The 124855-nt window shown below is 28.8% G+C and overlaps 6 protein-coding genes across 13 annotated transcripts in view; 3 read left to right on the forward strand and 3 right to left on the reverse strand.

The window, feature by feature from the left end:
* Positions 1 to 44392, forward strand: part of LOC123290557 (polypyrimidine tract-binding protein 1) — a 740982-nt gene extending 696590 nt beyond the window's left edge. For 4 of the 5 annotated variants that reach the window (XM_044870781.1, XM_044870779.1, XM_044870782.1 and 1 more), the window contains 10 exons: positions 33674 to 33820; positions 37593 to 37793; positions 37867 to 37918; positions 38644 to 38961; positions 39150 to 39370; positions 40775 to 40808; positions 42660 to 42752; positions 42817 to 43033; positions 43179 to 43256; positions 43980 to 44392. In XM_044870781.1, the coding sequence (XP_044726716.1) occupies positions 33674 to 33820; positions 37593 to 37793; positions 37867 to 37918; positions 38644 to 38961; positions 39150 to 39370; positions 40775 to 40808; positions 42660 to 42752; positions 42817 to 43033; positions 43179 to 43256; positions 43980 to 44112 (1494 nt within the window). In that variant the 3' untranslated portion in view covers positions 44113 to 44392. The remainder of the gene's footprint in view (positions 1 to 33673; positions 33821 to 37592; positions 37794 to 37866; positions 37919 to 38643; positions 38962 to 39149; positions 39371 to 40774; positions 40809 to 42659; positions 42753 to 42816; positions 43034 to 43178; positions 43257 to 43979) is intronic. The other variant, XM_044870780.1, reaches the window with a different exon arrangement.
* A 10465-nt stretch (positions 44393 to 54857) lies between these two features.
* On the reverse strand, positions 54858 to 58558 carry LOC123304967 (ankyrin-3-like). The gene is made up of 2 exons (XM_044886538.1): positions 58528 to 58558; positions 54858 to 58458 (listed from the first exon to the last, which is right to left on the reverse strand). Exon 2 carries the CDS (start codon positions 58438 to 58440, stop codon positions 55276 to 55278), a length of 3165 nt encoding a protein of 1054 aa, XP_044742473.1. The 5' UTR covers positions 58441 to 58458; positions 58528 to 58558; the 3' UTR covers positions 54858 to 55275.
* Positions 58559 to 60201: 1643 nt separating this feature from the next.
* Positions 60202 to 61406, forward strand: LOC123305177 (eukaryotic translation initiation factor 3 subunit G-like). Its single transcript, XM_044886811.1, has 3 exons — positions 60202 to 60342; positions 60454 to 60931; positions 60993 to 61406. Exons 2-3 carry the CDS (start codon positions 60454 to 60456, stop codon positions 61370 to 61372), a joined length of 858 nt encoding a protein of 285 aa, XP_044742746.1. The 5' UTR covers positions 60202 to 60342; the 3' UTR covers positions 61373 to 61406.
* Positions 61407 to 70012: 8606 nt separating this feature from the next.
* On the reverse strand, positions 70013 to 106081 carry LOC123305216 (DNA-binding protein RFX2). Of its 3 annotated transcripts, none has more exons than XM_044886870.1 (13): positions 105813 to 106081; positions 90035 to 90243; positions 83492 to 83696; positions 78438 to 78546; positions 78204 to 78381; positions 77076 to 77201; positions 76816 to 76997; positions 76508 to 76731; positions 76355 to 76442; positions 74578 to 74882; positions 73788 to 73999; positions 72693 to 73061; positions 70013 to 71147 (listed from the first exon to the last, which is right to left on the reverse strand). In XM_044886870.1, exons 2-13 carry the CDS (start codon positions 90221 to 90223, stop codon positions 70974 to 70976), a joined length of 2361 nt encoding a protein of 786 aa, XP_044742805.1. In that variant the 5' UTR covers positions 90224 to 90243; positions 105813 to 106081; the 3' UTR covers positions 70013 to 70973. The 3 variants fall into 3 exon arrangements, with proteins under 3 accessions (XP_044742805.1, XP_044742804.1, XP_044742806.1); XM_044886869.1 differs by lacking the exon at positions 105813 to 106081 and adding an exon at positions 95246 to 95324; XM_044886871.1 differs by lacking the exons at positions 77076 to 77201; positions 105813 to 106081 and adding an exon at positions 95246 to 95324.
* Positions 106082 to 107919: 1838 nt separating this feature from the next.
* LOC123305127 (eukaryotic translation initiation factor 3 subunit G-like) lies at positions 107920 to 109303 on the reverse strand. 2 transcript variants are annotated; one of them, XM_044886754.1, is made up of 3 exons: positions 109190 to 109303; positions 108655 to 109132; positions 107920 to 108324 (listed from the first exon to the last, which is right to left on the reverse strand). In XM_044886754.1, the coding sequence occupies exons 2-3, from the start codon at positions 109130 to 109132 to the stop codon at positions 107948 to 107950; spliced, it is 855 nt and encodes a 284-aa protein (XP_044742689.1). In that variant the 5' UTR covers positions 109190 to 109303; the 3' UTR covers positions 107920 to 107947. The 2 variants fall into 2 exon arrangements, with proteins under 2 accessions (XP_044742689.1, XP_044742688.1); XM_044886753.1 differs by having other exon boundaries at positions 107920 to 108330.
* Positions 109304 to 110131: 828 nt separating this feature from the next.
* On the forward strand, positions 110132 to 118133 carry LOC123305322 (calcium homeostasis endoplasmic reticulum protein). The gene is made up of 9 exons (XM_044887008.1): positions 110132 to 110292; positions 110406 to 110576; positions 110649 to 110899; positions 111348 to 111583; positions 114357 to 114431; positions 114629 to 114904; positions 115425 to 116160; positions 116653 to 117119; positions 117693 to 118133. The coding sequence occupies exons 1-9, from the start codon at positions 110268 to 110270 to the stop codon at positions 117970 to 117972; spliced, it is 2517 nt and encodes an 838-aa protein (XP_044742943.1). The 5' UTR covers positions 110132 to 110267; the 3' UTR covers positions 117973 to 118133.
* The last annotated feature ends 6722 nt before the right edge of the window (positions 118134 to 124855 follow it).

A 124855-nucleotide genomic window follows, 5' to 3' on the forward strand; every position in this document is an offset into this window, starting at 1 on the left:
TTTTTTTTTTTGAAGTCGGTTTTCTTTTTGTTTATTTTGTGATTTTTAATGAATCTGAAGTACACTAACTAATTTGTCACTAAAAAAAGAATCATCGAAATCGGTTGACGTGATATTGAGTTATTCGTTCTCTTGTCGTACATACTTAATGCAAATTTAAGACTTTTATGGTTTTCTTATGGATGCCGTTGTCAGAACTGGACCAAAATGAAATGGAATAATCATCAAAACCGGTTCACCCAGTCAAAAGTTCGGAGGTAATGTACATAAAAAAAAATATATGAAAAATACAGTCGAATTGATAACCTTCTCCGTTTTTGTTTGAAGTCGGTTAAAAAAAAACCGATTTTCGTTGATTTTGGTAATTTTCAATAATTTCGTGCCACCTCTTTTTTGAGCCATCATATGGAAGGCGCTCTTAAATCATGATAAACTAACATATTTCATAGGAGTCTCAAAAAAAAAATTTTCTCTTTTTTCGGCCACCCTAAAGTATACAGCCAGATTGATCTACTTATTATTCCCTGTTCTACATATTATTATAGATACTCTAAGATGCAAAGATTGAATGTGTGTTATAAAACACAACTCATAGTATTTTATATTTTAAACGAAATACCACAAATTTTATTACTCTCTATGGACCAGTTAATTGCTTGCTTATATATTCCACATTGCTAACCATAGCGAGTTGTTGGCTGCTTGTGCTGGTTGTTTGTGTTATTATTTTCCATCTAAGGGAGGTTAAAATGAAATTATTATGGAAAAAATGAGCAAAAAATAAATAAATAAAATAATAATATTGCACTCACGTAGTTAAAAAATAGTCACGAGTTGTGTGTTATGTCTCATTCTTGTTCGTCCAAATTACTGGCTCTGGCTCTGGCTAGTAACACCAATAATATGTGAAATGACTACGTTTTTATCTTCTATATTTTTCATTTTTTTAACTTAAAACTAAAATTTAATAGTGTTTATAATTTTTTAACAAAAAGTTTTCACAGAAAAAAAAAACCTCAAAAGTTTTTTATAAACACAAAATTATACCCAAATTTAAAACAGCTGAATTTCGCAGAATCTCTGCCGAAAATCGTCGAATTTGTAACTTAAATAGTTCAACTTTTATATCATGTATATGAAATATACCAAAGTATACTAAGTTTAATCCCAAGTTTGTAACGCTTAAAAATATTGATGCCATGAACAAAATTTTGGTATAGGTGTTCATAAAATCACCTAAGTAGTCCATTTTCGGTTGTCTGTCTGTCTGTCAACACAACAGTTTAATTGTAAAAAATGTTCCTTATAAAAAAATAAACAACTTTTGTTTAAAATATTTTTTCATAAACATCACTGTTTACCCGTGAGGGCGCAAATTAGGCGTAAATTGTATAGTATGTATTATATGGGAATATCAGTTATGTATGTGTGACATGTATGTATATGTTTTGTGATAGAGTAATCAACACTGTCTATGCATGGTATTTCAACAACTAACTCAATCAATTGTTTGTTTTCACTTGTTAGTTTTGCACATGCTTTGGCACTTGGTACTGAGGGTGAAAAGGATGAGAAATATTTACCCTAAATTTTATATGAAGTATACAAAAACATTAAAATCATTATCAGTATATTACAACCATCAAGGTGTTCAGACTTCTCTCCCCCCCTTATATCAAATTTTGCCACATTTTCTATATTGCGATACCTATCCTATAATTTAATTTAATTTTTATATCATAAACAAGACAAAGTTTAAAAGTTTGATTTTTATATGTCATAAAAACGGAATTTTGTATCTATACTGTCTTGTATGAAATAAATAATAAATTTTTTAAAGATTTGACTTTTAGAAAATCTTTGATTTGAAAATTTAAATTTTTTAACTCTCGTGTTACATACTGTAATAAATTTCATATACTTCCCTTTGTCATATATCAAAATTGTGACGTCGTCCTAATAATGACGATCGTCCTAATAATGAATTTATACATTCGTCTTGTTGGAAAAACCGAATTGTACCCGCAAAAAGAGAGGGAGTCCTAAGTTTGGTCGCTATGTGTGTCAGTCCATGTGTTTCTGAATGTCTGTCCGTAGCATCGTGGCTCCTAAATTTTGATTTTCTTTTTGTTTGAAAGGTAATTAAATGGAAAGTGTTCTAATAAATTTTAAAATCGATTCAGTTTGGGGAGAGCTAACTTCCAAGGAAAAACCCGCATTTTTTTGAAATTACAGGTTAATTAATTTTTGAAACATTTTTGGAACGTAATGAATTCATGAAACTGAAATCTGTATTGATTCCCAGAAAACACCTTTCGTTCATTAATAAAGACTTTCTGTTCAAATAACCGCGACATTTGTAATTAAAATACATAAGATACTTACTTACATAGGTATATTGAATTTAATTATAATTAATAATTATTAAAAAAAAGAAAATAAATTAATAACATAATTAAAGGATCGTATTATCTCTACCTACCACATACTGTTTTTAACTAATGAGTTGATATGTTGGTAAGGTAGAATTATACTATACCTTCTTTCATACGAATGTAGTAAAAACATACTCTACGTGTATAGAGGTATATAGTAATTTTATTGTTAATAATACTTTTTCCATATAATAAAATGTTATTTCACACAAAAATAAAGCAAATAATAATTAGTGTTATTATAATCATAATCATAATATAACCGTATTTTCCACCCTCCGGTATTTTTCCGCTTGTATAATAATGTTTTAAAAACATTTTTAAAAGATAATAGAGCGTCTATAGCATGTGGGTATAAATATTTAAACCCCTCTACATTCCACTTATGTGTGTGTATATTTTCTCATTCGAACTAAATTCTGTATGTCTATCATATTTATCTAAATTACAATAAAATTCAATTATTCAGGAGAATTTATTATTCTTGTATTAAAAACTTTCAATAAAAATTTGGTAATCGTTTTTTAAAGAAGCTCGACAGAAGGTGTGAAACTAAATTTTAAATATTTTCTATGGCAACGATGATAATATTCGATTTTTTAAATTATCTTAAGGTAGTACTATCGGTATAAGACTTTGCATTCAGAATTTAATTAAACTTGGCATAGTTGTCCTTTATTATATCATAATTAACCAGTTAAATTTTTAGGGGCCTTCAGAGAACTGGAAAAAAGATATTTTGATGATATTTTAACATTGATCCTTATGGGAAATCACCGATTTTATTTTAATTCACAAAACTGGACGTTCAAATTTTCAGTTCTCTGAAGGCCCCTAGAAATTTTACTGGTTAATTATGATATAATAATGGACAACTATGCCACGTTTAATTAAATTCTGAATGCAAAGTTTAATACCGATAATACTATCTTAAAGGATTGAACGGAAATATTTATTAATATTTCATTTTGATTTATTGAAATTGCTCAAAAAACCCTTTAAAATCCTGTTAACATGCTTTTATTAGCTTCATACGTATGTTAGTATGTATCGGAAATTTCAGACATGATTTTGACTCCCTTCAAAACGTCGATTTAACTCGAAATTTGGTATACTTATCAAGGATCGATGACTATACAATAATTTAATAAGTTCATTTGATTATTCTGGATTAACAATTCCATTTCTGAAAACATATACATTTACTTGCGCTCCCACCATATTTATACTGAATTTTTGATGAATAAATATAAAAAAACTAAAAAACACAAAATAAATAATAGTTTTAAAAAAATAAAATACTCTCTTTTTTAAAGAGCTGAACTAAATAGTAGAAAATAATTTCTTTAAATACAAAAAAATCATTTTATCGCAAAAAAGCATAATGTGTTTTTTAAGATATTTTATAATGACTTTACTTTTACCAATATCTGTCTATAAATTATAGGAGATAATTTAAAAAATGGGAGATAGTTTTAATATTTATGCACTTTCTTGTATACTTAAAATAACTCTGTTTGTACATTCATCAATGAATCATCTTGTAAATGTAAAAAGTAACTGAAACAAATGAATAAGCACAGAGAGAAAAGGGTGTAATACTGTAATGAGCTAAATAAGCAACCTTTAGCTGTATAGCAACACTACACCATATATAACATTAATACTGTGAAAACGATAGAGGAATATTTATAAATAATTAATAATATATGTACCTATTTCTAAAGCTACCAGAATAAATTGCTTGCGCTTTTGATCAATTTTTTCCCATGTTTGCTTTCATCTCTTATATTGTTTAGAAATTTTTGGATTTCATCAAATATTTCATTATTGGGAAAAACTAAATTCATTTAGGAACAAGTGAAAACAAACATTTGACTGAGTTAATTGTTGAAATACCATGTATAAGAAGGGTTGATTACTCGGTCACATTACACATACATACATGTCACATATATAAAATAAATAGTGAAGTTTACGAAAAAAAAATTTCAAACAAAAATTGTTTATTTTTTTAATGAACATTTTTTACATTTAAACTTTTTTCTATCTCTAACGGTTTACAAAATGGGGCCTACGGACCCAAGACCTAATTGACCAATGTTGCTCATTTACGAACTCGACCTCAGCAAAACTTCTTTATATGAATTTAGCTTCTAGTCATTAAGCTCACAAATTATTCACTCTTTGGCTAGCTTTAGCTACTTTATTCTATGATTAATATGCTGGCCATTACAAGATTACGACTAAACTTATAACACCTTTACCAATAGGTTACATATACAGATTAGAAAAAGTAATGGTTCAAATCTACTCTCTTCTGATGGTTTTACAAACTTCTTTCACACAAAAACTAATTCCTAAAACATATACATTATTTTAACGATTTTAAAATACAAGTGTGAAAATAGGTTTTTATGGAAATTGTATGAACCATATAAAACATTGACTCGATGGTTTTTTTTCACAAAAGAGTTGTAGAAGTATACAGTAAATGGGGGGAAATTTGTTCAAAGTGAAAGAACAATAACAAAGTTGTTAAAATAAATATCGTTTACTACCAATGTGAGATGCTTTTAAAAAGAGATATTCTAAAGAGATAAATATCTGAATGTTTACAGAATGTTCTAAACTTATATGGACAAAAATGCGATATCATGTTACAAAAAAAAAATTAATTTTATCCATGAGCTCATAGTTTTGCGTTTTAATTTCGCAAAATTTTTTATATCCTGCCCACTTTTGTCTTTTCATGTCACCCTCCGAACTATTCACTTCAGTTATCCTACACGGATTCCTAAGCGTGAATTCCTCCATCTTGAATTTTAGGAATGGAGTGAATTATTTCGGCAAACAAACAAACATTTTACGTGAAATGTAGCCTTCACAATTTTTTTTTACAATATTCCTAAATAATTTTGGTATAAAACTTATTCCCAAATTTTGAATATTTAAAAACTTGAATAGTTCAAAAATGGCAGCTTGGGCAGTTGAAAAGCTTTTTGAACTTATAAAATAATTATGGAAAAATTATAGTCACAATTGGCCTTCAAAGTATCATTCGTTCGTTAAACTTTTAAGAATATTGGATATTGGAAATTTAGAAAATGTTTAAAACGAAATTTTTAAGAAGTATTGTTTTCAAAAGATTTTTTTTCAAAATAGTTTTGCACGTAAAAGTAATAACGTCGAATTTACGTCTTTTTTGTAAAAATACAAACTGATTTTTAAATTTGAATGCGCGTAACTGCTCGATATCTGTTGCTTTTCTAATTCCTGATGTTTTAAAAACGTTTGAAACATTTAAATAATCTATAAAGTTATGAGATTTTATAAAGTTTGCAAATAGAGCATACTTTAGATTGGATGTAAAAATTTAAGTTTACTTTTCATCCGTATTTCATAAAGTGTCTTTTAACTATAATTTTTAACTTATATCATACTTTTAAAGTTTCAAACTAACGTTATTAGAAAGAAGTATTAACTAAAAAATGTAATATTTTTAAGATGAAAATATTTATTTACAGTTTTATCATCTACAACGATATTCAATTAAGTGAAAAATTAGTTTAACCCGTCAGCACTCGCGTCAGCCGTAATCTTTAGTCGTTTGATGAGAGATTTGCTTACGCGTTCTGCACAGTTTCATTACGTGATTAATGAATATTGTTTGAGAGTGAAAATATTAGAACAGAATGATAATCTAAATAATTAAACTCATTTTAACTAATTTCAACATATATCTATGACAAGCTTTTTTAATTTACTGATTTAGACTGGTATTTAACTAACGAAAGTACAAACTTGCTCGAAATTTTCCAAACAAATTTCCAAAAGTTAATCTAAAAGGCTCGAAAATTTAATATTTTTTGCTTACACCTTTACTCTTCTGAAGAGAGAAATTCTAACTAATTTCTAAAGGACTAGAAAAAAATTAATTTTTTAAAAACTATAGATTGAAAAAATTTGAAAATTCATAATTAAAAAAAAAAAAATTATATTATTTATGCTATAAATCGAGCTTGAGCAAAATGAGCTCATAACGCGACGGGTTTAAGCTAACGGGTTCAAAGTTTGTAAGTTAGTTTGGCACACATTGTACATTTAAAAGTATAGTACCTATGGCTTGAAGAGAAAATGTAATATAAATAACATGTTTCTATATAAAATGAAACAATTTTCACGGTAACGATACCGATAAACTAACAATTTCATTTCATTTTACAATTTTTAACTGTTTACCCGTTAATTATATGATCATTTGTGTAGATTTTATGTGCTCAATTGAGTAATTTCATTTATGTTGTTAAAATATCATCTATAACATGCATTTTCACATTTTATGTAGATAATACGTCTATCTCTTTTTATACTCTTACATTGAATACATCCTTTTTTATATATTTCCTCATTAAAATGTTGTAATCATTAAAATAAACGATTACTTTAAAATATTTTGAATATGTCTTTACAATTTTAAAATTGTTAATTTTTATTGGTGATGTGTGATCCAAACGATACGCCAAAAATAATTTTTATACAAATAGAAATTTGCTATGGAAATGTTAATTTTTAGCTGTATATTTGAATTCGCGGCAAGAATATAGAACTTTTGCAATCGAAACAAATCCTTATCAAAATTATTAAGTGGTGTGTTTTTATGCCTTAACTAGAAACAAATCTTCCTACTCAATTTTCACCTTCACAGTTTTAAATGCTTTATCAAATTGAAACTTTCAAAAAATATAATGTATATTAAATATAATGTTTGGTGGAATAAATATATTAAATAACTGTAGGGAAAAATGTCTACAAAATACTGAAAAATAATGATCACTTTAGGAAAAACTACTCGTATCCAAATCTCACCATTGTGGAACTTTAATCACTTGATGTTTTTGAGAAAGAAACTGGTTAAAAAACTATTGCACAACTTTTCAACAAAAGCATGTACCTCTAATTGTTGGTAATTTTAATAATTTAAATTAATATTTATAATGTAGTTTTAATAATTTAAAAGTCATAAGTCTTAGTTTGGTTAGAACAAAAAGTTTTACTCTCATTATAAAAAATTCAACAACAAAAAGTAAGGCTTAAAACGTTACCTAAATATTACTTTTTGTTTTTGTTTACTTTTAATCATGTATACGATATTTATTTACATCATGGTCTCTCAATTATAATCTACGATTTTTAATATGATACATACAGCGTAAACTAAATACTGACAAATATCTTGTCTAGTAATCTTTATTAAAGAGGATTGAAAAAAATACACTCGAGCCAGGACTCGAATCTGGACTTCTTGACATGAATCCAAGAAGTCCGGGCTCGTAACTTAAATATTTTTTTAGGAAAGTGGAAACCACTAATCGTTATAATAGTGATGGTACTTGATTCGAATATAAACTTTTTCGGCATGTAACCAACCTGTAAGCTTTATATCCGATAAAAACAATGCAACGGAACGCTAAAAATATCTAATCATAAACATATTTTTTGTAAGCTTTTATACTTAAGCAATAAACTGTGAATTCTACCACCAAAATTTTATTTTATAAACTTTTCATTAAAACTCATGGAGAAAAATATTCATATGTTTACAGCACATACATTCTTACAAAATAAAAAAAGTTTCCCAACTGCGCGATAAAAAAAATAACATCATCGAAAAAAACCGACCAGCTAGAAAACCATTATCTATATAACCTCAGATTAAAGTATAGAAACTGAAACTGATTGTCTATGTGAAACAGAAAAAAATAATCGAAGAGAATAAGAGAGAAACAAACAATATGTAATATAATATCTTCTTTACCAGAATAGTTGTTAGAAAATTACTAATCGAGTAAAATTGTTGTATTCGAATTACCTTTATTCGTAGAAGTAGGTACTGTGAGCTGTATAAATTGTAAATACATTGTTTGGTTGGATATATAATAATAGTATATAATTTAAATACAGAGAATTCCGTAACTATCGGAAATATTACTGAAAGAGTTCGTAACTAAAATATTGGTTAAATCTAGCAACTCATTACTTTATGGTTGAATCGTCCCATGTGTCATCATAAACCATCAAAATGAATTTTGTCAAATTATATCTCCTTCATGACCCACAATAAAGAAATTGGATATATTTCAACAAAATTCAAAATACAGCCCACAGAAATAATCATCTTAATGTTAACATCAAAATGAACACCGGGAAAATTTGGCTGAACAAATATGAAGATCTCAACGATTCAAGTTCACAAGTGGGAAGGGAATCATCGTCTAATTAATAGAAATTGAATGCGTTTTAGGACTTAAAAGTTATTTAATGGTCAGCTTGGCTGACCATCTGTGCAGTACATATTTGTATCAATTGTATTGTTTGGAGTAATGAGTTATTTTTGTCAGGCAACAGCAAAAATATATAATATATTATGTGCAAGTGATGCTTATAAATTTATAGTATAGATATCGCTCTTCAATCACCAATACTCTAACTATAGTCGGCTCTGTTAATCAAATGATATATCTTCGAATTTTAATAATTAAATTAAAATTTTGTTGTCATCATCAACCTTATATTTTTATGGTATTATTATAAATTACAAGATTGTCTAAATATTTTAGATAGTATTTTATCACACTGTCTAGATTTTTTGATATAAAAATATTCGATTGAAAAGGATAACCTATATGATTCATCATTTTTTCAGCCAACTTTGAACGATAAAATAATAATAAAAAGACCGATGATCTAAGAATTTTTTGCAATTGTTGGAAACTTTGTTAACCAAAAAATGTATTTATAAAGTTTTATTGAAATCCGTAGTATTATCACTCCTTGCGTATCTTCTTAACCCATGTATCTTTTCTCAAATAACCTCAAAATGCGAACTTTTTTTGTAAACGGGAATTTTCCACCCTATTTTCTTTGAAAATAGGATCTTATCAAGATCTAATTATTCCACAACATTTCTCTTTCTTCAGCTCACTGAAAATGGAACTTTTTGTAAAGATATTATATAAATAGCGTAAACATTGAGTGTCGTATGTCGTACATACACATTGGTCGTTATTGGTCATATAACATATTACAATATAATGTATCTATCTCATTCTATTCCACATAAAATTATAGCATCATAGAATCCAGTTAGCTGCAAAACAATTGTTAAACCACAATGTTACCTAACCACTTAACTATCTCTGTAAATTAGCTAGTCCATTATCTAACCATATAATATGCGAGAATATGTGTGTGTCTGGTTATATTCATTTTCTGTTAGAAATTTATTATTCTAATACCGAAAATACAAAAGTATAATTGTATGATCTTTACGTTTTGAGGTGTCCATAATGAGAAAATAACATGAATGTGTGAGTCAAGGAGAAGCTATGTTTTTCGTGCGTATCTTATATGTAAATTTCTTTATTACCTCGTATCTTCCAAACAGTTCAATGAATTTGGACAGTTAAGGTACCGTTGTGCTCGTCTTAAAAACTCAAATGTTTTAAGATAGGTGTTTGAAAAAAAATTAAAATGGCGGATTTTTGGAATGAAATATTAATCCGTTATTAAAAAAAATAAATAAAAAAAAAATATCGAAATAAAGGAAATTAAAAGCGGATTGCAAAATTATATATAAGTTATATGTTTAAATTTAATTTGGAATAATATAGTATAATAAGAGGGTTTTTTTAGTGACAGGACAAAAGTTTAAAATAAAATAAATAATTCACATTAATATCTACCTCAAATCTTCCCAATAATAGACCCGGACGGTTAAAGTCACTATATTAACTACTAGACTTATTTCTTTCTTTTCAGATTTTATTTAACGCAGGCGGGTTTTTGATTTTTTTAATTATTTATTTTATTGTATCCAAATTACTTTAGCAGATTATTCGAAACGCCTAGAATTTTCCCTGCTAGTATGACGATAAAATCATGTTACTCTATTACTAATCGAGATATTTCAATTCTGTATAGCCAAACAAAATTTTAATAAGTACATTTCAATTACGTTTCCATTGACCAAAATAATCACAAATTAATTACTAAATTAATGCTTTAAATGTTATGGTTACGGAATGTTTCAAGGGCTACTTTGGAATTAACTTACTGAATCAGAATGCTATTGGTCATACTCCCAAAAAGTATATCTACTGCGGCTCATTATTTGCTGTTTATAGCCTGCCTTCTAGGTCTGGTATGTTCTGCTCGTTATACATACTTTTATTTACCTAATCATTGTACATGTTAGGCAACTGTGTGTACGTGTGAGGAGGTTACATATCATAAATGGCGAGTTTTTATTTAATTTTCAAAAGATAAAAACCTTTAATTTTATTTTAACAATTTTTTTGTTGATACTTTAAACAGTTTTATGGATGTCGATAAAAAAAACCAAACAGTTTCACGTGCATTATCTTTTAGAAAGAAAAGGTAGAGCTTTTATAATTTCATTCAGAAAATTGACAATTTAATCTTGTGATAATGATAAATATTGCCATAGATATTTTCCAGCTCAAACATAAAATTCTCATTTTGAAGCTTTGTTTTCCTAATTAGGATACTTTCCGTGTCTTTGGAAATGTTGGCTTATATAAAACATGTGTTCTGGTTTTTATTTAAATTTATATGTTCTTAAATTATGCAATCGTATTTATGACAATTGTTCTTAGAATTTTGCTTGACTCAAACTTCGAAGGCTCGACTTAAAAAATCCAAAATAAAACAAACCAGCTTTAAGCTCTTACTTTATTTAAATTTCTTAACTGGTATATTATACATAATGAACAATCGAAGTATTTCGTTGTTTATCGCAAAATTGTGTACTAATTTTATCTAAAATTTCAAATATTGACTTAAAAATTGAAAACTGCACTTAATAAACTGATAAAATTTGAAAGTGAAATTATAAATGATTAAAAAACGAAGAAGTTATAAGCAATCAATGTTGCATTCAATGGTTGCCATTTCCTATTAGCAAAACAAAGTTTTATATGTAATCTCTATGGCGATATGACGTCACTAGTGGGTATCTTCCTCTTTGTTTAATCAAGAATTTTAAACTTTCATATCTTGCACGTTAGTAAAGATTTTTAAAAACCAACTTCACTTTTCTATTCGTGAAGTAAGAATTCTTCATCTGAAATGATAAAAAAGAATTTAGTCCGATCTCCTACTGTCGTCATTACTATCTTCCGTGATATGTTTATTTGTTCTTCGTTAAGGGTACTTAACACTTTACGCCCAAGAGAACTCTTTACAACCAAAAAAACATTATTTTTGACGCATAACAGCGTGAAAGTAAAAACCACACTCATTTTACGATATTAGAATAAATTTAAGAAATAATATAACTTCATTGAATTTAATACAATGTACATAATAAACTTTTTGCATCCTTTCTGAAACATCTTGTACATGTTATACTGAAACGTACTAATTTTCTTGACATTATTATAAATGCTGACACAATTTTCACACAATGTTAGTTAACACAAAGGGAAATTATTTCACCTTATAATACAGTTAATTTGAATATTTACTAAATAAATAATATTACAGACACGTGTAGAAATGTAACACGTATTAAAACACGTTTGTGTGTTTACACGGTTACATATGTAGTACCATTTGAATATAACATAGTCTTTAGAATTAAACAAAAGTGCTTCAAAACGATAATATCTGAATGTGAGCGTACCATTGTTATAATAATAAATTGTAAAAATTTATAAAGAATACCTACCGCTACAGATTAGTAGTAAAATCCAAGAAATTACTGGAGACTTATCCCACTAACAAAAGATTTCTGAAAAAAATTTGCTTATCATTCTAAACTGGTCTGAGTTTGTGAAATTTTTTATCATGAGCTTTAGAAATTTATTTATTTTTATGCCCCATCGTTTTCGGGGCCTTCCATTTTCCTTCTCTATAAACATTGTTCAAAATAATACACTTTATATATAGCACCAGATTACGTAAAAATTAAAATCAAAATATTTTTAACGTATTCTATTTAAGAAGTTTATCAAATCTTTTTATGTTTACCTATTTCGAAAGGAACTTTATGAATATAATTTCAAATTAAAATAATAAATTTTAATAACTAAATAGTTTTAATTTACGACATATTATGGTTTTATTTTGACTTTTATAGTACTAAAAGGTTCTATTAAACGAACTATTTTAAATTAAAATAGCCATAAAATTATGGAATGGATTCTCATATTTGAAAATTATACGATATTAAACATTTTAATAGTTGCATATTATAAGCTTTTTGATAATTCATTTTCTTGTTGCTTCTTTTTTTTTCTTTTGTTCAATTCTTATATTTGAAAATTAAGATTTATCAATGAGACGTAGATATAGATTTTACGCCCGAAGCTCGCCATAAAAATTTAAGCTTGAAATCTCTTTTCGTTTTTGAGTTATCATGCGTACGGACAGACAGGCAGGCAAACGAATAGACAGACAGGCGGACAGACAATCGGAAATCGACTAATTAGGTGATTTTATAAGCACCTATATAAAAATTTTGTTCGTGGCATTAATATTTTTAAGCTCTACAAACTTGGTACTAAACTTAATATACTATGATATATTTCATATAAACATGGTATAATAATATTATACAAAAGTCATACGTTCAAAATAGGGAAATCATTTCAAGAATCGATCACCAAATTAATTGTAAATTCAACCTGCATGCATATATTTACCCTAAAAAGGGGTTTATAATTTTAACATAATGATAATAATTTTAAGATGTAAATGAAATGAGAACGTGTTTAACAGAAAGCTTTAACTATGAATAGAAATTATATACGTCAATATTTTCTGTAAAGCAGTAATATCAACTGTTATTAGAAATCACATCAAGTCTAAAATATATAATCATAATATTATTGAATTGAGAAACATAAGTATTACACTTATAGAGTAAACCTTGTACGAAAAGGAGCATAAAATTCATACATTTCAATGTGATGGTGGTCATCTCAAAAAAATCTTAAGAACTTATTCTGGAAAAGGTAATATTCATGAAATTTAAATTTGATTCAAATATTTTTTTCCGTAACTTTATTGGCTGGACATTTCCACTAAATAATTATTTTAGTAATTAATATCTTTTTAATTAATACAAGTACAAATTAAGTGAAAGAAATTCAGATTTCTAAAACGGAAAATCAAATTTTAAAACCAAAGTGACGTTGGCATACTTTATAGTATTAATTACTTATATTGTGTATGGTATTACAATGACTTATATTATTCTACGGCTTTTTATTAGAAAACTTAATAATATTAATATCTGGCTCAAATGAGTACATCTCCTCATGGCAAGGGGTGGGCAGTGATAGTAAAGAGACACATCGTCTTTTCATCTTCCCTACTGTGCCAATAGTTGTGACATACTGCCAGGCTCAGGCGTTCAGCGTGCCTGTCGCCTAGCCTTGGAAGCGATGTAAGTTCTTTGGTACGCTTACGATTGTACTCAGGTTATATCTGTCTTGTGCTGCTACAAGTACGTTCGTCCCTCCATCTAAGATTGGCTTAATTTGCGCATATTATAGCTTAAAAAGTTTTGACAATAAATCGGCATTTTTAAATTATTTTTTACAAATATATGTGCGTTAGTCTCAAGAACATATCCTAGGAGTACCAAGTATAGAATATCAAGTAACTGACTCTCATGATGATTATTTGCTTCCAGTTCTCATATTTTTGTTTTGAAAAATATTCTTAATTTTGAAATTGTGGTTTGTCGAAACATGCAATTTTACAATAGCTCTTTCAAATTGAATTTGAAAATATTAACCTGTAATATCACTTTTACCCTATATGTACAGATTAGCTTAGTTTGGTTTTACAACTAACAATATCAGTAAGTAAAAGCCTAAGCCACTAGCTGTAACAAGCATAAGCCATTATCAACAACAACTACATATAAAATGTATAGGTGTAGTACGTACGCTACAATAGTATCGAACATAACCTATAATAATATTACCTAGAACTTGTATTATACACGTTTTGTCTACATCTACATGATACATAGTAATACGTGTTGTGGCTATCCAATGTAGATTCATACACCTAGCTAGCTAGCCAAGCTACCCTATTTATTGACAATATAATCATTTTCCTTATAATATTCTATGTATTGTATGGATTGTATATTGTATATTATTATTGTTGTTGTTGTTGATTTTACTGTTGAATATGAAACAAGGTTGATACCTGTTGTTAGTACCTATATAAATAAATACCTATATGCAATCGATATACAAAACAGTACAATATGTTCCAGTTGATTCGAATATAAATTATAAAAAATAAGAGTATTTCAATATTTATTACCTTAAAGAAACAAAACTAAGGGTTTATATTAGTGATGGGAGAAATATTCGCATTCGCATTCGCGAATATTCATCGTCAATCAAAAAATCATCATCATTTTGTATCATAAATTGCAAAATAACCCCAAACTTCACTAATATGTACTTTACTCATATTTTTAAATCACTTTTCAATCACTGTTAAATTTGAATGTTGGACAAATGCAATTATTACTAACCTCAAATAAAAAAAAAACTGAATTTTGCTTTTAATGGACTTATATGGTTTATTTTTAATGGACTTATATGACGGACTGTTAGTTAAGAATTGTATGTACTAGTTCGATTCGTGCAGAATTCCGCTTCTGTGGCTACCGTAACCCATGGCTACCCTGTTTTCATGACTAAAAAACAACAACAAACGTAGCAAAATGGTGAAAAAAATTAAAAGTTATTAAATTAATATTAGGAGAACATGTTTTCAAAATAGTTTCATTTGAAATACCTTTGATGATTCACTGCTTAAAGATTTTTTCATTATAAAGAAAACATCTAAAAAAACTGTTACATTCGAATCATGTTTACTTGATACACTTATTATTTAACTCATTTAAAATATAATAGATAGATCATATTTTCGTTAAAATTATATATTATTATTTGTATAGCCTATTTTGTCCTAAGCGGTACAATTTTAGTCCGTGAGTATATTTTTGCAGGAAGCCAACATGATAAGCTTAAAAATGAGGGGTGAATCATGGGATTTGATAAAGAATACGGACAATACGGTATGGATAGAAAAGCGCATGGTGAAGAAATAAATATTTAAAAGTAGGGTAAATTTATAAAAATGGGGTAATTTAATCCAATCCAATTAAGTGACTGACTATTTTAGTCGAATTTTGACGATACTGAAACTTTGCTCCTATTAAAATAATATGGAGAAGATTATAAAAGAAATTTTTTTTCATGTTTTTCGATACTTATAAGACAGGTAATTTTGTCCGATTTCACGAAAAAGGAATAATCTAATAATATCTGTTATCAATTCCATAAAATTATGTATAATAGATTTGTTTTCACTTTTCAAACTTATGTTATATAAACAAAGGATGAAGATTTGGTTATAGAAAGAAATATGTCATAATATTTAGCAAACAATCTGTACAAATAAAGTTTATATATCGTCAACAAGTACGTGTACATATTTCTAAATTACGTTCTTAGAATACAAAAATGATATCAAATATATAGAAAGATTTGAAATAGAATTTTGTATTATTGTGAAACATTTATTAAAAGAGTTCACGTTTTAGAGAAGTTCATAATGTTTTATTGTAGTTTAATGTAAAAATTTATTTACTATTATTAATGCATTCGTTGCATTAATAGCAAACAACAAATTGTTACCAACCCGATTTCGACAAAAAGGATTTTAAAACAGTACTCTTCTTTGACAAGAAAATTTTCTAATATGTAGTATTTATAGCCAGTAATAAGTTTTTGAAATCATAACAGTTCCTAGTTATTTACTGTAAAAGTTAAATCTTTCAAAGGCAATTTTCAGATTTTAAAAAGATCGTATATTAAATTTATAACAAACTAGCTACTCAACCCTAATTCTTTTTATATAATGCTAAAAAATAACCTGTATGTCTTTAACTTTATAGTACCAACTATTGTATATTGTGTCTGTCCATCGTCTGCCAATATGCCCGTCTATCAATTTGTCTGATCATTAGAGAGTAAAAGGTTTGTGTTCATAGTTGGAATTATCTAATGATAATCAACTTACTTGTTGCTATTAAAGGGTTTTCCATTAAGAGGTGTCATTATAATTTTATTATTAAAGAAAAGGACATTTCTTACTAAAAACGTAACTTACTTCACTTGCATGTAGAAAGTCTAAATTTACTTGGGGAACACGATGAAATCAAAGGCTACAGTTAAAATTTTCCTTACTTTGGAAGAAGTTCTTTGGAAGTTTACTGGTGTAAACATTATCTTTGACGTAGCCCACAGGAAAAAGAAACATTGTTAAATGATTCGACTGTAGTGAATTTTCAGTATTTCTATTCTTTATTGAAGCCATAGTCTGATATATTTTACGTAGGTCGAGTTGTTTTTACTTCAAAATTATTATAAAATAACAAAATTCATATCTTTGACAGTAAAAAAAATGGGACGAACTTTTAAATGACGCCATATATCAACAATTATTATTTTACAAATATTTTATCCATTGTTAATTCATTTTTATTTAGTAAGTATTCAATTTGTAATGGATATTTCCAATCAGGGAGTCATGTCACTCTTCGTAGTCGATGACTAGAGGTAGCAAATTTTTTTTCATACATTTTTCTTACAAATTCTATATAATTTATCAATTCTAATCCATCTCTGCTGTAACAGAAAACTACTAGCACTGACTACCTTGAAATTAAAGTACGCGAAAAAACTCGAAGTGAATTTTTTAAAGATCCGTTATATTCGTCTTGAAAAATCTGTAATCACTTGACCCCATGTTCCATTCGTACTCTCGCAAGAACGTTCTTTGGCACTGCGTAAGCTGTATTGTTGTAAAAAAATCCATATTACAACCTTTTTGGACTTATCGCTTTAGCGTGAATCGTTCGAATATAATTTGAGGTTAGCCGAACATTTTACCATCACTGGGTACCTATAAGAATTAAGAACTATACAAAAATATATGATAACACAACTAAAATGAATTAAAGAATGACGCATTGCATGAACAAAGACAAATATATATTTGTGAAGGTGAGATACAAATATGTTGATAATAGATAATAATACTATGTACATAAGTCTGTGAAAAAATGATAATAATATGATACCGCATATATAAAAAAAAATCAATATAGAAAAATATTAAGGTATACAATGTGATACACACAAAATCTAACCAATTTATCTCATTTATCAGAAGTTAAAAATCGTGTCTTACACTAGCTAATTTGTGACTAAAAAAAGAATCATCAAATCGGTTGACGTGATGTTGAGTTATTCGTACATTTGTCGCGCACATTCTTAATGCAAAGTTAAGACTTATATGATTTTCTCATAAATGACATTGTCAGAATTGGACCAAATTAAAAAGGAACTCCACGGGAAGCACCAGCTTTCGAATAGAAAAAGAATCATCAAAATCGGTTCACCCAATCGAAAGCTCTGAGGTAACAAACTTAAAAAAAAAAAAAAACAGTCAAATTGATAACCTCCTCCTTTTTTGTTGGAAGTCGGTTAATAATTTAGCACATATATTTTTTTAACATTCATAAAGTAAAGCCCTTATTAGTTATGGACATGTCCATAGTACAAAGGTATAATATGTTATATAAAATTTATTTTTAATTTAACATTTGAACAATTTAATCTATGGTTAATCATAGGTCTTACTTCTCTAATTCTATTGTTATGTTTCACATATTCATACATTTATATTGTTGGAGATTGAAGCAAATGAGGGTGGGTAGAGAAATAAAGGCATGGTGGTTTAATATTGTATATTGTTTTCTACAACAATGTTGGTTGTGTGTCATATATTCAAATTGTCATACGAACATTTAATGGGGATTTAGAATATGAATCCATTAAAAATTATTGTTGTTGCTTCTACTACAAACTGTTGCATTTAGTATGTATGTATATGATTATTTGTCAGCCATTTAAATTTGAGACATAATGTAGTGGTTTAGTAAATTTACAAGGATTTGAGATTATATGGATCAAATTTGTACATTATATACTAAATAATTATTCTCATCTAATTTGTTTAATTGAAGGGCACTGTACTGTTTTCTCTCATGTTGAAATAAGCATACAATTTTCTTTACCTAAACATATGAATGCATCATCATTATTAGTATCTCGAATCATCATTACTAATATCGGTAGGTACTATCAGTTTTTAACAGAAACATTTTATTTAAGAATACAAATCCAAAAAAAAGTGTCAGAAACCTCTAACATCTACTTTAAAGGCACTTGTTTACAGTTCGCAAATGGCAGTCAGCTTATCGCAATTTTAGCAATCCTTATAAAATGCTCGAAAAGAAGAAAAAAGATGTATTCAATTTGTTTACAGTGCTTTAACAATCGAATTCGAATTTATTAAATACTAGCTGGATAACTTCCCCACTTTCATCTTCACCCCTCATATCCCTTTGCGTAGGGGTTACAGTTTTGTAATGTACACGTCCAGCTCTTCTCTACACGTCCAAAATTCTCTTCTTTTGAAATTCGATTATTCATCCTCACTTTCTCGCTCCACCTTTCCATCCCTTGAAGATTAAAAATAGATAAAAACAATCCTTGAAGCTGGTTGTATATCTTATCAATATTTGAGCTTAATCGATTAACAACTTTTTAAGTTTTTGAAATACATCTCTTTCCACCCCTATTTCAACCCTTTACTCTACTATACATAAAAACCTTTCTCTTCCAAAAAAGAAAAACGCATCAAAATCTGTTGCCTAGTTTTAAAGATCTAAGCATACAAAAGGATTAGAGACAAACAGACGGATTAAAGCGACTTTGTTTTATACTATATGTATTGAAGCCTTTAACAATCGATTAAAATCTATTGCCATTGTCATGTTTAAGGCTTTAAAAACGTTAAACTTGAGATAAATCTATGTCTACTTATTTATATTCCTAGTTTCTTTTCTCGAAATATTTCTGAAAATTGAACATTCTGAAAATTCACACAATTTATCATACAAGAATTTACACATACAAACAAAACAGTTACTACTTTAACAAATAAAGTCTCGGTTTTCGAATTTTAAGTCATTTTGTCTAAATAGAAAAATTTCTTTTTTAATTAATATTAGCTGCTAAGCTAAGTGAATTATAACTACTTTATAGTTTTGATAAATAAATGGTGGAAACGCAGTTAAATTAATATGTCTGTATTTATTCGTACTGTTTATTCACTTATTTACACTTCCACCAAATTTATATATTTTATGAATGTTAAAAAAACAATATCAATATACATATCAATCACTTTAATCACGTTAATAATGCAATATAGAATATCGAGGTTTCCGTTAGTTCAAAATTCGAAAAACATTAATGGTAGTAGATATGTGATGTTTCCAGAAAACTTCACTTGAGTTTTGTTAAAAAAATTTATTTTAAAAAATGGTAGCGTACTTTATGGTAAAGGTTTGTTTGAATTTATGAATATAACTTTATTCAAAGCTAGTTTTCCCTGCTAATTCTTGTTTCAGTGTAAAATGAAAAACTGTTTCTGCCCTCCAATCAGTCAATTTAAAAATTCTAGCTTTTATAAGATTTAAATCTGAGTGAGCCATCATTACAATTCCCCTTACTTTTTTATCCAATGCTTACTTGTACAAAGTATAGTAATTATACCATGCATATATGAAATATACATAGTATATTAAGTTTAGTCCCAAGTTTGTAACGCTTAAAAATAATAATGCTAGGAAAAAAATTTTGTCATAGGTGTTCATAGAATCACCTAATTAGTCCATTTCCGGTTGTCCGTCCGTCCGTCCGTCTGTGGACACGATAACTCAAAAACGAAAAAAGATATCCAGCTGAAATTTTTTACAGCGTACTCAGGACGTAAAAAGTGAGGTCAAGTTCGTAAATGAGCATCATAGGTCAATTGGGTCTTGTGTCCGTAGGACCCATCTTATAAACCGTTAGAGATAGAACAAAAGTTTAAATGTAAAAAATGTTCCTTATCAAAAATTAAACAACTTTTGTTTGAAACATTTTTTCGTAAACATCACTGTTTACCCGTGAGGGCGCCAATTAGGCGGAAATTTTATAATATGTGTACAAACTATACACTAAATGTCGGTCGGTAATGCAGAAACCTATGAAGTCATTTACATATGTAATTTACTTTATTAGTTATGTATGTGTCACATGTTTGTATATGTTATGTGATTAAGAAATCAACACTGACTATGCATGGTATTTCAACAATTAACTCAGTCAATTGTTTGTTTTCACTTGTTTTTACTAATTTCGACGTAACTTCTGTGCATACATATAAGTATGCATAAGGTTATTGTAAAAATTCTCCTTCTAAACTTTCTTGTACGTAATGATAATTTCCCATTTTCAAATTTAAATAGAATTATCCTTTTTGACATATCCTTATATCCTGAGTCCATTAGGGATAGTTTATAAACGTGCTAAAAGGTGGTCTCATGACCTATGCTTAATAAGGAAGTCACATGGTGTTCACTTAAGGTTTTTTTCTCCAATAATATTACTGCATTCAATCGATATTACCAAGAATTTTTTTATAAATAAAAACTAAATTTTATAAGCTCTACTTTTAACTATTGATTGTACAATTATAGAGAAACGAATTGAAACGTAAAAAACTATTGAATACGTTTGTGAAGTACACTTCAAAAACGTACCTATTAAACATTTTTACTATAGAATTAATTCATCAAATAATTAAATAATTAATTATATTGAATCGGTATTTGGTGCACACATCTATTTCAAATATCGATGCTAATTACTGTCTTATTACATGAAATTCAATTTCATAATTAAGCATAGAATACGAAACTAAATATAGGTTGTATAGGGTGCTACTTTAAAGATGACATTTTTTTCAATTGTGTGCGAAAAAATTGTCTTTAAGAGATTTAGGAAATAAACTCTATTAGAGAGAGACTATTTAGGAAAGTTATAATTTATTTATTTCCGATCGAAATGATATACAAGCCAGCTGTAGGCGTAAATAATATTCGAAGGGCGTTGGAAGAAGAAGTGTAATATATTTTTTGTTTGCTCCAAATCTGTTAACTATGCCCTAAATGTACCCTAAATGAGAAAGACATAATATTTAATTATTATAATTTTTCAGAAAAAAAAATGTTTTATTACATGTAATTTTTAACAATTTTTACGGACTAATTTACTTTTTTGAGTTTCTGCATAACAAATTTTTGAAATCCGTACCCATTAAGAGAATGATATTTTCACTAACCCTTATTGAAATCTTAACACTTAAATAGATCTAATCATGATTTGGATTTATTATTTCGCCTTATGCTTGAACAGTTAAAAGTAAAAGGTATCTTAAAAGTCTTAAATGTGCATTAAGTATGCACGACAAGAGGGCGAATAACTCAATATCACGCCAACCGATTTCGATGATTCTTTTTTTAGTGACAAATTGGTTAGTGTACTTCAGATTCGTTAAAAATCACAAAATAAAAAAAAACTTTTAGCAAAAAGAAAACCGACTTCAAAAGAAAAACTTTTCCAAAACAAATTAATATGCACTAAAAAGTAAAAAAATAACTATAATATAATGTAGTTAAAATTATTGTTATCTTTGGAGTCGGTGTCAGCCAAGGTAATATAGCAAACTATTCTGTCAGAGCTGTTTGATATACAAACAGCAACATGCGCTTTTTTCTTACATCCTTCTCAGACAGGAATGTAAGAAGAAATTGCTGAAAAAATATTTTAACCCCTCTTTAGCGTCTAAGCTACTGCGGTTTGTTTCCATTTACTCCCCTCAATGTTTAGACTATATTCGCATCTAGATACACCCTATATTTAAATCTACAAAATGTATTTATATATTGTTCAAATGTGTATTTAACAGTATAATTCGATGTATGTATCTAGATCTGGTTATAGTTGTATTTAATCATATAATCATATACCTACCTACCTACCTACAATGCAATTCAATACATATATAATAGCAATCATATTAATTAACACAAACCAATTCTAAATTAAACAATCTATTTAATTGATTATAGTTTGTTTGTCTGCTTGATGCCTATTCTATCCTGTTCTGTTCTACCTATAGTATAGCCATAGCTACTAAAGTAGGAAAAAGGCCAGACCTAGAATTTGTACTCTCCCCCCTACCTACGAGGAAGTTCCAACTGATTAGTCATGAAAACTATGTCTTAAATGAAAAAAGTTATGAACAGAGTATGTAGATTACTATGGAAGCCAAAATGGCTCACTGTCAATTTATGAAAAATTAGCGCTACGCTAGCTTAACAATTAAACAATTATATTTTTTAAATAATACTAAAGAAAATTTTTAACTAACTACATAAGTCAAATTATAAACATTATCATATTATTATTAAATTCGGACATATAATTATTAATAATTCCAGACAGTTTCGGTAGTATCTAATTAAATCATCACCGATTGACATTTTCAAAAAGGTTCGTTTCCATAATGCCACAAGTCACAAGTGCTCTTGTTGAAACTGAACTAGAGACTTTTTTCAAAGTTGATTTTATACTTGTGGGTAGTACACATTTAAAAAATAAGCTAGTGTAGCGCCACTTTCTCATAAATTGACAGTGAGCCATTCAGGCTTCCTTAGATTACCATCCGTAATCGAGTAAAAATATATCTGCCGCATAATCTTTTCATAACAGTAACTTTTTAATATTTTCAAACGATATGTTATAAAATCAAATGAAAAAAATTTTAAGGAAAATCATGGATATTTTAAATAATAAAATGAAGTCCTAGGGGTTTTGCTTCGTGCGCTGGACTACTATCTATGTATGTTTAAATTTAAAATCTATAAATGTATTAAATTTAGTTTTTTACGTTCACAATTGGGTGGATGACTGATATCGAATTTGTCATATTATAAAATTATAAAAATGTAAAACTAGACTTGATACCATAACAAAATTTTAAAGGTAAATTAAAATTGATTAAAAATGAAGAAGCTATAAGAATTCAATAATTTTTGCCCGTTTCTTTCTTGCATAACTTGAGTTTCATATGCAAATCTCTATGGCGATACTTAACAATGACGTCATTTTTTAAGTATCTTCCTCTTTGTTTAATTAGGAATGTTTATATTTATCGTACTCAAGATTTTCAAAAATCTACTTCAATTTTCTACCCGTGCAATGAGAATTCTTCACCTGAAGTGATAAAAAAAATAATGTCATGTACGTTTCATAGCCATGTTTAGTTCCTTAAAAATGTAATACATTTTTTTGAGATTTCAAGTATGAGTCATGAAGTCCCATCTAAATATTTCGTTATTATCGGATTTATAAAATATTTGTACCAACTTTTAACACTAGCGTGCATGTCTAAATTTTTCAATTCAATTAATTACCAATTCATCGGTTAATAAAAAACCTTAAAACAAAAAATACGACTTGAAATTTGTGTTACCGAACGTACGTAAATTGTTATTTCTAAGCAATCCATATGACATCTGACACATTTAAGAGAAAATATAATTTCATTTTTATTTGTAAGTAAAATGTAAGACTTGCCTATTTATTATTTTAGGTTATTTCAGGCCTCACCAAAATATTTAGGCCAACAAACTTTTGAAAATTTAATTTGAAAAATTTTTCTATAAAACTTACATCGTCAACATAGATTTTATGATCAACGATGACCTATTGACCTCTAAATTTTTCAATTCAATTAATAAACAATTCATCGGTTAATAAAAAATCTAAAAATAAAAAATTTTCGAAATTAGGTCATAAATTTAACTCTAGAAGAAATGTAATGTAGAAAATCCAATAAACAAAGAAACAAAAAATTTACTTATCAAAGCACATAAAAACTTCACCGACCATAAAATATTTCGTTTGGTTTTTTAAAGGTATAGAAATACAAATATAGAAAAAGGGGATTGAATTGAGGTTGTGAGGAGTTTAGTTTTTATATACAGTATAAAAAAAAAAACAAAAAACAAAGTGAATTTTCAATAATGAAATAAATAAGCTTATTTAGAATTTACTATTGTGGTTTTATATAAATGTACAGTTGACATATCAAAATAAATTCCAATTCGCACACATATTTTTGTGTTAAAATATTCTAGTTCACAAAGTCATATGAAAAGAAAATACACTTATAGACCGTGAGCCCATAATTAAGTGAAATTCTATGATACTTTATGTCTGCCTTTAGAGAGTTTGTTCGTTTTTTTTAAGCAATCTGCGCAAATATTGACAGTAAATTTTTCTCACAGCTCACGCCGATAAATAAACAGTCATATGTAGTTCTAGTAATCTATACATATAAAATGATTTGCCCTGAATGACTGACTGACTGGCGAATCAACGCACAGTCTAAACCGCTGATCAAAGAGACCTGAAACTTGATGGGTGTGTTCTTTTTGTGACATAGGCATCCGGTAAGAAAGGATTTTCCCAAATACTACCCCTAAAGCAGTGAAAAAGCGGGGCAAATTTTGTATGAGACAAGTTGATTTCTTGGTCCAATTTACTTCAAATTTTGCATTAAACATTCTTTAACAGAATTGAAGGAAGGCGTATTTCGTATTTTAGTGAAACACATCGCCTAACTGGGTTAAAAAGGGGTAGAAAGAAGGTTATCATTTTGAAGCAATAAATGTAAAAATTGATATATGAGTTCATAATTAGAGAAAAAAATTTACTATATCACTTTTTTGTAAAAATTTATTCTTTAAGCAATAAAATAGGGGATGCAAGTTTATAAAACTCCGTCGTTTTGGTGATGAAAGTGGGATGAAATTTTGTATAAAAATTCGTCATTTTTGAATTAACTACTTAACCGATTTTAAAAATTATTTCACCTGTAGAAAGCTACATTCTCAGCGAGTATCATAAATTAAATTTTATTTTCAAAAAAATTAGGCTTTCCGTACCAAAATATTAAATTAATATTAATTGTGAAATTGACAAAATATTAATTGTGAACAAAAGAGAGGATAAGTGAGGGTTATAACGCGGTAGTCTTTGTTTTTAAAATTGAATTGCTCAGCCAAACGGGATGGTATCTGCTACTCTTGGTATAAAGTAGTGGATCGTAGAGTAGTCACATTATATTGAAGAAAATTATATCTTTGGCATAAGACTTTATTATTAGCTCAACATATGTTTTAATTGTTTTTCGAGAATTGTTATTGAATTGTTTTTTTGAAGAAAAAATATTTTCTTGGTTCAATAAATTTCTTCTACCAATGGTAATGGTAAATAATTTTATTTGAGAAATAATTCTGTGGTGTTATTTATTTGACCTCCCTATATTTTATCCTAAACCTAAATATTAGAACATGAATGATCTTATCTTTGTAACATAAAAATATAAAAAAACATAAATAAATAAAAAATTTTCCTCAAATCCTTCTCAAAAATATTTTCATTTATTTCCTAACAAAAATAAATTACGAATCAAAAATAATACCCTTGACTCAAGTAACTGTAACCATTACTCTACACATACATATTAGGGAGTAGAGTATATACAAGAAGTTTTGAAAATATTGAAGGAGGAATTACTTAAGTTGTCATCACCATTGATTTTTATTTTACCGTTTAAAACTAATACAAACGCCGAAACACTGAAACGAGCAAAATGTAGATGTATACTGTCTAATAAACATACTTTGAACTAATATTTCACAGTGTTCCATAATGACGACAATCGGACTATATAATGACATAGAACATAAAAGTAGCAAAGATCTTTGAAGTTTATCAATAGAGAATATTCAGGTTTTTTTATAGTTTTAATTCATTGTTTACACCGTTATAACAAAGTAAAATATATATATACTGTTTAAAAATGCTGTAATTAAGTGTAAAAAAATATTTAAAATAGAGAATAATTTTGGAATATTTAAACGCAGTCGTTTTGGCGCTTTCTGTTGATGACGTATTAATATGTGATCTGTCAATTGGTCACAGTTCAATGAATCATTTACACTTAAAAAATGAATAAACAAAACACAGAATTTACATACGTTATTATTAAGATTTCTAATAAAAAGCCGTAGAATAATATAAATCAATGTAATACCATACAAAATATAAGTAATTAATACCATACAGTATGTCAACAAATATGACAAGCCACATACTATGACGTCACGTCCGTTTTAAAATTTGAATTTCCGTTTTAGAAATTTGAATTTCTCTCACTGAATTTGTACTTTTATTAATTAATTTTAAGTGATTAAAAAGATATTAATGACTAAAATAATGGTTTAGTTGGAATTTCCAGGCAATAAAATTACGAAAAAAAAATATTTGAACCAAATTTAAATTTCATGAATATTCCCGATTCAATTAATAAATTTAATTTAATTCTTTGTTAATAAATTAATGTAATAAGTAAAATTTTAACACATCATTGGCGACCAATATTGAATCCGCTCATTTTTTCTATTTCTATTTATTCCATCATAAATATTTCATTAATTCTCAGTATATTATAAAACCACTATCTCCATTTAAACCTCATCCCTTAAAATCTGATGATGAAAAGTATTAGAGATACATGAACGTACAGTAAAAGAGTAATGTATAGAAGGAAAAGGTAAAATATATTCTATCTTGTATGGTAGTATAGGTAGCTTATTTCGTCTTTTACTCCTTGCTAGCTTGCTACGACTAACAGGTAATCCATTTATACATGAAATGTGCTTACTATCAGTAGCAAGTAACAGCAATATACAGAGTGGTTCATCTAGAATTATGAATTTTTTCATCAAGGAATCTAAGATATCTATTATCTTGCCTCAAATTTTCATTTCAATGAGTAATTAGCACTTATTTCAATATTACGTTTGCTACAATACTGGTATGGTATATACACATACTATGAGTATCTATGTTAGCAAAGTAATATAAAAGTATTGGATAGGGCTATCTACCAGGCGTATTGGGAATATCGTCAACCAGAGTATGCCTGACGCCCATACTGCATTAACTCGTACGCTATAATTAATGTTGCTATGCTTTCGATAAAGTACACAGTATGGCATTCACGCCGATACTGACATAGTGATTTCCACAAAAATGTATCCTACCGTATACAATTTAAGCTATTCTATGATAATAATTCGTTTGAAATTTTGGTACAGTAAGTAACTAATTTTTTGCACTTATGTCCAATATCTCAAATTAAAAGGGCTTAAAATTATTGATTTTACGGAAACATCGAAAAATACCGTCTTCTTAGTCAACATATACACAATGAAACTTCATAAATATTATCTGTAAATTGATACAACTTTTATGCTTATCATTTCTATGAAAACCATCCTGTATAAAGTTCATTCCATATGGATGGGTGGTGTATTACTTTTTTTTTTATTAAGCTTATCTCGAATTTTAATTTAATATTTTTTTTAAAGGGATAATACATCCAGGTTTATGCTTGTAGGTATGTATTTGAGGCTTATAAAATCCTTACCTTAAAAACATATGTTATTATACTGTATAGGAGCCTTAATTAGAAAATAAATTATATATTGGGAAAAAAAATTATATTCAGTATTTTAAAAAAATAAATAATTTTTGAAAATAATTAGTTTGAATTTTTTTTTCCATGCTAATCACTTTTAAATAACGTTAAGATTAGAGCTTAGTTTAAAGAGAAAAAAAGGTATTTGCAAAGGTTATTGGTGCTTTTCTAAGGATTTAAAAGCTGTCCTTATGTAAAATACAATACCTTATGAACAGCGGTTTTTACAAAATTATATGCGATTTTGTGTATTCAAACTTGAATTTTTGTTTGAAAAAACTAACCCCAGCTGAGGCCACTTATTGCCCAACAAACATAAATAATATAAAAGAGTACCGTATACAATATTTTCTCAGTTTCGTCGAAACATTTCGATTTCACTTTTTCCCATATGTATATAAACACAAATATATGCCTATAGTGTATCACCTTAAAATGTTAGTAAACTCCAACGAATCCCTTGAGAAGAAAGTAATCCTATTTTAGGTTATTATAATGAAAAATAAAATTTGCTAATATTTTTGAAATATTAGTGATGTGCAAAACTAATTTCATCATCTATATTTTCTACATTTAGACTTTTACTATGGTCTTTCTTATAAGCATTAGCCTTGGTCATTCCATTGTTTACACCGCCATAACAAAGTAAAAAATATAAATACTGCTTAAAAATGCTGTATTTAAGTGTAAAAAAATATTTAAAATACATTATAATTTTGAGATATCTAAACGCAGTTTTTTGGCGCTCTCTGTTGATGACGTATAAGTACGTAATCTGTCAATTGGTGACAGTTCAATGTATAATTTACACTTTAAAAAAATGAATTTACAACACAGAATTACACTCGTTATTATTAAGTTTTCTAATAAAAAGCCGTAGAATAATATAATTTAATGAAATACCATATAAAATGTAAGTAATTAATATCATACAGTATGTCAAAGAATTTGACAAGGCCGTACTATGTTGTCACGTCCGTATAAAAATTTGAATTTCCGTTTATTTATTAATTTTAAGTAATTAAAAAGATATTAATTACTAAAATAATGGTTTAGTTGAAATGTCCAGCCAATAAAGTTACGGAAGAAAAATATTTGAACCAAATTTAAATTTCATGAATATTCCCTATTGAGCTCTTACACACTTATACATTAGAAAGGCCGAAAAAAATTTCAAGACCATAAAGATACTTTAAAAAATATAGTAAACACATGGTTTGATTTTGATCTTAGTCTTTCTTATCACTAAGAATAGTCACCCAGTCCCCAATTCCTCTCTAATAAAAGATCGGAGAGACACATAAAATTTTTTTATCAGTAGAAACAATTCTGAGAATGTTTATCCCAATATTGTAAATAAGGAATTTCTAACGAATTGTTTGTTTTTTTATTAATTGTTTATAAAATGATATTGTTTGATAGGCAACAAGAAAAAACAATCAGTTGTATATTCTTTAGTAACGTCCACATTATAGTATAAGGCTATATTTAGAAAAAGCATAAAAGATACAAGCAAAATACTGTACAATTTTATTATACGGCATGTCAATTAACATCTAAATACATATCTAAAAATACTAGGCTAGAAATTATTTTAGCAAGATCTTTTTAACTCGTCGTTAAGGCTAAAAACGCTTCGTAGGTGACCAATTATGTATAGACTAGTCATTTACAAACTTAGTAGTTCCGGTGTCTATCAATTTACATTGTCATCGATAAATGCACCTCTAGAATTCGGTTCAACACAATTTTTTACGTTTTATCTCCATGACGAAGCTAAATCCTTAACTGACTCAGATCAAAAGAGAATTTTCTGTTTCTAGCTCTGTAATTAGTCCCATTAAATTGAGACTTCAAGAATAGCTAAATGTAAATGAATTTTAACTTCACGGCAGGGAGGGGGAGATGCGTTTTAAACAATATTGACACGCGGTTTATGTTTGTATTGAAAGTATACACACTACAAACACATATAAGTTCAGATATATATCTCATATATTCAAGAGTATATGCATTTCTAGATAGAATCTACCTATGTGTACATATATTGTATATCCTATAACAGATCCCAATCGATATCATATTATCAAAGGGATTATCCATCGTCTCAACGACGACATAGACATATATCCCCTAGGTGCTCACCTGACAGAAGGTATCCCGACCCAACAATATATAGTACGTAAACACACTTACCTGGTTTTATACTAGACATTCCATCCGTCTAAAATAACCAAACTACTTACATCTATGTTTAGTAAAAAGCAGCAACAACATTTTATGCATATACCTATGTAAGTTTTTTTTATACAATAAAAAAGATGGAAAAACTGCGAATATAGAAGCTATCCCTAGCACAAACAAATAGTATTATTTACACGGCTGTGATATAAATTTCACATCATCGTCAACATTGGTTGCTCGAATATTAGTTTTCGTTAATGGATGCTTTTGCATTATTATAATTAACATTTAGCTTCTCTACGTTCCTTTAAGATTTTGCCATCCAAATATTGTGTAATGGTACAAGAGCTCGCCACGTCGGCAAAACAAAAATTTTAGGTCGGCTGATTTTATGATATGTTGTTCTTGCTCTTTCGGTTAGAGCTTCGGCCATCTGACTAACGGTAGCGGTTGCGTTTAGTACTGCGCAGCCTACCTGTACAGGTAATAATCCTAAATTTTAAAAGTATTTTACTATGTCTCTTTATTTAGTAATTACATATATCTTATGTTATGATTCTTTCACATTTATTTAATTTTTGTTTTATTGAACGTTTCATATTTTATTTTTTGATAGTAATCACTAAAATAATAAAAAAAAAACCGAATTAACGCAACGCGAAAATAATTTAGGTTTTGTATAATTAAATAACATAATATTAAAATTAGAGACATAGTAAAATACTTTTAAAATTTAGGATTATTACCTGTACAGGTAGGCTGCGCAGTACTAAACGCAACCGCTACCGTTAGTCAGATGGCCGAAGCTCTAACCGGCATTATTATTATTATTATTATTATTATTATGTCATCAGCATTGTAATATTTTTCATAACTTTTTCGCTTTTATTCAAGGTTTAGCCACCGAATTAACGTTTGGCAAATTATTTTTAGGTTTTTGTATACTTAAATAACATAATATTAAAATTACAGACATACTAAAATACTTTTAAAATTTCGGAGTATTACCCGTACAGGTAGGCTGCGCAGTACTAAACGCAACCGCTACCGCCAGCCAGATGGCCCAAACTCTAACTGAAAGAGCAAGAATAACAGCATATCATAAAATCAGTTGACCTAAAATTCTCTCTCGAAAACGAGCTCCTATACTATTACGCTTCATACATATCGTTCAAAAGTAAGAACTTTTTAACTTAATAAGTGATATTAATAATTAATGATAATAGTATTTTATCTACATTTCTCTAAATATGCCAAGATCCTCTTTATCCACAAAAAAGAGATTTATACTAAACAAAAAAAGATGATCTCCTATTAATATCTACCTACCGAGGGTAAATTTTTCCAATGTCCTTTGTTGAGAGGTCAAAAAAGGCTCTTCATCTCCGGATCTTATACTTTCCAAGAAAATTGATAGTAAAGCCTCATTATTTTTTAGAAGTTTAGGTAATTTCAAATATAATAATTAAGGAGCTTAAAACGGATTCAAGTTTTGTTAATTTTATTTGTAAACAATATTCAAAAACTTATATCAACCCGGAATATACACACTATATAATAATAATATAGTATAATACCGTATAGTAATTGTAGGTATTGGAGTTTTAAAAGAAACATGAACATATTTTGATCATAGATATGATAGAATGATTTTTATTATTGTTATATATTTGTAAATAATATATATAAAATAAAATATATTTTCTATATCAAATACTTGTGAGAAAATTACAATTTATTTTTAAAAAATGAAACATAAATACAATGCAAACTTTAAATATGTGCGACTCTTCCGATTGCATATACAGGTCCACGAAAAAAGTATGATAACTTAAGTTAACCTACTTACGTACAACGTTTTGACAAAAAATCTCTGACTGTCCAAAACTGGCGTTTGACCACTTTAGTACGAGCACTAATACAGAAGTGTCCATCTTGATGTCATACAATTCACAGAAAATGTTTGCATCACAGCCCGAAGCTAATTTAGTGTATGGTTTATCGCATCCCCTTCAAAATGTTTTGAAAGGAATTTATTTCTTGTTGTTAGAACCGTAGATTTAGATATATACATGAAGTCGTGGTGTAAAAGTACTTGAACCTATTATGTCTTGAAATAAATCTTCACCCAGGAGGCACGGATTCGATTCCCGATATCAACATATTATGTCTTGGAATAAATCTTCTTCTGATATATAAAATTGCACGAAATAATAAATCTAACTTCAAAGTATGAATTTATTAATCGGAATAATGGTAAATGCAATGGCACAGCCTTCTTTATACCATTAATTACTTGTATAATTAATAATTAACAGAAAAATGTGTCCATTACAAACCAAGCAAATGAAATTACTCAAACTATCACTTTTTTTACTTAATTACAGTAAATAAGTTCTTGTTTCAAGGAAATGAAATTTAAGAAAAAATTTTAAATAGTCAAATATTTATTTTCTTATTTTTACTTTTTCTTTTTGTTTACTTTAATCATGTATACGATATTTTTATTTACATCATGGTCTCTCGATTATAATTGATGACTTTAAATATGATACATACAGCATAAACTAAATATTGACAAATATCTTGTCTAGTAATCTTAATTAAAGAGAATTGAAAAAACTTATTTTCTTATTAACAAAAATATTTACAAGTTATAAGAGCTTTATTTTTGACTATGTATATATTAAAATTATGCACTTATTTTATGTAAGTTAAAATGCCTTTTACATGATCAAAATATAGTTTTTTTAATATCTATACATAATATCAAAATATAGTTTTTTTAAGATCGACTCAAAAGCTCCATTATTACCTACCAGTTATAATTAATTTATTATATGACTAAATGTACATTTTCACATAAATCACCTTGTAAGCAAAGTGAAAAATAAAATGATTTTCTAATAATGTTTTCCTATTATTTATTGTGTGTATGTATGTATATATATGGTATATGGTACCTATATAGGTAAATCTACCTTAGGCGAATGAAAAGAAAATGAAAATAATTATCGTTTGTAAAGTGATTTTCTTAAGGAAATTACGTAGCATTTTATTATTCAATACAAGGATTGAAAAAATATAATGCATTGAAAAAAAAGCATTTTTATTTTATTATTCAGAACATTTTCTTATCAGATATTCTAAGAAGGAACACGACATATCGCACACGTCACACGGCGACGAGTCAAAAAGGAATTTCTCTTTTCAGAATCATTAATCTCTTTTCCATTCAGACAGATTTCCTTTCGAGGTTGACTGTTATGTTTTGTATGTAATTCATACCAAAACTTTTCATGAAAAATTATATAACAAGAAAAATTTTCTCGAAGAATTAAACAATTTGTTTTGCGTTTTTGTACCTTGTAAAAGTTTTAAAATATTGTTATGAATTTTTTATTTTTTTATTGCAGGCGTTTTTGGAAATGGCAGACGAAAGTGCGGCCACATCTATGGTTAGTTATTTTGCGAGTTGTATGGCACAGTTACGTGGACGTGCCGTATATGTACAATTTTCCAATCACAGAGAATTAAAAACTGACCAAACACACTCAAATGCTGTAAGTATAATTTATACCCAACTTTTTATAAAAATATCCGCTTTTGTTATTGGATTATTATGTTTATATCTGCGCTTTAAAAGCAAACATACCAGTTGTAATTAGATAAATTTCTTTGTTTTTATTTTATCTCAGCCTGCCAATATCATTAACAAAAAACATTTAGCCACACAACCCAAATCGAAGATCATGTCTTTGATTAAGTAAAGATATTTTGCCTACTTTCGAGGTCTTAATAAGATAAAAATTGAAAGAATCAACACATTGACTAAAATCTTGGGTCGTCACTGAATAATTAAATTTTTTTAAGAAAACGTAATGCAATTGTAATAAAACACGGATTGTGAGAAATCGAAATTTGGGGAAAAATGATACATAAAATGTCTAAAGTCCGAAACTTAGATTTCATATCAAATATAGAAACAGGAACACCAACAAAGTTGTACGGCATACATCCCATCGAAGAATAACGAATACAGTTTGAATCATGGCGGAAATATCTAAAATATTTGTTAAAAAAGGTTTTAAGAAACTTACTTTTAAAACTTCTGCACATCTGTATCCAACAGATAGAAGAGCTAAATTCAGAAAATCGGAAATAATAAATTAAACCAATAATTTTCTTAGTATATAAACTTCTGAGCCTAAAAAAAGAGATTGCGACTTTTCCCACAATAATAACTGAATGAATTACAATCCAAAAATCTAATATACATTATATCTACCATAATTCAAAAAAAAAGAATGATAATGGAAGAAATAATATTTATTTTTCTAAATACAGAAAAAGTTGCAGTAAAAATAATGTCTTTTATACTAACGACATTGAAATTGTCGGACATGGTTTGTTGAATACATGTTTAAGCTATGCAACATAGCCTGTTTGCAATCCATACTCAAGAACATTTGGTTTGTTGCTTCATCTACCTTATTTGTCTGTCTATCATGTGGTCGAACAGACATCAATCCAGCCACATCCATAGTAAGGGAGCTCACTTCACAAACTTTTTTTCCTCTACACATTGCTGTAATTAGGTTGCTGAAAGGAGTTATATTAAAAATGTTTTTCTCTTAACTGGTTGTCATCAAATGCCAAATGAACCTAAAATCACGCATATCAGACAAATTTTTAATTTAAACCCCTTTTTACGGCTATAAATTATCATTGAAAATAAGAAAATTTGTGTCTGACCACATTATTACACAGTTAGGTATGTGGTGCTCAACACCCAGTTGTAAGGTTAATATCTGGAAAACGCAAGGTTTCCCAGCCTGGTGTATAGGATACAAAAGTTTTGCCTCACCACCTATCCACCGTCAGACGGTTAGGATTTTTGTGGCAAAATGCATGTCAGCTCCTATACTATTATTAGTATACACATATACACTTTACAAAGATAGAATAAAATGATAGTAAAGAATACCTTTAGCTCTGGTAATAGTACTTTTCATATAAATGCAAACTTTGTGCACAGCAAAGCAAATGCTCGTTTGGTATTGCTGTTGCAATGCAATGCAATGAAATGCAATACAACCTACAAACAAATAAACCATTGAAACATATTGTAGAATTCACCTTACTTGAACTTCACTCTCGAAGAGAAGTCTAGCTCTTCTGTGCTGTTGTGTGTTCATGAACACATTAAACATAAACTTGTATTACCAGTTATTTACATATTTTACTGAGTACAGTATGTGTTTCTTGGTATTCCAGATATCTATGTACTCAGGGACGGTACGCAAAAATAAAGGGCTCAAGATTTATAAGGGGATACGTTTAATAAGGAGGTAAAATGTAAGCATCATTATTTGAAATCGCGTCTCTTACATCTAATCTCAGGACACAATTTTTTTTTTCTCTGAAAAAAAGGAAATATTTTCTTTATTTACAAAGAGTGGTATCTAAAAGAAAACAATTTTATGAAAACACAATTAAAAAGACAGGATTACATTTTCCTCTTAATTCTACAATTTTCGCAAGATAGGAACTAATAGAAACTTCATAAAACAAACATTGTGAAAGAAACGCGTGCATGCAGTGGAAATGGTGCGAGAATTTAACCTCATTCCTACTACTTTTTTTTAACATTCCTGTTACTCATTTTCATCCCTTAACTGGCAGTTTAGTTCTAAATATGTTCAGTGAAACATGCGAATGAATTTTACCTTGCCAAATATTAGTTTTCTTTGCACTTATATTCCCGTTTCAAAAAATTTTAATAGCATTCCATTGCAGCGATACATTCCACTACATGCTCACAACTGAAATAATTTGAAGGATTTTGTGATTCCTAGTGCTCTGAAAGGAATGAGAGATTCTTCAAGTAACTAGATTTGAATGGATCCTTCTAGACAGCTAATCAACTAAGCGACTATACTAGTGCCATTCAGTATACTTTTTTAACAGCTTCTTTGAAATACAGAAACTTAACTAGCCCCTTCAAGCTATTCGTATTTATGCTCTTCTGAAATGTCCTAATAATTTATAATTGTGTATCGAATTTTCGGAAAGTGTACGGGGACAGGTTAGGTTAGGTAAGGTTATATTGGCTGTCCACGAAGGCACACTTAGCCTATAGAACCCATTGTGATACCATATGTGTTTTACCACCTTTTCGCTGATAATTTCATTTATCAGCACCTCAATTTCAGAGACTGAGTGCACCTCCTTCATGCATTGACCATGCACTACACCAGCCCATCACAACTATTAATTAAATTAATTTTGTTGCGACGGCGGGAATCGAACCGGTTACCCTAAACATACCGCGGACGTAATTGGTTACGCCTTAACCAACCAAGCTACATATTCAGAAGTACATATTAAGAAATAATGTGCTTTACTTTAATATAGCAGTCGCTAATCTCGATACAATAACAAGGTATTCTTTCGCCCCTAATATATTTCTAGGATTACGTTACTGTGTATATGTAATAAATAAGTACTTTTATTATAATATTATGTACGGTAACTTGTATGTGTATGTTGTATGACTTTGAATTGAATATGCTCTAAACATACTTCATTGCATCACAAATAATCTTCTACAGTCGTTAGTTCGCTCATCATTCAGATGTTAAAATCATGATCTTCAAATAAATAAAATATATAATCTTTGTAAATCTGATTCTCACATATCATCAGTGAAAGAAACAAATATTTTGCAGCGTTGTACCTCCATATAAAAACTACTTCTAAAACTTTGAAATTTTTGTCCTTAACATTCAATCGGCTTTTCACCAAACTCTTAAAATCAATCCAATTGGAAACTAGATCTTCCAACCCTCAAAACAATTGTATTTTTTTTTCATTTACTCTCTAGATGTCATCACTTGTGGTTAATAATTTAAACCTGGCATCTAGTCTTGTGTTGAGAAAAATTAAAATTAATGCGTGTACATTTTAAAACGTGTCTATTTCCAATAGCTGCTTTTTAAGATCCCAATTAGCCTCCTTCCTCTGAGTATTAAAAAGAGATCCCCTAGGTGGCTGCACTAGGGGGGTGTACATATAAAGGGCTTTGACGTTTCCTTATGGTAAAATTTAAATCCTCTTCAACACATCTCTGCTTTTTTAACGATCTTTGGGAATTTAAAAAAATATATTCAATTACCTCAATATATTTAATGTTGAAGAGAATTTAAATACCCCCTCCTCTAGTGCTGCCATCTAGATTATCTTTTTTTAGTCTTCAGAGTAAAAAGAGTAATTACATTTAATATTGATAAATTTTTGCATCCATTAATAATGTTTTTATTATTTAATTCCTAGTCGGCATCAGCACAAGCAGCTTTACAAGCAGCCCAAGCACTTACTGGTTCAGCAACACTTCCTCCAGCAGCACCAACAACCCCAAACAATGTTCTCGTAGCCAATGGACAAGCACAAGACATACAAGGTGGACCAAATACGGTTTTACGCGTGATAATTGAACATATGGTTTATCCTATTAATGTCGATATTTTATATGTGGTATGTTTTTCTCGAATTTTGTTTTTAGACATTTTTATCGTCATATTTTAACCATTTTTAATAAATGTTTCAGATTTTCCAACGTTTCGGAAAAGTATTAAAGATTGTTACATTTACTAAAAACAGTAAGTTATTTTTTTAATATTTATCATGCATGTAAGCATAACTTTTATCCATAAAAACCCCCTTGCAATCCTCGTCTACAGTTCGCAGGTTCGCGTTAGGATACAAAATTAAAAAGAATAGATCTCTTCAGATTCCCAAAAAAAAGTAAAATTTATAGAAAGATACTAGATCAATTAACAGAAACATCTATGATTTTTAAAGACTATACATATATAATACCACTGCGGCTTACTAGGAATAATTATTATCAATAATAATAATAACATGAGTGTACTAAGCTTTTGGCGCAACCGTGGGGGAGGGGTTGTCGAAAAAGGCATTTTTGAAATTTTTTGCCTCAAAAATTGATTGAGCCAACAAAACCATATAATCTGATCTATAACTCCCCCCTCCTCCCCGGCACGCCTATGAATAATAATAAGACTCCTGTAATTCCACTAGAAACATGTTGTTAATTTCATCAGTGGCATTTTTTCTGACAGTGAGTATACAACGCCATTCATTGTATTTTATCTGTTGAAGTTATTTTGGCCAGAGTGCGCCAATATTTTTATCTTCTTCGGTTAAAGTTTTCTTCCAGATCCAATCCTTGATGTGTTATTTTTTTCTACACAGAGTATATAACCCAACATTATTTGATTTGATTTCTGACCATTTGAAATATAGTAGTATAAGCAAGGTAGAATAAAAGCAAACCTTTTCTTAAACTTAATTTTTCTTCCAGATTCATTCCAAGCATTAATTCAGTATCCAGATACTGGTTCTGCTCAAGCAGCCAAACAAGCATTAGATGGACAAAATATTTATAATAGTTGTTGCACTTTACGGATTGACTACTCAAAAATGTCATCATTGAATGTAAAATATAATAATGATAAATCACGTGATTATACAAATCCAACATTACCGAGCGGCGACGCAGCCGAACATTTAGGTGCTGCATTAGGTGCAGGAATTGGTGGTTTAGGTGCTGATATTTTACCACAATTATTACTTGCGTCACAACCGGCAGCACGTTTGGCAAGAGATCGATTAGCAGCAGGTAAATATCACCAAATACTAACAAACTCCACTACACTGATCTGCAAAGAAAATGATAGTCGTAAATCGTGTAATGATAATAAGTTAACTGTTTTGTTCCGTTTTCTATGCCGATCAGTGTATTCAATTTTTTAACAATATTGATATAATAATGAAATTCTTGAATTTTCTCTCTACCTTTTTTCTAAGATTTTTGGAATTTTTCTATAGGAGCACCAGGCGTCTTAAGCAATCCCTTCATGCACAATTTGGCGTCACCCTTAACATCACCATATGCAGGTGCTGTAGCCGGCGGTCTTCCAGCCTTAGGTGCATTTACACTAGGTTCTGGACCACCGGGTATACGTGGCTTGGCGACACCAAATCTCGGATTAGGCACAGTTCTACTTGTTAGCAACCTTAATGAAGAGGTAATTTCAATTCTGTAACGTATAATTTGGTTAGACCAAAAGAAAAAAACAACAAAAAAGATTTTATTTATTTTTTGTAAATATATTAAAAATATTTTTCCTTTTTAATTAAAATTAATTTAAGCATCCCATGCACCAACATGAAATATACGCTGCCATTGTGAACATAGCGCCGGAAACTATACGATTATAAAAATCATTAATATCATTAAGATTTATACAGACCCATGTCCCACGATAAGTAATTTTTCAACAATTTTTCCCCAAACAAATGTAATTATTTCCATTAGGACAAAATCCTGGCAAAACCAGCGTCACTTTGAAGCCAAACTTCGACTATCCTTATTATTATATCCATTTATTATTATTAGTATTATTATTATTATCCAGTTTGTAATATCAAAATTCAAAACTTATTTCATCTTAAATTTCAAAAAATTTATTGAAAAGATATATAATTTATTGATTTAATATAGAATTCTGCATTTATTTTATACAATGTTCAACCTATCAATCTTTTAAATAACCACAAAATTTTATTCATCATGCGAAGCAATAAGTTTGTTTAACCAATAATAATAGACTTTTAATAAAGTGATCAAGTAGAAAACCACGGTAAAATAACTCAAAAACTTTGGTAGTTGCGTGTTTAGTGACTTCCACAAACGTGGCCTTTGCTTTATCGTTGCGTAAATATCACGTTGGTCTATGTGAGGCTATCATTTGTAATGTAATTATTCATTGTACTGTTTTTATTATTTATTTTTTAATTATTATTTTTAATACTAATCATTATTGAAAAAAGTCGCATTAATGCCAAGTATAAATAGTTTTATGAATAGTCAACTATTTTTGAGTTTTTATTTTATTTTATTTATTTATTTTTTGTTTACTAAATTAATACCAATTTTCAAATTTTCAACTAAAAAAACAATTATTTTTTACATTAATAATTTTAAAAAATATTCAAATCTTTTATTTATTTTTTCATAGGATTCTAAATTTGCCAAAATTTTCGTGCGTGTTTGTTTTTTATTTATTTATTTTTTTTTTACTTGTTTGTGCAAATTTGATTTTCAATTCAAAAATGCGAAAATGTTATCAGTCAGTCTGTCATGAAAACATGAAAAATAAACTCATGCTCCAATAACATTAATACAGTAGCTTTGATGCTCCAATAACGAATATTCTTGCTATGAAAAATATGTCAACGATAATTTTTAGAAAATAAATTTTACAGGCTATATTACTTTGTACAATGTGTAAACATAACCTAAATAAGTTTGACACTTCTATAAAAAAAAAATATATTTAATGAAAATCAAATATGCACAAGGTATTAACTTGGCTAAAACTACTCTGTGTGCTCTACTATACGCTCATATACTTTCTTCTCTATTGTAGATCGTCACGCCCGACGCTCTTTTTACCCTATTTGGTATGTGTGCACAGCTATTGTTCAACTAAGTATACATCTAGACATTCATAGTTTTTTATTTTAAAAATATAAATTGTAAATTCTTATAATAAAACTGTTTTATTCACCCTAACATACATACACAACAAAACTAGAAACATCCCAAATGAATTCAAAACAAGACTGAAGAAAAAAGTAGAGAAAACTTTTTAAATATTAATCATAAAATTGAATGTGGTGTTTCCTACTCATCTTAAAAAAGGGTTACAAGTGGTCTCATCAGTTGTGTTATAAAAATTTACAATTTATTTATTTTATATTTCAGTTTACATATTTTAGATATTTATTATTTTTGCATGATTATTTATTTATCTTTTGTATTTTCATTAAAAATTTTTATTCATTAAAAAAAAAAGAGAGAAATACTCATAGGGCCATATACTTTTTGGGGTATTTTTACTCCACAATCCACACCAATCGTAAATCGTGTGTTGCTTAATAACACCATTTACTGAAACCTAGCTTTTGTGTTGCAGTGTCGATAAAGCAGTTAGTTGCTCCCAATTAAATAATAATAATAGTATTACTACTCGCCAATCGATGTCAGGAAGAGTCGTATTTTTCAGTTTATGCTTTAGTTTTCCCTGAAAACACGGATAAAACGACGTTGACGTTTAAAAAATTAAAACTTATCCTTACTTGATAATTTTTAGGGCTCTGTACCCAAAGGGTAATCATCAGGGCCCTATTATCCAGGCTCAGCTCTCCGCCTGTCTGTCTGTCTGCCTGTTACCTATCTCATAAACCGCAACAGTTAGACGACTGAAATTTTGGCAGAATGTGTATTAATAATGCCGCATAACAACAAATAATTAAAAAAACCGATCAAATGCGAGCTTAGAGCTACGTACCGGAAGGGGTCCGAACTTTTTGTTCTTTTAAAGAAATATTTAATAATACTACTTCTATAATAAGACGATAAGGTTAATGAAAGAAATCTAAAATATAAAAAGTACATAATACTACATCTTGTACGATGGTACGGAACCTAGAACTCTTCGTGTGCGAATCCAACTCGCTTTTGACTTGATAAATAATTTTTATTTACATCTTAGCAAATATTACAAGTAATTTACTCATAGTTCCATCCCCTACAAAACCCATTCGTTATGATAAAGTATAAACTATTACTAAAAATTCAAAAGTTAAATAGCAGTCTTTAATGAAGTAAATGAGAATGCGCTGTATGATTTAAAAGTATATTTCCCTATGGTGTGATTCATTTTTTCAAATAAAAACGGTTTTCAAATAAAGTTTTTAGATCAACAAAACAATCATAAAAGTCAGAATAATTTTTTTTTCGTCTAAAAAATGTAAACTGAAAATCAATTTTTACTTCATTTTACAAAATTAAAAAGAAAATTGTATCATCATTTTTACTTTAAAAAAAAAATTATATTTTGAAATCAGAAAAAAAAGAAATTCGAAATCTTAAAAAAAAATATTAGGCTTATTTGCTTATTTAGAATTTCTGTTTGTTTTTTATTATTTAAAAATTAAAATTCATTTTATTTATTTATAATTCTTTCATAAAAATATACATTTGCATGCCATTTGAGTTTTTTTAGATTTATCAGACATATATTGTATAACGTTTCTTAATTATTCATGATAATACTTTTTTTACTCATGATCATTCCAATTTTCAAATCGTAAATCATCTCATTTTTTATAAACGAATCGTCATATCTTTTAGAACATTTAGTTTTAATCACTGAAAGGTGTGACGACTTAGATTTTTAAGCAATTTTTTCCAATTTTTATACATTTTTTACAAATAACTTATTTGTTTTTTTGATGTTTATTACGCAGGTGTCTACGGTGACGTGCAACGCGTAAAAATTTTATACAACAAAAAGGATTCAGCTTTAATACAGCTTGCAGAGCCACATCAAGCACATCTAGGTAGGTTATAACACTCAATCATTTGTTGAATACAATTTTATACAAATATTCCGTTCTTACACAGCAATCACACATATGGATAAACTTCGAGTATTTGGTAAAAATATACGAGTAATGCTAAGTAAACATCAATCGGTGCAATTACCAAAAGAAGGACAGCCTGACGCTGGATTAACAAAAGATTATTCACAAAGTTCCCTACATCGCTTTAAGAAACCTGGTTCTAAAAATTACCAAAATATTTACCCTCCAAGCGCTACTTTACACCTTAGTAACATACCGTAAGTATTTTCTTTTCTTTTACACATATATAAACTAAAGAATAGCTATCAGATTTTTAAATATTGTTTAATTACTAAAAATTATGCCATATTTCATTTTTGATAAATGTAAAAATTGAATTTTTTATATTTATTTTATTTTTAGAGCAACGTGTTCGGAAGAAGATATCAAAGAGAAATTTACAGCCAAAGGTTTTCAAGTAAAAGCCTTTAAATTCTTTCCGTAAGTTTAAAAATTAATATAATATCACGTATTACATACTAAATGCGAATGAAAAAGTAAAACTTCCTTAAATTAAGTTATTTTATAAATAAACATCCATATACAAAGAATGAATTAAGCACTACTCTCATGAAATTGATCACTCACTTACTCACTCACTCACTCACTCTCTGGAAAGAGAGAATGCGGCCGTGCAGCCAATGATGCTAGAGGTACAAATCTTTTCCGTAGATCTGTAGCATAAACATAGGGAATCATCAACTGGCACGATCGGCTTGCCTCTTTCACACATTTCTGTCCATATATCGGTTAGTGCTGGATAGGGAACGCTCATTTCACTCTCTATGCCTATCAAATTTCTGATAGTTTTCTACTTTATTTCATTCACAATTATCCATTATTTGTATTTTATTGCGACAGTGCTTTGTTTATTTAAATTATATGCCTAAAACAACGAAATTAAGTTACGATTCTAAACAATCGATTGTTTTGAAATTTTGGATTTAAAAAAGATCGAAAATCGATGATATTCAAAGAAAAGCGAATACTAAATTAAACTTTTCATAAAGAAATTCAATCTTTTTGTAATTATTCATGAAGTGAAATTAAAAAATCAAATTGATTTAACCAACTCTATCGATATTTTAATTTTCATGAGTCGTGATGAAAACCAAGAAAATTTCGCTTCAAAAAGATTCAAATGTTTTTTTTTTTTTTTTATAGTAAGGACCGTAAAATGGCATTAATACAACTTCCCTCAATTGATGATGCTGTGGCAGCCTTAATAGAAATGCACAATCATCAATTATCCGAATCAAATCATCTTAGAGTAAGTTTCTCTAAGTCAAACATCTAGGTCACAAATTATTTTTACATGATTTAAATGAAGTGGAAGGGTAATGTTGAAGACAAAGAAGAAACGGCAACGGGTGTGTTGCAAACACAAAATATAAAACAAACAAAATAACACACGACCATATATTGGTTGTTGTCATCCAGACTGTATTTGTACACGCTGTACAAGATGGTACTAACTATTATTAATGTTATACATTTAAGATAAACGATTTAAGATGTCACACAGTATTTTTTTAGTTAATTTTAATTTTACTTGTCTTTTTTATTTTAATTTTTTTTCTTTTATTGCTAATGTTTAACTTTTATTAGTGGAACGTGATGTGTTCCATTTTATAATATAAGGTAGCTCTTATCTCTTATAAAAATGTTTCTCTTTTATTCTTTTTAAATTAAAATTTAATTTATACACTTTTGAATTGATTAAATTATTTTTATTTTATAGAATAAACATAACGTGTTTTTAAAATATATCTATATAGATAGTATCAGTCAGAATATAGAAATCCGTCATTTTTACAATAACTTTTAATTTTTGATATTTCAAAAAAATAGCTTTACAAGATATTAATTATCCACCACATATTGTTGAAATATAAAAAATTAAAAACTCAAATGATTATTCATTTATTATACATTGAAAAAATGGTAGGAAAATTTAATCTCATTTTAAATATCATGCATGTCACACAAAAGATCTGAGAAATTAAAATAGATTATGTAACTATGACAAAGTACATGATTATAAATGGCAGCTTTTTATTTTAAAATTATGTTTAATCAATTCAATATATATTTTTAATAATTGTATGTTTAATTAATTATTTGTTATTATAAATCGTATTTTATTGCTTAAACAACCCCCAACACCCTTCTCGAATGTTATTAAGAAACAAGAATTTAAAAATCTCTATATTATTATTCAGTATTCGTCAGTACGGCTTTAATATTTAAGCGAATGTAAGATTTTAGTTTTTAAACAAAAAGAAATTATTGAAATAAGAGTGTACTGATTTTGAGTCTATGGTTTGCATACGTTTTTTTAGCTTATAGGTCACAAAAATTATTGGTATATATATTATATATTGCGCGCGCACACAGGCTCAAAATCAAAACTGAAAAAGTATATATTTAAAACAAAGTTTTCCCTCTGCCACAAAAATATTTTTGAAATAAGACTTACAATAAAGTCTCTAAACATGTGTAAAGGCTGATCTTATATAAACAAATAATGTTAACATTTTATATAATTGTAAAGTTATGTAAAAGTCATTTTGACATATATATGAAACTATGCAAGCGTTCCTTTATTAATGCCAGTATGTTTCCCAGTATAATATCGTCATCTTTGATAATATTAGATACACATTGATGAAATATCAAAACAAATTGAGCAGTTTATTGGCATTAATAAAGGAACGAAAGCTTTACCTGCCTATACAGAATTTTTGGGAAAATAGTCTGAAAAATTGTTTTTCCGAATACTCTGTATATTGATGGAGTATTACAAAACCTATTTAGAAATATCAGATAACACGAATTTAAAATATAAATTTGGAAACATTCCTGGATTTAGGTGATATTTGTGTAAAAATAAAAGCACCAATATACATTTATATTATAAAATATTGTAAAAAGATAAATTATTTATTATAATATATTAGCCTTTAGACATATCATGGACCCCCACCCTTATTCCCACTCCTCAAAGTAAAAAGCTGAAGATGTGGTTTGAGGGATTTTTTGAAAAAAAATTTTGTGAATATTAAAACAAAACCTTAGCTAAGTATATTATAAAAAGATAGCTTAGCTGGTGATTAGTATCTCTAGGGTAATGTACAGGGTTTATATGTACCCTTTATAATGAATCTGAATTCTTCTCTTATAAATATTAAACAAATAAATAAATCTTTTTTAAGTATAAAATATATTAAATTTAAGGTGAAAAAAAAAAAAACAAAAATATTAAAGATTATAAACTCAAGCAAACAATCAAAGCAGAGAATTGATCTTTAAATTATTAAAAATAATTATTAAATGTAATTCAAAACACACAACCACTGTCTATTATTCTATCTCTGTCTATTTGTAATATTCAGTTTTCGTAAATGAGAGAGATAAAAAATGTTTCTGTATTTTACAATAACAAATTATTCTTCATGTCGTCAAAATAGAACCAATAAACTGTCGAATAAAAAATAAACTAGTTTTGACAGGCAGTATAAAATTTATTTCGGAAAAATTTCCGAATATAGATTCTCGTCGAAAAATTCCAATTTTAGTTATGATAATATGGGTGGTAGAGTACAAGGACCACAGACTCTGTATTTAAAATGTTATCCTCAAATAGAATAAATTTATGCTAACGCTACTGTAGAATTGTCTTTAATTTTCAACTATGCATTTGACTAAAGCCTTGTACACGTCAGTATTATTAATACGTTCTAAATGTTTATTAATAGTGCTTCATTGTGAACAAGGCTTAAAATTGATAAATGTTTCTACACCATCACCACAAAGGCCATTTATTGAACTGCCACGATTTTCCTTTTTAAAAGTTCCATTTTGAAAATGATATAGAATCTTTAATCCTTGTACTCGACTATTGGTGGAAATTAAAATTCGTTAATCTTTTTTCATTGTTTATAGTAAGATCAGTGATTATTCTAATATGAGAACAAATGTTATTTGTAAAATATAGAAAATTTTTGTCAAGTCACAAAAAACTTAAACCATTAAGCGTTCGCTTTTAGCTGCAATTTTATTTTTATATATGTTATTTTTTAGATAAAGAAAAAAAGTGTTATAAATTAGATAATATTCGTGTGAACTTAAAACATTCCTTTTTTTAAAATGGTGGGGTTATTATTGAACAAAAAAAAAAAAAAAAATATTTACCACCTTCGACCTTAATTGTTTTTATAGCCTTAAATAACAATGACATAACAATGTTTGAATATTACTAATGGAACAGAATTATTTTTTAAGATTATTTAGATTTTTATTAAAGACTTTGACAATCAAAAATAAAAAAAAATAAAACTACTTAAAATATGAGACTCATTACTGAAAAATCAAAACAATAAACACAAACACATTTAATATTGTAATAATTAGGAAAAACTATTTGAATATTGTATGGAAAATTTTTTTATAATTTTCATTGATTTAACAGAGCAAAATAGTCACGCATGTCATTATATTGTAGGTTTTGTTTGACATTTAATTTAAGATTTATGAAATAAATGTCAAACTGTTAAATTAATGAAAATTTTATTACATTTATCCCTTTTTTCAAAATTAAGAGGATTGTATAGTACAGTTTTATATGTTTAAAAATGAGGGTAGTTTTGTGTTTAATCAAGTAGAAATATGGCGTATGTGATCTGAAATTCCCTCAAAAACGTACCATAACATATCACGCAATACATATTCAAAAAAAAAACCAATTTGCCAAAATTCAAGTCAATTTTTTCCAATATTAAAAATTTCTATGATTTTTCTGAAAACGAACAATTAGTGCTATTTTTTTTAATTTTAAATAATATTTTAAGTGTTCTGTCCATCTTTATTTTTTTCTATTAATTTTTAGTTTTTAGTGCCTCAGGTTAATTATTATTTTATTTACTAAAGCAACCTTATTGTAATCAATTCCAATCTTGTATTTTTTGTTTACTTTTAATTAAAATTGCTTTCTTTGACTTACTTTTTGTCTTTTTTTTTCTTATTTAATCATTCTATTGTTTCTGTTTTTAATTTTCAAACTAACTCGTTTATTACCCTCGAAAATCCTTGAAAAATGTGCCAAGTTTTTTAATAGGAAAAATAATCTGACAGCTACATATTATTTACAAAAAGTTGTTAGACAATATACAGGGAGAACAAAAAATTTTTATTGCCAAATGCCACAAGAGGAAGACATCACCTGGCTTCTATTATTGGTATAAACGATATTTTCAAATTTCAAAGTCCTTAAATTTTTATTTGCATAAAGAAATTATTTTTTACCTAATTTGGGCAAAAAAAAAGCTAATTGGACTGAAAATTAAAACTTTTTAAGGATTTGACAGGAAAAACACATAGTTCTTATTAAAAATAATGTATTTTTATTTTCATACCAAAGGAGACATTTGAGACTTAAGAATTTATACATTATTTTTTTAAACTAATTTCTAAACCTCAATTTAGGGTTTGTCGTTACTTAAATCTTTAATTTTCTACTAAATTAACTATGTTTGATATGTTAGGGGATAAAATTTTATTGGTACATAATTGTTAAAATATAGGAGACAGTCTTAGAACTTTCGACTTAATTGGACTCATCATCTAAAAAGTAAAATATTAAATAAAACAATTATATAAATAATATTCATATATTCTTATGTATTTTTTAAATAGTAATTTATTTCTCTGGTGATGATAACTTATTATTGAATTAGGTCGAAATCGTTTTTCATTATGTATACTTTCATATGTTCTTCTAACGCTATCTTTTAGTTTGACTATTATCTCCAAAAATGAATATGTTTGCTAGACTACATTTAAGATAAGCAGCATTACTTTTGAAATAAAAATTTTTATTTGTTAAAAAGCTGTGTAATTAATGAATGTCAGAAAATTTAAGGTTAACAGTTCAATAAATTTAATTAAAAGACATGGAATTAGGACAATTTTTTCAAGAGAACCTAAATCCTAAACGGTAATAAACGACAGGAAAACATCCTTAATAATCCCATTAATGTTTTTTCTTTTTTTTTTTTACCAAAGACAAAACAGAATGAATTTAGCACGTTGTTTCAAATCTTCCATTTTCACTTAATTTCCATCTATAAACACATATTTAATATTTAAACAAAATATTTAATACGAGTGTTCAAAACAAAAATGTTTTAAATAATAAAAACAAATCAAAAATATTTTTTTTATTTATTTTTTACAAAAAAATAATATATTTATAATATAATTAAGGCGTTATGTGTTCTTTGCTAAGAATTATCGCGGCATGTGCAATATTCAATTTGTATAAGTAATATAATCTTAAAAAATGTGCATTTAATGTCAAAAATGATGTATTGTACGTGTTTAAAGAAATTCAAAAGCAAAGAATTAGGCCAGTCATTAGTGCCAAAAATACATGATTTCTACGATGCGATTAGATAATGCGATGTTATTGCATTTTTTGGGTGTATTTTGAAATAAAATTGTCTCCTAGTTTTGTAGAAACGAACAAAAGGGAAGCTGTGTATAAAAAATACCACATATGTTTTGAGTTGATATTCCTTAATTTAAAAAGGGTCTCTGGTGCAGCATGAAAAATTTGTTCCTATTAGGGCCAAAGCAATTTATATTCAGAATCATTGAAAAAATATGGCTTTTTTGTTTTCTCTCAGATAGTATTAAACTAAAAGAAAACATTGGCCCTCATTATATTGAATCTCATTAAACCCCGATATTTATTCTTCTCCTCTAAATCTATTTCTACAAAATTAGTTAATCTTACGGTAAAATACGCCAAAGAAAAACAAAAAACATATTACAGTATTTTATCGCGTCCAATAAAGAATCTTCTAATGACTGCTCTAACAGCCATAAAAATAAGACATTTAATTGGCAAAAAAAAAACCAACAAACATATGGTAATGAACAAAAAAATATTTAAAATGAATTTCGGCTATTGTGCCTGAACGAGGGATCAAAAAACATTAACAAAACAAAAAAGAAATTGAAATTCTATCTGAAGTAATTTAAAAACAAATCTATACTATAAAAAATACAAAGCGTATTATATAATAGCTACATAATATATTATAATATAAAAAAGAATATTCATATAAAAATAGTTTAATTTAAATATCCTGAATTATCATAATGTTGGGAATTAATAGATTTTAGAGTTCTTAATTAATTAAATTTAGCTTGATAACTATGGGCACAAACTAAAAATAAAATTATTAAATTTTTTAACAAAAAATATTTTGCACAAGCTAATAAGATTGACTACAACTTTATGACATAAAAAAAAAATTAAAATGCAAACATTTACCGTAAAATCAGTTATTAGATTATTCGATTTTATTCAAAAACAAATTATATTCTCTCATGGATCGAATTAACTTCATTTTACTTCTTCTTTAAATAAGGAAGACGCATTTGTTTTTTTCTTTCGGAAATATCTTAAGCAAGACCTTGATTACGACCGCATGAAACGATAAAGACCTCATCATGGAATCAAATTAAAAATTATGTTGAAAAATTTTTGTAAATGAATAAACTATATGCGTCTTCCCTATTTTACCAAAATTATTAAATTAAAGAAATCATCAAAAAAATCCAAACGCTCTCTATTATGGTATGCGTATTAAAACGCAGTGCTTCCCCTTTTATACACACACCGATCCAGTCAATCACAATATAATGATGTTCACAAACCGAATTTAAGTTTTTTTATATTACGTTTTTACTTCTGGATTATCAAAAAAGTAGTCGAAAATTGTCGTTTTTTTGTATTAATTTTTATTGAAAGTTGATAATCTTAGTAAGTAAATCGTTTCAAAAAAAAAAAAAAAGAATTATGATTGTTAATTAATAAATTATTATTATTATTATATATTGGAAATATATAAAAAAAATTGGCATTTTGCTATTATTATAATATATTTGGTGCCAACGTCAGTATTAAAAAAATAATATATTAAATATAAAAAAAATTGATACGGCCAGTTAATTACAATGTCTCACACATTTATTAATATGATCGTTAGTGCAGCCGAAATTTTATTAAATGAGTTTTGATGATATACTCCACACGCTGGCTCAGATTTGTGAGCACGTCAAGTCCATGGAAAATGGTACGTACGGTATAGATTAAAACAAACTATACATATACAATTCCCTAAAAAATAATTGTGTAAACATAGGAAAAATTCTTTCCATCAAAGATTTCCATGCTAACGGTGGCCTCTAACCTACTTGGAATATTTAATTATTTTAAAATTTATTTTTTATTCAAGTTTTATTTTTTCATTATTCAAGTTTTAAATTAATAAAACTATTTTTTTAAACGTTAAGATTTTAATTATAAAATTTACAGAAAATATTTTTACATAAATGATTTTTACCTTAAAAAATTATCTAAATTTAAACGAACAACAAAACTATAGATGAAAAAAGTAGGTGGAGCAATTTTGAACTCGAAAGCTTGGGCTATTTTAAACGCATGCGTATATCATTTATCGCGATTCGGATAGTATGATATACCCATGTGTTCTCTTCAAAATGGAAAAATTAGTCGTTTAGAGACTATAGTCTATAATTTAGATACCGTTGTGGAACACAGACATGTATATAATATCAATCCTCATAGGCTTTGCTAACACGAGCGTCGATTTACATACACTTAAAGAACGCCGTAATTTTTAACACTCATGCAACCGAAGCCTTAGCTATCCTACATAGTCACGAAAGGCGAATCGATAATAAAAAATATAATCGAATATTTTTGTTCCTTTAAATTAATTTTGAATAAATCCATACACGTGCGTTTTTTAACGTTTAATTTAGCAATATATTGTGTTAAATAGAGCTTGTCACACATACTTCGCACAATTGATAATTTAAACAATAATTAACATTATATAATTATAGCAAAGGTGTTTTTAAATCAACGATTGTTTAATTCGAAGCTCGTGCGACCATAGCCTAAAATACTTGCTTTACAGAAACAACATCATATATTTTTTGTTTATTGCATTCGCATTGATTATAGAGTCAGAGCCAGCGCCTGCCAGACACACATTAAAGTATAAAAGCTGAAATTTTTTTTGCGTATTCTCACTGGTGTAGGGACCAATCTTTGGGGGCTACAAACCTTGACTAACGGTTCCTTCGGTACGTAGCAGGTAATCAGGGGCGCAGTACCCGAGCTCGCTCACGTTAAAGTATAAAAGCTGAAATTCACACAGAGTGTTCAAATGACCATTTTAAGTCAATATTGAAAAAGACATATCAATCCATCCAACTAACATTAGAAGACATATCGGTCAAATATTCAATAAGTAAATCGTCATAGTTGTATAAGTCATAAACGGTTAGTGATACAAAAAAAATTAGTTTACAAAAAAGTAGGTAATTTAATTATCTACAATAAAAGTTATTACCATTTTTGGTCTAAAGCGCACGGTTATGGAGATATAGCCTAAAACGGTTTTCCTTAAAATGGAGGCACTTCCCCCGCTTATTTTTGTAAGGATTTTGTGCTTATACATTCAGTACGTGATACTGAACATATTTAAATAATAAAATAACTCTTGCAGTGAAATAAGTTCATAATCATGGAAGAATTGTGTATTTTTGCATTTGACCTTCTACCACGTCTGGGGGAGTGTTAACCCCTTCGGATTGATCTGTCTTTTTCAATATTGACTTAAAATGGTCATTTGAACACTCTGTGTGAATTTCAGCTTTTATACTTTAACGTGAGAGAGCTCGGGTACTGCGCCCCTGATTACCTGCTATCTACCGAAGGAACCGTTAGTCAAGGTTTGTAGCCCTCAAAGATTGGTCCCTACACCAGTGAGAATACGCAAAAAAAAATTCAGCTTTTATACTTTAATGTGTGTCTGGCAGGCGCTGGCTCTTAGTCCATTAAAAAAAAACACATTTCAATATTCTTCAAAATAAACAAATATAGTTTTCAGAAACATTTACAAACTAAATTACAATGGATTCATTTATCTCTTTCCATAGATTTAAGAAATGTTTTTGATGAATGTGAGACAACGTGTAGAGTAAATATATTTAAATTATCATTGTATTAATTAATATTAATTACATCTAATAATATCTATATTTAGAAATAATACAAAAAAGAAGCATACATTTATTATGATTATTATGATTATTATTAATTATTCTGATTAATTAATTATTAATTATATTCTATAATATCATATTTACATATTATAGATTTAGTGATACAAAATAATACATATATATGAAGATGAAAAAAAATTAAATTTTAGAATTTATTCTTTGTCATTTTATAATAAAACGTTTCAAAAATTGATTTAATAATTTTTTTTCATACCAATACCTAGCCTTCTCAACCCGTACCAAATGATGTAACAAAATTCTATTAAGTCAGTTGAGAAACTTCATCTAGAGTAATGGAACGAGAGCTTGGCTAACGCCTAATGCTTATATGTAAGCCATTGGATGCATTATTTTATGAAACCTGACGAAATCAGGATCACCACAATATTACTATCCTCACCGACAGTCAACGGCAATAAAATTCGTAAAATCAGCCTTCTTGTTGTACAAGATTACCGATCTGTTTTCTCTTAGTTAAATTGCAATACAGATCTGATATGTATGCCGGGATACAGAAGCATTCCCGGAAATAAAAGCTCAAAACAGCTGGAATCGAACATTATTAGAAATATAAGATTATTAGACATTCTTGCAATATACCTACTTCTGAATGAAACTATCCTTAAAAATAATGTTTAAAGTGAAAAGAAGAAAAAATTTGTACACAGTTTTGGTCAGAGTGGGGTAAATTTGCTCAGAGGATACTGTCAGAAAAGCAAATCTGCTGAGCGTTAAGGAATAGGTACTGTTGTATCGCAACTACTGTAATAACTGTCATAACGAGAAAGGGTAACAAATTATCAATAATTTTCATAACCTAATGAGCTTCCAAAGTTCAAACACAACTATCACTTCCCCGTGCCTTCACCAGCAAACCAATGCCTACATTTAAGAAATTTTCATACCTACATTTAAGAAAACATCCTTACACTCTTTTCTATTTATACAAGATGACATTCATTAAAATATGGATTGTATTCAAAAATATTAGTTATATTGAAAAAATATATTTTAAACAAGAGTTTATCAATTATTAGGTTTGATAATACTATCAGCTTATTCCTATTTACTACAAATCTCAAACAACAAGTCACCCATACAAAAGCGAGGTGCAATCATTAATAGAATACCTTTGAGCAGAGTTACACATCACACTATCCCTGAAATATCACAATTAATGCGTCACAAAATTTAATGTTTCTAACCTAATTTGCGCCCTCACGGTATCAGAAAAAAACAATTTAATTACGAAAATAATGATATAGCGTATAGGCTTTCCTGAAAATAATCGTTATGAAAAAATATTTTAAACAAAATACAATACACTTCCATGGTTCTGTGACCCAAGTAATCAAATTCGCTCGTTCACTAAATCTTTACTATGTCTAGAATAACCCATAAAGATTTCAGCTCACGATCTTATCGTGTTTAAGTTATGATATTGACGAACGTATACACAAACTGCAATTACACGAAAATCCACTATTAACAAATGATACGTTAAGAAAATTGAATTTCTTGAGAGCTTCGCATCCTACATTCGATTAAAATATAAAAGTTCAATTTTCCCTGGCGGAAAAAATATTTGAAGAAAGAATAAGAAATTCTGAAAAAGTCTTTGAATTTCTCAACGTTTTCGGACTAATCTAATTCAGAGTTATTCAGAGTTCTTAATACTTTTTTAAAGTTTCTAAGATTTTTTCAGAGTTTCCTAAGACTTATTAAGACTTATTCTTTTTTCAAATATTTTTTCCACCAGGGTTGCATTCTGTAATCAGATAAGGCCTGTTGTTGGGGCCATTTTGATTTGTTTATAGGAAAAAGTTCATTGTATTTCGGTGTATTAAATGCTGCAGAAAATAAATTGTAAGATAATATGTTGAAGAAATTTATTTTAAATTGTAATAGAATACAAATATGGTATAAACTCTAACAAAATACTCCTTGAGAAACAAATTTTTAGTGAATCTTTTATTTGTACTTTTAGGCCATCGAAGTATACGAAGTATAAGGAATTTTAACGGTAAGTAGCGAATGTATGTCTCCGTAAAACTTTAATTTTCACCTCTTACAATAAACCCCTAAAGGGGATATGGTCACCATCTAGAATATTACACGGTAAATGTATAATTTATTTGAAAAATGATTACCATACTAAACCATTCCTCACGTAAAATTGGTATTTGTCGAGTTTATTGACTTCACTCATAAAATTCAAAGATAGGAAACTTAATTGAAATGCTTCAGGAGCCTCTACCAAACTTAAACGCGTTTTTCGATGATATTACTACACTTATAAGCATTCGTTAAAATGCTTTAAATCTTCGTCACTCAAGTAACTTAATATTTTTTCAGTACAGTCCTGTGGTAAATGAGGAGAATTGTTTAAGAAAAAAAATATAATTTTATTGCTTTGTTCAAGTAATTCTTTTCTTTTCATAGCATTTCTGAAACGGCTTTTTATCATGCTAGCATATATTGGAAATTTTGTTTTATAGTCGTCTAATTTTAGAATATGAACTATATTTTCATTCCTCAAACATATTGCTAATGAATTAGTAATCTTGGACAAGATATCATAAAATGAAATATTATAATTATTTATCTTCTCGCTTTTCATGCTTGTTATTTCCACCTCACATTTATCCTGAAAATTACTTATTTCATCACCGATAGCAAGTTTGACCGATAGCAAATTTTTTTTACTAACATATAAATTTGCAGTTTTCATTTGAACTATGTGGCGTTTAATAATTTCAATAGTTTTATTAGCCCTTTCGTTAAAGGGCCCAGATCCAACCATAGCATAATCAAGAGGTGTGTGATAATTTCTACTAATAATATTAATATCAGAGCCATACTCCAGCAGAGTTGTAACAACTTTAACATGCTTTTTGTGAGAAGCGATGTGGAGTGCAGTTCTGCCATACTCATCTCTAGAATTAATATCAGCACCAAATTTTAAGATTGTTTCAATGATTTCCTGATGACCTTCTTGAGCACCCAAATGCAGGGGAGTAATATCCCTTTTACCTTTAGAATCCACTTTGGCACCGCGTTCAAGCAATAGTTTTACAATCTCTTTATGACCTTTTAGAGTTGCAATGTGCAGCGCAGTGATTCCATTCTTTTGTTTAGCATCTAAATTAGCTCCTTTATTCAAAAGCATTTTGGAAATTTCTTCATCTCCTCTTTGTGCAGAAAGATGGAGTGGTGTGATGTCACTTTTTACTCTAGAATTAACATTTGCATTATACTCCAAAAGAACTTCAACAACTTGTGCATATCCATTTTGAGTAGCAATATGAAGTGTTGTCACACCATTTTTAGTTTGAGCGTCTGCATTAGCACCCTGATTAAGAAGCAGTTTAGCAATTTCTCCCTTACTATTAACATTAGGATCTTCATCAGTACGAGATCTAAAAGAATCTTTAAAATCACTTAAAGTTGCAGTTAAATGTAATGCTGTTTTACCGTATACATCGCTAGCGTTAACATCAGCTTTATGTTTCAAAAGAGCTTCAACAATTTGTACATATCCATTTTGAGTAGCAATATGAAGAGTTGTCTCGCCGTTTTTAGTTTGAGCGTTTACATTAGCACCTTGATTAAGAAGCAGTTTGGCAATTTCGCCCTTAATATTATTAACATTAGGATCTTTATCAGTACGAGATCCAAAAGAATTTTCAAAATCCCTTAAAGTTGCCGTTAAATGCAATGCTGTTTTACCGTTAACATCACTGGCGTTAACATCAGCATTATATTGCAAAAGGGCTTCTACGATTTCTATGTAACCTTTCTCAACAGCAATATTCAGTGGCTCTGGATTATCTTTGACATTAGCACCATTTGTTAAAAGCAGTTTGGTAATTTTTAAATCGGCATTCGCAATAGCATAAAATATGGCAGTTTTTCCAGTTTTAGCGTTAATTTCAGCATCATGTTGCAAAAGGGCTTGAACGATTTCTATGTAACCCTTCTTAACAGCCAAATTCAATAGCTCAGGATTATCTTTTACATTTGCTCCATCAGCTAAAAGTAGCTTGGTAATTTTTAAATCGGCATTTTCAATAGCATAAAATATTGGAGTTTTTCCGTCTTTGCCTTGAGCATTTATATTCGCTTTATAGTCCATCAATAACTTAGCTACTTCTTCCTGCTTGTATTTAACTGCTCTATGTAAAGGTGAGAGACATAGTGATTCAAAAAATGGTAATTTGTGTAGCATATTAACATCAGCACCATACTTCAACAGATCTGAAACAATTTTCAAATATCCTTTTTCAATAGCAATATGTAATAGCTTAGGATTATTTGCATTTTCGGGATTAACTATTAAACCATATTCTAGAAGCGCCTCAACAATCTTTTTAAACTCTTCTCCATTGCTGTACACTGCAGTGTTAAGAGAACTTCTGTTACTTTGATTATTAATATCAGGACAATACTTTAAAACTTCCTCAACAATCATTAAATGTCCTTTTTCAACAGCGAGGTGTAGTATAGTTTTGCTATCTGTATCCTGATTATCAACTTTAGCACCATGTCGTAAAAGCAGTCTGACAACTCTCATATTCCCTTCTTTTACAGCGACATAAAGTGGCGTTAAATTTCCTTTTGTGCTAGCATCGATATTAGCACCTCTATTCAAGAATAATTTCACACTTTCTTCATTACCTAGCTCAGAAGCTAAATGTAGTGGCGTATATCCTTTCTTCAATGTTAAAGAATGAATACAAGCACCTTGGTTTAGAAGATCTTCGGCAATACGTAGGTATCCTTTCTTAGCAGCAATATGTAGAGGGGTTACGTCATCTTCCGCTTTAGCATCAACATTAGCCCCTCTATTTAACAGCAACTTCATAACTTCTAAACTACCTTTTTCCACAGCAAAGTGAAGTGGCGTATAGTCATTTTCCCATCTTGAAGTGTACACACTAATTACGCAGTTAATATAAGCTCCATTTTTTAAAAGCATCTCAACAATTTGTAAGTTTCCTTTTTGCATTGCAGCCTGGAGTGGACTTTGAGCGTTACTATGACTGGCATTAACATCAGCTCCATGTTTTAAAAGTAATTCAGTAATTTCTACTTTATTATTTTCAATCGCATCATGAAGTGGAGTTTTACCATTAAAATTTTTAGCATTAATATCAGCACCTCTGTTTAGAAGCATCTTTATAATTTCTATGTCACCATTTATAGCAGCCAAATGAAGAGGAGTATTAGATGGGTTTTGATAGCTGTTTTTACTGTTGACTTTAGAGCCGCTTGTTAAAAGCAGTTTAGCCATCTCCAAATGTCTATTCTTAAGAGCCTCACAAAGTAAAACATACCCTTTTGACCATGCTTCTGAATATGACAGCCCGTATAAATTTATTAACTCCCTTGCTCTATTTAGCTTTCCTTGACGAACAGCACGAATTAAACTTACGTTTATATCCTGATTATGCCACATAATTACATGCACTAAAAACTATAACTTTAATATATTATATATATTATTAATAACATATTACAAATTATAATATATATTTTGTCTTACCTTTAATAAGTCTAGATTTTAATCATAAAATATTTATTAGTTATAGATAGATATTAGTAGTTACAGATGAGATGATATATTTTATCTACAACATATAAATGTAAGTCAAACTAGTTTAAACACTATATTTAAGCTATTTTGTTTAATTTAATTTAATAAATACGTATGTTTGAATACACTTCTTTTTAACGCAATAAATATTAATTAAATCGTTTGTAAAACAATGGCTGTGAAATGCAGGAGAAAAATATGTCAAAAATTTGTACTTTTTTTCATATTATCTACTTTTTCTCAATCTGAATCTATGGATTGCTGAAATGTACAAAGGCCATCACAAAATATAATACATGGTAAGACGAGAGAGACTAAGTACGCACGTTAAGGCTCTATATATGTGAGTAAGATCGTTCGCCATGTTTATGCTAATGTCAAATAGACAAATAAATTAATAATTTATTTATAACATCAACGGTAAACAAAATAAAGGAATCAGCTGTCAAAAGCACGTTTTAAACATAATCATAAAAAAATTATAATCTTTTTGTTCAATGAAAATGATCAGATGGGTGACTTAATGAAAAGTTCATTTTTTTAATATAGTGGCTCTGAGATCTTAAAAATATAGCTCGTATATATTAACTGTATTTATTTATATATATGCATTGTCCTCTGGAACCAATGCCATCTTAATTTAATGCAATTTTAGGGTCATATTTTTAACACTGAGATTATGCTCCTTACTTCTACATTCCAAAGGCGATCTTAGAAATATTGAGAATCGACCAAGAATACGGGTTATAGTATGTTAATGTTTTCGAGAGAGCAAAACACAACACGCGTTGTGTTGATGAATATTTACGATTTATGCCTATGTTCAAATTTTGTAATACTTTATGTTAAACGGTTCGCAATCGGGTATTACATTGAACATCCGTATGAATCCGATATATTCGTCAACATAACGCGTGACGTGTATTTTGTTCTGTTGAAAAAATCATGAGTCATAGTCGGCAACCATAAAATGATACTGTGGTGAGAAGATCTAATCCTACTCACATACAGCTGTGGTGTAGCAGACTTTGCAAATCTATTTAGATTGGGTAAAGCCGAGATATTTAACATTTCTAATAAATGGATTTTATCTTAGAATATATAATAATCAAATGACAAAAAAAAAATTATACTAATTACGAACTAGAGTTGTAAATGATATTAAATAAATAATATGTTCTATTTTTTTTTTGTTTATGAAGATAGATGTTTGTATACCTCTTCAGTCGCCATTTAAGTGCCACTTATAGTTTCTTGGAGTCGCAAATAGGGCTTTTAATTTTAAATTCACGATTCACTTTTGTTTCGTACCAAATGATTTATAACCAATGTGATAAAATGAATAACAAATATCTTCTATCTTAGTCCTACTTATTGCTGTCAGTACGAAAAAATAAACGCTGCACTTGCGCTTATGACATGATGAAAAGGCCTATTTGGTAAACATTCATTTTTATGTTATCTTATTTAATCAAAATTAAAGGTATGAAAAATTCAATTATTTTCGAATTGATAATTTTGGTTAGTAATTTATTTATGTATGACATAATAAGAATAAAATCAATTCATATTTCACTGTATGCTATTATACCGGTTAAACAAATGTTCCCATACCCGACTTTACCCTATTGTAAGGTTTTGTCTTAGAACTTTACTTTTCTAGTTTAATACATGGTTTTCAAAAATAAAGTCGTGGTTTAATTTTATCATTATATTGTTTTCAATTATTATTATCTAGTTATTTCTAAATAATAATTTCAAAAAGTAAGTAATACAATTTTATTTGCAAATAAACATATTAAGCATAAATTTAATTTTTAAAGTTTGGTTATGGTTTCATATAAAACAGATTTTAATTTTATAAATTAATTTTAGATGCCCGTAGCAGACGACGTTAAATGTAGTTGGGCAGATGAAGTCGAATTAGAAGGAGGCGCCTTACCTCCTCCAACTGAAGTATACGAAAATGGATTTAAAATTCTTACCGAGTGGAAACATAACGACGATGGTAAAAAAGTGAAAATAGTGCGTACTTATAAAGTTGAAAAGCGTATTGTATCCAAATCGATTGCATTACGGAAGACTTTAGCAAAATTCGGTGAATCAGCAAAAGATAAACCGGGCCCAAATCCACAAACAACAATTGTGGCTGAAGATGTTTATATGCAATTCATTAGCAGCAAAGAAGAGGATAACAAAGTCGAGGAAGAGAGTGCGTTAGATAAATTAAAAGGTTTAGGTGATAAAGGTGCTGTTAAGTGTCGTACATGTAATGGTGATCACTGGACTACAAAGTGTCCGTATAAGGACACTCAGTATGTAGGTGGAAAACTTCCTGATGATAAGAAAGCAGGTTTGTAGAATAAATCTTTAACTCTGGAGAATATTTTGTATATATTTGTGTGTGTTTTCAGCTGCAGCACCTAATGCTACTAGTTTACAAGATCCAAGTAAACCAGCTGGAAGTAAATATGTACCACCTAGTATGCGTGATGGTGCAAGAAAAGGTGGAGATAATCCTAATACACAACGACGTGAAGACATGACTGCAATTCGTATTACTAATTTAAGTGAATCAACAACCGATGCTGACATCGAAGATCTTGTTAAACCATTTGGACCTATACACCGTATATTCTTAGCTAAAGATAAAGCTACAGACATTTGTAAAGGCTTTGCTTATGTTCATTTCAAGTTTAGAAAAGATGCTGCTGATGCAATCAATACTTTACACGGGCATGGTTATGACCATTTAATTTTATCTGTCGATTGGTCTGTGAAACAACAGCAATAACTATTTTTCCAATAATTTTATTACATTTTTTAATAATTATTGTACAATTTATTATTATCGAATAAATTTTTGTATAATTGGATTAAGTTATTTATATGCATATACACCACTAGCCTAAAAAAGACGTAAATGAAGTAAATAATTCGAGTTAAATAAAAATAACAAAGATCGCATACCAGCAATTCTGTGAGCCTTAGTATGCATTTTGTTAAAATATAGGTAGTTAATTAATAATTTTATTAGCCAAATATTTATGATTTTTTATTGTGGGTCCTTAAGAAGACATATTTTAACAACATAGATAAAATAATTGGCAACAGCATGAATTGTCAACCCTAGTAGCTCGGTAAGAATAATTGAGAAGCTGATAAATGAAATTATCAGCGGAAAAGTTGGTAAAACATATATAGTATGGTATCCTAATGGGCTTTATAGCCTAAGTGTGTCCTTCGACAGTTAATATAAACTAACTAACAGCATGAATTATTGAAACGAACATGTCTTCTAGCAAATATGCTTATAATAGCTGCACTAACACAGTAGACTTTTATGGTAGTTGGTGGAAAATGTTTTTTTCTAAGTGTACAACAAAGTCATATTCATGCAAACTTGTACTTTTCCGATTTACGCCCATAGGGTGGGACAGATGATTCCTTATTCCGGGCATACAACCACATTCTTTTTATTTTACATTTAAATACCGTTTTTGAGATATATATATATATAAAAAGTGGATTTCCGAAATCTCGTTACTGGCGAAAATAACGATTATTTTGTGGTTCAACTCAAAAATTTTATTAGAAAATCATTAGATATTATATTTTGGATGATTGTAAGTATTTTTGGCACGTGCCAACTTTTATCATACTTCACCGTTTTCGATATATAAACGTTTAAAAAAAATAAAGTACAAATTTTTGACGAAATTCGTTATTGACGAAAATAAAGATTATTTTGTGATTCTGTTTAAAAATTTGATGGGAAAACTACTTTTTATTTTGGACAATTCTTTTTAGACACTTGACATTTTTTATCTAATCCCACCGTTTTCGATGTATAATAGTTTGAAAATAAAAACTGGTTTTTGCCGAAAATTTGTTATGGGCGAATATAAACATTATTTTGTGATTCTGGTAAAAAACTTAAAAATTATATGCGAAAAAAAATGTGAAAACTATATGAATTTATATTTTGGACAATTCTAAAGACTTTTTAACTCTTGAAATTTTTTAACTTACCTCTCAATTTGGCCATAAATCGAAAAAGCACAAGCTCGCATGAATATATAAATATTATCGAAAATAATAAATGAGAAATCTAGGATATATGGTGGCTGACTGCACCAAATTAGCAAAGAGTAACATTCATAATAAGAATAATCACTAGCTAATTCTTACTGATGATAACTACTTGGTAGTCGAAAATACGTATTTTAAAAATACAAAAAACTGATCTAGAAAATTGGGGCAAAAATCGAAATTTATTTCGCATGAATATGACTTTGCCGAGTACACTCAGACCAATATTTTCCACTGGCTCCCAGAAAAATCAATTTACGAGGAGTCGATTTCTTGATTAGATTTTTTTTTTTATTTCCTTGATTATAACTAAATTCACACTAATGTTAACTAAATACAAAGGAGGGAGCAAATGTCTCTAGTATCCTATAACTAATGAAAATTTTAATAGGTCTATTCGATAAGTATCGTCAAGTTGACGCCAATTTATCAACAAAAGCAGTGTTCAATTCAAACATTAAACACTGTTAATAAACTAGGATGAAGAAGAATTTTTGGAAATTTTAAAGAGGCAGGGAACAATAAAAAATCACATCTAATATTTTTAACAAATAAATTTTACTTCAGTCTGTGCTAAAACACATAAATTAAAGCTACATTTATATGTATACAAATGTATATTTTCTTAATTTAAAAACAAAAATTACAAAAAATATTGATTTTCTAAATTAAATTGTGCGTATAATACGACTATAGGCCATTTTGTCTATGAAAATAATAAGTTGGGGTTCTTACTCTGTATCAATGAATCAAATAGAATTTTCTAATAAATCAGTAAAATAAAATTTATTGTAATTACGGAATAGCAAGCTGTGAATTGATCGCTCGCCTTATTTAATCACAAGTGAAATTTACAAAATTTAAAAAACCCCCAACTAATTTTTCAGGTACGGAACCCGAAACTGACTCTTGAAACATATCTAAGAACACTCTCAATTAAATTATCTCTTTTCCTTCGAGCCTTCTCCAGACTGACCCTATTATGAAGAAAATCGCCTATTTTTTAGTTGTTTCGGATACGGATTTGAAACATAGCTAAGAACACTATCCAGTAAATTACCTTTCAAACCAAACAAAAAAAATCAAAATCGGTTCATTCGTTTAGGGTTTACGATGCCACATACACACAGACACACACACATACATAACTGTCAAACATATAGCACCCCTATTTGGTTAGGGAGTTAAAAAACTAATTATTGTTACACTTGATTATATGCAAGACGGGATCCCGATTAGGACTTTATTTGTCAATTGAAGCTGTTCGAGTGATAATGACCTTACCAGCATAAAGTGATAAAATTCAGCACTGGTTGATAACTTCAAATTAGTAAAGAAACCATGCCCAAGTTCTAATAAATTAAAAAAACTTTGCCTATGTATGCTTTGCCTATGCCTTTGTACTGCTAATAGGGTGTTTGGCCGTTTTCTAGAAATCAAATTATTAGATAGTATTTAAACAGCTAATGTAGGCTCGGATTTATCATACAGATATTATAGGCACATGCTTAATGCAGCAAATTTTAACGGAAACTGTAAAAAAAATTCGGGAAAATCTAGCATTTAGCAGTAGTGTCAATAATGGATCAATTGGGAGCCCCGCGGACCAATCTTAATAAAGTTTTTGATGAATCAATCCAAATTTTTTTCAGAAGAAAGTGAATTTAATAACGCTTGCCAGCAAAAAAGTAATTTAATTAAAAATAGCCACAAAAACTTTTCGATAAACAAGCTATCTCCTTAGTGTCAATATTCGAAAAATTGGGGGCAACGCGGATCAAGCGTAAAAAAATGAATCAATCGAAATTGTATTCAATAGAAAGTTAATTTAATGGTTTACGCTAGTCTTCAAAAAATCGTTATAAAAAATTAATTAAATTAAAAATAGCTTAACACTTTTCGATAAACAAGCATCTCCTAGGTGTGTTTATTAATCCATAAAATTTCGTGTTGATTAATCAATAAAAAATATGTCTTCTACCGTCTGTTAACCTAAAAAATTAAAAGTACATGTTCAAAATTTTAATTTAAATAAATTGTAGAAAATCAATATTTTTTCCGTTTTTCCGAATAAATATTTTATGTTACACATAAACATTAATTTTTTTTTTACTTTTTACTTTTATTTTTTCACATAAAATACAAATGTGTTTTTTGCTTTAGGCAATAAAATTATTAAAATATATTTTTATAATTTGCCAAATATTATATATGCCTTTTTGTTTGTTAAGAGCCATTTTTTTGCTATTTGAGAAGGCAATTGCTTTATTTAATACAATAAAAATATTTGATTTAAAGGCATTTATTCGAAAAATGGGGTTGAGTTCCTACGAAAATAACGTTATTTTCCAGTACTTACAAAATTTATTTTAATAAGATTTGTGTCTATGTGCTTTGAAAAAAATGCTTTGTATTTAATGTCTTAGCCAAAATGTATTTATCAGAAAATTGTTCGATTTTACTAAATTTGAAGACATTTTTCCTTAATTTAATTAAATCCCAAATGTAACTCTTTGAGTAAGCCAAAATTCCAAATGTAAATCTTTGAGTAAGCCAAAATTCAAATTAATTAAATTTTTACGTCTACATTAAAAACTAAATAAAAAGGGTGAAGTTAGTCGGGCAATTTTGTGCGTTTAGCGTGAGCCTCAAAATAATTTGGAGTAGATGATTAGCGTGAACAGAATATTATCTAAGTTTTTTAGGCTTTTCTCCGAGTATCAGTGAATAAATATTCACCTGCTTTACTGCTGACGTTCCAGCAGCTTTTTAAGAACAGTCGCTAAAGATAGCCGTTAGATACACAATGTTGTAAAAAAATGGACAACAATTTTATTTTTTCTACTAAAAATTATGTTTTTTCAGCTGGGCCTCAACTTTGGAGTAATTTTTCGAAATAAAATTTTTATTTTTATTGTACTAATAAAATATATATTTTAGATCATTTTATGTGTTTATTTTTAAATGTTTTTGTACACAGACATAAAGCACTGACAGTATAAAATTAGTTCAGTTCTCCATGTCTACGTTTCTATCTAACCTGAAAATGTACACGTAAACCTAACCTAATTGATTTTGTAATTTTTAGTCTCATTCACTGAGTATGAATTTATATCTATACTCTGTGGTTTCATTATTGAAAATTGCAACTTTACTTAGGTAAAAGTCAGTTCTTTTTGAAAATATGTTCAAAAATTTTTAAGTGAACTAAAAATTGAAGGTTAGGTTATATAATTTTCGTCATATATTTAATTACTATATTGCCAGCACCCCATGTTCCTCTTTGTGGGTATGTGATGAACCGGCGAAAACAAGCGAAACAGACTAAAAGTACTTTGTACATTATGCGCATGTACCGGAATCGCGCCCTATTTTACAATTGGCCATTTGCTATCGCGTCACGAATTGCATGCGCGGAAACAGTCACGGTCCTTTGATAATTGAGTGAGAGAATATATCGTCTGCACCGTGATGATTTCTCACTCTGCTGGCAATATAGTATTTACATATGATTTTCCTAGTGATGAAGGAATAAATGTAGAGTTTTTGAAAATTATAATTACGGAATATTTTTTAAGGCAAATTATTGGCTAAAATTTTATGCCACAATCTTAAAAAAGCGTAATTCTGTTAAATATTATTTAGATTTATTGTACTCAACAGTTTTTGGGAATTAAAAGTTTAAGTTACCAAACATTGGGTGTGTTCTTAGTAAATCAATAAGTTAGCGTCCGGAACATCTTGGTTTAATTTCTTTTTCATTTATGCTGAGTTTATATTATTTTAGATACTAATAAGAACTTTATTCGCCCAAAAATACAGTGATTCTACCATATCTTAATGCAATTTCACTACTATTTAATATTTTCAGTAATTTTTAAAAAAATTTTTTGGGATATCTATCATTATTCACATCAAACAAACTAGGTAATTATGTTATTAATTTCTTCACTTTATAGTTGCAACTAATCGATTTTTGAATGCTTTCCTAAACTTGTAAATTTTGCGTTTTTTTGAGATCGGATTAAGCAATTCAGTTCTCGGCTAGCTACTAGTGAAGACATTGGTATTAATCTCTATTCCTATAGCTTGAGCACAATCTCCAATTAACAACCTGATAGTGGGACAATTCATATTTCAATAGAATAGGAAGCACTTTGTGCTATTGTCTTAAAACTTTTAATCCTTTTTTGAAACATAAAACCGGAATTTCTTTTTGAATAGTATTTGCTTAGTGCAGAACAGAGTTGGTCAATGGAGACTTAAAAATGAATGCCTCACTTTTCAGCCAAACAGGCTTGATATCTCTATTAATTTAAATTATTCTTTGCAGATATAGCTAATCATAGACTGTATAATTAGAATATTGAATATGATCGAACTGTAAATTAAATTGTATTATCTTAACTCTGCCTTGATCAACTCTAGTGCACAACTAAAATAAGCGCCAACTTCTAGAAACACACACACAACTTCACACTGTTCTATGGGTGTATAAAGCGCCGTCATCAATGGCGGTAGAAAAAGGCATTTTTCTATTCCATTATAGTATATGTACTTATTTTTTGAATGAGCAAATAAAATTGCAAGTTTTCATTCACATACAGTTGTGTGCTGAAGGTGGAAGACGGGGATTAGCGTGACCCCTCTTTTAAATTATTCTCTAGTTTGCGAGCCTCTTGGCTAAAATTTCCAATACTCTTTCACATTTTAAATATTTTAGTGAGTTTTATTCAGGCTTCGTTGTTAACTATCAAGCGATAATTAATATTTAGATCGATAATTATCATGGTAATAAGAACTCGATAAATATCGAGTGATATAACGCGGTAGTCTTTGTTTTTATAATAAAAAATACATATATTTGCTTTGAGAAATGTTAATTATAAACACCCGGACCGTAAGCATCGTTCCTGATAGCCTGAATACACTCAGCGAATGAACAACTTGCATGTAGCAGGTTCTGTCAATGCACATAACAACGCGGCTTAATTAATAATTTTACACGAAAAATGGTCATTACCAAAGTTATTTGGAATAATATTTCCTAAAATTTTTGTTTCTCGTCAATTTTTTTCCTAAGATCGATATTTTTCGATTAAGATCCGAAAAACGAAGGTGAATTTTTCTTTATTGGAGAACTCGTTTATTTTTAATTTTACACGAAAAGTCGTAATTACCGAAGTTGTTTGGAATTAAATTTCTTACAATTTTTTCCTGGCATTCTATATTTTTCGATTCAGATCCGAAAAGAAATGGGTTTAAACCTTAATATTCTATTATGTTCTTAATATTCTATTATGTTGACGAAAAAATTGATAGGGATCAAAATTCTAAGAAATTTAATTCCAAACAACTTTGGTAATGATCATTTTTTGCGTAAAGTTGAAAAAAAAAATGAGTTATTCAATTAAAAAAATTCAAGATGACGAATGATGTCACAGGGTTGGAATCGCGAAAATCGAAATGTAGACTGCCAGTGAGTCCCCAACGATTTTCTGACTGTCGTTTAAGAGAAATTTTTAATTTAAATAATATCTTATTATTTTTTTGATTAGTTTTCATTATTTAAATCGAGTTTCTCTAAATGGGTTAAAAATAGTCTCTTGGATATGAATTCCATAATTCAAAATAAGTTGAAAAGTATTTAGACATTTTTCGATACGATATATCTTCGTTAATTATCATTTTTAATTTTGCTAATTTTTCGATTAATATAGGGAAAATTGAATTTTTTATAAATAAGAAAATAGATATTTTTTATTTTCGCGTTATTTTGCTGTTTTTTAAACTTACAAGTTTTTTGAATGGTTCTTGCCATCTTATATTATTTGTGTATGATTCCAAGTTCTAAAATACAAAATTGAAAATTTTTATTTCAAAACTTTGAACGAGTTGGAATTAACAGAAGACTATTTGAATACTTAGTGTAGAACAATTTTAATCTAATTAAAAATGAATTTCATTACAAACTAATTTTGCGGTATTTGATTGTACGGACGGCTCTTTAAAGAAGACTCAAATTAAATTTCGTAATATTTTATTTTCGACTTATTTTGGTTGAAGGAATTCATTCCCTAGAGACGTGGATAAACATTAAAATATTTCTTTATAATAAAAAATTCTAAATATGAGTTTCTACACAAAAGTTTATCATTTGCGTTATAATATTGCCTATATTTTCTAAATGGGAATTCTTTTTTTTAGTGTGAAGTTGATATACATTTGCTACTTCTGTTCTGCACACAACAAACAGTTATGTATACTGCTTTGCGAAAAAAATAAATAATAATTAACAGAATAATTAATTACATTAATTTAATTGCTATAGTTGACTAGAAAATGTTTAAACAAAAATTGCAATTGTAAAAATTATATTTTATAAAATTTGGAACTTATTTCACGAAACTACACTAAGCCGAAAACTATAGGTGGTTTTATAAGACGCTGAATCAAAAGGTTTTGATTCCCATACCGAAATGTGGTTGAAAAGCCAGTAATTCTTTATAAAATATATCGAAATTATTTTTTGGACCTTGCTCAACTCATTGGGAAATTTGAGTTATTTTCTGATGTATTTTTTTTATGCTTAATCAGATGAAATCGAGGCTGAAGAGTGGTCGAGGAACGAATTATCACAAATTACATTAAAAATGAGTTTTTTGGGCCCTGGTCTAACCTATAGAAGATCCCTCCGAAAGTTGTTAATAATGTAACCAAAAGGTGTCAAAAATTTGGCTATTAATTATTCGATTTTAAAAATCAGCAGGTAATATGGGTTGTATTTTTTTCTTTAAATTAATTGTTTTCATTCAGCGTCTCAAAAAAATATATGAAATTTATCATTTAATTCTAGGTTCCCAATATAAATTTAATAATTTGTACGGTCTTTTGAACCGTACATTCTTTATATTTTGTAGTTTTGTGATTCTTTCCCAATTAGATAATTGTTTTTTAAGCTTTTAAGTTTTAATTAACTGTAATCAAACACAATTCATAAGTATATACACTTACCATCTGAAGGAAAGCGATAATTATTTACTAAGTTGATTTCTGTTCAGTATTCCACGTTCGGAATAGAATGCGTTTCTATTCCGAATGAAACACTGTCACAGTTAATTGAGAGCTTTTTTTACGATTATCTAATTAATAATACGTGAATAAATTGAAAATTGAGTAAATATGGTCCCTAAATAAGATATTTCAAAATTACACTTAAATATTTTATATATAATATTTTGTTTTGTATGCTTTTTTACTTTATTTTGTTTTTAATATCAGTTACAACGACTAGAAATACCTACAATTTATTTATAATATTTTCACTGTCTTTTCTGGCCACAAAATAAATTAAATTAAACCTCAATCAACATTATTTTCAGTAGAATCATAATAAATAGTAGAACCACAAATTATCATTTTTAAAGGAGAAACGAATGTTTTTAAAAATGATGGTTAGATACTTAAGTATGGCACAAACCAAACAATTATTCGTACAGCCCCATATTATCGCGGGGAATATTAGGCTAAATATTATATTAAATGTTTTGCGATTTTAATTGTTGTATTGAATGAATATTGCTTAAATGATATTCAAGTAGTGGCAGACAGTATTGATCTGAAGTTAAAAAACGCCACTTGACTTGGAGTCAAGCGGCATGGGTGTAATAAGCCGTTTTAGAATAGCCTGAAAGTTTGAATAAAATATTCGCCTGAGCCGTCTGACAAACTACGGCTGAGACATAAACCATCTCGAAATTAACCAAATTTTTGCCGTTTTGTCAGAAATAGTTAGTTTCTTCATTTAAGGTATGGCCCTAGTTGTAGATCCGTATATTGTAGCTCTAAGTGAATATTATGCTTAACAAATAATAGCATCTTTTTTATATAACCAAAACTCTGTTTAGTTGAGTGTGGCTGGGTCTAAATATCTTATTTTTGGCAAGACAGCGAAAAAAGTATACTTTAAAAAAATACCCTAATAAAAATAATTATATTTGATTTTTTCTGGAAAAAATATTTTTTTACATAAGTTTCATATGACAAAAAGTAAGTAACCCTGAAAATTCCGGATACACATTAAACATCATATACATTTACTTTTGAAATAGGCATAATTATGCGACATTAAATTTTTCTTTTTTTTTTTTTGGTTACTTCACACAATTATTTATACACACACAGAGAAAAACTAAACTTCCTTGCAGTTTAATCACCAAATTATTGATGCGAATAATTATAATTACAGCCATTACATATGTTGATGATATTGTTTGGATGAATGCTGATAAAGAACAACACCACTAGCTGACTTTATGACGTTTTGATGAAGAAGTATCTGATCCACTACTTGGTGATTGTTTTATAACTCCTGGCGATGACATCGTTGACATTATTACTGGCATGCCACCATTACATGAACTTAAATCACTATCAAACAAGCCAATACCGTTTGTGATATCTAGATGTTCTTGTTTCTGTAATTAAAAATAATTTATGAGAACATTTTCACGATGCATAGTGATCCAAGTGATTCAAAAAATCACTCTAAAGTAAAAATAAAAATATGTATATCCTCTTGTAGTGTATATTGTAGTACTCTTGGTACAAATCAATAGTCCCTAATCCAATCTTGAGCCTGGAATATTTCACATTTCCCCTCTCTTTAGGTTTTTCCTAATAAATACAACTCTGTGTAATGTTCTTAATAAATTTTAGTAAATTGATTTTGCTATTTAGTGGCACTAATATAATTTTTAATTTATAACAAAGAACCTAGGCGGAATAGCTTAACAAAGTTAACAAATTAACACGCGAAAAAACTGTCTACCAATAAATTTTTTGTGTATTGAACAGTCTTGCCTTTTATTAAAGTTGTTCTCTTTATTCTACGAACAAATGTCAATTTTAAACTATGCATTATTATTTTTCTGTTGCTTGTGACTGTATGTATATATGTCCCCTATCGTTGGCAGACTGTAAAAATTAGTTTATTTTTTTCTGTCAATAGCTGTTAACCCATGATTAATATTGAACTAATATTATTCTTTTTCTTTGTTGTTATAAAAACAAAAAATATATCAAAAAACAAAAAAAATTAACTTCTTTATCATAGTCAAAATTTTTGTTAAACAAATAAATGAATTTTTTTTTAAATCGGCAACTTGTTAAAAGGGTATTCCCCCATTCATAAACATCCGTAAAAATTAGAATTTAATCAAATTCTAAATGTACTCATTTTGCAGCGGTATCTTAAGACTATCAATAAAGACATTAGATGAAAACAATTGACGGAGTTAATTGTTGAAATAGCCTGTATACCAAAGTGTTGAATTTCAGTGCTTGCATTATTAAAAACCAACATAATTATGGCGGATTTTCGGCCGGTATTTACTTTGTTTTCAAAATTACGAAAATTTTCGAAGTATTTTCTAGAATTTTTTTCGTTTTTCGAAAATTTTTCACAAGACCACTAGTTGAAACTACCTGCAAATTTTTATCTTATCATCTTTTACAGTTTAGGAGAAAATGGAGAAAAAATTTTTTCTTAATTTGCGCCCTCACGGATAAACAATGACGTTAACGAAAAAATATTTAAAAAAAAGTTGATTATTTTTTTTATAACGATAATTTTTTACATTAAAACTTTTGTTCTATCTCTAACGATTTACAAAATTGGTCCTACGGACCCAAGATTCAATTGACCTATGTTGCTCATTTACTTAGCCTCATTTTTTTACGTCCTGAGCACGCTATTAAAATTTCGTTAGCATGTCCAAAGACAAACGGACAGGCAACCAACGAAATGGGCTCCTTAGTTGATTTTATGAACACTTTTACCAAAATTTTGTTTGTAGTATCGTATTTTTTAAGTGTTACAAACTTGGAAATAAATTTAGTATACCTTGATATATATTACATATATACAGAGTATAATAATATTTGTTGTTCAAATCTGTGATGAGTGGTAATGTAAAATATCAAAGCTATAAACAAAGTAAAAATTCAAAAATGAAATTTACATTTGATTCAGCCATAACAGCAATTGGTGAAATTCCTGTAGCTTGCGCCACTTGATGTTCAATTAAATAAAACATATATTCATCATACAATAGCCGAATTAAATGAAATGAACCGAAGCTAGCCGCTGAACGTAATGTTAAATCACGAATCACCATTGAACTATAAAATGACCATTTTAATAAAAATTGTCGTGCAGCCGTTGAAAAATTTGGTTTGCCCTCGTATGGCTTTAATATTGTTTGTACAACATTTTTCAACCATCCAGCCCACTGTTCTAATGAATTTTGTTGTTGCAATGTTAATTTAAAATCAGCTTCTAATCGTTGCACGGTTGCATAATCACATTGACATACCCATGAAGCTTGTTCCTACAGTAACAAAAAGCAAAGTTTAGTTATTTTTACCGCATTTGTCAAACTCGTGCACCATAAACTTGTTTAACGGTTGAAATAGAGCTTCTTTCTATTTAATTATTTGACTATTGCATTATCGCATGTTAAAAATTTGTAATTTCAAGTAGTCCATAAAGATAAATACTCAAGAAATAATCGATACAACAAAAATCAAAAAGAAATATTTACTCTTCAATAATACTACTGTATTCGAAAAAATATTAATATAAATAAAATTGTTTTTAGTATGTCCCAGAAGTTCTTAGCCACTTTTTAATAAAGTCTTTCTTCTAAGGTAAGCCAGATACAGAAAAATGTTTCAAGGAAAACTTGCTCGCATCAAAGGTGGGCATCTAATAGGCAGCTTCGATTGGACCGTAACCTAATGGTTAGTTGAAGGTATACTCCATTTTTATTACATGTAAGAGCTATCTATATAAAAGTATAAACTAGAAAATTGTTCATCCTTAAAAAAAACTTAAAATGATTGTTTAAAATATTTTTCTTGAAAATATGAATAGATTCAGCAGAAATTGAATGTAAAAATTTATACATGAAAAAGCCTTGAAATATTTTACTCTGTTTGGATATGAGATAGGGTTTTTTGAGTGCTCTTTTGAATGTCAAAACCCGAAAAAAATTAAATGAAAACTCCTAACTATTAAATAATAATAAAAAATAAATGTAATTATGAAAAATTACCTGAACATTGTGAAAATCAACACGATTTAAATCTGCTAGCATTTGAGCAATTTGTTGTCCATTATGTAAAACAGCACGCGCAGCTTGTGCTAAATGATTCAATGATGTATATCGACGCAGACTTTGACTAAACGCAGATACAGCTGAAAGTTTTACAGAAAGCATATTTGGTGGACATCCAGTCATTGCTGAATTTAACCAACTTTCTAAGCCTATAAACAAAATTTATTAATTATCTTTACGGAATCATAGAAACGTTTCTATTTCTCACTTACATAGAGAATAATTAGTGTCGAAACTTATTAATTATTTTTGAAATATTAATAGGATAGGTGCCTAAAATTTTTGTATATATACGAAATCAATAATATGAAGGATTTAAATATACAAATAGACAGAGAAAAATAGCACGTGGTGACGTCATAACTTGCGACTGTCATCGAGACGACTATATATCAAAAGTTGTTTTGCAAGTAAAAGATCAAATTATTTAATTGTTTATATCTTCCATGTTTATGAATCGATTTTAATATTTAGTTCAGATTTTGTCATCTACTGTTGCACATTTTCAAATTTTAACGAAAGATATATTGAAATCGACATCAGACAATTATCGTATTATATACTATAAATTATTATATACTATAAATAATTAATTTATTTTAATAATAAAACAATATTAAATTAATTTAAGTGTATCCAAATCAGATATATACAAAAGGAGTAAGAATTCATTAACTAAGATCGGTTATTCCAAGAACACCACTATATTTTAAACGAAAATTTATACCTTTAGCGAAATTTCGAATGGCTTGCGTTAATGAACTAGGTATTGGACGCAACACATCTGGTAATAAAACTTGTACTAAGTTTTGATAAAATTGTATATCAACTTGGCGCATAAATTCCTGAATCGGCTCCAAGGTGCAAAGTGCATACAATTTTGATTTTGATAAATATTTTTCCTCTTCGCATTCATCACCATTATTATTGTCTTGGGCACGCCAAAATTCACGCCATAAAGATTCAACTGTTGTAAATTCTAAGCTTAATATGGCATCCAAAAAGGCTTCACAATGTTCGCGATATATTGATCTGTAATCAATGCAACAAAATTAGAATCCATGATTTTTTTTATAAAATAGTTTCGAATATAATGATTTCTTGCGGGAATGCAAATGCCACATGAAAAGATTTAGCATTTTAGTTATACATTTGCAAGCGCGGTAGCAAAACTTCCTCTCCACAACTTTGTATTTCATGACGTTTAAACTTTTCTGTTTTGCTAACCTTTCTACCCGTCATTTAATATATTTGTAGAACATGCAATATTGATGATCCTATTTTGAAAACAAAATGAATGAAATATGTACTGCCATAAATCTTTTACTTATGAAAAACACATACGATATATCGCGTGCCTCAGTAAGTAGTTTTGTTTTGAGCATCAACGAAGCAGTTTTTTTTAAAATGATCCAAAATAGAGCTATTTAGGAAGTTTTTTTTTAAAAAAAAGACAAATTTTTTTTTAGTAAGCCTTAAATAAATTAGGGCTAAATCGAATGCAAAAATCTGTATTTACTTGGTTCACCGGCCTCGTATTTTGGAGTAGACAAATTTGTCGCAATATACACTACTCGAATAGACGCATCAGATGGTCTAAGAGTTCAACTGGAGCTATCATTTCATGGCCTCTTGTGATTTAAATTTCATAGCAAAAATCAAGGAAGTTTAATTATTTTATTTCAAAAACTGTCTCATATCTCAAATACTCAAATATAAAGTTTCATACAAAAATTATAAACGAAGAAAATAAATTACTAGGCAGGAAATTAATTGATTTTTAAATAAAAGCCTAATTGGTTTTCCCGATTTTGTGATGTAATTTGAATCACATGAGGCCATAAAATGATAGATCCAGCTGAACTCATTGACCATTCCACACGTCTCCTCGAATGGTAAATATTGCGACAACAAATTTGTTTAAATTCATTTCTCTATCTCCAGTATACGAGGGCGGTTAACTAAGAATGAGACACGCTGTATGTGAAAGTGTGTTTATGCATTCAATATCTCTTAACAGGTTGGTCTTTAGAAAATAAACTAAAAAGTTTTGTTTCTAAATATTTTTTCGAAAGGTAACTAGATTTTTAGAAATCTAATCCAAAAACAAGTATACATAAAAATTTTTGCATTCGATTTTTTACGAATTTATTAATTAACAAAAAAAGTTTTTCAACAAAAGTTGAACATGAATTCATTTTAAACTATCTTGAAAGTCAAGGCCAAATTCAAAGCACCGTTATCCGCTTCCGAGTATAACATTTCTACTTGGACCAATTTTCCCTAAAACCCCTCTTCGTAGCAATAATTAGCTGCATAATATAAAATATGACACATGTTGTAGATCATTCAAGATGAAGCCATGTAAAGTTATTAAAACGCAGAGTAAGATACAAATAGAAGTAAAACAACAAAATCTCCCCATAATGAGTACTTTCTTTTATAACTACGAAGCGCAAAAATGAAATATTTAAATGATGCTGAGAGTTATAAATTTTACTAACCGTAATGTATCAACATCTTCCATACTGCATTCACCTGGTAAATTTGCAATTACTGGTATATCTGGAAAATCAGGGATTGAGCCATTTCCTGAAAATAAATAAAATTGTTAATATAAGACACCATAGTAATTTATTAAATAATTCTACACTAACCTTCACCTAGGAATTCATGATGATGCGTTTGTTCCGATGCATTAAAACTATCGTCACGCTTAAATCGTGTAACAGTTTTACCAGAATTATGTTGATTACCCCCTACTTGTCCCACAGAATTCATGTTATTTCCTACAGAATTATTTGTAGTATCATCCATCATACTAACCAAAGATGAACTTGGCTTTACTCGAATGCCATAGTAATGATACTTCGAATTACCCCTAGAAAGAACATTAAATTTTTATCTTTTTTTTTTATAAAGTTTTCTTGTTAGGATTATTTCTTATTAGGAATTCTTCGCTTACCTTGTACCCAATCGCCGTGTACGTAAACCTAGAAAAACTGATCGGATTAATTTTCCAAAAGATGCCGCATTGACTGGTTCCAATTTATGGTCACTACAATGTCGTAAATAATGAGCATATAATGTACTCCGTGGTAATGATACCCCTTCAGCAGTTTCATAATTTTCCAGTAACCATTGAACCTAGAAATAATTTACTTTAATACTGATGAAAAAGTTATATAAAACAATTTAAAAAGTTTTTTTTTAATGGAAACTTACAGTAGCTGGGGACACTCTAGTGGCGTGACCTAACCCGGTTGCCACATCAGTTGCATTTTGCCCACCGCCGCTCTGTGTGGAGGTTACTGCGACATGAGTACCTGCACCAGTCCCATAAGATGCGTCCTGCATGCAATATCCCCCCATATAAGCCCACAAGCATTGTTAGTTAAGAGTTAATTGATTTTATTAATAAAAAAACATTAACATTTAAAGAACGTCTGGCTGAAGTGGTAAGAATTATTTTGAATACATTTGCCATGCCAGTTTTTTTCTTGAAATGTTAATTACAAAAATAAATAAAAAATTATTTACATCCACATGCAAACAAAGAATTTTGGACCTTAAAGCTTTCTCAAACTAAGCACCATAGCTAAAAAAATATAGACAATTCACATTTTTAATAATGCGGGTTTACGATTTCCTCAATGCAAAAAGTTAAAATGTATAAATTATGTCACTCAAAATATTTTTTTATTTGTTAAATTTGTTTAGCCGAAATTGATTTAGCCACTGATTCGTTAAAAAGGCACAGCGCTTATAATTCGATTAATAAAAGATGCAGTTAAAGCTGTTAAAGCTGAGTGACGGAATAGCTTTTTTTAATTGGTTAAAATTGTTTGGACCTGCTAAACATAGCCATAGGCAGACATATTTCTATTAGAGAACATTTTAGTATAAATTAAATAAATTCGGCGGGATGCGAATGGAAAAATCTTATTTTTACATTCAATTTTCGCCGAATTTAGAATTAAAAAAAAATGTTTCGATCAAAAATTAGTTAATTTATAAAAACTTTGCAATATAAACTATACTATCAGTTACGATCATGAGCCCTTGCGCTACGACTGCATAGAATTTCGCATTCCGTACTAGAAATTATAATCTATTTTGAGTATTTAAGAAAACATCTTCTCGATTGACAATAAGATGTAGTTTTAGTTTGAAAAGACTTTATGCATGAAAATCTTTTTAAAACATAAGTATGTCTTTAATTGCCGAAAATCCATAAACCAAAACGTTTTTTGTTATTCGAACCCCGAAATAGTTCAAGCACTTTCGTTAAAAGCAAAATAAAAAACTATTCTCATAAAATCCATTGACTATAAAGATTTATCGAAAACTCACAGCTGCTGTAGTTTGAGGTGATGTTCGCGCTAAAATATCATCTGTTGTGGACTGTACAAGATAATGAGCTGGTGCACTATAACCCACAGCGCCTCCATTTGGGGCGCCCGTTGTATAATATTGTCCTTGTCCAGCGTAGAGTGTACCTGATTCATTAACTGTGTACACTGGGTAAGCCCTGAAATTAAAAAACATTATTTCCAATTCTAAGAAAAATAAATAATATCAACTTACATTTGTCCCTGAGCTGTACCGTTTGCCTGAGTTGCTGCATACAACTCAGGTTCGACGTACTGCACATGATATCCTTGATGCGACGCCACGGTTTCACCGTCTGCTGATACTAAAAATAAGCAAAACAATAATGCAAATTAAATACTTATTTCGTTTCTTATTTTAAGTCTTTTTTTGTTAACAACGATTTCTTTCTCAATTTCGTTCTGGTTACGTTCTGGTTTCTAGAGAGACTAGCCAAGATTTCCTGTCAAGGTATTTGCAATTATTTATTTGACAATAAAAATTGTTTAAATCACAGCCATCTGTTTGTATTTTGTTTTTGAAGAACGCAAAAAAATATTATACCTTAATGCAAATAGGGTTGCCAATTTTTTTTCAATAATAATTTGAAGAACGCGAATTATTTATTAATTTTACAAATAAATCTGAAAAAAAATCGGAAATTTTAATTTGCCACATAATAAAATTATAAAAACCATTATTAGTTTTAATTTTTAATAACATTTTCATAATTTTATTATTATTTTCTAATCTTAGGTAAGATTTACAATATTCTGACCCCCTCCTTAGTCAGCAAATATGAGAAAAATTGGAAAAACTCTTTCTCCCCCTCGAAGCCTGATTATGTAAAGCTTGAATGAACTCTAGTAACAAAAATTTCACTTTTAGGAAAATTTAATACCAAAAAGGATTGCACAAAAATTTTAGTAAATAAGTTGAATGAACAATTAAGAATATAATTTTTGTTGTATTTAATAATGAGATTCACTTTCATACAATGAGATTCAGGGTTATATATTGGTGGGAACGTTATTTAAAGGTTTTGGGTTGACAAAATTCGTTAATTAAAGGTATTTACACTTATTTTTGATAGTTGAAAATATTTACACTTTTTTTTTTTGATAGTTGAAAATTCGTTATAAAGAGGTTGCTCGCAAAAAAATGTTCGCAATGTAAAATATTTTACATTGACTCTTATGGCCAATTCAAGGGGATTGAGAAAAATTTGTTACATTGAGGAATTTGTTATATTTTAGTACGTTATATTAAGGTTGCATTGTATATATTTATTTGACTACTTATTTTGTTAAATTTAAGTATTTTTCCTTGTTTCAAATATTTGTGATCGACAACCCTACTAGTTAACAAAAGTAATTTCGTTTATTGAAAATTTAAAAACCAAAATTTGCAAAGAGAAAACAATCAAATAAATCAAAATATCAGAAAATTTCATGTATAACAATATCTAAGATTAGACAGGGTGATCCTTAAAAGGTCTGTACAAGATTTTACTAGATAGAGTAGAATTTCGCCATTTCTGACATCTCTCCTTTCGCCTTAGATATCCTGCCGTGCAGTTTAAAATTAGAATTTTCACTTCCTTTCTTTTAGCTTGCACTATTTTTCTTTATCTTTAAGGTAGAAAGAATAAAATTTATTCCTTGGCGAAATTAAACGGATTCCTTCTGTAACAGCGGCAGCTGATGTCCGAGACGCAGTCACTGTTACATACAGGTGCGTGTAATCTCATGAATGCACAAGTCTTAGACTTTTTACCTTAAAATTTACTTTCGACTGAGTTATAAATAAACAGAAGTTTTCTCCATTCGAGTCATGGCTTCTGTGTAATTGTTTCGTTTTTTCTAATTGGTCAAATGAAACAAATTCTGTTTTCGTGGACTCTATTCGGGGGTAGCAAATTTGAAAAAAAAAATTTTCCTAAGCATATCATGTTACATATCCAATGAAAGGGCTTGTTATGGGGAATACGAATATATATTTTAGATTTAATTTTAATGTACAGTTTATAAATTTTTTTTTTAAATGTACGAAAATATACTATTCTCCTCTACCTGTGAAACCTCTTAGTTAAAAATTTTGGGAAAAAAGGAATTTAGGGCGTCACTCTTAGTTAAAGAAAACATTAAGCAAAAAATCGTATTCTGATTTAAAAGGTAAATTTGGGGGGGGGGGGTTGATTTTATTAAGATAAACCAAACTTATTTTCAAGTGTATTGCGTGACATATCAAATGAAAGAGCTCGTTATAACGAATTGCAACAAAAATTTAAGGATCAAATTAACAAACGTTATAAGATGATTAATGCCGGAACACTTTCTACACAAAAAAAAACGCGCACTTGACATTTTCTACATTCCGGATTATTTATATCCTAATAACTTCAATAATTCATTCACACATTCAATTCTTTCCTTTAAGTAAAAAATGCATTAAATATTCAAGTGATTCCAAAAAGATATACAAACTGGATGTTCCTGAGCCACTGGAAATTTTAAAGAATAAGAAAAATCTATGATTAGCAACAAGGAAAAATAAGCATAAAACAGCAGTGATTATTTTTTTAAATTTTTTTCCGATGGTGGAAATGTCTTTTTTGCTGGAATATGTTACCACTTACATTTGTTAATTACTAATCTAATAACATCATTTTAATTTTTTAACTTTGTTTTTAAGCTTTTCGCCCAAGTATGTAGTGATTCGAGTGACAATGTAAATTTTACATTTTTGATTTTTTTAAATTTCTTAATTTTATAAATTGCAAATAGCTCCGTAAATTTGTATTAAGAAAATTTCCATACCATTATTATTCCGTCGGTAATATAGATTACAATTTTGTATCATATCCACAGTGTGTCACGACACTTTGATCTGGCTGCACACAAGAGACACCGTTTTAGATCATAACGATACAAAACACTATCACAAACTGATTTCATGAAAACATGTTTATTAATAAACGATATATTGAGATGTGAATCCCTTATATTTTATATTAATCCAGACATTCATAAAATGTTTATTGAAGTGTAAATCTAATCTAACAACAATACATTGTATATAGATATGGAGGTATCTTTTGTACCTGTTCACATATCAAATATTATTTGGGAATAAAAATCACCTTTATTAGGATGAAAAATTAGGGGTTGATTTCATATGTTACATATAATTTTTTCTGGATGAGAGACGAATGTACAGGTATATACACAAGAACGTGCCTGACACGTTTAGAAAGTGTGTACCGTTGTTACCTTTATGTATCCTCAAAAAATAGCATGAGTCATGAATCAATTCCCCCATTTTTAAAAGCAAATCAAATGTATCAAATTCATTTTGGATCAATTTTTTTTCTAAGTAATTAGTTACTTTAATTAGAATATATCGGATTAAGGTAAAGCAATACGCTCACGGTATCTAACATGAAGGCTATAAGAAGGAGAACGATCGCTATAGAGAATATTGTCCCCGAAATATGAATAAAATAAGTGAGGCGCTGCGACCGCTAAGTAGTATCAATAAAAGCGGGCTGTTGTGCGCTAATTTGAAATGATATATCAATTTGTACATTATGCAACTAACTTCATCTACTTGTACTCATAAACAGCTAACTTCGCAGATACTACTTCTTGATGACAGCGCGGCTGGTGGCTGAAAAATGAACTATAAATTATACAAATTTTCAGGGACAGACGCGCTAATGCTTTAACACGTAGCGATCGTTCTCTTTCTTTATAACCTTCATGGTATCTAATGTGAAAAACCATTGTAGAAATGTAGGGTGTAGGGATGTGCCGAATGTTGTAATTTGAACAATCGCAAATACGAATGCGAATGTTAACTTTCAAATGAAGCATTTAGAACCAAATAAAGATATTAAGACGATTTTTTAAATTTTAATTAATTTTTTTTTATTTTCGAAATTTTTAAAAGTATTTTCTATAATTTTTTTTCGTTTTTCGAGAATGTTTCACAAGATCACTAGCTAAACTACCTGCAAATTTACAAATTCTTATCTTTTATAGTTTTGGAGAAAATGGACACCAAAATTTTGTCCTAATTTGCGTTTACATGGGTAGACAGTGATGTTTAAGCAAAAATGTTTCAAGCAAAAGTTGTTTATTTTTATATAAGAAATAACTTTTATAATTAAACTTTTGTTCTATCACTAACGGTTTACAATATGGAGCATTTTTCATTTGATTGAATGAGCAAAAATGCAACATTTAAAAATTGGCATATCTCCATATCTCGGTCAATTATGATGCGATTCGAAAAAAAATAAAACAAAAATATGCATAATTACTTCAGCTAGAACTTTTATTTGAATTTTTTTTATTTGAATCATATTTTTTTGGACGTAGAAAACTGTAAACCTTCTTCAAATTTTATTTCGCTCCCAAAAGTTATGCAAACCTCCTGGGATTCGGCAAACTCGGAAGATACGTATTTAGGACCAAATGAAGATATTAAAACGAGAAGATATTTCCAGCTTGCTAGGCTAAATTGTTTAGTTAATATTTCATTATAATTTATGTTAAAAATTTATCCTTTTTTATCCTAATATCCAAAAAAAATATTTTAATATTATTAGTTGTTTTTTCATTACATATTCGTACATAATTTCTTAATTTTTTACCAAAAACTTTCGCATAGTTTTCTTGCGAATGCGAATGTCAAAAAATAGGCAAATATTCTCGAATGCGAATAATCGACATATCACAAATTGGATAAAAATTTATCCTTTGGATAATTTAGAGCAAAATTTTAAAAATCATCTTTAATTAACTTTATTTAACGAATTTGGGTAATTTTTGAGATAAATTATCTTCGAATGAGATTTCTAATGTACATGTTAAAATTGTTAAATACCGAAGAATTTTTTGTACTTGTAAGTAAATTTTTTTGAAAATAAAAATTAACGGTATTTCAGAAATAACTTCATCACGTGATTACTTCAGAAAATTTGTATTCAAATCGATTTCAATTTTTCTATTAACAGCATGGATCAATTGTAATTATTTTGTTTCTGTCACGAAATTATTGTTATGGATCACATCGTTCCGGAGAATGATTGGAAGTTTAAAAATAAACCTTTCGACTTGAACAAAAGCTTAATAAGGTAATTTGAGTGTCTAAAAAAGCTTAGTTAGAACTTTGTTGTTCTGAACACGCTCATTTATACAATACTAAAATTTGATCTAAGAGATTGGCGAAAATTTTGTTGTTTTGAGATTTAAATTTGTTCTTACCTGTAACTGTTATAAAATGTGGACTCGGTTGTTCTTGTGGAACAACGGTTCCTGCCGCTACTGATGTAATTTCCACTTCTGAATGATGCTGTCCTGTTTGTGATGCGCTACTCTCATTACTACTGTCACCAGTTCCATCTAAGCCCCCACTCACATCTATGACCGGAACTGTCACCCCATTTACTACGGTACTAGTTGTTGCACTCTGAATTCACATTAAACAAATATTTTTTAGTTAGAAATATTCCTTAAAATTTATTGAAACTAAATTAAGAAAAACGAAATTAAAGAATTACAGAAAATTCGAAATTTTTAAAAAATGAGATAATGCTTCTTTTTTAATTAGAGTTTGCAATTATTAGTTTGGGTAAAAACATATAGTTCATTCGTCTTCTTCAATTTAAATTCATTGTAAGCTCAGTTTGCATATGATCAAATTAGCAATCACGGATAAAAAGATTCAAGGTAAAAGTATGGCCTTTTTTTTCTCTAATGTATTTTTCATCATTATTAAGCGAACGCTAATAAAAAAATAACAGTATTTCAGCAAAGCAAAGAACAATATAAGGAATATATATTACTCTGGTACTTTTGTCCGTTGGGATAATAATAATACGAAAAATCTATACGGAGATAAAAATATTTGGTAAATTGTTAATCATAAATCTTTAAGCTTTTTATGACAAGAGGCTGATTCCTATGTACAATTAAAAATCAAGTTCATACTATATTAATAGACGAATCATTTTAGATAAAAAAAAAGGCTAAAATGAAGAATTTTTATGTACCTAACCTATCGGGCCAGCTTTTTTTTTAAATGTTAAGGAAGGTCCATGTATCAAAATCTACATCTAACTTTTTGCCGCTAGAAAGTTTGGCTATTGGTATGGGCCAAAAAAGCCCATTACTATGTTATAATAGGTGATTTTTGAAAATTTCAAAACCTTGAAAATATACAACAAAATGGGCCAGAAACGTACAGGGGGTTTTCGGGATCGCTGATCATTATTCTGAAATCAGAATTTCAATATACTCCCCCCTCCTGGGGGGATTCACCCTGCTGGTCCAAATTGAATATTTACAGAAAATTTTATTGTTAGGTCAATGAAGGGCAAAAAACCCTAAGAAGGGGGGGGGGATTATATCACCATTATAACTTCGGAATCGTGAACAGTGACCCCAAAAACCCCCGAGTATACGTTTCTGGCTCATATTTTCAAAGTTTTAAAATTTTCAAAAATCACCTCATAAATGGATTCTAATGATTAGCCTATTGGGCCCATAGCAAAAACCAAAACTTTCTAGCGGCAAAAAGTTAGATGTAGATTCTGATATATGGACCTTCCTGATCATTTTTTTTAAAAAAACTGGCTCAATAGGTTGAGGTACAAAAAAATTCTCTATGTAATGCTAAATTGACACGACTATAAGGCAGTATTCTGATCTAGTAAATCATTAGTATAGATCTAATTTAATAGAAATTTCCACTTAAATCATTTTCATCACCAAATAGTGCTTAGTTTAGTTACTTATCATGTACTACCTAATTTTGATTGACTCAAACCGTTAATATGAGTTGGGTATTAATTGTTTGGTAAACAATTTTAAATCAACGGATTTTGTTAATAATTAATCAGATAGCATGCGAACGTCATCGAAATGTGAGTTTGTTCCAGAACCCTTTAAATTAAAGACAAACTTTGCCATCGTTGATGAACGCTGCCAAGCGAAGCGGCGGTTGTCATTTGGTTGGTATTATATATTTAAAAAAAAGGCACGCAACAGTGTTCCAAGTTAATATTTATTTTCCTCTACTGTTTAATTTAACTTAAAAGTTCGAATAAACTTAAAAAATTTCCTTTTAAACATTTTTGAAATTATATTCATATTAACGTGTAAGTGTGTATTTTGTTAAAATACCAAAATAAACTACAGCCATTTTCTGTAACATTGGACCACTTTTGAGACAAATTATTGTAATACCTAGTCTTTTCTACGATTTGCTATTATTTCGGACAGTTGCCAAAAAACTATACAAGTAAAGAAAATAAGAATTATATCTTTTACCTTTACTAAACAGCGATTTTCGACAAAGATAGAATTAATTGAACAGTTTTTTGACATCTGCCCGAAACAAAAAAGGACCATTTTTTAAAATGAAAAGATCTATTCATTAATAATTTACACAGAATACTGACAGCTGTTGTAATTTGAGTGATCTTTTTATGTGGTTGCTGAAATTAATATCGAAAAGTACACAAATAGACCTTTTTCACGAAAAACAGAAATGCTTTTTGATAATTTTTTATGAAAATATAGGTCGAGTAGAGCCTCTAACTCAAAAATTACGCATTTTTAACAATAAAAACACTATGAAAAAATTGTTAAAAAGTCACAATATTTGAAATATTTTAAAACGATTTTATTTGGCTCCTCCGCGCCGCACACGTGATCTGTGATGTCAATCCGACAAGCAATGACAATAAAACAGTGTCAAGAGTTGTATTAATATATCACTATTATCAACTTTAAATGACGTCAAACCAACCTTCGTGTAACATCGTATGTTTCCGGATCGTTTTCGCCAATTTGAATTTTAATGATTTTCATTGTCTGTTTTCTCGGTCATATGGCTTCAAAAAAATGGAGGGAAAAAATTAGCCCATTTATCAAGACATTTACTTTCATTTATAAAAAAAGAAAAAAAAATGTAAAAAAGGTCTATTATGTGGGAATCCTGAGATAAAGGCGAGTATAGCTATGGTCCAAGGTTATATTAATTTTGGGGTCACATCGTCTTTTTTCACCGTTAAAGCCCGTTTTATCACACTTTTTTGACATTTTGGGTAACGGCAGTCCAGAATCGGTTATTTTAATCATTTTCGATTTGAACATTTCCAAAGAGCTAATTTAAATTGCATAAGATGATTGGTAGATTTTTTGTAATGCGTCCAACAAAAGACTTCATTTTGAATTTCGCAATATTTGACTATTTAATATTATTATTCTTAATCTTCAAAAAATTTTTTCATTATCTTGATGCACTATGCAATCTCCAGTACTTGGATCATATAACATTCCTGTCTGCAATTTTATTACCTATCTCAGGCAAACATTAATAATTGATACTCATCGAACACAGTTATTGTACAGCTAAGTAACATTTGTTTTGATTACATTTTTTAATATAATTCGATCGTTTTCTTTATTGTTACACATATGACGGTTTCAGATATAGTACAATGTTTTTACCCCAAATTCCTTGATTTTGTGGTTTCTAGCATAAAAAATATGCCATAAAAAAATTAAATATTAAAAACAGAACTTGTTCAAAAGCACCACTGCATGACATAAAAATCTAACGGTTTCTTTTGACAAAATAAATTATTTGTCTGTGTAAAATTTTTGATTATATATGAGCTGTTTATGTTTCTATAAATGCAGCCCAGCGCAGGATCTTGGGGGGGGGGCGCATACACATATCATACACATGTCAATCAGTATAAATTATAAGCAACAGTATTTTTGACCTCGTCCCACAAATTTTTAATTACGAGACTGCAGATAAGCCTGTATTAGATCAAAAAATTTTTGCTACTTGACAACAACATAACAACAAGTTTTCATTTTTGCAAGACATTGACAGTTGGATCGTATTGGAAAGAAACCAAAAAAAAGCACAATGTAACTTGAAGAAAAGTTAATTTATGAAAATAGATCGGACATCGCCGGGGAAGATCTATTTAATGAGTTGGTATTGCTGCCTCTATTTGTTTTAAATAAAGACAAAACTCCACCCGATGTACCAAATTGTATTTATTCTAATAATTTAATGTCTCTATTTACTAACGTTTCAATATCTTTATGTACATATTTAGCACTTCCTATTATAGTAGCAGAAGGCGAATCAAAAACTACTTACGATCAACCTTGACCCAAAAGAGATTGACAAATTTAGTAATAAGTAAATAAGTATCGAATCGAAAGTAGATTTCAAAACAGATGATATCATTAAAAAATTTGGCAACTTAAAAGGTAGAAAAATATAATTTAATGTTTAAAACTGTACCTAATGTTATTGTAGAGTAAGTATATTAAATAAACAAACAGAACACAAAAATTATATTTTTCTGTTAAATTTTTTGTATTGGGGCGCTACTAGATTTTTGCACCCTGGCGCTCAATATGGGTAAGAAGGCTCTACATATAGAGAAAATATAACAAGTGTTTGTCAAGGTAAGGCCAAATATTACATTGATGCAGGTGGTTCAAATGTTACTCGGAATGACTATTGAGCATTTTTTAAGATTTTGTGATTATCAAATCAATATGTAGATAAAAATCTATTTTTTTTATTGATAAAATGAGGATAAAATTTATTTTTACAAGCTCAAAAAATGAGAATAGTCATGTAAATATAATGCCCATCAATCACAGTAAGTAAAACAAAATTTAATTATTTGAGAGAGATGATAATTGACCTATTTTGATCTAATACTCTAAGGCTCATTTTGTTCGTAATTGATTTATAAATAACCCCCTTTAAATATTTTGTGACCCTTCCTCGCTGTGTTTTATATTATCAGGGGTCAAAAAAGAACTTTCAGTCAAAATTTTCAAATCAAAATTTTAGAAAGTCGACTCTGATTTTGCATTCCTTGCATTCACCGCACGTGTAACTGTTTTCAAAATTAGTTACGGAAAAAAAATTGCATAGGTATCTGTTTTATAATATTTACTAAATAGAACATCTTGTCAAAACAAAATAGTACAAGATCCGAATTAAGGTCGACCTTCACCCATCTGTTTACCGAATGAAAGTTATTTTTTATGAAATGTAAAATATTTACAATTATCCCTGTTGTGGGTTGCCCTAAAAAATATGGTCCAGACAACTTTTAATAAAAATATCAAAACTTGGAAAGCTTGTAAATTTTATTTTTTGACTGATATTTTGTGGACAATCATATATAGCACCGTATTTGCAATAAAATTATCTTTATTTATATATGTGAGGCAATGAATTAACAGATGAACGTAATTACTATTCACAACTTGTATAAATGCGAAAATAGTGAACGAAAAGAGGCAGACAGCATAGCTGCTGCATATTCTTTATGGCTTTTACTTTCGAGTAGATCAATATTCGTTAGATATGCAAGTCTGAAAAATTTCAAAAAATTTTACTCTTGATATTTTCACTAAAAGTAGTCTGGACCACATTTTTTTAGGCAACCCATTGCAGGGACATTTGTTAACATTTTATATTTCATAAAAAATAACTTTCATTCGGTAAACAGATGGGTGAAGGTCGATCCTAATTGGGATCTTAGACTAAAAATTCTTCAACAAAATTCTACTTTAAAAAAATAGGGCTACACTTATTTTTTACCGATAAAATAACCGAAAATTAAGCTATTTCAAATTTGCTAAAAAAATTTTTTACCCTACGCGGATTGACGAAAAACCACATTATAATTTTCCGAGTTTTCCCACTTTAATGGGTTTTCTTAGAAAACACGTTTTTGCATTCTAGATTTTATATTAGTCCAAAAATTCATTATGAAGGGCTAACTGGCAAAGGCCAAGAAATTTGCAGACACATATCTCAACCCCATTAAATTTGAAAATGACTAAGTCAAGGAGGTTTAATTTCTGTCGTTTAGATATATTTTAAGAAAATCAACCGTTTTTTAAGAAATTTTTTAACAAAAACTTGAAAAAAACTTTTTAAAACTTTAGACAGGAAAAGTTAAAAAGTTTTCCGGATAGAAATAAGGTTTATTTTGTTGGTTTTCAATCCTTACAAATATCGTGCAAAATTTTGGCAATTTTTTACTTATTGTGGTGTTTTTTACGTATTGTGCCTTCCTTTTAGTATTTAGGATAGACAAAAAAAACTCGTCCGGAAGCACAAAAATCGAAAAACTCGATTTCTATTGATATTACAGACCACCGTTAAAACTACGATTATCTTTATCATTTCTCAAACCAACAGACAAGAAGAATTGTATTTTTACGTGAGAATAGATTATGGAAGGTCAAAAGCTTAAGAACTTAATTGTAAAATTTGAGTGCATCGCAATGGACATATTTACAAAAATTTGAGCATGCATTACTAAAATATGCACTGGATATTGCACAGCATAAAGAAATCCTTCGTGCTTTCCTCAAAAATGATTTCAAAGATTATTTATCATATATGACTTATTAATTTTAGTATTTCAATTAATTTTAGTATTTCAAATTCTTAGATTATATATACATAGATTATAAATATTTGATTTATATTTAAATATTTCTCAACTTACAAGCTGAAAGGGAGGAAATAATACAGAAAATTTACCTTGTAAAAATGAAACACGTTAACGCGTTTAAGAAAATTTAAAAAAACACATTTTTTTAGAAAAATCCCAATAACAAAAAATTGAATTAAATCACACTAATTCCCAAACTAAAGAGAAAAACAAAAAGACTCGCAAAAAAAAAAGAAGGAAAATAAAATTTTTGGATTTTAGTTTTGTGTGTTTTGGAAGAAAATACCTGGTGCAAACTGGCTGGCAGTACAATCAAGGCGGGTTGCTGTTGTTGTGTTGGGGAATGTGTTACATCAGGGGGTGATGTATTTTCAACAACCACTGTGGATGATGTTGACGCAGTCGCTACCGTGGTAGTAGATGATCCATTTTCATTTGGTACAGCCACCGGAGTGAAGCGAGCCGTTGTCGTCATGGCCACGTCACTCCCACTGCCTAAGACACATAATTAAATCATCCAATCACAACTAAATTTTTCTCATGAACAATATATTCGTATAACGTATATACGAATTTTCATTAAAATTTTTGGGTACGTATCATGAACGAATCACATCACAAATAGTATCAAACAATAAAAATATATTTTTAAAATAGAGTTTGAACGCCGCATAACATCTATGTACAGACCAGAATTATAGAAAATATTTGGAATCAATGCTGTCGGATACTCAAATATTACTAAAAATAAAAAACTAAATATATCAAAACCAAAGCGCTTATTTTACGTCAGAAAAATCTCTTGTGAAACTCCAAAAAGACCATTTTCAAAGCAGAAAAACAATGCTTATGAATTAAACTTTTGAGTTGTAGAGAGAATAATTACAAATTATTACATTCTAAAGCCTTATTTTTTAATTGTTAAAAAGATGTTATAATTTCCATTAACAAGAATGTGTAAGACGATCGTCTTATACAATGTCGTTAAGGGGACTTATAGCATGTTTTTAATAATTAAAAAGCAATGATTTAGAATTAAATCATTTGTAATTATTCTCTCTACAACTCAAAAGTTTAATTCATAAGCATTGTTTTTCTGTTTTGAAAATGGCCTCTTAGGAGTTTCACAAGAGACCTTTCTGAAAAGATCAAGATTGTGTTAAAAGAAGTTTTAAGTTATTATATATAGTTATTTTAAAATTTTGGTAAACTCAAAAGTTTAATTTTTTACCATTGTTTTTTAGCTTTAAAAATTTGGAGTTTTGTCCAAACATTAAATTTAATATATCGCAAATCGTTAATTTTACCAAGAAAGTACAAGATATCTTTCTGGCGTAAAATAACCCAAAAAAACAGTTGGCTGGTAAACACTTGATTCTTATTGAAGGACGTCTTTAGACGGGAAAAAATCGAATCCAAACATTTTTTACAACGGGCTAGATCCGAAAAAATTGGTAAAAACTGCAATAAAATTTAGGAATACCTTGTTTTCGCATTTTCTTGAGATATTTTGGTAAATGTTTACTTATCTTACTTTTGGTAAAAATACGTAATAATTACATATATATTACATGGGGTGTACGCAATCACAGAATGAACGCAACAAGGGCCAAAAATCAATTTAAGCAAAAGTGAGATAAGTAAACATTTACCAATAATTAGTGGTATACAAAAATGAAAAGCCGAGATAACCAAAAATAATATTTGGCAATCAGGAACACAAATAGTTAAAATGTAAGTGAAAATTTTTGCTTGTGAATATTCAACATCGATTTTCCACATTCGAAAAATATACGTCTATATTAAATACTATCTTAAAATAGTCTGTCTCTATATAGAGGTAAAAATAGCAAACAAATTATAATAATACATTCATTCAAACATTTGATTTCATAACTTTCTTTGTTGAAATCGCAATATTATTTGTTTACGAAATGCTATACGAAAAGATTCGAGAATGTTGTTGTTTGAAATCCAGAGTCAGTGCCGGGGCTTACTTTATATTCATAACATTCGACTTAAATACTGAACCCCATAGAAAACTAAAAGCATAAATTTAAAGGATTAACAGGGCACTTGCGTATAGTTTAAAAGTCAAATATTATGTTCATGTTTCAATTAGCGTTTAGGTCTGAAGATTAAAAAAGATCCGCTAGATGGCAGCATTAAGAAAGGAGGAGTGATACATATAAAAGCCTTCGACGTTTCCGTATAACATAATTTAAATCCTCTTTAACACATCTCTGCCTTTTTACGATCGTTGGGAATCTAAAAAAATACATTCAATTAATTCAATATATTTAATGTTGATTTAGTGTTGAAGAGGATTTAAATTCTGTCATACGGAAATAAAAAAGGCTTCTTAATAACTCCCCTCCCCCTAGTGCTGCCATCTAGCTGATCTTTTTAATCTTCAGAGGAAAAAGACTAATTAAAAAACGTATAAAAAATACAATAATCAAAAATATAATAAACATATCTTTCTTGGAAATTAAGAGAGAAAGGGCATAATTTGAAATGTTTACTTTATTGATATCATCAAAATACGCTATCCATAACTGTTGCTATTTTTGTCATATTAACTATAGCTACTTATACTCCCATTCCAATCCCATTTAAATGACAAATACAAAAAAAGCTTACTCATATTGGTGATTAAATGGGATATAGTACATATTCGCACCTTGCGTGAGTTTTTTTGGAGGCGTTTCCATGGTAACGATAGACTACTTTAATTATAGAATTGTATGGATACATAATATATAATTGTAGGGATGGCATTTATTACTTACATTGAAAATTTAATATTATTGTCTCACAAATTTAAATAAATAATTATGATAATTTACATTTGAAAAATAATATTTGTGCAATTTGATTTCTGATTTTCACAATTTTTAATGCATTAAGTTTAATTAATTAGTGTTTTCAATAATTTTAATTTGGTATTTAATATAACATTTACATTTAAAGAATTTCAAATTAGTCATAACAGCCTCCTTTAACGTCAAAATTTTCCACTGGAAGCGCTGGCACCAATTTTATTGTCCCAACCATGACTACGCACACAACGAATAGCTAATTTGCAATTTTACATTATAGAGCAGCAGGTAGGGATGACGTATTTAGCATCATTTAAAAATGTATAATCTAGATTTGGAGCGCACTTTTTGAATGTCAATACATTTTTTTTAAACTAAATGAAAGTATTTTATTTTTGAGATCTAGAATAAACATCATAGAATCTTAGAAACTAATGGTAAGAAAACTCAAGTTTGTTCTGACGAGAAGCAAAAATTAATACAAATTTTAGAAGTTAAAATTATTTTATACGCAATAAGGGCATGGTTTGACATATTTCGCAAAGTTTCTCTATTTAAAAAAAAAAAAAAAACAAAGACTGCATTTCTTTTTCTAATAATCAAAAAAGTCAAATATTATTTTACTAAAAAAAAGAGCAGAAATATATCAATTTTGTATTTTTATGTTTTTTAAATAAATATTTTTCCAAGTATAACCTTTTATTGCCTAAAAACAAAAATAATTTTTTCTTAAGTCATATATTTTTTCCGTTTACGCTTGAGAGTAAAAGCTTGCCCTTATTAGTTTTATACATAAATAGTCAACTAACAAATATTTTCTTGATATTCTAAAATTGCCATTACCTCAATATTCATTGTCAGCTTCTTTTAAGCTGGCAAAGATTGCTATATTTATTGAAGTAAAGTCTGTGATGTTTGACTCGTAAATCAGTAAGATTTACGCCAATAACTTAAAATTCTTTTTTATCACATTTAGGAGAGATTTTGAATTGAAATAATTGCAAATCTTCTAAGTAATGTACTTCTCTTGGTGTGAAAGAAATTCCTAGAAAAATTGGAAAAGGTTGCTTGCATAATACAAAATTTATAAAAACTAATGCACCCATGATTACACAGACTAAATAGTATCCTGTTTGTATAGTATTTCAGTGTCGATGACTTCAGAGAAAATTAAAAAAAAAAAAAAAAAACTTTTAATATTTTCATGCAACCAGAGGCGGATTATCCGTAAGGCAAACTAGACACGTGCCTATTGTCTCGAGGTTACAAAGAGGTGCGCGCCTGAAAGTTTTTACACAAAGAAGCTACTTATTATATTAAGTACTAAGTAAAATGTATAATGTATGGCCGCTAGAAGGGCATCGATGTGGTGCTTCACTAGGGGCTTTCGGCATCTAATCCATCTCAGTATGAAGCCATATGATTGCGTATTAATTAGACGCCTCACCTTTATATCATATAATTCTAGTTTAAATGTTTCACTTCTTATGTCTTATAAAATAACTAATAAGTATTAATTAAAAATCGTCACTAGAAATGACGTCATCTTTCATGAAGTGGATAAGATTAGCCAATTTTAAAGTAACTTCCTTAAGGTCAAAGGCAGTATTATTTACTCATTAATTTTCTTTTATACCAGGAAATGAAATGAAGCCTTATGAACGATAGCTGTAACCTCATGGGTATTTAAGTACGTCGAGCATAATAGAAAAAACACAGGTCTATAATTTAATGAATTTTATAAGGAACTTAAAAAATCGCCTGATCTTTTCATACAGTTAATACAACCATCTGAACATAGATGTATATTTTTTATTCTATATCTACGACTTATTAAAACAGAAAATTAATTTTCAGCTGGATTAGTTTAGTTTATTTTTTAATGTTTTTGGAAGGTGTATGTTTTCCATCCTGCCACTATTGAGACAGCCGATGTTCACGAGGCATCAAAACAACGCCAAATGAGGCATATTATATAATTTTAACGACATTGAAATGTTTGAATGAAATAAATTTTTGGCTCCCTGATTACAAGGTTAATTAGGCAACTTATCTACAGGGTATTAATTCATTGCATGCAGAACCGAATTTAGCGCCTCCTTGCGGGTAATTTGTAATTCCACACTCTATTCATTATATTAGTAAGATAAGCAAATTATTTACATTTTATATTTGTTTAATTACCTACTAGTGAATTTTTTTCAATTTATTTATTTAATTGTAATTATCATTTAATAAATCAAATCATTAAAAAATTTATATCAAAATTATTGTCTATATATTTTAATAAATTGGATTTATTTTTAATAGAATGAAGTTAAAAGATATTGAATGATAAATAAGCCACCTCTGGCGCTAGTTCTGTTTTGCATCCAACGAATGAATCCTGCTCATGAAATAAATTTTTATTGTTCAAGTCTAAAACAAAAAATAAAATTATTATGTTATAAAATTATTTATTGAATTTTCGAAACCGCTAGTATTTTAAAACTAGTGAATTCCTTTGAATTTGAAAAATAAACAAATATTCAAAATTATAATTTAAACTTTCAACTTGAAAAAGATACATGAATTGAAACGTACAATTTTACGGAAAAGAAATTCGTAAAATTTAATATAAGTTTTTCCTGAAATTCTCAAATAAATTAAAATTTGGTTTTTAAAGTCTAATTTACCTTGCATTTCACCTATGTCAACATAATCTCTTGTTATCAATAACATTTAAAAATAATTTATTTTTTCAAAATATTTTTTACTAAATTAAATAATTATGAAATTTCCAATAATATGAAATATTAATTTTTGTATGAAATTTAAATATTTCAAAATTTTGATCCAATGTTTTTGATGATTTGTGTGACCATTTGATTTTGTAAATGATTCAGGTGCATTCCTCCTGTAAATATGAAATTTAATTTTAATTTTATTTTTCTTTAAAAAACATTGACAATATAAAAGGATAATTTGGAAAAATTGATAGAATTTCATTATACAGTGTTTTCAAAAAAGCACGCTTCACTTCTCCATCTTGTAATTATGAGATATAAGCAAAAAAATTAATTCAGAATTCCACATTAAAACTTAACAATCAACTAATCATTCCAATAAATAAATGAATTTGCATTGCAAGAAAGCTTAATCATTTAAATCTTGCCGGGAAATTTAATATCTTTCTCAAAGAGTTTGAAATGTTCGATTTTATTAAACCGTTAGTAAGTTATTAAATTAGTCCAATAAAAATAAAATTTTACTTGGAAAAATTAGATTATAGTCCAAATTATCTCAATTTTTACAATTTTTATTCACTTTGCGTAACCCGATATCTATCCAATTCACCATTAATTTAATTAGTCCAACAAAAGTAAAAATTTCTTTTGTAAAAATTAAGTTAGTCCAAAATATTTCATCCTGCGTCTATCCCATGCATCATTAACAAAAATTTATATTAAATATAAGTGTAAGGCTAGCGTACCATTTTGGAATTATTTGTAAATATTTGTTTAGAAATATATTCCTCAGTTAGTCCAACAAAACTGAGCCAGAGCGCTATTGAGGAAGTCGTGCCTTTAAAATGCGGGGCCCAGTAAATTTTTAATTGCGCAACCATCTCAAAAATGTAATGGTGGGTATGTTTTTTTTTTTGTTATTTTAATAAGAACAAAACAAAAGGCAAAAATCATTTTGGCCGACAATGGGTAACACAAATGTACGTTGTCGTAGAATATTTATCAATTTTAAGTTGATAGTTAAAAATTTGCCGAACTCTGCATTTAAAAGTACGGCTTTCTCAATAACGCTCTTGTTTAGTGTGTTTGGGGTACCAAAGAAATATGCAGATAAAAAATTTTGATTGTTGAAAATAATTCCAAAAATAATACAGTGAATTTATACCTATTTGGAAACAGTTGTATTGTTTCATGTGATATATTTTTGTGAGTGCAAAATTAAGTAGTGCAATATCATGGAACTTATTTATATGGGTGCAGTGTTGAAAAATAAATAAACAAATACAAACCGGTAAAACTAAGAAATCCCACAAATTATATTCAAAATGAATAATCTCAAACATCAACAATAACAATCATAAATAAATGGATTCACAAACATTACACAAAAAGATGAACGATATTTCCACAAAAGAGAAGAGATAGTATAGGTACACATGTATCGATACAATTAGCTAATCTACCGATGCGAAAGTAATATTACAAATTAAAAAATATAACAAAACAATATTATTATAAATATCAAAACTCCCCTTTGGCTTTATTACAAAGTTACAAACTACAAACTACTTACTGAAAATAAAAGTATAATAAAACTACTGTAGTTAGTTTGTTACGAATATTTATCATATGAAAAATTTATCGCGTGTGTTTTATAAAACCACCCTGCAAATGATTCAGAATACTTTCAAACACAATAGGGAATATTCATGAAATTTAAATGTGGTTCAAATTTTTTTTTTCTAAAATTTATTGGCTGGACATTTCAACTAAACCATTATTTTAGTAATAAATATCTTTTTAATTACTTATTTAAAATTAATTAATAAAAGTACAAATTCAGTGAGAGAAATTCAAATTTTAAAACGGACGTGACGTCATAGTATGTGGCTTGTCATATTTGTTGATATACTGTATAGTATTAATTACTTATATTTTGTATGGTATTACATTGAGTTATATTATTCTACGGCTTTTTATTAGAATTACATGCAAAATTATGATAATTTTGATTTATTTCGAAGATCATATACAAATAAATATTCATTCCCAATAAGTTAGAGGTATTTTGGTATTTTATTTACTTTAATTTTTCAAATTTTCAGTTTTATTATTATTTGAGTTTAACACTAAGATGTTAGCGCCACGAATAAAAAAAAATGTTAACCATACTTAATGAATAAACAACTCAGATTATTTTTTCATTGAATGAAAAGGCAAAAGATACCTACTTTATTATACATTTTTATATGCTTTACTCTTTTATATGTGCTGGTTTACAAGATTGCAAACAAACATTTCCGTTAAATATTATGTGTCTATGGGCGTTTCAAACTATAGTTATTTTTTCTATCGCTAGATAGAGTAGTATTAAAATTAAATAATTCGCTAACTTATTTAAACTGTCGATCTTTTTTGAGAGAAAGGCGCCACTGTCCCAACAATATAGCGAATAGAGTCCCGGAAGAAATCTAGATATAGGAACCCACCCCTTCCGAACTAGCTACGCCACTGACCAACATCGAGCACTTAAGATACAGGAAAAATCTATTAGGAAACCAGAATAAGAACTTATTGTAAGTCGTTTTTTTAATCGAATTAAAAAATGAATTATTCAAGAACTGTTGAAATAATGAGGTACTTACAATAATCTTAATGAAATCAGAGATATTCAGATATTTGGATATGTTGAGAATTTTTTTAAAGCGTTAGTTTTCACACTAACTTTGATTCAGTCCAAATTTAAAATAAAAATTTTTATACAAATACGTAGCCTTTTATACATAGCTTTTTTTTGAACTTCAAAATTCAGTAAAAATAGCTTTTCTATAATTTGATTAGACAGTTTAGCACAATATAACAACATATTTTATGTTCGTAGCGAATTATTCAATTTTTGATTTCGAATTTGTATTTTCGTCTCCTTTTGGTTGTGGCGTCTCTTATATGAATAATGATTTTTTTTTCTTTAAGATACATGGGGTTCCGGTTCTAGTTGAGCACTACCGAGCACTCAGCAGTTCGGGTAAATTTAGTCAAAAATTTACTTCTTATTTTGAATATATGCTGGTATTTTAAAGTGCACCGTACAAAACTGTGAAATTCAGCTTAGTTGCTTATCAAATTCGACCAAGATATATTTTCTATAGATAATTAAAATTAGATAAAAGCTCGTAATAAAAGGTACTTTATTTCAACCTACGGATTTTAAAAGCATAATAACAACAATGTACACCTGTATTAAAAGTGGCACTAATTGTAACGGGTGTTTTTACTGAGTTTATTAAGGGTATCTATTCTAATTTTTTTTACTCAAATTAAACTACATTAAAACAATACTTTATTACTTTCAAATGCTATCATATTTCATGCTTCAGTAATTTTAAACAGTTTTTAAGAGTCGTTAAAATTTATAAATTTTTTAAAAATATTGCAAGCTTATTTTTTTAATAAAAAATTTCAATTAGAACTTGTAAGCTTACATAGCGAGAGAAAGCTTAAAATTTATAAGTTACTTTTAAACGTAAGTAAATACACACCTGGTTGTATAAAATTGAAAACAAGTGTATTTTGGTCTATCTACATAAGGGTTGATACTTAAATAATAAAGCACCTGGCTGACGGTCGCCCAGTCACTGCCAATTGATAGTAATTCATGCATGACTCATATAATATCGAGAAATATCTATCTAACGTAGAGAATTAACAAAAAAATAAATTTATACACATACTTATAAGGGCTGCTTTCGTATAATAATGGCATAATAATAATAATATTAACAAAAGGGTAGCGTAATTTTACTTATTGCAGTCAACCAACAACTTCATGTATGTTAATACCTGGTACAAACTGGTACAATAGTGAAAAAGTTGTGTTTTTCGGGGGTTGTTGACAGAGCGTATTCTAATGATAAATAATGTCCGTCGTGTGTATGTATGTACCTATATTATATGCATTGAAACAAAGATTAGAATTTAGTCTCGAATTCTGAAAAGTTTGAATTAATAAATATACGGTAGACTCGACCATAGCTCTTAATGTAGTAAAATATTTGCATGCTATTAATAAGGCTGTAAGATAATGACAGATTTGGCTACCTCACTTCTAATTCGGAGGAGGCTGAAACATTTTTCGATGTTAAAAAAAATGATAGGTTTGCGAGTTAACTGTGTGGGTAGCATATCGGAAAAAAAGTTTTACATTTTTTCGGCTTTTAATCTTACTTGGGTATTTGCAGATCTTATGTCATTATTTTTTGCGAGTCCCACGGCATACACTTTCATACTTTCGATTGGCTGAACTCAATCAATCTTTACTCCAACAACTCCTTTGCACAGGTTCTATCATAGAGTTCATTCAATACAAATGCAGGGCTGCAAAACAAATTTTTCGTTATGTTACCCATACGAAGTTCACTTTATAGCTAGTTCCCTTTGAAGCAGAACCGAGAAAATGAGGCACGTTGACCTCCAAATCTTGCGGTCTATTAAATTAGGAATCATACGACGATTATACCCGGATTAAATTATAAATTCTAATCAATTAAATTTTACCACTATAGTGGTAAGCCTATAGGCTCGAAAAGACAATTGAAGTTCTCAAAGTTGGTCTCTTAGCTCTCTAGTACGGCAATAAATTGTGCATACTGTGATCTATCTTTAACTTTCTTCTATGAAATTTTTACTTTAATAATTTAACCCGCTTATTCCGAAGAGAACTTGAACAAAACTGACAGCCTCAATTATTTATAACAAATTTTGTAAAAATATAAAAAAATTTAGAAGCTTTTGATTTGAAAAATATTCTTTTGAACTTATTTTTATCAAAAAGTTAAATATTTAATAAAGTATGCCGTTTTTTAATAATAAGTAATTTAATATTTAAAATTGTCACCAATCCTGAATACAGGATGATTTTTCACCCATAAACTAAGGCCTAAAAAAAATAATCAAACAACAAAGAACTTATGCGACATTGTTCTGCACTGCAAGAAAAGTTAACGACTAATTTTAAATCTGATAATGATGGAGATTTGTTTTGCGATGAAATTTTAGTTTTGCAACACTATCTCGAAGACATTCAGACAACACCTAACGAAACATTAAACTTTATAAAAAAGCACAAATTCAAGAGATATATATTCAAGCATCTGGATATCGCTGCGTATTCTGTTAACAATATCCGCGACTGTTGCAAGTGGGGTGAAGTTTTTATACAATGTTTCAAACAAAATTTACTTTTTACGAGTTTGGCCAAGCTGTCTATTAGAAAACAGTTGCAGAAAACTTTAATTTTCTCGTCTTAAAAAGGCTAGAAAAATAAGTTGTTTACTTTTTTCGTTTTTTTTTATATTGTTTTTAAATGTTTCGTGGCATAACTGACCGACAATATAGGTAGGTAGATTGTTTAGAGAATGAATGGGTACAATATGTTATTAATAAGTATACTTAAAAAAGCGCCAAATGTTTGACTCGTCCGCGGCGCCTAGGTGGACCTCCTCCTTTATTCAGTCTCAGAAAAAAACCATAATAAAAAGCTTGATTATTTTATATGAAGTTGGACTAGATTGATTATTTTATATGAAGTTGGATATGAAGTCTAAAAAATTTTGAAAATTTTAGGGGAGGAGAGTTGCCCGATTATTTAAACAACCGTTGTATCCGACTAATTAAGTATGTATGAGCACGGTAGTGATGTCACAAATTAAAAAAATTTTTTTTTTCAATTTTGGTGATAGGTACACTCACTGTCAGAAAAAGTGCCACAGTTAAAGCCATTCTAAGCGTACGCATCATATGTTATGTTATAATAGTAACACTTAGAATGTTTTAAAACGAGCATTTTTTGTGACATTGAGTATACATTATGTTATAACTTGATGATATAAGACGAAAAGTATGAATAAAATTTTTCGATATCTCGAGTAATTTTCGAAAATTTTGTTCAATTATTTAGCTTTCGATATTTCGAAAACTAAGGCAGATATTAAAATATTTTATTTTTATTTTTCGTCTACATTCATGAAGTTATAACAAAATCCATCATTAAAGTTGAAAATAAGGTAAATTAATTTCAACCCTAATTTAAAACTGCTTTGTGTGTTCGTACTACTACCGTAACTTTTCTTCCGAATAAAATTACAAAAAAAAAATGGAAATATCCGTCAAGTGAATGAAAACGTCCCACTTACAAAAATTTTTGTATATTAAAAGGTTGTTAGACATAAAGCATAATAAGGCCACACACCAATTTCTACCGATGTATTTATTCTGTGAAGCGCACATATTTTTACTCTAAACGCAAAGTTCATTATTATCATTTAATTCTTGGAAAATAAAAATGTCCAGCTATCTTTTTTGAAAAAACTCCCACAATTTAAAGATACCAAGCTGTTGCTATCTCGTTTTCTAAACCGTGATTTTCCAAGACATTTACCAGTAGATGTACGACAGTAGATATACGAATATTTTAACTGCAATGTCATGTGGGTTGCCTATATACTTCTCGATATCCTGTGATCACTGTGCCTGTAGTGTGTATGTCGCAGCCAAGGCTTAATTTGCCGTTCCATTAATAGCCTAGCCTTTTACTAAACGGCGGCCTGAATGATATTCAGCCAAAGCGCCTACTACAATATTTAATAAACTGATTGGCTGATGCTTAGGCCATTCATGCAAAAGGGTGGCCCATAGATAAAAGATTTAGTAATATTGTACATTTGACAATAAAATATGCAACATCTGTTTATTTTCGTAATTTAAATAACTTATTGTTATTTGGTAATCATGAGATCAAAAAGCGTAACTAAATAACAAAGTACACATGTAAGTAATTAAAATGTTATTTGTTAAACACAAGTTAAACTACCATGGCATTTGGATTCGCTAAAAACTTTGATTTTAAAACAAGCACATCTATTATTGCAACACTGATTCACAATAAGCTTGCAACTACATATTTTGAATCCCTGGCCACTAAAAGGTGACTGAATTGCTACAACGAAATTATGAATTCGAAGAAATTAAACTTTCTGAACCATACTTTTTATTTATTTAAACCGATTTGAAAGTCCAATTACAATGAGAAATAAGTTTACATTTAAAGTATTAAAAATAAGTTTATAGTTAAAATTAAACATAATTAAAACAGTTATAAATTAAAATAGATAATTTGAAAATTTAATATTAACAAGTGAAAACAAACAATTGACTTAGTTAATTGTTGAAATACCATGTTTAGACAGTGTTGATGACGCAATCGTTTGTTTTTTGACGTCATGTAAATAATAAAAGATATCCACTTTTAAATAGCCACACACACATAACTGATATTTCTATATTAATACATACTATAAAATTTGCGCCTAATTAACGCCCTCGTGGGTAAACAGTGATTGTTTACAAAAAAATGTTTCAAACAAAAGTTATTTATTTTTTTATAAGGAACATTTTTTCATTTAAACTTTTGTTCTATCTCTAACGGTTTACAATATGGGTCCTACGGACCCAAGACCCAATTGACCTATTTTGCTCATTTACGAACTCGCTTGATATCTCTTTTCGTTTTTGAGTTATCGTGTTGGCAGACGGACGGATAGACAACCAGAAATGGACTAATTAATTGATTCTATGAACACCTATACCAAAATTTTTTTCGTAGCATCAATATTTTTAAGCGTTACAAACTTGGGACTAAACTTAATATACTATGTATATTTCATATATACATGGTATAAAAGGGATTAAAAAAACATACAAGATAACAAGAACAAAGAGAATCTAAAATTTAGTTAACATTACAGCCGAAATACTTAGGTCCAACATTTTGTCAGTAAACTCTTTCACTGTACTTTTTGTGTGTAAACGTAATCAAACTGTCAGAATATTGTTACTTGATGACGCCGTATTGACAGTGTATAAGATTAGTGTAGATTAACCTCACTAGGATATGCAAGTAGTTGAACGTTATCGATAGAAGTCATTAGCCTAGTTGTTTGAATGGCTGAATATTGTTCAGGCAGCTAGTTGAACGGCGCCGTTTAGTAAAAAGGCTAGGCTGTTAATTGAACGGCTAATTAAGTTAGTTTGCTGCGACTTATACATGTAACTGTTTTTTTTTTTTTTTAAATTTACGAAGTAAGAACTTTTTATGTCTGGAGCCAGTGCGCGTTTCAGCAACTTGTCGTATTAAAGATAGAAATTTAAGAGGCTGTTGTCAAATTTCCGAGTGTTCGAAAATTTTTCAATTGCGCTTTGAGCTTGAAACCGATGCTTTTTTTTATACTGATTAGTTTATTAAATAAGAAAAACAAAAATCATTTTATCAAATACAAAACAATGTATACGTCATCTTACGCCTTGAAATTAGCAATTTTTAGGATTACAGGCGACTAGCATCACATATCTTTATTTGTTAAATTTCATCAATTTTAAGTATGATACAACTGTAATCTTTCAGAGCGCTTTTCCACCCTGAACTAGAGCTGATCAAGAGAGAATTAATATTATTATAATTTAATTTATAATTCGATCACAACACTCTAATTACAAGTTTTTGATTGTCAGACATACCAAACCAGTTTGACAACAACTCAAAGACATAGAGGAACAACTCTACCCTCCACTAATGATAATTTTTGTAGAAGAAAATCAGCGGTAAATTTATACTGCAGAGCCAAAATAAGCGCCTCATTGCTGAAATATTTATAACTTCATACTAAAGTAAATAAATTACCTACCTAACGTACGTAGGCTAATTTCAAAACAAAAAAATTAAGTATTATCGTCTATTATTAAATAGTACATGGGTGACTGAGCTTTACTCGGTATTTTTTGAGTTAAAAAGGCACAAATTTTATCACTAATATAAGCACCAGTTAAAATGTCTCAACACAAATACCAATTTGAATGTCCCGGTTATGTACTTTATTTTGTCGCCAGTCTCCAATAGATGTCAGGAAGAGTCATATTTTGAGTCAATGTTTCAGTTTTTCCTGAAAACATCAATAAAACGACGTTTTCTAAAAATTAAACCTAGCTACAACGATTTTTCGCTCCAAAAAAACCCTGCGTACTGCGTAATTTTCATGAAAATCGTTGGAGCCATTTCCGAGCTTGCTGATATCTATATACAATAATTGCTCGTTTAAACATATAAGATATGATAAAAATAATGAAAATTTAATAAAAGCTCTATTTGAAAATTCTGTGGTATTAAATTATCTTCCATATTCTTGATGTCAAATCATAGGCTTATAACCCCTCCAGTTTTAGTCTAGAAACTCCAGAAAAATTAAGATTGCTCTAGCTTATGAACACAACAACATCCAGGTTTTCTATTTCGATTCTTATGAATATATCGAATTATTCTGTCCTTATGAATAATAATTTTGTTTATTAGCGCGATTTTATATTTATTTATAATGGTTCTGACTGACTTTTTGATTTTATATCTTAGCCAGAACAACAATCAAATACACCAACAAAGCTTGAAATATAATTTTATTAAAAAAAACAACTTTAATTATTATTTCTGTAAATATCTACGATATTCAAGCTTTGTATAGTGTTTACATATTTGAATAAATATCTGCACATTTATTCGAACAATTTGCACACTTTCCCAAATTTTGAGCTGGTATTTGGTAACCGTACAAAACCTATAAAGTATACAAGACGTCTCAAAATTACTTTTGTGAAACACCTAATGAGGCTACAAATAGAAAGTGATCGAATCAAAAAATTTTTCTTGAACATTCATTTGTGGCGGCCACCTGTAGGTTCATAGGCATAGCTTTTGGAATAATAACCCCACAGCAATACAATTGAAGTTTATATAAAGTATAAAATACAACGGAATGTATAATTCTCCCCAATGTTATGAAGATGGTTGCCATGATAACATCACCATAGCAATCTCTATCATTTTCCCCGTTGTCTGTTGTTAGATTTTTCCTTGTGTTAAATAAGAAGGTATGTAGAAAATAATTCATTCAAAAGTGCTCGGAGAAAAAATATATCTTAAATAAATCTCTCATTTATTAATTAAATTGTTTTTTTCTAGATACTATAAAATATTACTGCTCTTTTTTTAAAAACAAAATGGGCATCTTCATAAAATAAGCTTTATACTTCAAGGTTATCAGAGGTGAATTTTCTTTCTTCGTTTGACATTTTAAATACATACAGTATTATCTCCCTCCATTAAATGCTTTTCTTGGGTTTTATTATTATGATAATTACAAATGAGATATTTAAAGTCCTTTGATTTATTTCTACAGAAGTAACAAAAAGTTTGCAAAGTTAATTAAAGAAGTTAAATAAAATTTATCAAAGTATATTTAATATATATCAAACCATTATCTTACGCTAGACTTACATATTAAATTAGAAATAAATTAAGCAAACTATTATTGAAACGTGATTTAAACACACAAATAAAATGTTTTAAAGAAAATACGAAAAACAATAAATAATAATAAGTAAATAAAAATGATTTTTAGGTATTTCGTTTTACCTATGTTGATGTATATGGTTGCTAGCCTAGCCGTCACCAAGGATACGGGGTCGCCAATGGATACCAATGCAGAGATGGCCTAATCACCAATATCCCCAATGCAAAACACAACAAATAAATAAATGATTGTTTTGAATGTTCACAATTTTAATTGATTACTTGATTAATATTTATTGATATTAATTTTGATTAACTGTCAAATATGTGTAATTATGTAGCCCTAAAATATGTTCTGTTTGATTATATTAGTAATGTAATCAAAGTATTGATTTGTGACATTATCAAAGGTGGTATTTTTATTAGCACGAGGTATTCTTAGTTAGAATAAAATATAATAGGTGGTAGCATGTGGTGATAGCGTATATACACAGTAAAATAGATAAAATATTCAATTTTATGTGGGAATTATACATTTTTAGTTTTTAATTCAAAATCGGACTTAATTTTACACCCAGTCATTTAACATTGACTTTTTTTTGAAGTTCCTGGTTTTTGTGTATAGTGTAATCATTGTCTTCAAAATTTTTCAGCAATCATCCTCATACGTCATACATTTTTTATACCATGTATATATGAAATATACATAGTATATTAAGTTTAGTCCCAAGTTTTTAACGCTTAAAAATAATGATGCTAGGAAAAAAATTTTGTCATAGGTGTTCATAAAATCACCTAATTAGTCCATTTCCGGTTGTCCGTCCGTCCGTCTGTGGACACGATAACTCAAAAACGAAAAAAGATATCGAGCTGAAATTTGTACAGCGTACTCAGGGCGTAAAAAGTGTCAAGTTCGTAAATGAGCATCATAGGTCAATTGGGTCTTGGGTCCGTAGGACCCATCTTGTAAACCGTTAGAGATAGAACAAAAGTTTAAATGTAAAAAATATTCCTTATCAAAAATTAAACAACTTTTGTTTGAAACATTTTTTCGTAAACATCACTGTTTACCCGTGAGGGCACCAATTAGGCGGAAATTTTATAATATGTACTATACTTGATTATCAGTTATGTATGTGTCACATGTTTGTATGTGTAATGTGATAAAGAAATCAACACTGACTATGCATGGTATTTCAACAATTAACTCCAATTGTTTGTTTTCACTTGTTTTAATCCAAAAGTTAGGCAAACATTTTTTTGATGGTAAACCTTTATTTTTTCCAATGTAAATAGTTTATGCGATGAAGCCGAATCGGAACTAAAATTGCTCTATCACATCTTCGAGAAATTCGACTCTAAATATATTAATAAATTCTGTTTTCCTATATGTTAATTTATTGATCACTCGCTTAAAAAATTTGCTGGTACCAGTACTCAATATATGATAATTCATTTTTTTTAGATACAAAAGTTACAATTACTATCTTTCCGCTCTGTATGGCTTACATCGGCTTAATGCAGCCATTAAAGAACGGGTAGAAAAACTATTTATCGTTAATTTTCTAGAAGGGTGTATCGAGATATACCTTTTGATCATAACACGACAGTTTTGTGATACCTTAAATAACTTTATAAAAAATTGTCTATCAGCCAATTGGAATCTGTTTCGATATCATTTAAAGTAAGAATTTAACTGTACATATTTATTTGGGTGAGGTTATACGGACAATATCGTGTGTAGCGTAAGTCCCAGGTTAAAATTAATTTGAGCCATAATTAGCTTAAACAGAATATTATCTATATTATCTTTGAACAGAATAATATCTCAGCGTGAATCTCACGTTAACATAATTTGAAGTAGATGATTAGCGTATACATAATATCTAGGTTTTTTTGAGCTTTTCTCAGATTTCTTGAGGATCAGGGAATGAACGTAATCATAGGGTTAACCAAAAAACCTGCAGACCCATGGTAATTCGACCAAATAGCCAACCCGCCGAAGAGTGAATGAACGCAATAACACGAAAAAACGATTAATTTTTTCTAAAAAAACTTAGATAATATTCTGTTCACGCTAATTATCTAATCCAAATATCTTAATGCGAGACTCACGATTAACACACAAAAGTGTCCGTAAATCCCTTTTGTTTCAAAATCATATTTGTTTATAAAAAAGTTGTCCTATCAAATTTATGTTTTCTAATTTATTTAATAATAAATTTTACAATTAAAAATGAATAAAATTATTGAATAATTTATTGCTGTGGTTTCACTGACCAATCCACAGATAAAATTAAATGATCGTAGCCATGCCCATGTAGTGTGTTAATTGCATCAGCGGCATCTTTTCGAAATTTAAAATGGACATAAGCAAAACCTTTACATGCATCTGTTGCTTTATCTTTCGCCAAAAATATACGATTAATGGGTCCAAATGGTTTGACGAGGTCTTCTATATCAGCATCTGTTGTTGACTCACTTAAGTTAGTTATACGAATTGCGGTCATGTCTTCATTTCGTCTTTGTGAATTTGGATTATCACCACCCTTTCTTGCACCATCACGCATATTTGGTGGTACATATTTGCTACCCCCTGGTTTGCTTGGATCTTGTAAACTACTAGCATTTGGTGCTGCAGCTAAAAGTATAAACATTTTATTCGAAAATATTTAACAGTAAGGCTATTCGTACTCAGCGCGTATCCTGTGTGTATGTAATATCATCTGATTGTTGAGCTTTCTACATTTATTATTATTATTTTATCAATCCTAGTTTATATTTTTCATGTCAATAAATAAATAATTAAATTATACAAAAGGTATACAAAAAAAATAAATAAATAAATAAAATAATAACAATATATGTAGAAAGCTAAAAAATCAGATGATTTTACATACACGCAGGATACCCGCTGTGTACGAATAGCCACAGCCAATATTTAAATAATTTATATTTTTCTTACCTGCTTTCTTCTCGTCAGGAAGTTTGCCACCAACATACTGAGTGTCTTTATACGGACATTTTGTAGTCCAATGGTCTCCATTACATGTACGACATTTAACAGCACCTTTATCGCCTAAACCTTTTAGTTTATCTAAAGCACTTTCTTCCTCAACTTTATTATCCTCTTCTTTGCTACTAATAAATTGCATATAAACATCTTCAGCCACAATCGTTGTTTGTGGATTTGGACCAGGTTTATCTTTTGCTGATTCACCAAATTTTGCTAAAGTTTTTCGAGCCGCGATCGATTTGGATACGATGCGTTTTTCAATTTTATATGTACGTACTATTTTTTCCTTTTTACCATCATCATTAATTTTATACTCGGTAATTATTTTAAAACCATTTTCAAAGACTTCTGTGGGCGGTGGTAAGGCTCCACCTTCTAATTCGACTTCGTCTGCCCAACTGCATTTCACATCTTCTGCTACAGGCATCTAAAAAATTCACGTGTTGTTAATCAAACATTTTGAAGTTATTTCAATTATTATTACCTTTTAAAAACTTATCCTAAATAATATTTGACAATTAACAATATGGTTAAATTTTTCACCACGAGTTTGCTTGAAAAGTCAAAATTAAAGACTGGTTAATATTAATAAACCAAGATATAAAAGGATCTTTCCAGTAGTATTGACAATACGTGATAAAATAGGCATAGCAATCACCACAGAGAGCATATTCCGTATTTTAAAAATTTTTTTAAAATGAATACAATACATTTAAAATCATACATAAATGGTAAATATAATTAATAATAAAATCATACGAATAATAAATTTAATTTAAATACGGAATTGTCTATTTCTTTTTAAAGCAAAGAATAGCTGCGTTTATTTGTAGTGAGTGCTCAGTCAATTAACTGAGCGCGTTAGAAAAAGTACTAGTACTGACACCCCGTTTTATATGATAATTCATTTTTTCTTTAAGATACATGAGGACGAGGTGTCAGTAGTACCAGAATCATATTTATTAGAGCGCTAAATTTATGCTCAATATGGCTCAAATCGGCTGGACGCAACTAATATTTGAAATAGCAATATTTCACAATTTGGGAATACCGTTAAAATTTTTTAATAATTTATTCAAATACTAAATATCAAAATATTGTGCATTTTTATTTTATATTGGGCTTGAACAGCAGAAAATGTGTATTATAAAAAATAACGCCCACTCTTATGTGAATTTGGCACTCTCATACATTATCTATTTCTTATTAACTACAGGAAAAAATATTTAACGAGTTCTTGAATGCACATTTTCTGCGGTATACCTTTTTTGCTGTAAATAGAGCCCATTGTTTATAATTCATAATATAATAATACATAAAAATTAAGATGCCCATAATATTTTAATTTTAAATTAAGATGTCCTGTTAACATAACAAACGCTATTATGATCATGTGTCATTTTGTGTTCAGATTGGAAAGCCAATTGTGTGTACTTTAATTTTGTGTTGCTTTACCCGACAAGTAAATTTTAGAACTTCAAATGGCGTTTACGTGAATAATTTATAAAAAAAATAAAAAAACTTATTCTGCTTGTAAATATTGCCTTTAAAGTGGAAATAAAATGGACTTGCCAAAACCACCTCCTGGTAAGATTTTCAAAATAATAATTGCTTCATATTGTATATAATTTTGTAGGTTATATTATTTTTTCTCTATGTCTTGTGATTTTTTCAAAACGGATTTTTTTTATTATTTTTAGATACCGAACTTAGAAATATTATTGATAAGCTAGCTCAATTTGTGGCCCGTAATGGACCGGAATTTGAACATATGACCAAAACTAAACAGAAAAACAATCCAAAATTTCAATTTTTATATGGTGGCGAATACTTTAATTATTACCAGTATAAAGTCACTACAGAACAAGCAAGTAAGTACATGCGAACAATTTTGTAAATTGAATCATTAATTGTAAGATATTAATCAGGAAATGTTTTTGTAGTTTTGAAACAACAAGGTATATTATCTAAAAATAAATCACAAAACGTTACACAAAATATGTCACCGGCATCAAATACTATTGCCATTTCACCATGGACGGGTGCAACAGTTTCAATTCCTGGTCCAGTAGCATCAACTCCAGGTCCTGTTAGTGGTGGTAGTATGTTGACTGTTGACCAAATTACGCAACAGCAGACTACACTTCAAGAGCAAATCCATCAAAGTGAACAAAATTTATCGGCTCAGTATAATGTAAATTTTTGTTATTTTTAGAGGGTTATACCTAGCGAGAATTCATATAATCACCCAGTTGTTAGACAAAGTTTTAAAGGAAATAAAATCTGAACACCGAATACGTTTTTGCGGTGTTTGCATTTTACATTTTTGAGGTAATTGCATTTTGATAAAATGCAATTTCATCTTCTATTGTCAATTTAAGTAAAGGGTGGCTATATTCGTACACAAGTGGATCCCTAACGAAAATCGTATTTATGATGAAAAAAAACTCATAAACTCAGATCGATTAAACCAAACTAACTCAACCTTAGACCCGCTGGATACAAGATTGTGTATGATGTGAATATACTCACCGTTAAATAAATACGGTGTGTTTAATATTTTGAGAATTACAACTTTGTCCTAGGTGTAACCCCTTCACTTATTTAAAATTTCCATATTTAATGATTAATTGGGTTATTAGGTTCTAATGCAACAACAACAAGCACAAATTGATGATACAGTTTGTCGAGCCGAAGCTGATGCATTAGAACGTTTAGCAAAAGATACTGAAATCGATTTAGAAGCATTGGATCAATTATTACGACCAATTATGGATTCATGTACTAAGGATAGTATTAGTAATGGTAAAGGATGGATTTTACAACATGGCACAACACCTGATAAATGTCAAGCAATTGCTGGTCGATTATTAAAAAAGTGAGTACACAAAATTAATAAAAAGAACGTAGAAAAGTATTTCTGGCATCTATTAAGAAAAATAAAAAAATTAACATATCAAAAATTAAATTTAAATTATTTTTAAAATTATCAAACAATTTCTTTTAAAAAATTAAGTAAACAGTTGTTTTTTATCAAGTTATATTATATGTTTTTTAGAATAAAATTATCGATAAAAGGCTAAAATAAATTACTATAATTAACCTTTTTTTCTGAAGACTTGGGGCGGAGGAGTATGAATTCATTTTATGACGTTAGAATCTAGATGTAAATCTATCAACATATTAAAAATGAATACATGCAAAAGTAATAAGTTGCTATATTTGTATTTAAATTATTAAATAAATTATCAAATGCATTCAATTAACTAAATCTTCCCCCCAAAATCTTCAGAGCAATAGGCTAATTGTTCACAATCAAGTATTTAAATTTTATAATACTAAAAACAAAAGTATGTCATATGTCAAAATATTTTTAATATTTAACTTTTAAATATGACCATGTATAAGAATGATACATTCAAATATTTTGGTGAAAGTATAAATCTTCGTAGAACTAGACATGGTATGCTCTTTTGTAGGTAGGGTAGGAGTAGGATGGAAACATTTTCTAATTCTGTTGCACGGTACCCAGTCAGCGCCATATTGTTTATTTATTTATAGTGTAGGCGCTGAGTATGTTTTGTATACATTAACAGGTCCTAACGAACAAGTAGTGTATTGTATTTTGTATCGACGTATTTTGACCCGCTGAATGTGAATTGTCAGCTTGCTCAAAGCTCAAACTGGGGGTGGGGGGGGGGGGGGTAAGGGAATTTGTTATAAAGAAATAAATTGTTTATACGGTCATAGTTCCTAAGTTATTGAAAATTTAGTATACTCATATTATTTTATTCAAACATGTAAAAGCAAATATTTCCTTTTTATTCGTCTTGATAGGACCAATAGAACCGGAGATATGATTAAAATTGTAAACAAAAATGATAATGCATAAGATCGGCGCAAAGCGCTTGGTTTGAAACGGCCGAAGATTGCTAATTAACAATATTTTTGTACTTTAAGGTACTCATTTTATAGGTATGAGTATATTTTAATGTTATGCACATAATAATACGTTTTATGAAAAAGGAACGAAACTAGCACGATTGTAAGTATTAAGTTTCATCATTTGGCCGGCCCATTATTAGTTTCTAAGTCGATAGCGAGCCCTAAGCGAAAGAAAATCCCACATAATTATATATGAGAAAATTGAAAATTTGTTCTAGTTTAAGAATCTTTTTGTATGCACTCAGCACCTTCGCTATTCCATTTGAGCTGTCAAATTGGTCAATGTTTTGTTTACATATTAAAAATTGAAAAAATCTGAGGCGGAAAAAGTTCATCAACCATTAATTATTTATTCATTGCCAGGAACTATTTTTCTCACAAGGATTGTTTACACAAACGTATTCATTTTTTTTACAACATTTGAATCAGGAAGCGGGAAAAAGCTAAAGTGGCGTCGACTGGGCACATGCACCTACAGAACCAAAACTCGTCCTACATCGAGCATACCTTGTCTAATTCTACCAAGGTGTAAATAATAGGTTGATATTGTATACAGATTATTAATATTCAGGTGAAATACAAAATTTATTAATAGTTATTATAATTAAACACAATAAGTTCAAAAGTGTAAAACACTTATCATTCTAATACACCTGTAGCTACTGAAAGGATAAAATTAAAGTGTTATTGTCCCCACATGAGGTAGCACCATATGACTTGACATTTGGAAAATAGAAAGAAGAAAAAAAAAAGTAAAATTTCGAATCAGTGGAAGTATAATTTTAGTAATTAAATTATTTGATAAATATAGAATCTTTAAAATTTTGAGTACGAAATTGGCCTTCATATTGAATATTCAACTCATTATAATGGAGTTATATACTCTGTAATTTACTGGAATTTAGAATTTATATTAGAATTGACTAATACCTTTTTTGACTAGAGTCCTAATAAATTGTCCTATTTAAATGAATCGAAAATCACTCGGATTTAAAAGAAATTCATTTTTCGATTAAAAATTTAGAATATAATTGAATAGGAAATTAAATCACTTCGATGGAAATTTTTTGCTAGATGGCAAATTATAAATTTGAAAATATAACTTTAAAATCTACGAGGCACTGACACTTAAACTTTCTTTAAATACTCCAAGTATGTACCTTCTTGATAAAAAAAAAAGAAGATTGAAATAAGCTTAAAAGTTAAAATACTGAATTTTATTTTGAATTTTTTTTCAATTCCCTCAAAAAGTATCAATTTTCTTTATGGTTGTACAACTTTGTATACAAATTTTATTAATAACCAAAAGATGTTGATTGCATACGAAATTTAGCACACAAACAAAAATAATAAGTTGAAAAATTGATTAATGTTGACAACAAATTATATTCGTTATTGAGTTGAAAAATTTGTACATTCACTTACAGCATATATGATCAAGTTAGTAAGACGCTTGGAATGAATCCAAGAGACCCGAGTTATTACTGCGTTATAGGTGCATTCTCTCAGGATTCTACATTTTATTTAGCTGGCTTCAATAGCTTCAACTATACTCAAAGTCAGATCACAGTTTTTTGTTTGTTTAATATTTCTTTTTTTCCGCTATGATTATTTCCAAAAATGCCATTTCTCTTCGATTAAAGTAACTCGTGTTTTTAACTGTAGAAAATTTGTAAAACTTTTTCTTTTTTTTTTTTAAATTTTAGAGTAAACCATGAAACAACAACTTTTCTTCAAAAACTACACGTAATTTATCTGGTCAACGATGTTTTACACCATTGGTAAGTAATCTTCAATATAAAAGATCCTTCCATGAATTGGGTTTCTTTCAACAGCTTTCACAATCTTAGTTTGTTAGCCATCATGGTCGATTGACTGACGTGATTTTTATCTGTTCATAGAAACTGTTGGAAAATAATGAAGTTAGAATGTAAAACTTTAAATTATTATAATAAATTTAATGTTTCTATATTTCCAGTGCTAGAAAACATGCAGATGATTTAAAAAAAGCATTAGAAGACGTTGTTGTACCAATGTTTTGCAATGCTAATATTGGTGTAACAAATGAACAAAAAAATAAACTTGATAAACTATTGAGTTTATGGGAATCAAAAGCAAATTATTTCTCAGCAGAAACAGTGGAAAAGTTACATAAACCGGTAGAAAGTTTTCAAGAATATCAAGCATCGTTAATTGCAAAACACGCAACACCAATTGCAACGCTTACACAAAATACAAAAAATACATTCGATGGGTAGGTAAAAAAATAAACCTATGTTGAATATTTAGCTTGTGAAACCGATGTGTGTGAATTTAAATTTAATTTAGAAAGCTTCATTTTCTTGAATATCTTCCTCTTGAACTCTTCAGTTTCTTTATCCACAAAGCTTATAACTATCTAATTTCTTGAAACAGCTCCTGTAATATCCTTTGAGTCTAGAATCTTTTCTACGGAATTGTCTAGAAGTAGAAGTAGTAGGGTCAAACCTGATTAATAAGGCTTTCTAGGTCTTTTTCCAGAAATATTCCAGAATTATACGGGTTACCAATAAGGATTTAAAGAATTTAATTCTATTTTTTTTTTTTGCTTTTGCTGTAAAGCTTCTATTAGACGAAGCATAAGTACAGTCGTGATTTCAACTGCATGCGGTCGAAATATTCGACAATAATGTGCAGAATTGCATATATTTTTCGACTCAGTTGTAAATTTTAAAAAGCTCACGAAAAAGAATAATAGCAATGAAAATTCATAAAAAAAAATTTGTTTTTGACAGGTATCAAGCACAGCATAACGCATTCGTTGCACATGCGGCACAACAAATTCAAGTTCTCGAACAACAAAAACAAACCGTTATTGAAAAACAACAGCAGCAACAAAAACAAAATACATTTCAGCCACCCGCAAATTTTCAACAAAATAATCAAATGCCATTAACATTTACTCAACCACCTCCCGGAACACAATACAATCAACAACAATCGGCTGCGTTTATGTCTGATGATGCTGGTAATTCTAATCAAAGTAATTTATCAAATTCTAGTCCAGGACATCATCCACCAACATCGGATACATCACAACTTGATTTCATTAGTCAATCATCAAATCCACCTGCACCATCGGCAGGTGGATCCTGCACTGCAAACAATAATAATACTAATAATAATGGCGCTTCAATGGACAATAGTAGTTTTAATCAAAGTAATTTAAATATTCCAGGTGCAAATCCTATAAATCCTAATATACCATCATTAACAAGTATTAATCCTAATGTTATTGTACAAAATATGCCACCAATTAATGATATACCACCCCCTGGAGCATTTTCACAACCACCACCAAGATTTTTTGATGCCGCTCCTCCTCCACCCGCAGCCATTTTCCCAGATTTTTCAAAACCGCCACCCGGATTCCCTGTACCTGCATTTGCACCACCGCCCGTGGTTGAAGAAATATTTCCATCGATACCGTATTATGATTTGCCAGCTGGTTTAATGGTTCCGCTATTAAAGGTAAGTCGTGGCAAATGTAATTTTTTATTGTTAGTTTGTTTGTTAAGCTTCCACGCAAAAATTATTGAATGGGTTTGAATGACACTTTACAATAAAATATGGCTCATACATCAGAATAATACAGCTATAATTTATAAAGATATATTAAAACTGCACCATCTATGAACATCATTTTAAATCTAAATTAAAGATTTCTGTAAAAATGGTGAAAGAGATACAATTTATGGCCATCTATTCTGATATACTTAATCAATTTGAATCAAAATGACTATGCTGCTAAGTTCAACACTTAAATTCTGGAAATCCTTAGATTTTATTGCATACTATTTTCATAGTATAATTAATTATGAAAGAGGTTTTACCAAAAAATTATGTTTGAGGTGGTGTGATCAAAAATACGAGATGATACAAGTAAAAATTTGAAAAAATCATACCAAAATCTTTATAAACTTACTATTTACTTGAAAAATAGCAAATGTGTCCATTTTCTAGTTGGAAGATTCATCATACAAGCCACTAAATCCCGGTGCAATTCGATTGCCGCCACCAGCACCACCAAGTGATCGATTATTAGCCGCCGTCGAAGCATTTTATGGACCGCCATCTCATGAACGACCACGTGATAGTGATGGGTGGGAGAAATTAGGTTTATATGAATACTATAAGGCGAAAAATGCGGCGAAAAAAATGAAAGATGATGCAATTGCAGCAGGCATACGACCAAAATCAAGAAGTCCTAGTCCAATTGTGATTAAACGACCAGAAAAAGATGATTCAAAACGACGAAGATACAGTTCTAAATCACCATCACCCCGAAGTCCGATTAGACGTCGTAGTGGAAGTCGTAGTCGCCGAGAACGTTCATCTCGTCGTTCTAGACGTTCACGATCAAGGTCACGTACACGGTCACCACCATCACGGCGTGATCGATCAATATCACCGCCATCGATGATGTTTATGTAAGTTTTTCATTATTGATTTGTACACATTGTAGAGTGACATATATTCGGGCTTCGTAACTTCGTAGGAATTTGTTACTTATTGAACTAGAAATTTGTAAAACTGTAAATAGTAACAGCGAGAGCTAAGCGTACCAAGATTATGCGTTAAATATATTATGTAAAAACATTCACACACATGCATGCACAAACAAAACGTATACATTGAAAAGCTAGTTACAATAAAATAATATCAAAAAATATTGTAATAGGCTAGTTCACACCATTAACCCTTGATATACTTTATAAGCTGCCAAAACGTAACGTTTGAAATGTAATAAATTTCAAGCGCGTCAACATAATGGTCCACTCACTTTATTTTTTTCGACATGTTGCACATCTCGGATTTTAATAATACTTGGCATGCTGTTAGAAAAAATATAGACAATTATTTGAATTATTATATATTTCAAAGTGGTAACACGATTAGATCTAATCGTCTCTGGACACTATTTTTTAGATAACTAAATAACTAAGCATTCAATTCCAAACTTAATAACTAGGTATGTTTATTCAATAAAATTTCTCTTACAGGCCGAATAGCTTACGAAACGAGGATAAACTTGATGAAAGTAACAAAGGACATCAATTATTGAAGAAAATGGGATGGGGTGGATCTGGGCTTGGTGCAAAAGGTCAGGGTATTGAAGCACCTATATCTGGGGGTGAAATCCGTGATCGACAAGACATGTACAAAGGTGTTGGTATTAGTTTAAATGATCCTTATGAGAGTTTTAGAAAACATAAAGGTGCTGCTTTTATTACACGAATGAAAGAGCGTGCAGAAGAAAGAGCCGCCGGTGAACGATGTTAATATAAATATTAAGTATACGGCATATATTTTTTTGTATGTTTCCTCTTTCTTTAATCCCGTAAATTTCTCCCTCGCTTTGGTTCTGAAGCGAACAATCGTAATTCTTAAGTGTGTTTATTGTATTTTTAAGTGACTTTGTAAATAAAGAAAAATGAAAACTACCATTAATTAATTTATTTTTAAAACGACTAAAGTTTTTGAAGCCTAGGAATGATGTATATAGACCACAAGCCCATGCTAAAAATTTTCGGGTGAAATGACCCACAAGAAATCATGTTGAAAAAGATGCTCCTACATGTAAAAGTAAGTTTAATTTGTATATATGTTTTTGAATGTATATTTTTAGAAACGAATTTTGTCATATCCCTATATTTTTTTTGAAAAAAAATTGTCTTTGATTTGATTAAGCTCAGACAAAAAAAAAAAAAATTCTGCCCTGAAAAGATGCAAAGGGGATGCACTTCAAGTGTCTTTAGATCAAACATTTTCTAAATGTTATTTGAACATAAGCAAAAAAATTAAAAATTATTTTTGGATTTTGACTAATTTTTAATCAAAAAGTGATCTATAAGTTTTTGCCCTACGCTTAGTTTTTGAGATAAAAGTCACGAAGTGTCCAAAGAGAAAAACGTATATACCTAAAAATAAGCATTTTTTCACGTTGCAATCAGCAATGAGCTGTGTATTTTGATTTTAACACTAAAATTTCGTTAGCGCAGAATTAGTTAGAAGGTGTTATTAATTAAGTGGGAATTGCAGTTACAATTTCATTATTTTTTTGTTGCAATTAAGTTGCAATTAAAATTACATTTTAGAAATGGAAATTGCAGCAAATATATATAATACAGATATAGAAAAGTATGGTTGATGGGAGTTGATAAAGTTGCGAGTGGTATTAAAATTTTGAAATACATTACATCTGCCTTTAGCCATATTTTACATTTTCCAAAAATCAATCGTTTTCCCGAAATTTCATGAAAGAAGTTTTTTGAAATTTTCATTAAAGAATTAAGTATATTTAGAGTGAAACTAAAACTTTCGAATTTTTACTAGTTGGAAAAAGAAAAAAATTATACAGAAAATGCTAAAAATTCGAATTATGAACTAGCCTTAGTTTAGTGAACGCCTCTTATTGTCACTCGCAGCGCCCACTAATTTCACATTTTTTAACAGATCTTCCAAAATTTTCGTTGAACTTCATTCCTAAAGGGGGTTTCACGACCGCACTCTTTTGTATTTTAAACAAAATTATGGAGGTGAAGAGCGATTATGACTGGACACCATCACTAGAGGTGCTGAAACTCGTATATTCTTTTTTAACATTGGTAGTAATGGAAGCTTTTTCCACCCTTCTTATACTCTTTGCTTTCACCCATTATTAGAAAGAACCTGTGCGGCAAGGCAAAAAATGCTTAAAAAGTTCGTAGGAAAGTAGGCTTTCATTTGAAATAAGGAAGTTTCGAGAAAAAAAACAATCCACATTAAATTATTTTTTATTGAAAAAGTGTGCTTTTATTAACTATAGCTTCAACTGAAAAAATGTAATTTTAATATTAACAAAACTAGCTTAGATGTAGGTATTACGATCGTCTCACATAGCACCCGGTATAATTGTAAAATTAATAAACATAAACCTAATTAACTATTATATTTATTTATTTATTAAAAAATAGAGAATGTTCACGATGCGAAACGATGGTTTGAATATTTGAAAAACGTGGCATGCAATATGACAAATTTATTAAAACATGCCCCAATCCACGTGCGTATCGGTGAGAGTGAGTTTATTTATTATTGTTCAAGAACACAAACATACTAAATAAATTGATATATTCAAGTATAAAACAATAGGAACACCACCAACTGTGTTCGGTGATTGGAGTTCTATTTTTGTATGAAATATGTGGGTTGAATTATTGGTATTATGTTTACATTAATTATTATTAGCTCCTGTTTATGAATAATGTTTTATGTAAGATTAGGTTTCTTTTTGAAATATTCAATAAATAGCTTACAGGAATACATAAACTATAATTTAATTGCCTTTATAGAAATAAAAGTAACATTTTTAACACTATAAAAAATAATACTTGTTTATTAAAAAATATAGACAATATTATTACATAAATCACAAAACCTTTGTGTAGAAACTCATGCGATTTAGAATATTTTTAAACTAAAAAAAAAAGATCTTATACAGATTACTACGGAAGCCTGAATGGCTCACTGTCAATTTATGAGAAAGTGGCGCTACACTAGCTTATTTTTTAAATGTGTACTACCTACAAGTATTAAACTAACTTTTAAAAAAGTCACTAGTTCACTTTCAACAAGTGCACTTGTGACTTGTGACATTATGGAAACGAACCTTTTTGAAGATGTCAAACGGTGATGATTAGCCTTTAATTAGCCACTATCGAAACTGTCTGGAATTATTAATAATTACATGTCCGGATTTAATAATAATATGATAATGTTTATAATGTTTCTTACGTAAACTGTTAAAAAAATGTTAGTTAAAAATTTTCTTTAGTATTATTTAAAAAATAGAATGCCTTAATTGTTGATGTTTTTATTTTGTATCTACACATTTCTAATTTCTAACCTTTATAAGTATTATTAAGTGATTATTATGACGTTTAATTAGAAATTTGCACATAAAAAATAAGCTAGTGTAGCCACTTTCTCATCAATTGACAGCGAGCTATTCAGGCTTCCGTAAGATTACTGTATGCTCTTTGTCGCCCGAACAAAAATTAATTTAATTACTGGTTGTGATGGGCTGGTATAGTACATGGTATATGCACGAAGGAGGTGCAGTGAGCCTCTTAAAATAATTGAAGAGCTGATAAATGAGATTACGGGAAAGGTGGCAAAACACATATTATCCGGTCAAACTTAGTAAGAGAATATCAGTAAAGGTACAAAAATTTGGTAGGATTGTTCTAAACACGATCATAAATGAAATCTAAAAAGTCCTCATTTATCCGACTCGTGAAAAAAATTTACGGGGTGTCAAAGTCACAAAAACGGGTTTTTCCTGATTTTCAGCAAAACGGTAAGTTTTATCATAAAATTAGCTCAGACGAAAATTGTAGATCAAATAATTAAATTTAAAATTGTCTCAATACTTTTTTTCCTAAGAGCCACCGTTTCTGAGATATAACGATTCAAAAAGTTTTAAGAGTTGCAATTTTTATATGAAGTTAGAATCAATTTTGGAAATTTTAGAGGGGGAAGGGTCAATATGTTATTTTTTTTATCTCTGAAGAAATTCGCTTGGCTTACGCAACTACTGCGCTACGAATTTTTGTGTGTCATTTGAATCGACCACTCCAACATTTATTCAATAATGTTCTCCATCCATAACTGATATATTGCTTCTACTTTGATAGCAACAACTTCCAAAAACAATTGCATAACTTTCATAAAATCGGACAAAAATAATAAAAATATTTCAAAAAAACACAACTCCTTGTATACATTGGATTTTTAATTATATTTTATAAAAAATTTATTTTTAATGTTATCACCAAGAAAATTATTTTATTGTTTTGTGTTAGGCTAGGTTCAGGTTCTTCATAGGAATAAAAACTATGCTAATAGTATCTATCTAACAGTAGTAGAAGTATGCTAATAGTATCTGTTTGTATGTTTAATTATACGCTTAAAATAATTATTTATCGTTGGGTGCGTAGTCATGGTAGAAACAATCGCTCCTACGCTCTTAGTGGATAATTTTGGCGTTAAAGGGGATTGTTATGACTAATTTTTAATTCTTTACATGTTAATGGTAGTAAATGTCTTATTGAAAAATAACAATTAAATTTTTAATGTAAACCATATATGCAATCCATAGATATGTCCATCTATACAATTATATTAATAAAGTAATGTATTGTTACCATATAGAAACGCCTCCAATAAAACTCATGCACGGTGCGAATAGACTTAAATTATACATAGGTTACTGATTATTTGAAAGAATAATTTGAAATTAAAAGTAAATACTATTTCTATTATTGGTTTCTAGTATAACTTATTTTCTATAACTTTATTTATGATTTTATACTTATAGGGATACTTCAAATTTTGTGTTACAACTCAAAGAATTATTTATATAGACCATAAATAATTCTTTGAGTTGTGACACAAAATTTAAAGTAACCCTATTAGTATAATAAATAAAAATATTTATCATAAATAAAGTTATAGAAAATAAATTATACTATATAATTAATCACTGAATACACTTATTTAGTGAATCAGAAACTTGCTGGTTTGGCCCCTGCGCTTATTGAATTGTTATCTAGAGCACTTTAATTTTACGAAAAATATATATTTCGTACTGCAGTTTTCTTATATCATAATAATTACGTATTAACCCTCAACGAAAGAAAATAATAAAATATTTAGTTTTATAGTATCCTCCAGTCACTAGCAAGAGTTCTGAGATAGTGAACTTTCAACTTTTGATAGTGAACTTTCTTTATCAATGGACTGTTATTTTTACAGCACAACCTTCTTATGACTTTGTTGGAATTGATTTCTGGGAAAAATTAATGGGAAAAAACCTGGCAGCAAAAATCAAAATCCTAATATAGGTATACGGACTCCTTAATATATAAAGTATACGTAATTGATGAATCCATAATTAAAAATTTTCTAAATTTTAATCATAAATCAAAACCACTTCCTACTTAAAATTTTTTGTTAAACCTCTTATCCTATTTAAAAACTATTTTTAAATTAATCTTTATAATAAATAACATATACAATATTATTACATATTATTTAAATCCTCTTATAATAATTATATTAATTAATTATTGAATTATCAAGTCATTTTTTCAACGTTTAAAAGCATGTGAAAAAAAAAAAAACATTTAATTCAATTCACATGATTGATAACAATTTTTGAAATTTATTTACATTAATTAATTAATCATTATATTTAATGTAAATGTTTTTGATAAATAAAAAAAATAACTGATTGAAAATAATAATAAATTATTGATAAGATTCGATTGTTTTTTGAAGATTTCTGTAACTAATTCATTAATTTTTTGTATTGAGCCTAATACTTTTTGTCTGATATAATCATCCTAGATATTTATGAATAATAAGAAATGAAATGTGTAAATCCTTTCTTAAAAACAAGTGACTTAAAAGTTTTCATAGCAGTGTTTCCAAGTCTGTTTTTCTATTACTATAATTTTTATACCATGCATATATGAAATATACATAGTATATTAAGTTTAGTCCCAAGTTTGTAACGCTTAAAAATAATGATGCTAGGAAAAAAATTTTGTCATAGCTGTTCATAAAATCATCTAATTAGTCCATTTCCGGTTGTCCGTCCGTCCGTCCTTCCGTCTGTGGACACGATAACTCAAAAACGAAAAAATATATCTAGCTGAAATTTTTACAGCGTACTCAGGACGTAAAAAGTGAGGTCAAGTTCGTAAATGAGCATCATAGGTCAATTGGGTCTTGGGTCCGTAGGACCCATCTTGTAAACCGTTAGAGATAGAACAAAAGTTTAAATATAAAAAATGTTCCTTATAAAAAAATAAAAAACTTTTGTTTGAAACATTTTTTTGTAAACATCACTGTTTACCCACGAGGGCGTTAATTAGGTGAAAATTTTATAGTATGTATTAATATAGGAATATCAGTTGTGTGTGTGTCTATTTAAAAGTGAATATCTTTTGTTATTTACGTGACGTCAAAAAAACAAACGATTGCGCATCAACACTGTCTATACATTGTTGTATGTGTTATGTGATAAAGAAATCAACACTGACTATGCATGGTATTTCAACAATTCACTCAGTCAATTGTTTCTTTTCACTTGTTTTAATATTAATAATTGGACCAGTAACGCACCATTAATTTTGATGGCCTATATAATAACATGCTGATATAAACTGTAAAAATTATGTAAAAGATTGTAAAACCAGAACAAACAACAACAAAAAAGTGTTAAAATTATAAATTTTTACAAATAAACAATAAACATATAATTATGATTATGATTAAATTGATGATTATTATTAAACTTATAGTAAATACAAGTGAAAACAAACAATTGACTGAGTTAATTGTTGAAATACCATGCATAGTCAGTGTTGATTTCTTTATCACATTACACATACAAACATGTGACACATACATAACTAATAAAGTATAGTACATATGTAAATGACTTTATAGGTTTCTGCATTACCGACCGACATTTAGTGTATAGTTTGTACACATATTATAAAATTTCCGCCTAATTGGCGCCCTCGCGGGTAAACAGTGATGTTTACGAAAAAATGTTTCAAACAAAAGTTGTTTAATTTTTGATAAGGAACATTTTTTACATTTAAACTTTTGTTCTATCTCTAACGGTTTATAAGATGGGTCCTACGGACCCAAGACCCAATTGACCTATGATGCTCATTTACGAACTTGACCTCACTTTTTACGTCCTGAGTACGCTGTAAAAATTTCAGCTCGATATCTTTTTTCGTTTTTGAGTTATCGTGTCCACAGACGGACGGACGGACAACCGGAAATGGACTAATGAGGTGATTCTATGAACAGCTATGACAAAATTTTTTTCCTAGCATCATTATTTTTAAGCGTTACAAACTTGGGACTAAACAGTGGCGTAGCGTGCCTTGTCGGGGCCCCGTATAAAAATTTTTTTGGAGGCCCTTATATGGAGGTAAAGATTTTTCACAAAAGAAAAAAAATATTGTGAGAAGTAATATTTATTTATCACATAATTTACCCATTTTACAAATAAAAATCGAATTTTAAATATTCACTCTCCTTGCCTTTTTATCGGCAAACTGATTTATTAAATCATTTATGGCTGATGATGATTTTAGTT

This window comes from Chrysoperla carnea, chromosome 1, assembly GCF_905475395.1.
Source record: "Chrysoperla carnea chromosome 1, inChrCarn1.1, whole genome shotgun sequence".
Classification (NCBI taxonomy): Eukaryota; Metazoa; Arthropoda; class Insecta; order Neuroptera; family Chrysopidae; genus Chrysoperla; species Chrysoperla carnea.

Excerpts from the sequence above, each read along its gene's own strand:
- LOC123305322 (XM_044887008.1), top strand. The coding sequence starts at position 110,268 with ATGGACTTGCCAAAACCACCTCCTG. Across the intron at positions 111,584-114,356 it reads GCTGGTCGATTATTAAAAAA|AGTAAACCATGAAACAACAA; the intron begins GTGAGTACACAA and ends TTTAAATTTTAG. Across the intron at positions 117,120-117,692 it reads CCGCCATCGATGATGTTTAT|GCCGAATAGCTTACGAAACG; the intron begins GTAAGTTTTTCA and ends TTTCTCTTACAG.
- LOC123305216 (XM_044886869.1), bottom strand. The coding sequence starts at position 95,291 with ATGTTATTGATAACAAGAGATTATGTTGACATAGGTGAAATGCAAG. Across the intron at positions 90,244-95,245 it reads TGACATAGGTGAAATGCAAG|GCAGTGGGAGTGACGTGGCC; the intron begins GTAAATTAGACT and ends TATGTGTCTTAG. Across the intron at positions 78,382-78,437 it reads GGTACAGCTCAGGGACAAAT|GGCTTACCCAGTGTACACAG; the intron begins GTAAGTTGATAT and ends TTTTAATTTCAG.
- LOC123305127 (XM_044886753.1), bottom strand. The coding sequence starts at position 109,132 with ATGCCTGTAGCAGAAGATGTGAAATGCAGTTGGGCAGACGAAGTCGAA. Across the intron at positions 108,331-108,654 it reads TCCTGACGAGAAGAAAGCAG|CTGCAGCACCAAATGCTAGT; the intron begins GTAAGAAAAATA and ends TTATACTTTTAG.
- LOC123305177 (XM_044886811.1), top strand. The coding sequence starts at position 60,454 with ATGCCCGTAGCAGACGACGTTAAATGTAGTTGGGCAGATGAAGTCGAA. Across the intron at positions 60,932-60,992 it reads TCCTGATGATAAGAAAGCAG|CTGCAGCACCTAATGCTACT; the intron begins GTTTGTAGAATA and ends GTGTGTTTTCAG.
- LOC123304967 (XM_044886538.1), bottom strand. The coding sequence starts at position 58,440 with ATGTGGCATAATCAGGATATAAACGTAAGTTTAATTCGTGCTGTTCGT.